This window comes from Ochotona curzoniae, unplaced genomic scaffold, assembly GCF_017591425.1.
Source record: "Ochotona curzoniae isolate NIBS_2020 unplaced genomic scaffold, NIBS_Ocur_1.0 contig_3498, whole genome shotgun sequence".
Lineage (NCBI taxonomy): Eukaryota > Metazoa > Chordata > Mammalia > Lagomorpha > Ochotonidae > Ochotona > Ochotona curzoniae.
Window position 1 is genome coordinate 7,624,156 of NW_024465885.1, and position 144,179 is coordinate 7,768,334.

At 40.5% G+C, this 144,179-nt stretch overlaps 2 protein-coding genes and 1 long non-coding RNA gene across 3 annotated transcripts; all 3 read right to left on the minus strand.

Annotated features, from left to right (window-relative positions):
• Positions 1-11,665: 11,665 nt before the first annotated feature.
• CCDC54 (coiled-coil domain containing 54) lies at positions 11,666-12,959 on the minus strand. Its single transcript, XM_040980832.1, has one exon. It carries the CDS (start codon positions 12,695-12,697, stop codon positions 11,717-11,719), a length of 981 nt encoding a protein of 326 aa, XP_040836766.1. The 5' UTR covers positions 12,698-12,959; the 3' UTR covers positions 11,666-11,716.
• Positions 12,960-21,539: 8,580 nt separating this feature from the next.
• On the minus strand, positions 21,540-92,289 carry LOC121156706. Its single transcript, XR_005883914.1, has 3 exons — positions 92,132-92,289; positions 74,245-74,388; positions 21,540-21,617 (listed from the first exon to the last, which is right to left on the minus strand). It is a non-coding gene; the product is annotated as an uncharacterized LOC121156706 (long non-coding RNA).
• A 23,112-nt stretch (positions 92,290-115,401) lies between these two features.
• LOC121156937 (extracellular tyrosine-protein kinase PKDCC-like) lies at positions 115,402-135,628 on the minus strand. The gene is made up of 4 exons (XM_040980920.1): positions 135,564-135,628; positions 132,333-132,554; positions 131,970-132,269; positions 115,402-115,474 (listed from the first exon to the last, which is right to left on the minus strand). The coding sequence occupies exons 1-4, from the start codon at positions 135,626-135,628 to the stop codon at positions 115,402-115,404; spliced, it is 660 nt and encodes a 219-aa protein (XP_040836854.1).
• Between the last annotated feature and the right edge of the window lie 8,551 nt (positions 135,629-144,179).

A 144,179-nucleotide genomic window follows, 5' to 3' on the forward strand; every position in this document is an offset into this window, starting at 1 on the left:
CGATGAATGAATTTTAAAAAAGCTTTTTGGTCCGGTGTGATAGTGTAGTGGTTAAAGTCCTCACCTTGAATGCCCATTATCCCATATGGGCACTGGTTCTAATCCCGGCAGCCCTGTTTCCCATCCAGCTCCCTGCTTGTGGCCTGGGAAAGAAGTCAAGGATGGCCCAAAACCTTGGGACCCTGCACCAGTGTGGGAGACCAGGAAGAGCTCCTGGCTCCTGGCTTTGGATTGGCTCAGTTCCAGCTGTTGCAGCTGCTTAGGGAGTGAATTATCAGATGGAAGATCTTCCTCTCTGTCTCTCTTCCTCTCTGAATATCTGCTTTTCCAATAAAAATAAATAAATCTTAAAAAAAAAGAGCTTTTTAAACTCTCCAAAGCTTATCCTTTAGTTGTATTTTCTAGGAATTTTTTGAAGTTCCTTCATATAGGCACATGCATACATTATATGAGCACATGTCCTCACAAATATGTAAGTGTATGTGCAAATACATTTTTTTTCTGCCATATAATATTAGCAATCTATTCCCGATCAAATGTTAAGATAATGGAAAACCAGCATGGCTAATTTTGAAGTGAGAAAAATCAAAGTTCAGAGAGATAATGGACCATGGAGGCTCAGCAAGGTGGCAATCATAGAAGACTTTAGATTTTTATCAATTCAGTTGACTACTTTTCAGAATATTAGGGCTACTACTGGGGATGAGAGACACAAGTTAAACATGTCTTTAAGTAGTAGGCCAGTAGTACATTTTCCCTACATCTGGTCATTCGTTTCGTTGATGAAGACGAAGATGACAATGTGGCCTAAAAAAGTTGAGACCCACCGCTGAGCATCCTGTCCAGACTCAAATCCCAGGGTCCTTGAAGGAGATCACTTCCACCTCTAGTTCTCAAGTTGCTGGGAGTTAAATCAGCTTCTAGATCCTTAATATTCTTTCTACCTCAACACACCGGACACACAGCTCTGCCCAGCCTATTCAGTAGAGGTAGTAATAGCAGCAGCAGTAGTAAAGTTATACTAAACATTGAGTAATTACTATGTGTCAGGGGTTGGGCTGTTTTTGCTCATTTAATTCTCAATACATAATTTTGCATATATTATACAGTTTCCCCAGTTCAGAGACAAGAACATTATCTCAGATCATTTAAAAAACCTACCAAGCTTACACACATAGTAACATAGTCCTCATTAATTTAGGTCAACCAATATCTAGGTGCTTGTCATTAGTTCCTACACTATGTTGCTTCTTACTGTCATAACTCTTAGGTAGAGTGGGATGAAACCATGTCCCCTGGCCTATGAGCATATAATATTAGGAAAGCACTAATCCTAAAGTGTTGTCAGGAAAAACAAATTTTTTTTGAAAGTTACCCATGCCTGTATTAACGCAATTCAAAACACAATAATAAAGAAGTCCATCAACTGATGTGTGGATAAATGAAGCGTGGTATACCTACATATACACTATGGAATATTATGCCATCATACAAAGGAAGGTAATGCTGTCCTTTCAATACAATGGATGCAGCTGGAGACCATTATACATAGAAAAGTAAGCAGATACAAAAAGAAGATAAACATCACATATTTTCTCTGGTTTGTCCAACGTGATGCACAGAACACACAAAAACTAATGTATATGATTGAAATAGATTTTTTTGAGATTTGATTATTCTTATTTTATTATTATTAATTACATTGCACTATGTGACACAGTTTCATAGGTACTGGGATTTCCCCCGCCCCTTCCCCAAGCCCTCCCTCCACGGTGGATTGCTCCACCTTGCTGCATTGCCTCCGTTGAAGTTCAGTTGAGATTCTTTCATTGCAAGCATATACCAAGCATAGAGACCAGTAACTTATAATCCAGATAAGTTCAGTGTCTTCTTGGGGAGACCTTCTCTGGTCTGAAGGTAGAGCCAGCAGAGTATCATGCCTATCAGTCAAAAGCCCCAACATAACATCAGCAACAAATTATAACGTTATGGAATTACTGGACATAGTATTGACTAAAAAATTTGAAGTCCCTTTTACATAGCTCCAATTCGGTATCAATGAACTAAGTCATCTTTAAGCTTTTCATCCCTAACTTTTAAAAACATTGGATCCTGCTGCTAAGAAGAAAGGAAACTTCTAGCACTTGCATTGATGTTTGCATTCGTGAAGCATTGGTTCCTGTTCATCTCCTTCAATAACTCATTGTCTTTGTAGGAGGTTCGGATCAGAATTTTCATTAAGTCACCTCTGATTTCTCTTCTGGTCATACCTCTCAGATAACATACTGAAAATTCTGGGTGATCACCAGTGAAGCTCCTCTAATTAGGGTGCCTTAGACAAAACACCATTAATACTGTTATAACAGCAAATAACCACATTGCTGATGGCTCTGATCTAATCACAACTCAGATACCGAGCAATTACTTTGAAGAGCTACAGGACAATGTAGAAAAGATTGTACCTTTTGAAGAATTAATCTTTAAAATTACTTTCAAAATTATCAATTTTTTTCTCTTTTGAGTTGTGTCCACAAAAGTTTTAAAGTTTTCTTTTTAAAGTTTATTTTTATTTATTTCAAAATAAAATCTAGAATCTTCCATCTGTGAATTTATGGCTGGGCCAGGCTGAAACCAAGTATCAGGCACTTTATCTGTGTCTCACAGTGGGTCACAGGGACTCAAACACTTCCCGTCTCCAGGGTATACATGCCAGGAAGCTGGATTGGAAATAGTTGGTCAGATTCAAACCAGACATTCTACTGTGGGGCGTGGCCCTAACAAGTGGCAAGTTAACCAGCTGTGTTACAATAACCTGCCTCTATCAAAGTTTTTTTTTTTTAATGTATTCCTACATATTTGAGTTTTTGTGGCTATTCTGAACTTTTTTTTTTAAGATTTATTTATTTATTGGAAAGTCAGATATACAGGGAGGAGGAGAGACAGAGGGGAAGATCTTCCGTCTGATGATTCACTCCCCAAGTGAGCACAACGGCCGAAGCTATGCCAATCTGAAGCCAGGATCCAGGAACTTCTTCCAGGTCTCCTACACAGGTGCAGGTTCCCAAAGCTTTGGGCCATCCCCAACTGCTTTCCCGGCCACAAGCAGGGAGCTGGATGGGAAGTAGAGCTGCCGGGATTAGAACTGGCACCCATATGGGATCCCGGCACGTTCAAGGTGAGGACTTTAGCCGCTAGGCCACACCGCCAGGCCTCCTCTATCAGTTTTAAATGAAATGTGTGATTGTTCCAATTCAAATCTAAGCAACAGGCCTAGATAATGGGCAGCTGAAAGAACACCGTTTAGAATTCTTTTCCTTTAGGATAGTAGCAGTGTCTTTTTATCTCATTTTTGTTCATATCTAGCTCAACTCCTTTGTGGCAATGAGTCAGATTTCAATAAATGTTGTTTTTGAGTAAACAGAATGCTCTTGGTGACTGTGCCTATTCAAGCACGTATTACAAGCTAAACTGAATTCTTTAGTTTAAGTTCGGCCTTCTTTCTTTCCTCCAAGACCTTTTTGTTGTTGTTGCTTATTTATAAAGTGTGCAATTAAAGGTTGTTGAACGGCTGTTGCATATAACGGCATGTTGGTTGAATGCCCAGAACAGGTGGTGAGATTCACACTCTGTCTTGATCTTATCACACTATCTTTGGATGAGGGAGTCAAGACATGGTTTGGAGCTTTTGTATTTATCCTATCGCTTTGTTCAGTATCTGTCTGGAGTCATGAAATGATTAGTCAAAGGCAGAGGAGTCCTGCACTTGCTCCTTGAGGCAGGTCTCAAGTCCTGAGCATCTTCATGTGCCTTACTAACACCTCGCCTGGAGAGAGAAGAAATGATTACGATTTGTAGGAATCTATGAAGTCAGTCACTGTTCTTGACAGATTTATTCATATCCATATTTAGATGATACAATAGTCTTACAACATAAATTGTTTTTCATTCATAATTAAGAAAAACTGAAGACTAGGAATATTAAGAAATTTGCCAAGGAGTATAGTGCTTCAATTGGCTTATTCTGCTTTGCAGGGCCAGCATCACACATGGGGGACGGTTCTGGACCCAGCTGCCTCACTTCCATCCAAGGCCCTGCTGATGGCATGGGAAAGCATTGGAGGATGGCTCAACTCTTTGGGACCCCCCACCCACCAGGGAGACCTGGAAGAAGTTCCTGGCTTCAGATCGGCTCAGCTCCAGCTGTTATGGCCTTTTGCAGAGTGAACCAGCAAATGGAGGATCTCTCTTTCTCTCCTGCTCTCTGTAAGTCTGCCTTTCAAATAAAAATCAAATCTTTTAAAAAAGAAATTTGCCAAAATCACACAGTTACAAGGTTTAGCACTGTGTTTCAAACTCTTAGCATGGCTCCTGAAGCGTAAGTGTGCAGTTTCAAATGATTGAAATACCTGTTTTGCTTTGAAAGTCTTGGCTTTTTTCACCACCAAGTGCTGCTTCCTCAGTAAATGGTTTGAGGTATTTTCACGAACACACGATGGTTTTTATGTTTGTTTTATATACCTCAAAATTAGCATATTTATTTTTATATCCATCTTTGGGTAGACATCCAACTTAAGAAGTAGTGCCTTGGCGTAAGAGTTGATAAGATCACAGGAGGGAGGGTGAATTAGGATTTCTTGGATTTCGAAGTAATAAGTAAACCAACTATTTTTTTAAAAAAAGATTTACTCGGAAGCCAGATTAAAAAAAAATTCTATTTATTTATTTTAAAAATATTTAATTTTATTTGGAAAGTCAAATTCAGAGAGAAGGAGTGACAAAGATCCTCTGTCTACTCGTTCACTCCCCAAGTGGCTGCAACAGAGCTGAGCTGATCCTAAGCCAGGAGTCAGGAGCCTCCTCAGATTCTTACATGCAGGTGCAGGGTCTCAAAGCTTTGGACCGTCCTCGACTGCTTTCCCAGGCCACAAGAAGGGAGCTGGATGGGAAGTGGAGCAACAGGGATATGAACCTGTACCCATGTGGGATCCTGGTACATGCAAGGCTAGGACTTTAGCTACTAGGCTATTGTGCCAGGCCCATATTTACTTTTTATTTGAAAGGCAAATTTGCAGATAAGAGAGAGAGAGAGAAAGAGAGAGAGAGAGAGAGAGAGAGAGAGAGAGAGAAAGACTGAGAAAGGGAAAGAGAAAGAGAGGAAGAGAAAGGGAAATCTTCTATCTGCTGGTTTACGCCTGAAATGGCTACAATGGCTAGAGCTGGCTGGATGCAGGGGACTAAAGACTTGGGTGACATTCCATTACTTTTCCAAGCACATTGGCAGGGAGCTGGATCAAAAGTGAAGTTGCTGGGACTTGAACTGGCAACCATATAGGATGCTAGCACCACAGGGAGAGGCTTAAGCCTACTATGTCACAGAACTGTCCCCTGAAAGTCAGAATTTATAGATAGAGAGGGAGGACACTCGCACACAGAGGTCTTGCATCTGTTGTTTCACTGCACGGATGGCCACAATGTCCAGAGTTGGACCAGTCCAAATCTAGTACCTAGGCGGCTCCTCTGAGTCTGCAGTGTTAGTTGCAGGGGCCCAAGTGGGCAGCCTCCTACTGTTTTTCCTAGTCCATTGGCAGGGAACCAGATTACAAGTGTAGCAATTGGGATACAAACCAGTATCATAAGTGATAGCTTTATTTGCTAGGCCATCTATATCTTAAGGAAATGACTGGGTCAAAACATCACCTAAGAAACCTCAGAAGGATCTGCCAGAATGGGGGGATGAGAACCAGTGAAAGCATTGTCTTGCAAAACCTGGTCCCATGAGCAGTGCTGAGAGCGGGAGAGCAGAATCTGGGGCCAGGAGGGTGTTCATACCAGCAGAATGACGGGAACAGGGCAGGTTATGAGGGGAATAACTAGTGAAGACACACAAACCACTCTGTGGGAAATGTGTGCAAGAAACACCACTTCCTCTGAGTTAGGAGAAATGGGGATGAGCTGGTGAGAGGCAGGTGGATTTTAAAGTGAGGACCGGGAAATTACTTGCTCAAACAGAGTTATAAGTTTAACGAGTCACATGAGATCTTGGCTAAGTGATGATAATAATTAACCCCAAGGCAAAGTCTGCTTTCCTCACCGGGAACTTACTTCATTAACAGGACAAGTAGAAATCATCTCTAGGGAATGTTTAAGATGCTGAGAATATCATGTACCGTCATCTTTTTTTTTTCTCTAATATTCTTCTTTAGGTAAAAAGGGAGTTTAAATGAATGTGGAGGGAATCTCTGAAGGGATAACCGAGATTCTTAGAAAATCTGATATAATAGCTACAGCTTGTCAGTCTGTCACAATTACACGACGCTTGTTGGCTTCTCTTTCCCACATTTCCTATCAGGCCCCATTGCCCCCGATGCTTACCCTCCCTTCTGCCTGCTGTGTCGCCCTCACTCCTCCTCGCCTTAACTGACTGCAAGCCTCAACAATCACTTTTTCTCTGACGCCAGGAATCGCTTTCACATGGCTGTTTTCAGCCCAGTCTTATCGATCAAGCATGCCAATCATTTGTGTACTCACTTTATCTATCCTCTTCAATAGTGCGTGTCCCCAGTCCAGAGAGAGTCTTCCGTGTGTGTCCATGTCCTGTATGATCTTTATTCTGTTAGTGAATATAGGATTTTTTTTTTTACTAAATTAATAAAATGATTTGTTGTGAGCTAAGGAGTTGATTAGTGCTCGTTAGCCTGGGCAGGAACAGGAATGGGGCCTGTGGCTAAAAACACCTAGACTAATTAGACTCATCTGTATCCAATATGCTGCTAAATGAGGATGTGGGGGAAGAGTATATAAGGAGAGGTGAAGGCGCAATAAAGAGAGACTTCGCAGAGACTTCCACCATCACTGGTCTCTTGTCGTTGCTTCATCTCCAGACCCTCTCCGTGTCCACGTTACTGGCTCCGCCGGCCAGAGCAAATGGTGCCTAACATGGGGCATGGCATGAGGGACAATCTGAGGGACCCCTAGACCAATGAAGGTAAGTTTAGAATTTAAACATTTTGCAGGGACATAATTGATTTCATCCCCAGACGCCCTCCCTGTCCTAGGGCACGAGGGGCAATCTGAGGGACCCCTGGAACTCTGAAGGGACATAACTGATTTCATCCCCAGACCTCTTCCCCATCCTGGGGCATGAGGGACAATCTGAAGGACCCCGGAAATTTAGAGGCAAATTTAAAAATTTTGCAGGGGCATAAGTAAAATTTGTCATGGAGCAAAAACTTGCTAAATTGCAGATGATTAAGAGAATCCGAGATCTGCTCCAGTCACAAGGCATTGACACTAAGTTTAAGACTTCGCAGAAGTTCGTTGAAACTGTCTGCGACATATTCCCATGGCTTATTCTCCTTGTATCCACCTTTTTCCTCTGGCACTTGGTAAAAAATACTGTTATCCTGTCAAGTGGAGGTGCAACCCTTCCTTGAAAAATTATCCATAAGAAGGGGAAGGGAGCAGCAACCCAGGGTAAGAAAGAAGGAACCCCAAACCAGGATAAGAAAGAAAGAACTCCAAACCAGAGTAAGAAGACAGAGAGGACACCCCAAACCAGAGTAAAAAAGGAATCCCAGACCAGACTAAGTCTGGAGAAGCTGCGAAGAAGATTCGCGGTCCTCTTCTGAGGAGGAGGAAGGGGAAGAGGATGGAAGTGAGTCTTCTGAGGATCCTCCACCAGTAGAGCATGTGCCCATAGAGCGTGTGCCGAGCAAAAATCTCTTTTGACCAGGCACGGAGCTCTCTGCGCTGCCTGTGCCATCGGCACCATTAAACCTGGGTGCAGCTGTGAAGGATTTACAGGAGCAACTTCAGTGTCTCTCTCTTCAGCTGAGGCAAGATTAGCTATAGGCCCAGAGAAAATAGAACTTATTTCTCCATTTAATTATTTGGAATTTCAACTTTTTCAGAATTGTTTTAACCACCCCAAAATTTCCATAGCCCAGGTGTTTTTAACCATCTTTAAAAAGGCATCCAAGAATTAAAAAATTTCAAATTCTAGAGCTTCCCTTGGTATTCTTATGAGGCCTCAAGGATGCCAACAGATTTTTCTCCCATTTTGTGGAGACAGTTAATCAAGTTGATTGAATTATATTAAGATTATTGCCAAATGGACGTGACACACATCCCACAGCTTGGGACACTAAAGTATGTGTATGTTACTGTTGATATTTGCTCTGGGTTTATTCTGGCTACTCCTCAGACAGGGGAACAAGTCGGCATGCTCTAGCCCATTGCTATGCATGTTTTTCCATTTGGGAACTCCCAAAGTTATCAAAACTGATAATGGCCCTTTCTATATTAGCAGTAAGTTTTGTGATTTTTGCTACCTCCTGCAAACCAAGTACAGGTATTCCTTATAATCCTCAAGGACAAGGTATTGTGGAACGTGCCAACTGTACTATTAAGGATTATCTTATTAAAACAAAAAAGGGGAGTATAGCACTCCCTGAGATCATTTGAACCTTGTATTATTTATCTTAAATTTTCTAACATTGGATGCTGAAGGATGGTCTGCTGCAGATCGGCATTGGAATCCATCTCAGAAGCAGAAGGGTTTTGTGATGTGGAAGGATCCCTTGACTGGTCAGTGGCAAGGCCCAGATCCCGTCCTCATATGGGGGCGAGGATCAGTTTGTGTTTTCCCAGAAAACGAAAAAGGCCCATGGTGGATTCCTGAGAGGCTTGTCCAGCAAGCTCCTGCTGCAGAGTCTTGTGAAAGCTCGGGTACTGGCCATGGTGATGGCATTTGAGTCAGAAGGTCGACGTATATTGGGTCATCATTAAGCACCCCTCCTCTTTGTCCTTTTCCTATGAGCACCGAGGTCCTGATATTTCCTGCCAGTTTCTCCTTAAATCAGACTACCAGACTGCCTAGTGTGTGACCCCAGCTGTTGGGGATCTGGCCCTCCCTTTAAATATAGCTCAATTTCTACCCATGCTTTTTCTTATCATTCCCCTGTTATTACCACAGGGAAAATACCCACCTTTTCTATGTGGTAGTTTTGTGGGGTATGGCAATGCACTGGCATGTGCCCCCCTTTTTCCTTGTTAAGGGAGGCAATTATTCCTATGGACATTATTAGTTCAATCATTCCTCTGGATTTGAGGACTCGCTCACGTGGGTGAACCTTAGCTCCTTGAATTTTAAACCTGTGTCTGCCTGTGTTATCCCCCCGTTTTTCTCTTACATACAGAAAACGTCTCTGAAGTGAATTACACCAAGGTCAGCTGCACCCTAACAGCGTGTTGGAATGGCAATGATGATACTGCTGTTGTCATGCAGCTGCCCAGAATCCTGCCTGTGCCTGTTGGGACTGATGGAGAAGCCTCTTTTGGCCTTATAAGGTGTAAAAGAGATTTTGGCATAAAATCGATCATCATAGCCAGCATTGCCCTAATGCCGGCAGCCACCACCACAGTAGCAGTGACCCTAGGACACCCTACAGTGACCACTGAGACCATAAACAAGCTTGCAGAACTGACTGCCTGAGCGTTGGAACAACAGAACTGTACTAATGAACATGTGCAGGTGGGTATGTTTACGTGTTAACAGTGGGTTGTCTTGTTGGTAGAGGAGTGGCACATGCTGTGGGATATGGTCAGGGCCTCTTGTTCCCAATCATCATGTCTTTATGTATGTAACATCTGTGCAAGTGCAAAATGTTTCCCAAGCATGGGAACTGCTGTCTGCTCATTGCTACCAAGCTAAAGATACTCATTGCCATGAAACAGGGTTACCAGACTCCCCAAGTATGGTTTGTGCAGCTGCAGCAGGCAACACATTGAAAGGCAGCCAGTGATGGGTAAGATGGACGAGGCACTAACCAACCTAAGACTGGGGCTTCATCATGCTATGGAGATTCCCGAGGATGAGTAAGGCTGATAACCTGAGTGTCACAACTAAGACGTGCGCATTCAAGTCTGCTTTAAAACAAAAAAGGGGGCCCTGTTGTGGGCTAAGGAGTTGATTAGTGATCGTTAGCCTGGGCAGGAACAGGAACGGGGCTTGTGGCTAAAAACACCAGATTAATTAGACTTATCTGTATCCAATATGCTGCTAAATGAGCATGTGGGGGGGAAGAATATATAAGGAGAGGTGAAGGGGCAATAAAGGAAGACTCTTTCAAGTAAATACTTAAAAAAAAACCAGCAACACATTTATAAGTAAAAGTGAACTGGAAAGGACAGGACAAATGTAGTTGAGATTAAATAATAGATCTAAGTGTAGGATTTAGTGTGAGGTTCAGAACTTAGATCTTCTGATTCATCCAAATCCATGTGTCTCCCTAGTAACCATAAAGCATGTCCATGGGTTCTGGTAAGGAGGGAGGAAATGAAAGTGTTAATCTGTAGAGGTTCAGCCGACTCAGGCTCACGCCAGCTGCATTAAGTTTTTCCCCTCCGTAAGTCATTTGTTATGTCCATTGCCTGTGTTATGGCCCAACTTTGCTGCTGCTTCTGATAGATGGATCCTGACCCGTGTGCTAAATTAAGGGACTTGGCTGCTGCTTACAGATCTGGGCTCATCTCTGATGGTCAATCAATACACAGCAGTTGTTAATGCCTTTACCAGAGCAATACTTTGTTTACTTTGTAAACAGTCATTGCATTTATAGTAAACTCTGGCCTTTATTAGGTATATTGCAGATTGACATATTTAATAAAATGCTTTGTGAATTTAAAAATTGTGTAGTTACTAACAACTGTCTGCTAGACAAATTATTTTTTATCATTACATTCAACTCTTGCTATGTCCATTTTAACCCCTCTTTCCTCTTCTGACAGGACTGTTCTTAACTGCCAAAAGCCCCCTTCTCTTTCAAATTATGTGAGAATAATACAGTGTAGTGCATTCACCAAGGATGTTTGTAATTTAATAGTAAATGATCCAAAAAATGTCCTTGGTAGATTTCATTTGCTAGATGTTAAAACAAGCAATGTTTTGCAGCTTATTCTGATACTGTTTGGAAAGACAGTGCAGAGACAGACTCTAGTAACCTTCGGAATGAAACCCATGTTGGGTATATGAATTTCTCAAAAATCATGACATATGAGAACTTATATTTTGTTGCCAAGATTGAATTCAGTTCACAAATACCTCCTTTGCTTTTTCCCTTTCAGATGTATCAAACCTACAGGGCCTGGCATTTGTCTTCTTTCCTGAAACCATAAAAAAGATGGCCAGGGCCATATTCAATTGTGTTCTTATTGTTCAATAGAGATGAAAGTGAAGTAGAAAGAAAAAGTTTATGTTTTGGAATTAAAATTTTCCCTTGCAATAACTTGGCCTTTCAATCCCCCTCATTTTTGTAGAGCTAACTTCAGTAGTCTTGGAATTATAATTTTTCACTTTATGCCTTTTAAAATTTTCTCAGTACAGAATGTCTTCAGTATCATGATTTTCACCTACAAAAGCCACCAAGACACATTTATGTAGAAAATTCAGTGGGACTAGCAAATGCGTCTTATATTTTGCTGCAGCCAAACTCATTGCTTTTGGCTGACTACCAAGCTGGACAAAGGATGTATCTTCACGAATTATCTTTGAAGCAAGAATATGGGCAGGAAATAGATGACGGTAGTTGAATGATTAACTTAATGTAGACCTGGGGGTGAGCAGCTACTAGGAAGTAGACAATCGGCACCAAAATGAGTGAATGCCTGCAGCAACCAGATCACCTTTATTCTGTACCATGCGAAACAGAAGGTATCTCTACAGCCGAGTTACTTCCTCTTTTGAGGAACTGAAAAGGCAGTAAATATAGTTGATGACAGACATACAGATTGCTGTAAAGCTTGTGATAGGTCTGGCCAACAGACACTCCCCTTTGGGTGTGAGCTGTGATTCCTCAGGAATGGTGGCTGTTCGGGGAAGGAGCCACTGGAGGAATGTCTCCAACTTGGTAGGGCTAAGAAAGAATCCCCACTTTCCACCATGAATGAAAGTCAGCTTGACCCATGTCGTAAGGTCTGGGTAAATATAAATGTCTGGCTTCATCCCTTTTACATTTCTTGATGAATTTGGGTGCTTCTTTTTCCTCAGAGGTTTCATTTTGGGAGAGACTGTCTTTTTCTCAAAATGGTCAACAGGTTCTGGATAACTGGGCGGCATTTTCTCCACTGAAGAGCTCTCACGGCCAGTGGAGGCCACTGTGTTCAGGGTTTTTTTCTGTATGAACTTGTGAAGCAAGTCTATGGTGTCTTTCTCCATTTTTCCCTCCAGATACCCCGAAGAGCATACACGATAGCAGGAATTCTGTTTTTCCAGTTCTGTTACCTTTTTAGTTAAGGTGTCAATGTTCTCCTTCATAGCTAGGATAACATCAGTTGTTGCACATTGTTTGTCTTCGTTAACCCGCAGGCCAGATTCCAGTTGCTCTATCTGCTTCTTAGAGTCATCAGTCATTCTCTGGATTTTTGATATTGCTTTGACTACATCAGTCATTTGGTTGTGAAGTTCAATTTGGGCAGTTTTAACATCCTGGCACATCACCGTAAGACTCAGGTCTTCGCCAGAACAGACATCCTCTTGATTGCCATCATAGGAAGTCTCTGTTGGATATCCAGGAAAATCTGGGTGTTTGAGCCTACATTTTTCATACACATTTTTAACAGATTTTCTGATCTTGGAGAGATTTGAAGTCCAAATCTTCCCTGCAGTAGCTTTTACTCTTCTGGTATGAAACTTGTACATCTTTCATTGTGAAGCAAGCAATAAGACATTAGGAAATGTGACTAGAATCCTAAGGGAAAGAAATGTCAGAATGAAATGGCCTTTCTCTTACTGTTGGCTGGGTTTCTTCTCTGGTCACATCATAGAATGCTGTTTGGAGAGCAGCAAAGGCAACAGCAGGCACTCTTTTGTGGTTTGCTTCATATAAGGCAGTTCAGCTGGAGAACTCAAATAACGGTCAGCCCAGCTCACAGAATCATTCATATGGTCATCAGTGACATGATGCTGATGTCACAATACCTGCTGGCTTAGAGCACATTTTTTTGGTAGTTAAAATGACACCTTTTTAATCATGGTTGAAGATGTGATGGTTGTTAAAATAATCAGAACAACAAAATCTAGGCAAAGCAATCTATTTGTCTAATAAAGACATGTAAAAAATTCAAAAGAAATCTGTTCTAAGTTAACATCTTAAGTATTAATCCTTAAGAAACTGAATACATACCATCTAACCACCTTAAGTATATTACTGTTTTTTCTACATTTTTTTCATTTTTTAAAAAACTTTGATGATCTTTACAAAGTTGAATAGGGCTCAAAGAGTGAAGGGCTATGGGAAAGTGGGTTAGATCATTTTCCACATTCTCTCTCTCTCTCTCTTTTTTTTTTTTTTCTGTATCTGGGGGAAGGAGGGAGACAAATGGAGAAGCCACACCCACCCTCCCAAACATCCCAGGGTCCCTGATGTGGGGCATGCTCTGAGGGCACTGCTCAAGTAGATTGGATAGTTCAACAGTTCTGAACTGCTGCCAATCTCGCCATTCCAAGCATGATGAAATCTCTTCAGAATCCACTGACATACTCCACCATAGCGTCTCCACTGGGTAGTTGATCAATTTGTTCTGTCCTCCGTTGTGGTACCAGGTGTCCTATGCAGTATCCAATGTACTACCATATCCTCCATGTGCACCTGGATATGCTGTGCAATGCTTTAAGCCACAAAGGAGGTTTAGCTTTGACACATACACTCCATGGTCAGACCATGGAACCTGCAATTCTCTCTATGGTTGGGGTTCAGAGTCCAGTAGTTCGACTGGGGGGGGCTCCCCAAAGAAACTTTGAGGTGATCCCAGACCTGATTTTTGTGTGTGCTTGCCAGTATAGGGTTCAGCAAAGATCATCGCCTCAATCAGTCCATGCACGTACTAGTGGCTACAATTGCTGGGTCAGTTCTGCCTCCAGCCCCATCTCCTAAACAAACCATAATCAACTGACATATAAAGGAATCCCAATTAAACTCACAGGAAACCTCTCACAGGAAACCCTAAGGGCTAGAAGAGAATGGAGCAACATATTCCAGATTCTAAAAGCAAAAGATTGTCAGCCCGGGATAATGTACCCAGCAAAACTTTCCTTTGTCTTTGAAAATGAAATAAAATTCCTCCACAGAAAAGTTAAAAGAATATGCCTCTTCCAAACCTGCCCTACAAATGATACTTCAAGATGTGCTCTTGACAGAGAAAAGGAATAACACTCACCAAAACCAAAGGCAAATGTGAAGAACATCCCAGTAAAATAAAAACAGAAGACTAAATCAGTGTACAACCCATTGCTAAAATGACAGGACCAAATTACCACCATTCATATTAACCCTGAATGTAAATGGCTTCAACTCATCAATCAAATATTGTAGATTGGTAGGCTAGATTTTAAAAGCAAAACCCATCTATTTGTGGACCACAGGAGACACATTTCACCAGCAAAGATCAACAGAAACTATTTCTCACGGATTTTGATTTTTTTTTTAAAGTTTCACCTCTTTAAAACATTTTCTTGATTAAATTCTTCAATGACTCATAGATTACACAGAAGCATCATTTTCTTCAAAGGTTTTTTTTCAAGTGCACATTTAGGGATATTTATTTATGTTTGGTTGAAGAGAGCTTGATTATCATGTGTCTTGGTGAAGATCGCTTTTGGTCAAGCCTGTTGGGAGTTCTGTGCCCCTCCTGGATCTTGTTTTACAATTCTTTCTTTAGATTAGGGAAATTTTCCCTTATTATTTCATTAAACATATTTTTAAACCCGGCTTCTCTTTCTGCACCTTCTGTGACTTCCATTAACTCTTATATTTGGCCTTTTAATAGTGTCTTTCAATTCTCAAATGCTTTTTTTGGCCTGATCCAGCTCTGATTCCAGCTTTTTGTTTGTTTCCCCATGGTGACAGTATATATCTTGTGATTTTGAAATTCATTCTTCTGCCTCCTTCTTTCTGTTTTGAAAATCTCTACTGTACTTTTAATTTTTTCCATTGTATTCTTCATTTCTGATATAGCAGCTTTAATTTGTGACATATTCCTTAAATTCCTTGAATGCCTGATTTATGTGCTTCTCATTGTTGATAAGAAGTTTCATAAGAAGTGTTTGAATTCTGTATCCCCCATTTTCTCGATGTCTTCCTCAGTGAATTCTGAGGTTGGCATAAGGTTTTGCTCCTTCACAGGGGAGTCTTCAGTAATATTCATTGTGTCTCTGTCTCTTCATTTGCTCTTGGTCATTTTACGTCTGGTTATCAGATTCTTCTCCTTGGGTCAGGTTTCTAAGCTCTGTCACCCACAGGTCTACAGTTCGATTTTACTTATTGCAGTTGGTATAGGGCTCTATGTTTGCAGTCAGTTGTGCCACTCCCTCCAGCGAGTTCTAGGTCTGGGTTCTTATGTTAGATTTCTAGCATGGTCTCTGTAGCCCCAGCTCCTGTCTCACCACTCTCTACCTCCTGTGATATTGTGCTGAGGCTGCACCATTGTCTGTACAACTTTTCTCAATTTCCAGTTAGAGCAGGTGCCACACTGTAAGAAATGGTGTCTGATGTGCTACTATTTGAGGTCTTGATTTGCTGGTTGTCAGGTCTGAAGGCTACCCGGATCTGTCTTTGGTGGAACCTGTAGGATGTCACATTGTGACTGAAATGAGTTCACTTCCAGCTCAGTGCATGCCCATTACTGTCCATAGCCCTTCCCTCTTTAAACAAAATGGTGCCCATAATGACTCTAGTGGGCAGAATGGGTTGTTAAATCTACCCTCTTCCTACATCACTCATCTGGGACCTGCCGCTCTGTCTCTGTTCCTGGTCAAATCAAACAAACCAACAGGAAGAGCAATTTTTTGGTCTGGGTTTACCTCCTGAGCTCCGAGTGAAAGTCCCTTCCCACCCGGTTGCTGGTGGAATTCTGGCTGCTGGTGGAGTTCAGACTGCTGTTTGCTGAATGCCACTGGGGTATTAGTCACTGCAACATGATACTGTTGTTTTCACTGCTTTCCTGTGTCTGTCAGTCTCCAGGTACACCTCTGGCATTGTTCTGTCCTTTCCTATTTCCTGGTATGTTCCCTCTCTGCTTCACACTGGCTAATATTTCTCCTTCTGTTTAAATGTGCCCTTACCCTATTCTGCCATCTTGATTCTCAATAACTACATAAAATTTAAGGAGTATTTTTTTTTCGGTAGACATTGCACTTTGGTAAGTAATAGAAACTCTTTATGATAGTCTCATTAGATTTTTCATAATACTAAAAAGGGATATTGAAGAATTGAGATTTAATTGGATTAAAAGTTTTTGTTGCTTTTTCAATGTCATGCTTGAGAGATACTGCCTTTTTCTTTCTTTTTTCTTTTTTTCTTTTTTTACTTTGTGTTTTTTCTCCTTTCAACCCAGTAGTGATGCAGAATACCATCCCCATCGGTGCATCATGGGTCAGTAGTTCACTGTCCTGAATTGTGCTAAGATGCCACCAGCTTTACTCATCACTGCTTTTGTAGTGCATTGTTCAAAATGTAAATCAGTAGGAGCAAATGATGTCCTAGTATTGTTTCAGATTATTTTGAAATAATTTTCCCTCATGACCCACTATACTCTACATTTTGAAAACTAATGGCTTAGACTTTAAATGTAACATCTGACGTTTCTGAACATTTTTTCCTTATAGGCTTTTCTAACTAGCCATATTTGAAGTCTAAACTCTTTGATATATCAAATAATATTTTGTCCATTATATATATTGAGGCAAAATTTCTATTTCTATTCTTTTGGACACTATTTTGTAATTCAAATGACAAGACAGCCATGTGTTTGTCAAAGAAAAGCTTTATTCTGCTTCAGAAGATATTATTTCTTTGGTAATTTTCAGTTCTGATATCTACTAGATCACTCTTCTTCCTATTTGTGCTAAATTGCTGGGTAAGCCTCGGCCTGAGTTTTGGTCTAAACTTTGAACTTAGCCAAAAGTGATTTAAAAATTTTGACACATCAACAATCTGAGATTTTGCTTCCCTGTCCTGTCTTTGGATTGCTGTTTGGTCATCTTTCCAAAATGTCTAGAAACCTTTCCAAACTTTTGCAGCGTAAAAATGTTCTCCAACAGGCTGGCTACCATGGGAATGGAATTAAGGGCCAGGAGTGTTCCAAGTCAGAACTGTCCCTTTTACCTTGGCCAAGGGCATTTTATCTATCAAGTTGGGCCAATAAAAATATTTGAGTGCAGAAAGAAAAAAAATGGAATCACCATGCTAAAATAAATCTGCAAGATTGAAGCAATAAATATTTAAATGTCTTGGAAATGTGCTACATCATCTTCATTAACTGTTAAATTTTGTATTATAAAAATTTAATTCCACTTGAAAGAGATTTGTAGATTACCTATTTTTTTTTTCTTTGTAAGAATTCCCCATTAAATTGGAGGGATTGCTTATGGTAATTATCTCCTCCAGATTAGCAGCAGTCTTTTTGGATTCCTATCAAAATCTCTCCTAAATATTGGCTTGTTTGGCTGAAATTCAGAAATGCCAAGTACTTTCCAAAGTAGGACAGCTGGATAGTGGGTAGTTGGATTCTGGCTCCAAAGTCCTTGTGCTTTACTTCTTTTGCAATTATGGCAAAGAAAAAATACATGTTCATCACAACTCAGAAATGATGTTTCCATTTTCTAAAAAATGATACTAAGCATTTGCAGGAAACTTAATTTATTAAAACTATATTTGTTTAGCAATATGAGAAAGCTGGAGCTTTAGCTGGTTATATTACTTATGAAAGCTATTTGAATCAAAAGTTCCTGGAGAGTTTAGAAGCAGAGTTTTGAAGTAGCTATAATTTGTAAGTAAAAATGAACACATGGAAGTGATTCTTGCCTTATTATAGTAGCAGTAGTACAACAATTGCAATAAAAAACAATGGATGTTAGTATTTCTAAAAGAAAATCACGTTTTATTGTGATTATTTTTAGGAAAGGACTTAATCTAGTAGGCTTGATACAATGTGAACCTGGTTGCGTTTCTGAGTGTCTCACTTATATATTCATGTGAAGAGAGCCTTGTCCTGCTTGGGGTTTGTCATAGAGGGCAATTGTAGTAGGCAGATAGAAAATTAGTAATTTGGGTGAAGTTTCAAGAAGGTTCCTGCCAGGAACGTAGAGACATTTAGGAGTAAAATCACTCAGGGTACTGGAGCCTAGTTAGAGTGTCTTATGGAGTGAGTACGTTTTCCAGGAGGCTGACTACTATGGGAATGGCATTTGCAGCTGGAAAGGGGAGAGCTCAAGATTGCCCAGTGTGAGCTCTGTGTTCTTGGGAAAGTTCCCAATCTCACAAGCCTGTAAAATGGGATAGTAAGAGCACCTACTTCACACAGAGCTCTTGAGACTTCCAGAGCTCAGAACTTGCTTGTGAGTCTTTCTTCTCCCTGTCTGCCCACCTCCTTCTTCTCCAAGAGGCGAGGAAATGGCTAGGCATTCAGCTTTGGCTCACTGCACTCTCAATCACTTCTGCTTTCATTCTCTCTCCTTCAGTGTGACCAAGACATAAAGCATGCAATGCTCACTGAAGAATTAGGTAAAGCATTCTGAGAAGTTTACCAAAATGCAGCAAGCAAGGCTGGGACAAACTGGCACCCTGTCTCCTGGTACAGTGCTTCTAGGCCAGCTTGGCACAACTACCCAGCTCTGGACATTACACAGATGGCTCTAACAGTAAGTATTGATGACCTTTAAAATGTTGGGGTATAACTATAAATTAATTATGACAGAGTGAAATGGCTACACATATCACTCTAACTTGTATTGCTTTTCTTGTAAACTTATTCAGTATTTTTTTCCTCCACTAAATTTAAGGTTCTGATTTATAAGAACCTAGGCCATCCTCCTAGACTATCATCTGTCATTTGCAATGGGTGGCATATACGACTGAGGAAACAGAGACCTGGAAACTCTTGCAAATTTGACCAGGATGGCTGAACAGAGGGAATGAGATTGTATCATAAGGAGGTCAAATCTGTTGTTGCACCAAGTAAGTAGTTAGGAAGGGCCCAAAGGCAAAGCCTTCTTTGACTGTTTTTCATTCATTTATTGTGTTTTGTTTTCTTCTTTTTGGTCATGAAGTATAGAAGAGAATGGGATTGAAATGAAAGCTATTGCCCTGGACCAAGACAAATGAGAAGGGGAATCAAAGTCATAGTGATATGAGACAGCAGGTTCTGAGGAAGTAAAGGAACCAAGAAATGTTGAAAAGGCCATCCAGGTAGCAGAGCGTGGGGGTGCATGAGCTGGCCACCAGCACTGTGGGATGTGTAAATGTTTATCATGATACCTTAAAAAAAATCACAGGAATTCAGAGCCAAAAGAAACACCTTTGAAGAAATAATGGGGTGATAGTTTTCTTTCACATAACATTTGTAATGATTTACTTTCAGTCTATTACTGATATTGTAGGTTCCATCTGAAATACTCTCCACCTGTTTAGCATCCCTGGCGACTTCTCTCCATTCTTTAGGAGCCATTTAGTTGTCCATAATTCTTTCTTTCTCTCTCTCTTTTTTAAGATTTATTTTATTTTTATTAGAAAGTCAGATATGCAGAGGGGAAGATCTTCCATCTGCTGATTCACTCCCCAAGTGGCTACAACGGCTGGAGCTGAGCCTATTTGAAGCCAGGAGCCAGGAGCTTCTTCTGGGTCTCCCACGCTAGAGAATGGTTCTAAGGCTTTGGGCCGTCCTCAACTGCTTTTCCATGTCACAAGCAGGGAGCTGGATGGGAAGTAGAGTTGCTGGGATTAGAACCGGCACTTGTATGGGATCATGGTGTGTGCAAGGCGAAGACTTCAGCTGATAGGCTAGTGCGCCGGGCCGTGTGATGCTTTATTCTGCTCATTCAGAGCTTCTTCGCAGCCTTTCAGGACTCCCTACTGGCTCTGGGTCTTGATCTGGTGTTTCAACAGAAAGCCTTACATACACTTAGTGCTTAAGAAATCTTTATTCAGTGAATGGATGAATGCATCTGTGGGGAGTTGTCACAGTATTCACTGCATCTCCTGGGCCCTCCCTGGGTCATCAAAAATATTCATGGAAAATATTCATAAAAAAGTTATGAGAAAATTACACAGGTTTCAAAATGATTTTGCACCAAGATAAATTTCATTTTGAATTTCATTTCCACTAACTTCTTACAATCCCCTCATTATTTCTGTGCATAACTAGGGGATCAGTTGGCGATTTGGGGATAGGGATTTAATGATTGTTTCCCTGAAGACCCCAAAACAGCTCAGGGGCATGAGATCTGGGAAGGGAATGCCAGTAATGGAGCTCACTGGGCTGGTGGTAATGGTGCTGACCCAAGAGGTGGCCAAGAGCTATCGCATTCTTCCCCCTGTGCAGCCATTATGCCTTTGAGGCCTCTGGAGCACCACAGGTAATTAGTGTATTCTGCCTGCCCCAGGGATTGCCTGGGAATGTATTTGTCATCAGTTCCGGTAGCCCGGCACTCATCTCTTTATTCATGTTATCTTGTACTCTGAACTCCAAATTCACAATGAATTCTCTCTAGCTTATTTAAGCATAGCTTCACCAGAACCTCAGGGGCGGGGGTTTGTGGGAGGCAGAGGCACATTAGTATTTTAGGTAATATTTCTTCCCTGTCATCTTCCTTCAATTTTTTTGGTTATGCTTGGCTCTCCCTGGTAATATATTATCTGAGCTCACCGGGTTTCTGCAATTCTCAACGTCGCCTCATGGTTTCCCTTCGCACTGCCTTTAAATCTCTGCTCCCTCCAGCTTGCGTTGGACACTCTTATTGTGCCTTTTATGTTCTGATGTGCACGACTGACACAGCCATTAAAGCCAATGACGGGTAAAGACAAGAGAAAGCAGAGAGGTGTTTTTGCTTAACCACTCACCTCTCTTTTAATGGAACTGGTGAATAAATTCAGTTTATCTAGTTGAACACCTCTGTTTCATTGAATTTATAGCATTTAGCACATCTTTCTGAGAGGCCGTTATGTACCAGTGCAGTATGGTGTCAGCTTCCCGTCTTGTTCCTCGATTACTGAACACTTTAGAAACATACAAAATGAAGATTTAAAATATAAGGAGACTCAGAAATTTATAGCATATAAAAATTGGAGCATGTGTGCTTTCCTACTTCTGATTCTGATTCCTGGTCCTGTGTAGTTTGCAGTGGTGATTCATCTCAGCATGCAGGATGTCAGGACAGCCCTCCTTTTCAGAAAAACCACTTCAATGTTTGAATTCTCTGTTGTCACGATGTTTCACATGCTTTGCACTCCAAAATCCCGGAAAGTTTGTTGTTTTTTTCTTTACATATTTAGAGTATAACATGAAGCATGGAGCTAGATTCTCTTAAAAGTGCTCATTTTTAAGAACCTCTGTTGTGGTGTTTCACACTTGCAAGGGTATTTGTTCCAGGATCTCTGTGAGGTATAAAAGGATTTACAGGGAGCTGGGTTGGAAGTGGGACAGCTGAGACATGAACGGGTGCTCTTGCAGGATGCTGGTGCCACCAGGTGAAGGATTAGCCTGTTGAGCCATGGTGCCAACTCAGAAGACTCCTTCTTTAATATATATTTCTTTTTCTTCTCTGCATAGACTTTTACAGCTTTGATCTAAAGCAAAAGATATTTATTAAATTAGTTTTTTATTGTTTTAAATTTTTGTTCAAAGTTCCCCTTTCTCCTGGTAAGTCTGAAGCTCTTTCTGGCCTGCCCCAAGCCAACTAGACTAGAATAAGAATTTAGGGTGTTAACTGTAAGATTTAGATTGTTGATTTTTTTCTTGATTTTTTTTTAAAAAATTGATCCATTTATTTCTGGAAACTTTTTTCTTCTAGTCCTGAAGGAAATAAGTGTTAGGTAACAGAAATGTAGTGTGACAAGACAATTCTAATTAAACACGTATTTCGATAATATTCAGCTTCAGTCTTATGCACCAATGACTATAGTTTTCACTGTAGCTTATGAGAATTAATTACTACTCAGTAAATTTTGTGTCCAAATTTCTCTTCCATGATATAATATAAAATGACATCAAGCTAGCTTAAAACCTAGAACAATTTACACCTTAAATCACTAAAATTTTCTATCAAAACTGCCATTTAACTTCACATTTACAATTTTTCACATTAAAAATCTTGGGTCTGGCACAGTGACTTAGTGGCTAATGTCCTTGCCTTGAATCACTGGGATCCCATATGGGCACCGGTTCTAATCCCAGCAGCTCCACTTCCCATCCTGCTTCCTGGTTGTGGCCTGGGAAAGCAGTTGAGGAAGGCCCAAAGCCTTGGGACCCTGCACCCACATTAGGAGAGCTGGAGGAGATTCCTGGCTCCTAGTTTCAGATTGGTGCAGACCGAACGTTGCAGTCACTTGGGGAGTGAATCATCGGACAGAAGATCTTCCTCTCTTTCCTCCTCTTTATATATCTGACTTTGCTATAAAAATAAATGAATCTTTTAAAAGCAATCTTAAAAGATTAATTAATTAATTAATTAAGTTTTTTTTTACTAAACAACAACTTTATTTCTCAAGAGCTTTTAAAAGGCTGTTTCTCTAAAATTTAAAAATTTTTAGCAAGTGCAAATACTGAATTAAATTTTAAAACTAAGCTAAAAGCAAATTAATGCAAAATTACCATTTTATACCTTGATCCTAGGAGTTTAAATTACAAAATGAAAAGTAAAACCACATTTTTGTTTTTTTATGTTAAATCATTTTATTATTACTATTATTATTATTATCATCATTTTATAATAGAATTCCATAGGCTCTGGGATTTCCCTTACCACTTCCCCAATCCTTTTCCCCCTCACTGAGTTCCCCTATATTATTACTATAGTATAGTTCTTCATAAACAGTCATATGTCCATCATTGTGGGCATGGACAATGGCAGAATGTCCAGCATCCTATTGTCAAGATATAGTAAAAGGCTTCCACATTTTCTAAATATAGAAGAAATGTAGATAGTACATACCAAATGTAATTTATTTGAATATCAAAGTTAGAGAAAGAGAGATTCTATCTGCTGGTTCCTTTCCCAAATGGCCTCAAAGGCCAAAGTTGGGCCAGGCTGAGGCCAGGAGTCAGGAGCTTCTTCTTGGTCTCCCATGTTGGTGAAGGAGTCCAAGCATGGGCCAGCCTCTGGTGGTTTGCGAGGCCAAAAGCAAGAAGCTGGATCAGAAATGGAGTAGCCAGATCTTGAACTGGCACCCATATGGGATGCTGGCATCCCGTGTGGTACCACAGTGCTACAATGCTGGAATCCTACATTTAACCCTCCCCCCCTTTTTTAAAGAGGATTTACTTATTTTCAATGGGAAATATAATCACAATTGTAATCTTTATTATTTGAAAATAGAGCTGAAGCAAAAATGGTTGCCTGGTTCACTATAGTAACTGAGAAGGTGATTAAAATTGCTTAGAATCTTGGAAAACAGGATTTGAACTTTTTGGCTTCTCTGAGAATAGAATACCTGTTTTCATGTGCTTTCTGAAGAAACAGCATATGCAACCAAGTCTGTATATAACTTAAGAGCATTCGCTGGGCTCCATCCTCAGCCCCAATTATGTCATAAATTATACCCCAGGTTAGACTGATTCAGGTTCCCGGATCTCTTTATGGTGTTTGTTGTTGTTGTTTTGGTAGAAGATGCCTGGAGCTTCTAGGTGGTTTGATTCAAGAACTTAGAATCCAAGTGCTGAGGATGAAAGTGGCCGAACAAGAAGGGAACACCCTGTGAGAGACAGTAGTTTGGAATTGGTTCCAGCTGGGACCCTTCCTAAGAATGGGTGAGTTCTGGCCAAATGAAAGTTAGAAATCTTTTCTAGATAGCATACACCATGGAGACACAAGAAATTAACCCTGATGCTTAAATAATCCACAACAGTGGAGGAGTCACTCTCTCACAGTGGTTCCTGCAGCTGGCAGTTTGATGGGAGTACTGAGCCCCATCTCCCAGAGTGGGAGTGACCGGGGGAGGAGAGTCCCTCAACCACACTGTTTCAATGTTGCCAGGTTCCGGCTCCTCTTACAGGAAGGTTTTTAAAGAGGGTGTTATCCAGCAGGGATGCTGTGTCATCTGCCAGCCTTTTCCATCCTGCTTCCTCTTCCTACCTGTTCCCAGGTGGTCCGTCTCCCTGCTGAGTCACCATGCCTGTGGTGCAGTGAGTCAGCCCGAGGCTTTCCTTTATTCAGAGTTGGAAATAGAACCTCGGCTACTAATTCATTGATCCGAGTCACTATTGGGCATTTTCATATGGTTTACGTATGTGTTCATATTGTATTCATCTATTTTACACATACAACGTGACAATGAAGTTTTGCCTTTTTTTAGTTTTGGCTTTTTGCCACAGCAGGCCAGTATCATTTCACTTTGTATGACTTACGTGTTGTTAAGAATAAAACTACCATGCGATGAAGTGCTGAGACTCAACATAACTAAAATGAAGAGAATGGAGCATATGACAGTCTGGTCCTGTAGGTAGTGTCTATATGTGAAGGGTGGTGAAGCCTATTTAGTGAGATCTTGTAATGCCACAGGGAGTGGTACGAATTTGTAAATCCCACCATGACCCTGAACAGGAGGAGGGGGCTGGGGTGAGGAAGCAGCTCGCATGCCTTATGGCCTTCCTTCTGTGTCTTTGGGGCTCACCTGACAAGAGCATCATCCATTTCAACTCCTGCGCTGTCATCTAGAGCAGAAAGGTGACTGTCCCTGAGTTGAGGGGTCGGGGATGGGTTTGCAGTGGTGATTGGGTATTAGGAAGATTGTGCAGCCAATTGCTTATACCACCCCCACCTAAGTGGTACTGTTTTGACCTCTGATTGCTATACTCTTATGTAACTTTCAATTGTAGTATTAAGAAGGGAGAATCAGTATAATTTATCCAATTCATATACCCAATCAAAGAAACTCATGTTATCATTACTTAGTTTGTGGCTTTAGAGAGTCCTATAGTAAATCCTATTTAGAGTGGACAATATTTGGAGAAGCCTATGAATTTGAATTTTTTAAAACAATTTTATTGAGTTTTATTGCAAAGTCAGATATACAGACAGGAGGAAACACAGAGAAGAAGATCTTCCGTAAGTGACCACAATGGCCGGAGCGGCGCTGATGCAAAGCCAGGAGCCAGAAGCTCTTCCAGATCTTCTATGTGGGTACAGGATCCCAAGGCTTTGGGCTGTCCTCTACTGCTTTCCCAGGTCACAGGCAGAGAGCTGGATGGGAAGTGGGGCTGCTGAGATTAGAACCAGCAACCATACGGGATCTCGGAGCATTTAAGGCGAGGACTTTAGCTGCTAGGCTATTGCGCTGAGCCCTTAAATTTTAAGCACAATTTTATTATTTAGGCATATTAATGTCTCTCTCTCTCTTTTTTTTCCTTTTCACTGCAAGCATGAGAAAAATCGCACTGATCATCATTCTAAAGGTGGCAGTAGCGATAGTAACCTGGAATTCCTGGTGTGAGTGGCTCAATCAGGTTCTTAAATATTTCCATGCCATTGTTTCCTTATCCGTGAGTCAGGAATGGTAGCACTTCACAGTTTTTGAATGTGTGTGAGAAATGCCTCAGCACTGGGGCCATCACAGACATCAGAAAAATGTTTCATCAGTGCTTTCTAGCATGCTTGTTGATGTGGCATAAAAACTGAATTTTTTTTATGAATCGGTGAATTTGGTAAACTAGCAATTTGCTTTACAAGACAGAGCAATGGAAAAGGTGGGAACAAGAAATAAGTCTGTTGCCGTTGAACTCATTTTTTTCATTTGATTCTACTCTCTCTTTTTGCCTTTAATTCAACCAACATCATTTTGTTCCTGCAAGGTCTAGTTCTGCACATTTCCATGTAATGGAATTTTCTTTTTAGATTATTCAGTACTTGAAGAGGAGAGCCAGAGTCAGCTGTCAGCTAGATCATTTGGTGGCTTCCTCACTCCTGTGTGGAAGCAAGTGGCTCCAGTTCCAGGGGAACAGGTGTGAGGTGGAAGATGGCTCATACTTCCAGGCTCTGCTAACCTGAGATTCTAACGGAGAGTAGTAGCAATGTTTACACAACGGTGAAACATCCTTTTCAGTATGTTCTGAAGTTAAATATAAACTTTCAACAAACTTCCTTAGTTTTTTTGTGATGCCTGTTGAAAACTTACTTTTCCCATCCGCTCTGGAGATACAGGCTTGCGATGAGGACTGGGGACTGGAGCTTTCCGACTTCTCATCTCATCATCTGATTTCACAACAACTAATCAGTAGTTAGCTCTTCCTGGGAATGTGCTGTGTAAGGCAAGAGGCTGCACCAGCTCAATCTGTAAATTCCTCATCTGTAACAGGCCAGTCCTCTTCCCAGAATTGGTGGAGCCTTCAAATCTCCGACCCACTGCTTGGGTTACCGTCTGAGCTCATCAGCAGAAAGCTCTGCTCTGTCATGGCCTCAGTAAGGGAGTATGCACATGTGACTCCTAGGCTTCATGGCGGTCTTCCAAAAAATGACAGGATCAAGTTCCCAATTACAGTACCGGTTAAAGACTCCCTTGTGAGTCAAAGGAGGGCTTAATTACTAGATTTCTGAATTTTAGAAAAAGTCCTATTATTTACTAAATATTAGGATAGTCAGGTGGGCATTTAGCTTAGTGATTAAAACACTAGTCAAGATCCCGAATCCCCTGTCAAAATAGCTGGGTCTGATTGCTGATGCTGAGGCCTGACTCCAGCTTCCTGCCAGTTCAGACTCTGGCAGCTGCACTGACAGCTCAAGTAATTGAGCTCCTGCCACACATACAGGAGCCCTCATTAAGTTCCTGGCCCCTAGTTTGATCTTGACCCTGGCCCAGATGTTGTGGACTTTGAACACTGAACCTGTGGATGGGGGCTCTCCTTTTTGCTCATTTCTCTTCCTTTCTGTCTCTCAAATGAAAAAAATTCTTTTTTTAAAAAGATGTATTTATTTTTATTGGAAAAACAGATTTTTACAGACAGAAAGGTCTTCTATTTGTTGATCACTTCCCAAGTGGTAGCAACAGCCAGAGCGGAGCTGACCCAAAGCCAGGAGCCAGAGGCTTCTTTCAGGTCTCCCATGCAGCTGCAGGGTCACAAGGCTTTGGGCCATTCTCTACTCTTTCCCAGCCCACAAGCAGGGAGCTGGATGGGAAGTGGAGCAGCAGGACACAAATCAGGGCTCATCTAGAATTGCAAGAGCTTGTAGGCAGAGGATTAGCCTCATGACCAATCATGCTGGTTCCCTAAAACAAATTCTGTCAAATGTTTTATTACATACCACTTTTTAATGCATATTACACTTGAAACACTTGAGAAATATTTGTTTACTAATTTAAACTAAATATTATCTCATGCCAAGAAAAGCCATTCAGGAGCTGGGGATACTCCTTTATTGATGTGTATGTAATTTCTTAGACATTACAAAAGCTCCTAATCTGAGGCTAAGACGATCCCAATGGTATATTTCATTGAATCTAAGATAATTGTTTTTGCATTTTAATATCTTTGAAATCAGAAGTCATGTAGCAATAGATGCCATTGTATCATAGATTAATTGGTGATGCTTTTCTTGAAAATACTTACTAGCATATCTGCAGTTAATGTTACCCTGGCTTTGAGTTCTACCACATACTGGATTGAATGTTTAGTAAAGCCAGTTAAGTCAGTGCTTGGGATGCCTGCATTGCTTATCAGTGTGCCTGGCTATGAGTCCTGTTTATGGATTCTAATCCAGTTTACTGGTCATGTGCAACTTGGAAGGCCGCAAATGATGACTCAAGTATTTCCATCCCTGACACCCACATGGGAGACCTGGACAAGGATTTGGTCCTGTCTTTAGCCTGGACCAACTCTGGCTGTTGCAGACATTTTGAAATTGAACTACCACTTGGAAGATCTTGCTCTGGTACTGTTTCTGTCTCTTTTATCACTCTGCCTTTCAAATAAAATAAAAGGAAAAAAAAAGGAATGTTGTACATATGAATTTAATATAATTATATACATTATGGCTACTTTTCTTATCTCACATAATTGCACTATAAGTGTTAATCTTGTCTCAAAAGAGGACTTAAGAATCTAATATATTTTACCATAATCACTGTTCGTACTCAAAACTATATTGCACATTTTTAGTTACTGAAAGTTCTAATTTGGGGTTAAACTTGGATTTCACATGTCTGGGCATGTTGAGAGAACCTGACTATGTCACGGAGTTGTTAATGCGTGTGAACAGATTTACACGGGATACCTTTAGGGAGGAAGAAAGTGCTGTTTTAGTGGCTGCAGCTGGACATGGGCGTATCTGTTGTGTTTTATGGGAAGCAGACACTAACATGGCTTTGGGAGAAGTAGTTTATTTGGATTAACACTTGTGAAAGATAAAATCAGAGGTATTTGTCAGAAAAAGTCTAGGAGCTGACAAAGTCTCAGCTAACACTGCGAGGAGCTTTGGAGCAAAGACTATTCTTAAGGCTGAGTCTCACACTGAGCAGTAAGGGCCAGGCCCTGGTGTCCACAATCACTTCAGATTAACGGACTGTCCGGGAAGTTTAGCCAAGGATGAAACTGTGTGAATTTTATTTTATTTTTATCATTTTTTAAAAGATTTATTTTATTTTATTAGAAAGGCAGATATACAGAAAGAATGAGAGACAGGAAGATCTTCCATATGCCAATCCACTCTCCAAGCTGTCGCAATGGTCAGAGCTGAGCCTATCTGAAGCCAGGAGCCTGGAGCTTCTTCTGGGTCTCCCACGTGGGTGCAGGGTCCCAAAGCTTTGAGCTGTCCTTGATTGCTTTCCCAGGCCACAAGCAGGGAGTTGAATGGGAAGAAGCGCCACAGGAATCAGAACTGGTGCCCATAAGGGATACTTGTGTATACAAGGCGAGAATTTTTGCCACTAGGCTACTGTGCGGGGCCCTATATCCCAGTTTTCTGGCCTCCCTTTTAATTCAATGTGTTATGCTGCTTCTTGATAGGACTAAACTTAACTCACTAAGTTGAGGAAGTGCTGCATCTGGATGTACAAGGTTCTAATCACTGGACTCCTGAGGTTATTTGCTTCTTTAGTAGATACTACCTTGGTGACTGATATTGTTTTGAGGGTTTTGCTTGAAGGCTTCCAGGTCCATGCAATAAAATTCCAGGCCCAAGGCAGAAAGTATTGGAGCCCATTTGGTCATGGTAAAGGGCTCAGGAGTTAGCATGAGTGACTAAGAAGTCATTCCCCAAGTTGGGCCCAAGCTGAGTATGTCATTGGACCCCCACTTTGTATCACTTGACTAGAGATCAACAGGCCTGATTCTTTGTTCACCCTAGTTTTGACTCCCCCATCCTTGTAGCCCACAGTCAACAGGTAGTAGTTCTGTGGATGTGATTCTGATACATTCTCATCTATTTCCAGATAACATTTTCATTTATAATCAGATTTTCACCACAATGTTTTTTTACCTGGCATCATGGACAAGAATTCTGAGCAACAATGATGCTTCTGAGTTAGAGCAAAGGACTTTTTCATTTAATTGAACAGTAGCCAGCATGTCTGGGTTATTGCTCTTTTGCTTGCCAGTCCTCACAGAGAAATAATAATAGTAAAAATAATAATGGCTATGTTCAGTTTAAACATGCTGTGAGGTGTGTTACTGTAATGAATGCAATGTCTGCTTAGCCTTTGTCACGATGAACAATAAACAAAACTACACATGTTTTCTGAGGGTATTGGGCATACAAATCCCCTTAAAGATATGATCTAGAATAAAGGTAACAACTGCTTTTGCTCATGCAGAAATATGAGACTTCATGGAGCATTATCCTCCATCAAATTTCTCTAAGCAGGTGAGGGAAAATTTTTTGTGAGTGGCTTTGCAACACAAGAAACATAAGGCACAGAGATAGTTCTGTCTTACTGTTAACCTGGTGACACAGCGTTGGCACAGAGACGTTCTAACATTTGTCAGAGAGAAGGCACGCCGAGTGTTTGCAGTTTGAGGAGCATTGAAGACGAGCGTCAGCAGTCTCCCTGACTTGACCCCTCAGTGTCAGGCTGCAGCAAGCTGGGCCACGGCCTGAAAATGAGGAGAAGATTGCTGCAAAACTGTAGGAGAAATCATTTGAGAAACTACAGGTGGCTGGGTAGGGATACAGAGCTAGTGCTGCAGGGAGCTGATTTCTATACTGCACAGAGGTGAGAAAAAGAGGCAGGACGTATTTCACTTGAGCTCCATTCATTTTACTGGCCAGGACATGAGTTCTGGGGAGAGCTGCTTAGTCAGGAATTATCAAAGTTCTTTGATGTAGAAATGACTGTATTTAGTAATTCTGTCCAGGCTAATTATAGTTGGCAGTGTATGTATTTCCATTTTTAGCCTTTAACCCTTCTTCCTCCCAAATACCTAACTTCCATCAAGACTGAGTAAGCAAATAATTTCATCTAGGCTAAAAGAAAAAAGAGGTTGAATTTAAGCATTAAACTTTGAAAGCTAAGTTCAATGTTTATCTCCTCCTGGACAATAGTTCTTTCTAGAACATGGTGGTTTCTTGCTCCTTCAACTCATGGAGCTGATTTTCTAGACCTAGGGATGGGAAAAAAATCTAAAAATCAAAACCAAAAACATTTATTCCGTCCATTGGGAGTGAAGAACCAGACGGCTTTGCCTAAAATGGTGAGACTGGGTCTCTACTGTCACATAGGGCAGCATGCTGCCACATGTCCACGGGGCAATGTTTAACGAGGCAGCTCAATGAGTTCTTGAAAAGGTTTTCCAGCTCCGCAACAGAAGCAATGAAATCTGAACAAATGTTCTTTGTCGTTTGCTACTGCCAGGATTCTTTTCAAAGGCGCTCTACACTGTGTGAGGTACACACAATGTTTATTTCTCGAAGTTCTGGAGACTGAAAGACTGAGGTGCAGGCAGCAGCAGATGTGACAGCAGGTGAGGCCCCGTTTTGGGTTCATACCCTGCTGGCCTCTTAGCTGGTGCCTCGCTTGGTGGGAGGGGAAAACAGTCTCCTGAGCTTCATCCATTGGCAGGGCTCCCCCAACCTGATCACTTCACCAGGGATGCCACTGCTTGCGTACTGAGGGTACAAAAACATTGAACCCATTCCAATTTTTATAAAAAGTGTAGAAGACATTAGGCAAAATCTTTCTTGGGGATTCCCGCAACACTTTATCATAGTAAAGGCTGTGAGGAAATTGTGCATTGAGGAAGCCTGCAATCTAGAATCTTCAAGAAAAAATTTTATAACTACAAAACTTCTTTTATGTGTAACATCTTAACAAATTTAGTGAGCAGATAGCGGAGTTCAACCGTGGCGGCTCGGGTGACAGCCGCCCTCCACAGTGGTGACAACCTGCCTGCAGAGAGTACCAAAGCCAGGTTGGACCCAATGCCCAGGACTTGGCCCATGGGCACTGTCACCACACAGTGACTGAGTCCTGGCTGCTGGGCAGCCATTGTACCTTTAAGTACCAGGCTCTGCCTGATGGCCCCCTTGTGGTGAGCTCTAGGGTTTTTAGAGTATGTAATGGCTGCCTAGGAACATCCAGGGATAAGGGCTAGTGTGAGTGTAGGTAAGGGATGAATTCTGGGTGATTCCTGGCAGTGGGGACATGGAACTTGCCTGCAAGCATGGGGACTGAGATCTGAGGTTTTGGAGGGGAGATTCCATAAGTTCTATTTGGGTAAGACTGATTCACCAACTCACATGGGAATCCTGAGATGGGCTGTTAGCATAGTGCATCACTGACTGCCACATACCCTCCACATGAAAGCTATGGGTGGGGGCCTGTCTGGCAGGGCTAGGTACCAGTACCTGACTGAGTGGTGGAATAATGGATGGGTCACACTTGGCAGGGTCAAGACACTAACCAGCAGGCGAGAGAACCAGATCTGGGAGTAAATTCTGTGGGGGAAGTATGAGTCCAACAACGGAAATACAAGTCCCGCTGGTTAGCTCAGGAGCCGGGGTAGTAATGGGCTGAGCTAAGTGTGACCATGGAACCTGCCATTACTCAGAGTATGCCCCATGTCGGGAACCTGGGATGGGTGGGAGGCTGGGTGGGGCTTTTCCCTTTATCTCTTCCCTTATCCCAGATATAGAAAATGATAATAATATTAATGTGGAAACAATGGTCTTACCCACTTTTCTGTAGCCCTTGAACCTTTGTACCCTAATCAACTATGTAAAAATTACCAAAATAAAAGAATTTAAACAAATTAGTGAGTACATAGCCTTCTGTGATGAGCTTTGCTTTATTCTTGTGTGAAAATATAATTGCTGAATTATTTACCTTTTATGCATTTGTCATCTTCAGCTGAGCTAGATACACTTCTTTTTTTTTTTAAAAGATTTATTTTTATTATTTTTTTTTATTGGAAAAGCGGATATACAGAGAGGAGAGACAGAGAGGAAGATCTTCCGTCCGATGATTCACTCCCCAAGTGAGCGCAACGGCCAATGCTATGCCAATCCGAAGCCAGGAGCCTCTTCCAGGTCTCCCACGTGGGTGCAGGGTCCCAAAGCTTTGGGCCGTCCTCGACTGCTTTCCCAGGCCACAGGCGGGGATCTGGAAGGGAAGCGGGGCTGCCGGGATTAGAACTGGCGCCCATATGGGATCCCGGGCATGCAAGGCAAGGACCTTAACCACTGCGCCACCGTGCCGGGCCCCTAGATACACTTCTTATGAACAGAGACTATATTCTTCGCTTCTTTTGTCCGTGACAGAATTTAAATCTATGCTATATACGTAGTTGGCGTCCAGGATGTATGCTTTGAATGCCTTCACCAAGTTAACCATAGTGAGAATAAGCCCTATAAGTGCTTCTGTTTTATCAGTGTGTTTCTCAGTATTCAGCAGATACTAAAAAAGTATATTAAAATTTCAAATTTAGTGGATGTCATTGTGGCATAGCTGCTAAAGTGGCCACCTGCAATATTAGCCTTCCATATAGGTGCTGGTTTCTGTCCCAGCCACTCTGCTTGCAATCCAGCTCCCTACTAAAGACCTGGGAGAAGCAGCAGAAGATGACCTAGGTGTTTAGGTTCCTGCTGCTCATGTGGGAGACACCGATGAAGCTGCTGACTTTGGGCTGGTTCAGCATCAGCCATTGTGACCATCTGGGGAGAGACCCAGTAGATGGAAAAATCCCTCTGTGTGTGTTACTTTCTTCGTCTGTAACATGACTTTCAGAACAACAACAAAACTTTAAAAAAAAATCACATCTTCAAATTATATTATTGGAGTAGACAAAGATAAAACTCAATGTTTCAAATAAAGGAGCCTAGAATCTTTTGGTGAAAACTTTAATCAAGAAAAAGGGCTTATGCTGCAGCAGAAAAAAATGAACAAAGAACACAAAGAACCTGACAGAAAATGTTAACTTGAGTTTATCTGTGCTGACTGCCCACCCAGACTCAATGTGTGGTGTGCCAGGGTGCATATGAAGCATAGCGCAAATCCATTTTCTTGGATTAACCTGCCTAAATTCAGGATTTATTTCTGCCACTTACTAGCTGTATGAGCTCAAGTAAATCTCCAAATCACTTTGAAAAAGTGAAATTTTAAAGAATTTGATGCAATGCCTGTTCCATATACTGGGCAGAAATCAATGAATGTAATCTATTATTTTTGTTAGGTTAAAGAAGAAAAACTACAGAAAGGTCTTTGCAGTTTGGAATATAGCGTGGTGGGGGATGTTTTACCTTGATATTTCAAATGTCCCTTCATTCTTAGTTTTCATGTGAGTGTTTGGCATGGCAGTGGGATCACACAGTTTTGTACATTTAATTAAAATCATACTGTGATGTAACTCTTTACTTGAGGGCATTAAACCATGTTTTGCAGTTTTTGGTTTTTGCTGAGTCAGCACAATACTTGTCACTAGTTAACGGCTTGGTAAATGCCTATTAAACATTACATTAAATTTCCTATTTAAATTTTAAAAAATTAAATGAATTAAACATTAAAATAAAATATCGCTTCTAAATACAATTATGAATCAAGAGGCAATTTATCGTTAGCTGGCCAGATAAATGAATTGCTCTTTGTACTTTTTTAAATAAGACATGCATAATTTCCTAACAATGCCACTAAGTTGGACATTAAATGTCTCAGTGCAATAATTTCTTGGAGCCTATATTTATCATAATCCCTGCCTCCCAAGCCCCAAGCATTTAATTCCCTTTTTAAGATTAGCCATTTTCTCCTTCTCTTTAAAAAAAAAAGTTATTTCCTGCCACAGTATCAATAACTCTTTTGAATTTAATGCTTTCAGGTTTAGAATTATGTGTTTTAAAACAATTTCTCAATTGTGTGACTAAAAATATCTTAGAGAATCGAAGCAAACATTCCGCTCGCTTTTCGCTATTTCTGTTGGCTGCTTGGGCTCTGCTCGGTTTGGACACAGCATAGCTTAAGTGCCAGCCTGTGCTTCTCAGTGTTTCCTCACAGGCATTTCAGGTTTGGTTGGAGGACTGCCCCTCAGAGCATAATTACTCCTCCGGGACAAGAAAAACCATATAAAGAAGGAGCTTGCCAAATCTCCTGTATTCGTCCTATGACTTAGAAACTTGGTGTATCCTAAAACCTCATGATCTTATTATTCTTTTTAAAGATTTATTTATTTTTATTGAAAAGTCAGATATACAGAGAGGAGGAGAGACAGAGAGGAAGATCTTCCATCTGCCGATTCACTCCCCACTACAGCCTGTGCTACACTGATTCGAAGCCAGAAGCCAGGAACTTTCTCCAGGTCTCCCACACGGGTGCAGGGTCCCAAGGCTTTGGGCCTTCTTCAACTCTTTTCCCAGGCCACAAGCAGGGAGCTGGATGGGAAGTGGATGTGCCGGGATTAGAACCAGGGCCATATGGGATCCCGGCACGTTCAAGGCGAGGACTTTAGCCACTAGACCACTGTGCCAGGCCTAAAACCTCATGATCTTAAAGAAAATATTATTTTATTGAGGAAATGGAAGCCTTACAAAAGTTGAGAAACTCACCTTAAATGAAATTGCTAGTAGTTACTTGAATGGGATGTAAGTATGGCCTTACATGATTCTGTATGTTAGCTGCTGTCTTCTGCTACCTTTCATTCATAACTTTGGACACATATAGTATTTCTGCAGTTAAAATTTGAAAGCTCAGATAGAAGTAAACCACTGGGAACTGTGCTGCCTGACCATTGAACCACCTCCTCCTTCATACATAGCTCTTGTTCTGGATATGTTTTAGTCTTAGAAATGAGCAAAAGGTTTCACTGCAACTTTGGAAAGTCAAAATGTGGGGCTTGTATTGTAGTGTATCAGAGAAACTGCCACTGTCAATGCCAGCATCCCACATGGCACTGGCTTGTGTCCTTGTTGCTCTGCCTTTGACCTGCACCCGGCTAATGGCTTAGGAAAGGCAGGGGAAGGTGGCCCTTGTTCTCAGGCCCCTGCCATCCACATGGGCGCCTTGTTTGGGCCTGGCCCAGCACTGACTATTGCCTCCATTTGGAGAGTGAATCAGCAGCCAGATGATCTCTCAGTCTTTGTCTTTTCCTTCTTTCCCTTAGTCTCTGTAACTATGGTTTTCAGAATCTTCTTTTAAAAAGTCATAATTTGTTCCACAAAATACAGTTTAATTCTCAGATTCTAACATTCAGGTAACATCTGAAAGCTCTGCTGGCATTGAGTCAGCTAGGAAGCTCTGAAGTTGCTGAATAGAATTGAGATGAGTACCTTTGTGCCTATTTTAAGATAGAATTTGAGGGTTAGATAAGTAGCTGCCTTGATTACTACTGGTTACTGTGTAACTCAATGTTCTATCATTCACTCTGCTGAGACTTATTAGTCATCAAACAACTATACCAAGAAAGAAAAAGGTTTGACTGTTTTATTCATCTTGTAACTCATTTTTTTTAAAGATTTATTTTAATTGGAGAGGCAGATATACAGAGAGGAGGCGAGACAAACAGGAAGATCTTCTGCCCATTGATTCACTTCGCAAGTGACCACAACAGCTGAAACTGCACTGATCTGAAGCAGGAGCCTGAAGCCAGGAGCTTCTTTCAGGTCTCCCATGCTGGTATAGGTTCCCAAGGATCCTTAACTGCTTTCCCAGGCCACAAGCACGGAGCTGGATGTTATAAAGCATTTCTAAAGCGTGTGTTTGTCATTGGTGGAAATGTTTTTGTTGTTGTTCACAAATAGCTATTTCCATAACAGCTCTGCACCTAAACTTGACTTCAGTGTATCAAGTATTCTGAATATGTTGTCTTTTTCAGAAAGCTGCCAAAATGATAACTTGGAAACAAAAAGGCGTGGATTTAAATTTCTGAATCTTTACATAAATCCTGCATTAAGACATTTTTCTTGCATCACTGGGCTTAGAGGAAGAAAAAAAATCTCCAGTAGCCCAAAGCACATAAAACACAAAAGCAAAATGCAGAATGTAATCTGTGGAGCCAATCTGGAGCCACAAGGAGTAAGCACGTGTCAAAAGGCAGGACTTTTCTGATTGTGATACCAATAACAGTGCTGGGATGAAGAGGCTTAATCTGGGTCATGCACCAAAGTCACGTTGCTGATCCCAAGACCCCATTCTAAGCAGAGGATCTCGATAAAATTCAGTGTTCTCAAGTTAGTGGTATTAGCTGAATCATGGATGAAGCAAATTTAATTCTTCCCTTGACCATGGTTTTGTTTTAGGCCACTCTTTTCCCCTCAAGTACTGGGAGCAGATAAAAAGTGGTAAAATTCTTTTGCTTTGGGTTTGGACCTTGAAACTCTTTTCTTAGAGGAGCGATTACCTGGAAATGGAGCAAACCCTGGCAGAGCCTGAACTGCACTTGGAAATGATCTCAATTTCTAAAACTGAATTAAAGTAGTCCCAGATTGCTGGAGACTTTACTTCCCAAAAGTGACATACATTTTTCTTTTTCTTTTAAGAAAGGTAATGTAGATCTAAATGTCTACAAATTATGCATTGGAAAGAGAGTGGGGTGGGGGGAGGAAAGAGAGAGAGATGGAGAAAGAGAGACAGAGAAAGAGAGAGAGAGCGTTCCGCACTCCATCCATTGGTTCACTCCCCCGCCCAGTGCCATAATAGATGAGGTGTTTCGTCAGGCCAAGTTGGAAGCCAGGAACTCGTATGTGAATGGAAGGGACCCAGCTATAGAATCATATCTGCTGCTTGCCAGAGTGTGCATAAGCAAGAAGTTGTAATCAAGAGGGAGCTGGAACTTCAACCCAGGAAGTCTGATGTAGGCTGTGGGCCACACAAGTGGTGTCTTAGCTGATGCAGCAAATGCAATCCCCAAGGCCAGAATTTAATTGTAACATTTTAATGTATTCAACATTCAATTTAAAAAGGCAAATAGATATCTGATCAATATATTTTTGTACGTCTGAATTCCAAGAGAAGCATTTTTAAAGAAAGGAGCTCATGTGTAATCCAGACACAATTTTTTTTTTGAATTTATTTATTTGAAGGATGGAGGGACAGAGAAGAAGAAGAAGCAGAGAGAAACATTTTCCATCTTCTGATTCACTCTCCAAACAGCAACAAGAGCCAATGTTGGATCAGGCTGAAGCCAGGAACCTGGTACTCCCCTCCGGATCTCTCATGAGGGTAGCAGGGGCTCAACCACTTTCGCCATGTCTTGCTACTTTCTTAGGCACATCAGTAAGGAGCTGGATTGTAAGCAAAGGACTCAAACCAGAAAGAATTTCAATAGGGGATGCTGGGGGTGGCTTAACAATGTTTGATCACACAAATGAATAAATGTATGAAATTGAAAACTTAATAATGATTATCATTACATTTTACTTAGCCAAGGAAAGAATGAATGAATCAGAAGACAGTACAAATATTTTGTTTTTCAGGGCTGGGATGGTGGCCTCACTGTCTATCACATACCTGTGGCACCGGCATTCCACATGGGTGCCATTTCATCATGTGTCCTGTCTGCTTCACTTCCGATCCAGGTCTCTGCTTCTGGCCTGGAAAAGCATCAGAGAATGACTCAAGTCCTTGAGCCCCTATGCCCGTGTTGGAGACCAGGGAGAAGTCCTTGACTCCTGGCTTCACACTGATCCAATTCTGGTTATTATTTACAACTGGAGAGTGAACTAGTGGATGGAAGATCTTCCTCCCTCTCTCTCTCCTTCTCTCTGCAAATCTACCTTTCAAATAAACATAAATAAACCTTAAAAACAGAAAATAATGTTTCACTATAGAAAAAGTATCATTTAGTATGTGTTAAGGGATAGTGTCATACAATGTAGCATTTGGCTTATTAGAGTTCCTATAGAAGAGCAGAAAAGTTATGGATTTCTAATTTTCTAAGAATTAGAGATATCAAGCTATAAACACAAGGTCTTTTATGAAATGGAAGCAGGAAGAATAAGAGGAAAACACATATATGGACCTTACAGAAGATGCTATCCTCAGATGCCTTTCCAGGCCATTAGCAGAGAAGTGGATTGGAATTGGAGCAGCTGGAGCATGAACTAGTACCCATATGGGATACTGGCAACACAATAATTGTCCTATGGGAAGACACTTGACCTAGAGGGCAAGACCTAAGGTTGAAACATCTGTACCCGGTTTCATGTGGTTGGTTTGTATCTCTGCTCTGCTCCTAACATCAGCTTCCTGCTAATGTGCACCCAGTGGGGCAGCAAGCAGGTGGTGGCTCAAATAAATAAGTGCACCCCTATGGGAGACATGGATTGGGTTGTCAGATCCAAGGTGCAGCCGGGCATGGCCCTGGATGTTAACCAACTGATAGGAGTGTTGTGCCTTTGTCTCCCTCTCCAACAAAACATCAGAAACATAACTATCAACAGCGGAAACTAAGAGAATTCATTTTATGCATATGCACCCTCAAAGAAACACTGAAGCATGTCATTCAGGAAGAAAGGATCCATGGTCTAGACAGAAGGTTGAGGATGCAAGGGAAGTACAGGGCAACATAATAGGAAAATGAGAGAATCACTAATGTTAAGATAATTTCACCTTTGTAATTTTAAATGTATCAAGTTAAAATATGGCAACAGCATCACTTCAATTGCACTATGCCAAACAGGTCATGTGCTGTTGTGCATCGCCTTTGCAGACACATAATTGCTAGGCTATGGTAAATTGAGAGTTCATGTTTTAATGTTTCGGAATAACCAAAAATATAGTAGAGAGTATGAAACTAAGAGTCAGTCATCTAAAGAAAAAGTAAGAAAGTAAAGAAAAGCAGGACTGAATCGTGGTTTTCTTTTTTGGGAGCATATTTTGCTGTGCTTAAATGCATTATATGCTAGGTTAGAAAGCCTGTCTGAACACATTTAAAAAGATGAACATGTACGTATCCTCACAGACCACAGTGGAATTAAGAAAAACAGTTGTAATATAATAATTGGAAAATATCCTAAACATATGGATCAAAAATATGCTTCTCAGTAGCTGTGAGTAAAAGAATCAGTTACACTGGAAATTAAGATATTAAAATACATTTAATACCAGACAAAGTCATGGTATGTGACTAAAGCCATGCTGAAAATTAATTTTGCAATGTTAAATATACATATTACACAAGAAGGAAGATTAATTTCATACTGGTATTGTGGCATAGCATGTAAAGCTGTGGCTTGTGACACTAGCATGCCATATGGCCACTGGTTTCTGTCTTGCTCTGCTTCCCATACAGCCCCTGCTGGTGGCTTGAGAAAAGCTGTGGAAGGTGACCAAACCATCTAGACCCCTGCTACCAACATGGGAGATTTTGGTGAAGCTCCTGGTTCCTGGTATTGGCCTAGCTCAGGCGTGGCTATTGCAACCATCTGAGGAGTTAACCAACAGATGAAATCTCACTTCTCTCTGCTTTTTCTTTGCTAACTCTGACATTCAAGTAAATAAATTTTCAAAAGTTAGAAAAAGAAAAAACACAGTAAGTTGGGGCAGTGTGGTAGCCTAGTGGCTAGGATTCTTGCCTTGCATGCGCTGGAATCCCATATGGGCTCCAGTTCTAATCCCAGTGGTCCTGATTCCTGTCCAGTTCCCTGCTTGTGGCCTGGGATGGCAATGGAGGACAGCCCAAGGACTTGGGACCCTGTGCCTGCATGGGAGACCTGAATGTGGCCCTGGGCTCCTAGCTTTGGATTGGCTCAGCTCCGGTCATTGTGGTCACTTTGGGGGGTAAATCATTAGACAGAGGATCTTCTTCTCTGTCTCTCCTCCTCTCTGTATATCTGACTTTGCAATAAAAATAAATCAATATTTAAGAAAAACAGAATAAATGAATCATGACAAAGAGAAAGCACAGACTTAAAAATAATGATAGGAGACAACAATAAAATTGAAAAGATCTTTATGAAACTGATGAAGGGAACAAGAATGATGAATGCAGAAATATTTACTAGTACAAGTGAAAAGGATTCTATAGCTCCTCTGTATTCAATCTCATGTCAATAAATTTGAAAAAGAGTTAGCCAAATCTTAGAAAAGTGTAATATTCAATGCTAATACAAGTGTCACAGTAGGCTAAGCTTTTGCCTGAGGCTCTGGCATCCCATATGGGCACCAGTTATGTCCCAGCTACTGCACCTCTGATCCAGCTCCCAACTTATAACCTGGAAAATCAGTAGTAGATGGCTCAGTTCCTTCAGTCCCTGAACCCATGAGGGAGACCCAGAAGAAGCTCCTGATTCCTGGCGTTGGGTTGGCTCAGCTATGGCAGATATAGTCATTTGGTGAGTGAACCAGCAGGTGGAAGACCTATCTCTCTGCTTGTAATTCTGACTTTCAAATAAAAATAAATCTTAGAAAAGGAAAAATGCAACATTCAAATTAATGCAAGGTGAAGTAGATGTTTTGAATACTCTTGCATAAATATATTTTCTAATGAATTTTATAAAATGTTAAGAAAAATACTAATGAGAAGAATGTATTCCCATCCTCTTAATGCAAGTATAGCCCACACCAAATTTAATGGTTAATGTTAAAGATTTTCTCATTGAGATAAATAGTAATTTAATGGTCTTATATATCACTACTTTAAGTCAATGTTTTGCTATTGGTCTTAGTCACTAAAACAATAAACCAAGAAAGAAAAAAATGAACTTGGAAAGCAAATTATTTACATGCATTAAGAAAATGCAAAAGAATCACTGATATATTGTTATGATTAATATGATTAATGATAAATGTTATGAGTAATAAATGGTTTCACCAAGTTCACTTCATGCAAGGTCCATATGAAAACGTGACCTATTTTTATGTATCAGCAATATGTTAGAAATGAATAATATAGAATATCACAATAACGTTAAAACAACAAGAGCAATAAATAAGTAGAAATTGCACATGACTAACACTGAAAAATAACTATTAAAAAAGAGCATTTAAGAAGTAAAGAGAGGGCCCAGAGTGATAGTCTAGTGCCTAAATCCTGACCTTGCATGCACAGGATCACACATGGGTGCTGGCTGGTGTCCTGGCAGCCCCACTTCCCATCCAGCTCCCTGCTTGTGGCCTAGGAAGCAGTTGAAGGTGACCCTGCACCTGTGTGGGAGACTTGGAAAAAAACCCCGGTTCTATGACTTGTGGCCATGCAGAAAGTAAACCAGTGGATGGAAGATCTTTCTGTCTCTGCTTCTCTCTGTTATGTCTGCCTTTCCAATTAAAGAAATAAATACATCATAAAAAGCAACAAGACATGTATTATATTCATGTCCTGAAAGACATACTTTTTCAAAGTATTAATTCTCCCAGCATGCTCTACCAGATACAATGGACTCCTAGTGAAAAGTCTGATTTTATGCATAACTTGGCAAGTTGAGTATAAAGTTTGTATAACAGAACAACATACTAATAGCCAAGAATAATTGGCTTTTCTAATGAAGAACAAGGCAAGATAATTTGCTGCAATTGATATTAAGCTTATGAAATTAGTGATTATATGAAGGTGGTATTAACACAAAGATAGGAAAATAAATCAATGCAACAGAATAGTGCCCAGAAACAAATCCACACATACTTGTGCATGTTTACTTGATTTATGATAAAGAAGGGAAGAGGAAATTCTTTTCAGTCACAGTTCTGGGTCAATTAAATGACTCTGTTGACAAAAAGTGATCTTTAACTTCTGCTTAATACCACATGCAAATATGAATTCCAGACAGATGCTGGTAAAAATATCTAGAATATTTTCATGACTCTGAGGATAGTGCTAGGTTTCTTAAGCAATACATGCAAAAATAATAATCACAAAATTAATATATTGAATACTTTTAAATTAAGAGTATCTCTTTTTCAACAAAAACAGAGTAGGAGAACATATAATCAACACTCATGGCCAAAATCAACAAGAAAATGTAAAGATGCTCAAGTGTGTAAGAACTACAGAGGCAGGCATATGGCACAGCTGTTATGATGCTCACATGCCATATCAGAGGGTTCTAGAACTCTGCTTTCGGTTCTAGAGAACACTGGAAGGTGGTAGAAAATCCTTGTTACCTATGTGGGATAGACGCTTCCCCAAGCTCCTGGCTTCAGCTTGACATAGCCTGGCTGTGAGCATCTGGGAGTAAACCCGTGACTGAGAGAGAACTCTTTGTCCATGTGTCTCACTCTGTCTCTGTATCTCAAATAAATAATAAAAAATAACTCTAGGCAAATGTATAAAATGTATATACAAATGAAAAATATGATAAAACAATAGAAAATCACAATAAAGTTAATCCAAACGAAGTAGAAAGAAATGAGAAAAGAGCAAAAAGTTAAATATGTAACAGAAATGATCAACTATGTTAATTTTTTTATATTAACAGAACCAATGCATTTCAACTAGATTGATTTAAAATCACAAATAGTATTGATGATAAACTTAACAGAATGTGGATTCTGTACCAAATAGAATAGACTATAGTGAACAATTCTGTGTCAATGTCAAAACCATAAATTGACAAAATTGAAAACCTGAATAGTCCCACATTCACTATTTTCATACAGACATACACACACGCGCGTGTGCGCACACACCCAGAAACACACACTCAGCTGTGCGCACACCCCTAAGAAGATTTTTAGAAGAAATTCCTACCAAGCATGTAAGCATTCAGATACTAAACATTTTTTTTGAGAAAAACAGAAAACAATACAATCTAACAATGTTGCTAGGCTAATTTGGTCTTTGTAACAAAACCATACATAGGTATTGTGTTAAATTCTATGTCTTAGACACTCTTTAAATAAGCAAGAAGGCTTATTTTTGTTTTGCTTTTCCTCTTCTACAATGTTCACTGATCATGGCAGTTCTTAACAATAAAGCTCTTTGCCAATTCTGGAGTTAGCTTTTGAGAGAACCGATGGGTACCACCTTTGTTTCTTAGAGACTGGGATTGGTGTCTAAGAAATGTGAATATCCTGTTGTCTGGGCCATGTGGTGAGGCCCTACGACTATATGGAGAACAAGAGGGACCCAGCTGAGCCCAGCATTCTAACACTCTCTGCCAAGAGACCAAGCGTTTAATTGAATTTGTCTTGGACATCGGCCTAGTTCTGTCACAAGTTGAATAACATGGAATGATCTCCGTTAACATCACATAGAACTGAAAAATTTCCCAGAGAATCCCTGCCCAAATTCCTGATCCACACAGCCAGGAGACATAGAAAGTGACTGTTGTTGCTCTAAGGTTTTATGTTTAGCAGCACTTTGATAAACAGCAAGCAGTAAATAGCTGAAACAGTTGGCAGGAGGAGAAAATTTGCATACCAGTATTGCACATGACCGTAGATGCAAAAATCATAAGGACACTATTGGCAAATGAAAGTTAGCAAAGTATTGCTATACAGACACATGCGCACCATGACTAAATTGAATTTTTCTCACATATACAAGATAGTTTAACATTAAAAAACTCACAAAACTCTAAATTAATACACTAAAGGAAAAAAGATGCTGGTTTATTTCAATGTAGATAGTATATTCAATATAACTCAAGACACATTCACTATAAAAACTCTTAGTCAAGTAGAAACTGAAAGGCATTTTAAAACATCTTATGAATAATCTACCAAAAGGAAATAGCAAGCATCACTTTGTGTTAAAGCACATTAACATTTCATTTAAAATCTGCAAGGGTGCTTATCATCAGATCACTTCCGTTTAACATTGTACTGGAGATTCCAGCTAACATGGTAATACACAAAAAAGAAATAAAAGCCCTAAGATACCACTTGTATAGGCAATAAAAGTAGATTAATATAGTGTGATAAATTTAACAAAAACTAGGCAACATTATGTAAAACACTTTAGGATATTACTGAAAGATATTAAGGAAAACCCATATAAATAAAAAGATATAATGGCTCATACAGAGACTCAATATTAAAAGTATTCATGTTCTCCCCAAATTGATTTTTAAAGTAAAGAAATTCTAATATGCCAACAATGGTTTCAGTGACATTTGATAGGCTGAATATAGAATTTTAAATGAAATAACAGAGTCCCCCCAAATAGACTAGAGATTCTTAAAGAAGAAAAATAAGTTGAGAATATTTGTCTTGTCAGACATAATTTATTATGAAGTTATTGTAATTAATATACTTAATGCTTGTGGAAGGTTATTGATCAATGGAACTAAACAGAAAGTTCTCCAAAATACATAAAATTCTAATATTGTATGCATAATACTAGAACAAGAGGAATTCTCAATGTGATAAGTATATTTCAGGGGCAGCTCCAAGCGGAACAAATCACTTACCAGTTTAGAAAAGGCATTCAGAAGGGATAGCATATTCCAGGAAATCTGATTTTCAAGGGCAGAAAATGTATGACAACTGGCGGGGTGTGTTTGTGTGGAAGCTTACACTACTGTGTCATGCCTGAGATGAATGTTCTGTTCTCTCTGCTGCCTGACTAGTTCCTAATTGTTCTAAAAAACCTATTTCAGATATTGAGATGTTCTCTGCCTAATGAAGTGTCTCTGGCCTGGCTTAATGAGCACTGTATCAGTTATGTCACTGTACTGTCTTTTTTTTTAACTTCAATTACAGTGATGTAATTTATTTGTGTGTGTCTCATTAGATTGAAATTCTTGAAGACATCAATTTTTGCTCTTCTCTGTGTTAGGTACATAGATACACAAATAAATACATATTGAAAATGTGGCTTGTTCATAGAAAGGACTGGGAGGGAAAGGAAAAAAATAATTTTAAAAAAGGGAAAGATAGTAGCATCTTTTGGGTTACGGATAACGTTATAGGAGAGAAAATGATGGAATTATATATATTAATGATGGAATTATATATATTAATTGTTTTATATAAATAACGAAGCCTCAAAGAATTTAAGTGCCTCATCCAAGGTCACTTGGCTATTTGTTTATAGAAGAGGACTCTAGAGTCTAGACATCTAGACTACAGGTTGGTATTATTTTCTCTGATTTCTATTCCTGCTTATTCTGGCCTTTTAAGTGCTGATTCAGGGTGGGTAATGTGGCATAGCCGGCTGAGTTGCCACTTGGGATTCCTAGATCCCATACTGGAGAATCTGGAATGTATTTTTTTAAAAGATTTATTTATTTTTACTTGAAAGTTAGTGTTACAAAAGGGTGAAAGAGAGAGATCTTCCATCTATAGGTTGGTCCTATGAGCTTGACCAGGGAAAAGCCAGGCTGGGCTGACTGTTCCTACTTAGTGCAAGCATAAATTAGAGTGGGTGGGGTTTGGTTGGGCTCTGCTGCAGCATCAGATGGCAGATGCAGATATGGGGTGGGGGGGTGGCGGCTAATTCTGTGAACTCAACTGAAGAACCACCTGGAGAATGCATGATCTGGGAGTGGGAGTGGGCCCAGTAGGGAAGTAGTAGGCACTTTCCACTTGGGCTACCACTCCCACTGGAGAGCATGAAACCGAAAACTGGGGCAGGCCTGGCTAGACAGAACAGCATCCACCAGCATAGCAGGATAGCAGGGCTGGTTGGATTGAACTATGCTTCAGTGTCCGTCAACATGTATGAAAGCTGAATGAGATGTGGCTCAGACTGGACCAGTCCGTTGCACATTCTGGCAAGCACGGGAACCAGGGCAGAGCGCAGACATGACCCAGTGGCCGCACCTGCCTGAATCCCAGCACCTGGCGGGTGGCGCAGCTGGGAGCTCCAACTTATACCATGGGGACTCCACCCAGTACTCGCTTTCTCGCAGCAACAGATTGGAAAGTTTCTCTCTCGCTCTCTCTCTCTCTTTTATCTCTCTCTCTCTCTCTTTGTCGTTTTGTTCTGCTGGGCAAAGGCGCCTGTGCCCGGGCATGGCTATGGAATCTCCTGGAAGGTTTGTTGCCTGATTTCTTAGAGGTCATACTTGGAAACTTCATGAAATAGCTGGTTACATGCTGATGAGGCGTTGGAAGACACGAATCGAAGCTGGAGTGGAGCCCTCTCCCTGGCATCGCCTATAACCTATCACCACGTCGGAGTTAAACCTAAAGAATGTTTCAACAGTTTTAACAGCTTTTTTTTAAACTCAGAATTTGTCAATCATTTTTAATAGTTCTTTTTTTATAAAGAGAAAAAAGGAAACTAGGGTTCAGGCAGGCGTCTGTGGAAGATGTGTGTGCGACGTTCCCTGCACAGCCACGGCAAGCTGCCTGTGCAGAACCAATAGTCTTTTTTTGTTTGTTTTTGTTTAAAGATTGATTTATTTATTGCAAAGTCAGATATATGAAGAGGAGGAGAGACAGAGAGGAAGATCTTCTGTCTGATGATTCACTCCCCAAGTGAGCGCAACGGCCGGTGCTATGCCGATCTGAAGCCAGGATCCAGGAACTTCTTCTGGGTATCTCACACGGGTGCAGGGTCCCAAGGCTTTGGGCCATCTTCAACTGCTTTCCCAGGCCACAAGCAGGGAGCTGGATGGGAAGTGGAGTGCCGGGATTAAACCGGCGCCCATATGGGCATTCAAGGCGAGGACTTTAGACGCTAGGCCATGCCGCTGGGCCCCCAATAGTCTTTTTACTGAAACACAAAATAGACTTGTCTGTAATATTTTATGGAATATAAAGAGATTTTAATGATTTGACTTGTTTAACTTGGCACTTTTACTTTTTATTAATTTTTTATTTAAAAAAGTAAGGACAAAAATTGGAACAATGTCTGCTAAAATTAGGCTCACTTTTCAAGTGATAGTTAGGTAAGGTATTAATCTTACCAGGATGGTGGATAAACAGCAATGTGCTGCGAGTTTCTTCCTTGTTGGTCAGTGGAACTACACTTTTTGTTTTTGTTTTTCAAAAAAAGTTACTCATTTTTGTTTGAAAGACAGAGTTACAGAGAGAGGGACAGAGATCTTCCATCCACTGGGTTCACTCCTCAAATAGCTGCCACAGTTGAGGCTGAATTGATCCTAAACCAGAAGCCAAGAGCTTCTTCTGGGTTTCCCACACGGGTACAGGGCCCCAAGCAATTGAGTTATCCACCACTGATTTCCCAGGCTACAAGCGGAGAGCTGGATGGGAAGTGGAGCAACCAGGATACAAACAGGCACTCCCATATGAGATCCTGGAGCTTGCAGGGGTAGTACTAGCCAATTAAGCCATTGTGCCAGGTGCCAGTGGAACTATTTTTTGCTGGCTTTGTTCTGGCAGTGGCTGTTACTTGCGAGGGGCTCTGAGAGGTCAGGCTATGTCTGGGGCGGTGGGCAGGGCAGAAACGGCACCAGGAGAGTGGCTGTCCTCTCTTCATGGAAGTGATCCTGAGCTAGTGTGTCTCTGGATCACCCAAAAAGGCTTTGAAGAAGAATGGATGATTTATGCCACGTGACCAATATAAATTGTACCAAAATAAGCTTTTGTGGAAACTTGTATCCCTGTTATTTTTTGAAAACTTCACTCCTTAGTGCATTTGTAAATACTTTTTTAAAGGTGTAAATTCCCAACAGTGTTACTTCTGGTGGTCACATAATATTTCAACAAAAGGCAGGTATCGCTCTGTTTATTAGAGAGGAAGACCCTGAGCATCAGAGGAATAGAATCTTGCCTCTCATCATCCGAGTGATATAAACGTCAGGACAAGAACAGCATGCTGAAAATGAGGTGGCATTGTGAGGCGCATTGTCATGTGCATTCTCTGAAGCTGTTCCTTTGATAAAAGTAAAATGCCTTAAGAATTTTTTCAAAGCTGTTACACCTCTCAAATGTGTTTTATTATGATCAGTTTCTGGCAATGAAGCTGACATATCTCAGCTCAAAGTACATACACACACATAAGCACACAGATGGTATTTTAAAAGCAACTGTTGGGTCCGGCATGGTGGCAGAGCAGCTAAAGTCCTCGCCTCAAATGCACCATGATCCCATATAGGCGCCAGTTCTAATTCTGTCGGCAGGTCCACTTCCCATCCAGCTCCCTGCTTGTGGCCTAGGAACACAGTCGAGGACGTCCCAAAGCCTTGGGATCCTGCACCCATGTGGGAGACCTGGAAGAAACTCCTGGCTCCTGGCATCGGATCAGCGCAGCTCCAGCCATTGAGGTCACTTGGAGAGTGAATCATCGGACAGAGGATCTTCCTCTTTGACTCTCCTTCTCTTTGTATATCTGACTTTGCAATGAAAACAAATAAATCTTAAAAAAAAAAAAGCAACTGTCCAGCAATTATTCATGATATTAGGACATTTCTGACCTTATCCAGCAATGCTTGAGAGGAAATGATATATTTGAATTGATTATATCAGTGTGAAACCTCATACAGTAAAAGTGAAGACAAAGAACAGGGTGATATATCACTGTTCAACAATATTTGAAAGCAGAAAGGTTGGACTAAAGTACGTGCAGGTCATGCAAAGTCCAGGGTTGGAAGGGACCATTGGAGGCTATTGGGGTTGCCCTGTCTAGGCCACAGCACCTGATTACATGCCTGAGGACCTGGTTGGTAGCTGGTTGGTTTGGGCTATGCTATGGTACCTGTTGGTTTGCCTGAGAGATAGGATTAAGTGTGGAACTGATCAGGCAGCTGCATCCACCTGTATGTGCATTGGCTGGTGCAGGTGATGGACCAAACACGAACCTGTACTCGCTGGTGCATCCAAAAGTCAGGTCAGAGGTTATTCCAGGCAAAGTTTCTTGGGGGACTCCATGACTAGACTGCTGGACTCAGATCTTGGCCATACAAAATATGTAATCTGACTTCGGAGTACACATATTGAGACTGGGCCTCCTCAGCTGCTGATGTTCATGCAGTGGTGATCATACACAGATGTGCATGGAGGACATGGCAACCAGCTCCCCTAGGCCAGCAGAGGATATCCAGTGACTCGTTAGAAGATGGAGTGTGGAGCAGGTTGGAGAGTTCCCCTGACCAAGGTTTGAATCAAGTGGCAGGTTCTGTGGATGTACTAAGGAAGACGTGGTCAACCAACACCTTGGAAAGATTTTCTCAACCTTGGAACAATGAAACTGACAACTTCTCAGAATCACCAAATTCACATAAGTAATACTCTCAGAACATGCTTCCCTACATTGGGGTCTCTAAGAAATCAAATGAGCGTCCTCCTTCCTTGGATGTCAATGTAGTTTGAAATCCAGACTAAAGATGGACTCCCAATGAAACTGTTTATTATATCTTGACAATAGAAAGCTGGACTCTCTGCCACTGTCCATGCCTGCAATGATGGACATATGACTGTTTATGAAGAACTATACTATAGTAATGATATAGGAGAACTCAGTGAGGGGGAGGGAATTGGGGAGGGGATGAAGGAAATCTCAGGGTCTATGGCACTCTATTATAAAATGCTAATAATAATAATAAGAAAGAAAGAAGTTTAAAAAAAAGCAAGGAGCTACCTTCTCTCTTTCTCCTACTCCCCCAACAAATACAAGAGAAAGAGGAGGGAAAAAAAGGAACCATTTATCCCATCCACTTTCTTCCATATTTTGACCCTTCCACCCTAATCTGGGACCCACTTGGGCATATATCCCTCTCAAATATGTAAACAATATTAAAGATAAAGTTAATTTGTTGAATTCAGTAAAGCTCAATTTGAAGAACATTCCCTGAGGTGTTTGTTCTTAACTAACAACATAATGGGCCTGTGATTAATTGTTATATATCGTATTACACTGTCTTTTGAGGCTTTCGGATTTGCTTAAATAATCTTGCTTTAATAATCTGCTTAAATGCTTTTACTAATGAATCAAAGGCCTTATTAGTAAAAATTGATACTTTTGTTTATTACTATTTTTCATGCAGACAAAAAGATCATCTTTCTTAATTACAAGGCAAAATGAGCTCCAATGTTTGAACTAAAAGGCTAGAGATTTTACATTTAAGGAATGAAACATCATTATCCTTGACTAACACAGAGAGTGATGTAATTTGTTTACCTGCTAACGTGAATGTCATTACTGAGTTGTAGTTTTGCATAATTCAGTGACTCATGTATATGGTTCTTGAGAGAAAATATCTTAGATGATGAGTAGATTAAGTGAAACTTTCCCATCCCAGTGGTGTGAAGATAAATGCCACTGAGAATGCAGTGTGTGGAGCACCACTGTCAACTGTCAGCAGTTCTGGGGCCCTGTTGGAAACTTCAGAGCATCACTGAACCAGCATTTCTGCATTGCTGAGGAGCTCCGAAATCTGTTTTATTAAACTTCCTTGGTGATTCAGTGAATACCAAAGTCTGAGAATTTAACCCTATAGTATTTTAGTTTCTCACTTGTCTGAGCTGACTCCTGACTCAGTAGTCTGTAGAAGGTTGGGCCTTTCCTTACCAGTTACTTGAATCAACCATCAGGCTTCTTTCAGAGAAGAAATGTGTCAGCCAGTTCCTTTGTATTGTGAATTATGATGCTACATTGGGAGAACTAGCTACATCACTATATTCCTCATCCCCTCCTACTCTTATCCAATTCCGAGTTAGCTTCCAGATGATTCTAGTTTTGGAAAACTTCAGACAGCTCCCTACTCTTCCAATTCACTGGGAGCCATTTCAAACCAAGCCTTGTCCCCATCTGAAGTCCCAGAAAAACCTTTCATTTACATTTACATTTTGTCTTGAAATTTGTTTCTTTGCTGGACTATTTAGATAAGTGGACTCATACAATATGTACTATTTTGCATCTGGTTCCTTTCAATCGGTACAATGTATGTGAGAATCATCCATTTTGTTGCACATATCAGTATTTTTTCTTCTTGCAAAATAGTATCCCATGGTGTGGATACCATATTTGGCTTACCCATTCACCAGTTAATGGGTATAGGGTTGTGTACAGTTTGAATATTATGAATAAACTTGCAATGAATATTCATGAATAAATATTTGAGTGGATATATTTTCACTCACATTTTCACTTTTTGTGACTGGATACTAAAAATGAACTCCTGGATTGTGCAATAAGCTTGTTTGGCTTTTTAAAAATTGTGCAGATACCTATTCTTTTTCATAGAAGTCTGAAAATTTTGAGAATTCAGTGACCCACATGTGATTGGCAATTTTTTTCTAGATATTTTATTATTTTCTTCTTTTTTATTATTGCTATCTTTAATAATCTTACATAGTTGATTAGGGTACAAAGGGTCAAGGGCTACAGGAAAGTGGGTAAGACCATTGTTTCCGCACTATTATCATCATTTTTCCTCCTATACGTGGGGTCAGGGGAGAAACAAAAGGAAAAGCCCCACCCAGCCTCCCACCCATCCCAGGTCCCTTACATGGGGCATACTGCGAGGGTCCTGATCAAGCAGTTTTGATAGTTCAACTGTTCTGATTTGCTGCCAAGCTCGATGCTCCAAGTGCTATGAAATCTGTTCAGAATCCACTGGCTGACATATTCTCTTCATGGTTGGGGTTCTGAGATCAGCAGTTCAATTGGAGGGATCTCCAAAGAAACTTCATCTGAGGTGATCCCAAACCTGATTCTTGTGTGTGCTTGCCAGTACAGGGTCCGGCACAGTCTGTCGCCCCAATCAGCTTATGCATGTGCTGGTGGTTGCAATTGCTGGATCAGTTCTGCTTCTAGCCCTGTCTTCCACGTGAACCAATGGGTGATGCAGTCCAGGCCAATCCTGCCCACTTCATACTCGGTCCTCACACAAACCAGCGGGAGCTACAGCCTAGCTGGAGCAGCTCCTCATAACTCCCACCAGAACTGCCCCATACACTGGTTCCCATGCTTGCCAGTATGTACTGCAGACTTGTTCAGTCTGTACCACATCCCATTTAGCTTTCATACACATGTCAATGGGTATTGAAGCCTAGTGCAACCTAACCTGCCTTATTATTCAGCCCATACACATACTGATGGGTGCTGTTCTGTCTAGTCACCCTGCCCCAGTCGTGGTTTTCATGCTCTCCAGTGGGAGTGGTAACCCAAGAGGGAAGTGCCCACTACTTCCCTCCTAGTCCACTCCCACTCCCTGATTATGCACTCTCTATGTGGTTCTGGAGTTTAACTTGACAGATAATTAGCCCCCAGTGCCAGCCTCTGCTAGCTGATGCTGCAGCAGAGCCCAACCAACACTCACCCACTCTGATTTTTGTTTACACCAGTCAGAAGTCAGCCCAACCTGGCTTTTCCCTGATCTAGCTTACATGAGGTTCACAGGTGTTGTAGCCCTGCCTGGTCTGCCCTCATCCCAAGTACACTCGCCAGTGGGGATGATTGTCCAGTGGGGGAGCCCACATTCCTCTGCCGGCTTTGCCCCCTCCCTCCCTGGTTCTCAGATGTGCTGTTTGGGTACTGAAGCCACACTGGAATGGCTCACCTCACCTCGGCATTCCATAATGTGCCCTGGTTTGTGTCGCTACCGAACCTGGCCCGACCAACATTCTATTCTGGTGCTCGGATTTGCCAGTTGGTGATGTGAACTGGTTCAGCCTGCTCTGCCTCTGTCCAATGCCAAATGTATGACAGTGGGTATCTTTCTCTGGCCTGGTCTGGGTTGCTCCCTATGATGGTTCTTGCGCTCACCTGCAGGGACTGTGTTCCGACAAAGGAGTTTCTCAAGCTCTTCCATCAGAACCTCTCCCTATGCCAGATCTTGCGCGTACTGGTGGGTCCATGGGCCAGCCCTCCTTGCTGGCCTTCAATCCATTCTGGTTTTTACTGTTGGATGTTTCAGCCCAGCCAAAGCTCATCCATACCCAGACACTGCTCACATATAGCTCAGTAGGGGCAGAGACCTAGCCTAGTCCATTCTACATCTACCCAGGTTCTCCAGAGCACTAGATGGTGCTGGCATCTAGCCCAACTCGGTGTACCCAACCCCAGTTCACAGTTGTGCCAAGGAAGACTGCAGCCATATCCAGACCAGAATGCAGCCCCAACTCTGGCCCCCGCATTCTCCCGTGGAAACACCAACCCAGCAAGGGTGTACTCTCACAGCTCCCCAGCCGAGCCTATTCTCAGCCCTAGATCACACGCATGCCAGTGGTTGCTCTGACCCAGCTTGGCGTAGCCACTCACCTGTCTCAGCCTTTGCCTTTGATGCTGTGGCCTTGTATCCCTGGCTCATGCATAACAGTCAGTATAAGAGCCTAGTTTGGCATGACCTGTGCTCCATCCTGATTTTTGTTCTTCCTTGTGAATTGAGGTTTGCTCGGCCCTGTCCAGTCTGCCCCCTTCCACTTGCATCTCGGCCCACCTCTCATCCTGTTTTAGGATGCACATTCGGTGCTGTTGCCTATATCTGCCCAGACTGTTTTTGGTTCCTTTACCCATACGTGATGGCAGGTTCCATGGTCACACCTAGCTCAGCCCATCACCACCTCGGCCCGTGAGCTAACCAGCAGGACTTAGATTTCCACTGTTGAACTCACACTTCCCCCACAGAATTTACTCCCAGATCTGGTTCTCTCGCCTGCTGGTTAGTGTCTTGACCCTGCCAAGTGTGACCCGTCCATTATTCTACCACTCAGTCAGGTACTGGTACCTAGCCCTGCCAGACAGGCTACCACCCATAGCTTTCATGTGGAGGGTGTGTGGCAGTCAGTGATGCACTATGCTAATAGCCCATCTCAGGATTCCCATGTGAGTTGGTGAATCAGTCTGGCCCAAATAGAACTTATGGAATCTCCCCTCCAAAACCTCAGGTCTCAGTCCCCATGCTTGCAGACAAGTTCCGTGACCCTGTAGCTGAGAATCACCCAGAATTCATCCCTTACCTACACTCACACTGTCCTTATCCCTGGATGTTCCTAGGCAGCCATAACATACTCTAAAAACCCTAGAGCTCACCACAGGGGGCCATCAGGCAGAGCTTGGCACCACTTTGTGCGCTGGCCTGGAGAAAGGCTAGGACTTGGTCACCACCAAAAGGCAGTGACTTTGGCCTGAGTCCCCAGCATTGTGTCTGGCCTGGTTCGGACACCACCCCCCCAAGGCCACTGCACTGCACGGAGCTGCTTTTGCCCCAACCCCACGGCCGAGCACTGCCCTGACTCTTTGTGCCACAAGATGTTAGTGGCAGGGCAGAGCCAGGGCCTTAATTTTTTATTTTCTTTCTTTCTTCTTTTTTAAAAAATTATTTTATGATACAGTTCCTTAGGCTCTGGGGATTTCCCTTCTCCCTTCCCCAAATCCCTTCCTTCTCACTGATTTCCCCCCATATTATTACAGAAGTATAAAAACAGTCCTAAGTCAATCATTCTGCTCTTTAAGTGGTTGACAATTTCATAAGCAGTTTTTCTGAGCTTTAATGAGTATATTGACTAGATTTTCTGTGTGAATACAAATATATATACAAGAACTTGACTGTAATCAAGGTGTTTCATACCTTCCTTGTCTATCCTGTTGTTTTCTTGTCATTGTTACTGATCACCTGAATTTATCAATAAAAATGGGTGTTATGGCTCAATTTATTAATCTTTCACTTCTAAGAGCTGGTATTCCATATGGGCACTGGCTTATGTCCTGGCTGATCCCATCCAGGTCCCTGCTTGTGGCCTGGGAGGACAGTGGAGAATGGCTTAGGACCCTGGGATCCTTCATGGAAAACCTGGAGGAGGCTCCTGGCTCCTGGCTTCAAATCAGCTCAGTTCCAGTCATTCCAGCTGCTTAAGGAGTGAACAAGCAGACAAAAAATTTTTCTCTCAGTCTCTCCTTCTCTCTGCTAATCTGTCTTTCCAATAAAAATAAATATTTAAAAAAACTAAAATAAAAATAAAAATTATAGTTGAGATGTATAATTTGATAAGAAAAATTTTAATAAATGGATTTATTCAGATAATATCTGACAATCACTGAAGATTTTCCAACTGCACAAATTGATAGTTTTTATTGGTAGAATTCATCAGTTGCAGAGATTTGTATTGACTTTGTCCTTCTCTGAATAATTGTTTCTTTACCTCCATTCATATCTGTAATTCATAGACACCTCATGAATCCTTGTTCTTGTTTTATCTCCAGTCACGGCTTTTTCGTTTATTTGGCAGCAGGATTATATGTGTTTTGTGAATTATTTCATAACAGTATAAAGGAGGTGTCTCCAGCTTTTGTATTCTTATCATTGTTACACAGCATGCTAGTTTCTGGGTTGTGTGAATGGTCTCTAGGAGACTTCAGAAGTTTTGGTAAGTTTCTCATTAATGTTCTTTTTATGTATCAAATGACATCATCATTTTCAAATATAACCTGTAATGCAGTAGATTTACTCTTAACTGGCAGTGAAATTACAACTTTATACACTTTTTTCAAATGTGTGCAATATTTTCTGCTGCAGCTGGCATTTTATTAACATTAACAAATGATCTAGTCACTAATTATGGTTCATTACTGTTACCACAGTGTTCATCCTTCTGTTATAAATCTCTTCCATTGTGCCTAAAGATCATTTTAAGCCTCTTAATTATGATACATTAAATGTAAAAAGGATTCCAAGCTAGATTATGTCAAAATAATATATACTTTTGTTTTTGAATGTTAGAAGTGATGAACTGATAAATTACTAAGAAATACATGATAAAAATGGAAATTTAATATATGAGAATCTGCAACAGCCACGTTCACATCCATAGTGTTCTTACTAACTGAAGGAGTTATAATTACTGGGTGTTCAACCTATTCATATGTTAGCTGGAGTGAACATACCCAATCTGTTCCAAATTGGCTACTACACGTCAATACCTATTGTGGCTTTATTGCAAAATAGGCAGCTGTCCATATTCATTGATTCAACCAAGCACAGCTCAGAAATAGTTTTTAAAAGCTCATCACAATGAGTTATGTGCAAACACTTTTTTTCTAAGATTTATTTATTTATATTGGAAAGCCAGGTATACAGAGAGCAAGAGAGACAGAGAAGAAGATCTTCCGTTTGCTGTTTCAATCCCCAAGAAGTCACAACAGCTGGAGCTGAGCCAATCTGAAGCCAGGAGCCCAGAGCCTCTTCCAGGTCTCCCACGCAGGTGCGGAGTCCCAAGGCTTTGGGTCATTCTTGACTACTTTCCCAGACCACAAGGAGGGAGCTGGATACGAAGTGGGGCAGCCGAGATTAGAACCTGCGCCCATATGGGATCTTGGCATGGTCAAGGCGAGGACTTTAGCTGGTAGGCTATCACGCTGGACCCACAAACATTTTCTTGCCTATTTACTAAATAATACAGTGTAACTATTACACCCATAGCATTCACATTGTTTAGACATTATAAATATTCTAGAGGTGACCTATATCATACAAAAGTATGTATTTACATGGTAGGGAAATACTGTTTTAAGTAAGAGATTGGAGGATTACATTTTTCTATCTTTGGGGAATCTGTGAATCTCAAAGGAAGACTGTTAGCAACTCTCATTGCAGTGTATGTTCTGCTAATCTGTTTCCTGATTAAAATGTTCAATTATTAACCTAAAATCATCATTTGGATCAGCTGTAGTGCGTGTGGCACTCTTTGGGAAACACTGGTTTATAGTAACACTTGGCCTTGAGTCACAGGCAAAGCACACTGTTTCAGTCATATCAACCACATTGCACCATTAAAGAATATAAGCTGTCGTGAAGAAAATGTCACTTCTGAAGCTGACTTATGATCAACAGTTGGAAATATTAATTGATGAAAGAGGCTAAAAAAAATTTGCACCCTCAAATTGTGGAGAAATCACAGTGTTAAAAAATCTAACTGAGGGCCCAGCACGGTGGCACAAGTGGTTAAGATCCTCGTCTTGCACGCCCGGGATCCCATATGGGCACCGGTTCTATCCCAGCAGCCCCACTTCCCTTCTAGCTCCCTGCCTGTGGCCCAGGAAAGCAGTCGAGGACGGCCCAAAGGCTTGGGACCCTGCACCCACATGGGAGACCCGGAAGAGGCCCCTGGCTTCGGATTGGCTCAGCTCCAACCGTTGCGGTCGCCTGGGGAGTGAATCATCGGACGGAAGATGTTCCTCTCTGTCTCTCCTCTCTGTATATCCGCCTTTCCAATAAGAAAATAATAAAAATAAATCTTTAAAAAAAAATCTAACTGAATACATCTGGATGTCAATCTTGAATTTTTTAGTTTTGCACTTTTGTAGAAATATCTACCATATACTTTCTGTACTAATGTAAAAACTAAATTACATTGCAAAATATTCTTCACGTTGCACTTCTGTGAAGAGTAAACAAAATTTTCTTTGAAATTTCCAACAAATTTAAGAAGGAAGATTAGAGAGGAAAAATGTAAACATTTCTAAAATGTACTTCTGTCACTGAGTCAGCGTGATCTAATAACATGATCTACATATTGTCTGTTTGGAGCTCTTCAGATGCAAGACATTGTGGAAATAAGGTATTATTATTGTTACTACTATGTTGTGCCAAAACATTTTTTTTAAGTTGCAGAATCAAAGCATGTAGCTAAGTCTTACTGTGAAATTATCCCTTAAAACAGACACAAAACATAAATAAATCAAGGAGTTGAGTAACCTTATACAGTATTGAGGTCCCAATAATAAAAGAATGGTATTGCATTCTTTAATTGATAAACCAAAAATTAAGTAACATTTTATGTTTAAGTGAAAGATAGTTGGACAAATTGATATTTAATAAAAAGGCATACCAGCATGAATTATGTAAAGCTAATAACATATCTCATCTTAAATATTACTGTCATTTTTTACTCTCCTCTTTAAGAAAAAAGAGGTGAAAGGTTTTTTGTGTGCTATAAATTTAGGAATGATTTAGGCTTTTGAAGTAATAGAAGGGTAAGTTTCAAATGAATGGCTGAGACATCAGATAAGCAGAGCATCCTCTGACATCATCCCAATATTCTTAGAAACAGCATCAGTTTTACCTGCAATGAACTTATGTGAGACACATTAAAAAAATACGGAAATGGAAGGAATGACAGTTGTTTCTCAATGTAATGTGTGCATTCATTCATTCATCTATCCAACAAATACTATATGTTATGCAGTGTTTCAGGTGATAGGAAATACTGCAATGGATATGAGAGAATTTACATTTAAGTTGGGTGGCAGGCAGATACATGCAAGTAATATGTAAACATAAGCATTAGCTTGTGATATGTTTCATGGTTGAAAAAAGAATAAAGAAAGATAATGTGGATGGGGAGTGCAGATTTGTTGCACATTTTTATCTTATTTAGAATGATCATATATAACGTGGCTTGAAGAAAATAGGGCGACAAGTCATACATGCTCAAGTAAGCATTTGGAAGATGGAAGAGTTGTGTAATGGCCTTAAGAGTGGAAATGTTCTCATGTTTGAGGAATCTCAAAAAGTATGCAAAAATGATAGAAGAGATCAGATAGATTAGCAGTGGGTAGGGGTGTCACTTTAGTCCCTGGAAGACATTGTGGAGTTTTTGCCTTTTATTCTGAATCACATGGGCAAACCTAGCAGTAAAAGGTCCATTTGGGTTTGTTGAAAACTGGTGAGGTAGTTTGCAAGAATTAGCAAAAAATGAATATGTGAGGTCATTTACTTGAAAGTTATTAAGCATTTCAAGGTGCAATAGCAGGGCATCAATCCATACATCAGGTCCTGTGAGAGGCTTGGTGTGACTGCAGGATTTGCACGACCATGATGCCAGTCCTGAGCCAGAGTGTAGGCTGCAGGGAGTGAAGAAGGGCTGAGACAGTGAGAGCAGTAAGCAGTCAGGGGGATAATCTATAGGAGAGAGGAAATGGTGGCTTAAAGAAGAGATGCACCTGTGGGAGGAAGAGATCTATGTGCTGCACTATTGAGTGTGAAGCTGATGAGATTTGCTAATGCATTGGTTGGAATTGGTTGAAGTAGAAAAGAGGAGATTTAAAGCATAAATGGGAGGTTCTAAATATCATTAGCAAGAAAGTAAGGATGCTCCAACTAGGCTGCAGCTCCCACTTGTTTATGCAAGGGCCGAGTATGTGCTGGGCAGAACCAGGCTGGACTGCAACAACCATCGGTTCCAGTGGAAGGCAGGGCTGAAAACAGAACCAACCCAGCAATCGCAACCACCAGCTGATCAGGGCCATGGACTGTGCCGGGCCCTGTACTTGCCAGTGCATACAAGAATCTGGTCTGAGAACACCTTAGACAAAGTTTCTTTGGGGTTCTCCCTAATTGAAATCCTGGACTCAGAACCCAAACCAAGGAAAGAGAGAAGTCAGAACAGGTCAACCAACCATCTCAGCTACATCTTGGCAGCGAAATATGGGGCAAAGAGACTCTATGGTGGACTATGTCAATCAGTGGATTCTTCAAAGACCTCATAGTGCTTGGAGTGGCAAGATTGGCAGCGATTCCTAACTGGTGAACTATCAAAACCAGTTGAGCAAGAACCTCAGAGCATACCCTACATCTGGGACCTGGGGAAGGTGGCAAATTGGGTGTGCCTTCTCCCTTAATACCCCTCTTTAAACATGAAGGAAATAATAGTCTTACCCACTTTCCTATAGCCCTTCAACCTTTTTACCCCAATTAACTATGTAAAGATTGTCAAAAATAAAACAAAAAATTCTTTAAAAAAAAAAAAGAAAGTAAGGATGACACTAAGGCAGTTGAATATTTAATTCTGAAATTCAGATCTATCTCCTCATTTGGGCATCTCATCTCCCTAAAGAAGGCATTCAAAACAAGAGGAGATAAAATTAAAACTAGGAGAATATATGGGGAAATGGACAAAGCTGGGAATGAAAGCCTCTCTACTCAAGAGGTCAGGGACAGCAAAAGGCACAAACAAAGGCGAAATGGGGCAGTGAATGAGGAGTGGGATGATCCAGAGGCTATGAAAGGGAAAATGTGTCCAGAGGACAAAATAAAACATAAAGAGGTGATCTGCACAAACTGAGGATTTAGCACTTTCTACTGATTGTTCTTAAAAGAGTTTTGGTGTTCTTCAGTAGGAGTTATTTTGGCTGAGTGGAAGAATTGAAAACCTCTTTCCCAGTAAACACAGATAACTGTTTTGAGGAAAAAGAGGAACAAAGCAACTTACGAGTGGAGGAAAATACGGAGTGAAGAGTATTTCTTGCGTTATTTCTGAGTCTTGTATATAAAGATGCTACTATTTGGAAAGAATTATCCAGTATAAAGGAAAAATTTTCATGTTGGAGGAGCAAGAGTAGATCAGAAGGAATGGTGCCCAGGGCTCAAAGGAAGCTGGCTTTGAATAGAAGCACAAATGTTTATATTCATGGGAGGAAGAGCCAGGATGCAAGTTCAGATTCTCAAAATTTGGAGTGGATATTATGTTGGCCAAATTCTACTCTGATTCTTGCTTCCTCTGCAGCAGAGGAAATAGATTTAAAAAACAGAAATTGAATATGAGGAACAGAATTGTAGTTCAAGGCAGCTGCCATCAGAACGGACTGTCATGAATAGTCTTAACAATCCAAATTGGCTGAATGGAGATCTGAGATTTCAATAGGGAGGTAGTGATGTGGGAGGGCGGCAGGCATGGATTACATTAAAGACTCATTTGAGATTGGAGTGATGTCTGTAAGACTCAGAGTGTCTTCCACCTTACTCTTAGCAGGTACAGATGCTCATACTTTGCTACTTATGCAGTAAGATTTGATGACAGCAGGACAACCAAACACTTGCTTTATGTCCAGTTGCTTTGGAGAAACAGTAGACAGTTGGACTAAGTAAAATAATAAGCAGTGAGCCACAGTCTAAAATGCAAGAGCAAAATAACATCTGTGTTTAAATGAGATACACACTGCAGTCTTGCAGCTAAAGAGTTTCAATGCCGTGATGTCCAAAATCCAGAAAAACTTGGATAATGGATTTCTTGTCTATTTGCATACAGAAGACTTAATTCTGAATGTGCCCAGGATGAGTTCACCAACAGTATTATGTACTGGATTCCCTGGCAATTTACATTAATCTTCAGGTGAATCTTCATACATGTAGTCAATCCTCATTATTCCTGGCTTCTATATTTGCAGGTCCTTTGCAGGTCCACCCACTTGCCAAAACTTATTTCTGAACTCCAAACCACAAAATGTGTTTTTTTTTTTTCCTGAATAGTGAAAAATTTGAGTTGCTTGACATGCAGATTTTTCGGTTTTAATTCTTGTGCCTTTTCTATTTAGTGCTCTGTTTTTTGCATGAACTTTTTCTTAGAAATTTGTCACTTAAATTGACCTTCAAGTGTGTGCTGAATTACTACTGCCTAGTGTTCAACAGTACAAAAAGGCTGTGATGTACCTTACAGAGAAAATGTATGTCATATAAGTTATATTTAGGCAGGACCTGTACTTCAAAAAGCTTGTGGAAAACTAGATTTAAAACAAGTTTCCTCAGTGCAAAAATTTTTGAAATCCATGTATACTTTTCATAATATACATTTTTATGAGCTTTTAAAGTCCTCATTGTATTCATGTATTTAAAAACGCAGGAGGGGGGGCCTGGTGCAATAGTGTAGCAGTTAAAGTCCTCGTCTTGAATGCGCCAGGATCCCATATGGTCACCGGTTCTAATCCTGGCAGCCCCATTTCCTATCCAGCTCCCTGCCTGTGGCCTGGGAAAGCAGTCGAGGACGGCCCAAAGTTTTGGGACCCTGCACCCGTGTGGGAGACCCGGAAGAGGCTCCTGGCTTCGGATTGGCTCAGCTCCAGCTGTTGCAGCCTCTTGAGGAGTGAATCACCGGACGGAAGATCTTCCTCTCTGTCTCTCGTCTTCTCTGTATATCCACCTTTCCAATAGAAATGAATAATTCTTAAAACAAAACAAAAAAACAAAAAGCACCACCAACAAAAAATCTCAGGAGGCGGCAAAATAAACTTGTCTTTAAAATTTTCCATGAAATGTCTCAAGTTTTTGGGTATGCTGCTAAGCATGAGTTAAGTGTTACTAAACTAATAACGCATATTGAATAAAGTGTGTTTAAACATAAATACACGTAAGACAAGGTTATGTTCTGAGTGTTTGAAAATGTTACCTCCAGAGGCTTCCAGGAAACTAACTCTGAATTTTACCTAGAAGCAACTGTTTTATGTCTGTTAAGTTGGTGGTTGTGATTACATTTTCTTAAAAGCTGTATTTTTTATTTATCTGAAAGAGAGAAAAAGATGGACACACTTACATACACACAGAGAATTTTTATACCTGCTACTGAAGCCAAGAGCCAGGAGCTTCATCTGGGTCTCCTACATGGCTGCCAGAAGTGTAGGTATTAAGCTGCTGCACAGTGGTTTCCCTGGTGCATTAACTGGAAGCTGGAGCAGCAGTGGAGCACCTGAGACTCTGATACCCATATGGGATGCTGCATCTCAAGTATGGACTTAGCCCACTACACAAAACCCCAGACCTTATCATGACTTTATACAAAATAATTACTGTGAATGATGATGATTTTATCTTCAAGATCAGTCAGTTTAACTGTATGAAGTGTGCTGGAAACATCAGCTTCTTCATCTGTTGGCCTGTAGCCTTTGGCATTGATTCTCTTCCCTTCTGACTATCCTTTGCCCTGTAGGCCTCTAAGTACCTGATCATTTGAGTGCCCAGCCCCTCAGCAGACCTCTTCTTTCTCCCATAAGCATTGAGAATTCGCCAATGACGTTTTGCATTGGGGTCTCCAAGGAGCTTTTAGAATTGCATACCCACATCAATTATTTTCTGAAAAGAAGTCATGGTTAGTCTCTTCGATGTTCTTGCCCTTGGTGTTGTATTAGTTGTCCTCCAACTTAGTCTCTGACTTATGCCGTTTATGATCTCCTTGTCTCTCTGTAGTGTCTTTTTGATGTGTCAGTTGGCTAGGCTGAACAGCTTTCTTCCTAATACCATTTGTTTCTGGTTAGGATGGCCTATATTCTCCTGGGATAGCTGAAGTATCATAATTTTGTATTTTATATACAACTTTGTTTCATTCAAAAACTTGTCTAGGTGTTCATAATAAGTGCTGTTTTTATGCTTAAAAGCCCCTAATAAGTTGAATTTAATTTAATCAAAATTATGATTGTTCTAGGTGGCCATAAATAATCAGTTGGATAGATTTAAAAGGGGGTTTGAGGGGTGAGCATTTGTCACAACAGTCAAGTTGCTGCTCAGGATGCCTACATTGCACATCAGAGTACCTGGCTTCCTGTACTAGCTGGGTCTCCTATTGGCACCCTGGCAGGCAGCAGGTGATGGCTCTGCCACCCACAGGAAAGAATCACTGAGTTCTGGGATCCTGGCTTTGGCCCAATTTAGCCTTAGTTATGTCACAGATTTGGGAACCGACCCAGTGGATAGAAGATCAATCTCTTTTTCTGTTTTCCCAATTAATTAATTAAAGGAGGCTTAAACTTCTCCTGAGGTAGAGGTTGGAAAGAGCTCTACTGGATTTGTATAATTATTCTCCTGTCCCCTATAAATTTGCTATAAGCTTGATCTCAGTTTTCTTTCACTTCTTTCTCTACTTGTCTTTCTACATTCATTTATACGTACATATATACATACCTGCATACAAGTACACATAAATGACATTACTGATTTGGCTTTTGTTTCTGATTGAACTCTGACTTTTACAAACTCCTACACTGCAGACTTCTTCATCATCTTCCTCTGTAAATATTCTATGTTTTTCTTGGACACCTGCATTCCTTATCAGAGTGCCTTTCTTATTTCAGCACAAGACAGCTGAGGTACTTGGGTCCCTACCTCCCAGATTGAGTTCCAGGTTAGCAACTTCTCTGGCTCAGCCCTACCCAAGTTGTTCCTAATATTTATGCAGGATTTGAGCTCCCTCTGTATGTCTCATTTTCAAATAAATCGAATTAATAAATAATTTGCTTTAAATCCAAAATTTTCAGAAAATATAGGCTAAGTATTCAAATTCTGGCTCTGTCACTTTCTAGCTGTGTAAGTTTAGGATAGCTGCCCAAGCTCATTGATATTCAATTTTGTCTTTTATAAAATGGGACGTTAATAGTATATAGCTCGTTGAATTGCTGTGGTAATTACATCAATGTGTGCAAACCACTTAAGATAATACCCCGTGTATTGAAACCCACCACTGAATGCATCTGCCGCAGTCCTTGTTTTCTAGAGGATTTTATTTATTTACCTTCCACATGTAGCACTGTAGGAAATACAAATATGTAAGATGGTTCTTTCTCATTGGGTATAGAAGAAAACCTATGGAGATTTGTTTCTGAAGCCGAAACTAAACCGGGTAATGTGACAGACTGCATTGTGTTTGTGAGGACAATGAATACAGTATGTAAGATATAAAGTCCAGCAAAGGGCAGATACTCAACCCTTTGTTCTTTTGTTTTCACCTCCCCTGGTTTCTCTGAAACAGAAGAACTGTTAACCTGAATGGTTAGAGTCAGAGCTCCTGCTTGGGTCATGTCTGTTGGTAAGTTACAGTTGCTCCTATGTATTACCAGTGTGTATGACAAGACATCTGTATGCTTTCTTGTGGTGGTTTCCCTATTCATTAAGTAGGAGACTGGGGCAAGCCTGCTGACATGTGGCGTTGGATTCCATTTTTCCCCCCATGTGATCAAACCATTGGACCAATTCCACATGACAGGATCTGTTCACTGAAACACTAACTTATTTCTATATTTGTGTGCCTTCCTGGGATTGTTTTCAGTCTCTTATATAGTTTACAAGAAAATGGGTATATTCTGAGATTTAGGTATGATGGTGAGACCATAGGAAGGAATTTCGAGTTCTGCCTGTGATTAGTAGGGCCAGATCAAATTATTTTCCTGGCCATACATGTCCATGAAGCAGATGTTCCCCACTCATGGAAACTTTTGGTGAAAATTATAGGACTAAAATGTTTTTATTCCCCTCCATTCAAAGAGCCAAACCTGTAATAAACTCATTATCTCATAGACATAAAATAAAATGCCATCCATGCCATCTCAGAAGCAACAAACTCAGAAAAAGAGAGACACAGACAGAGTTTGCTTTAACACTTTTTAGTGTACTGCAGAGCTTCTGTGGGAAAAGGTTCTGAGTCTAGGATGACACAGCAAGTGGAAGAATAATTCTAAAATGCTAAACAAATATTTACAGAAAAAATACCAGAGAAAAGATGATAAGTTTTTTGAAGGAGACAATGAGACAATAATTGACCTGGGTTTAAAAACTTTGATGGAGAGAAGGGAGAACATTTTAGGAAAAGGTGATCTGTAGACCCAGCGTCTAACACTCATTATTAATATTGCCTTAGCTTTTCTGAAACCAAGGCCTGAGAGAACCATTAATGTGAATGAAAGTTATAGAGGGAAAGGAATAAAGCCAATGAGGGACATGTTAGTGAGCCAATTACCTCTTCATTCACATGGAGCTGTGTACCACTGGGCACATTCAAAATGTGTTACAGTATCCTGCATTGCTGTCAGAGAAGCTGCAAAATGTATCCACCCGTTTTTTTTTTTTAAGATTTTTTTTTTATTGGAAAATCAGACATACAGAGAGAAGGAAAGACAGAGAGGAAGATCTTCCGTCTGCTGATTCACTCCCCAAGTGGCCCCAGTGGCCAGAGCTGAGCTAATCTGAAGCCAGGAACCTGGAGCTTCTTCTGGGTCTCCCATGCAGGTGCACAGTTCCAAGGCTTTGGGTCATCCTTGACTGCTTTTCCAGGCTACGAGTATGGAGCTGGATAGGAAACAGGGCCATCGGATTAGAACCTGCGCCCATATGGGATCCCAGCACATGCAAGGCAAGGAGTTTACCACTAGGCTACTGTGCTGGGCCCCTATCTGCCAGCTTTTAAGCTCCCTTCCCATTTGCTGAGGATTGTATTCCCCATATTTTAGTTTATATCTGGTTGTAGCCCAGCAAGCTGTGGAGGTATCCAGTCAGAGAGAGATGTGACATGCAGACAGCTAGCTTGATTCCTCTTTAACCTAGGCAAAGCTGTTTCTCCCTCCATCTTCCCTAGTTCAATAAATGGCACCCAAAATATCCAATAAGCACAAAAACTCAGGAGTCACTTATTGAGCCATAGCATTTATTAAGTAATGGCACTGTGCCTGGTGCATATCCAGGTCTGGATGCTGGAAAGCCCTTCATAAGCCACAAGCATCCCAAATCTGTCCTCTTCTGCAAAATAACTTATTAAATCCATAATTTGAAGTGAGAATGGCCATTTAAAATTATTGCTGGATTAAGCCAAAGGAAGTAAGTCTTTGTAAGCCTCAGGGCATGGAAGACATCTCTCTTTGTCTTCTCTCTCTGTGCGTGTGTGTCTCTCTCTCACACACACTTACAAATACATAAATCAAAATCTTTAAAAAAAATGAGTCCATGCTGGATTAGTGGGCCTGAATTCAATGCCAAATATTTTTAGAAAGAGAAGATTCAGAGCTACAACAGATAACACAAAGACCACACGGAGCTAGAGATTAGAGTTATACTGCCACAAATCACGGATGCTGAGAATGGCCAGCAACCACGAGCAACTAGAAACTCTATGAGGACTAGGAAGTATTCATCTCTGGAGTTTTTGAAGGATGCCTAGTGCTGCCCCCACCTCAACTTGAAACTGGGAAGGGACATGTTCCTGCTCTCTGAAGCCTCCCAGCTGGTGGCACTTGGTTATGGCAACCTACGGGAACCTACATGAAGGATCATGTCTTCATTTGATTATAACTCCAGTCCATTTCAGCTTGCTTGTGCATGCATTCACTTCACCCACCAAGTTCAACTGTGTTTCTTGTTTATTATTGTTTGTCATCCTCTACCCCCAACCATCTACAATTTGGGATGGGCTGAGAAATAATTGCCACTGCAATATTGGCAAATGATGTGATGATCTGGGTCATCTACTAGTATATTTTTAATGCTTCTTGTGGTCATAATAGACCCTACTTTCACTGGGCTGCCTGATAGAATGATGTGATGGGTCTGGCAGAGTTCAGTGCATGATGTGGGCTCTCCCCATGTGGCTACTTGATATCCTACAGTCAGATGTTTTTCACTGCCTGGGCCCAGTAGCACACCAGGAGCTGTTTCTCAAATGGCATTTACTCATTTGCTGCAGATGGTATGGCCTTGCTCCAGCCTTTAGGGGGTCTATGTTATAATTCTTTTGTTGTGGCTTTCCTAAATGTCACGTTATCTTTAGTAATCCAGTGTCTGCTGGGTCACATGGATCAGCTGCAAGGGTGATTGCACAGCAGTCTGGACCCGCTACACTTGCTTTCCTGACATTGGCCTTCTTCATTACTGTCAACCTCCCTTTTTGCTCAGTGATTGAGAGCACTCTGTCCAAGCTTTGCGATTCCTTCATAGTGCTGGGATGAATGCGATTTATTGGTTGTCTTTTATTTTGAGATAGCTGTTCATATCTTGCACAACATATTTATTCTCTACAATTTTCCTGCATTACATACATTTGCCATGCTGTTACAGGGTCCTGCTTCATGAGCACTCAGCTTAAATTGGTGAATTTTAGATCTGAGAATTGATCTAAATCTGAAAATCTGAAAACTGGTTAAATATATATATACTTATATATATATAAATAAAAATATATAATAATAGATATTAGTATTCATATGTTTTATAATAATAATACAATATTATATATAATAAAAATATATAGATATATATTTAGTGAGTTGCTGTTTAGGTATCTGACCCCATTTTTCTAGAAATTCATTCTTAATCATTCCTGTTTTTCTTTATGTTTGTTTTTATTTGAGAGATAGAGTGACAAAGAGGATAGACATCTTCCATCCACTGGTTCACTCCCAAAATGGCCTCAATTGTAGGAGCTAGGCCAATCTGAAGCTTAAAGCCATGGGCTTTCTTCAGGTCTCCCATGTTGGTGCAGAGGCCCAATCACTTGAGCCAACTTCTGCTACTTTCCCTGACATGTTAGCAAGGAGCTAATTCAGAAGTAGAGTATCTGATATTCAAGCCAGCACCCATAACCCTCTGTGCCATACAGGCAGAAGCTTATGTCATGGTGCCAATCTCTTGATGACTTTTTATTTTGTATATATTCAGCAGTGTCCATGATGGCTGCTCACTTAGGCTGTTTTGTTTTGTTTTCTGGTTTTTGTTTTAGCAAGTCTTGTAAGCTATTGATTGCTAAAGAACCCTGAAAGGAAGGCTCTTTAGGCTATCATTGCAGCCTTGTTGTTCATAATGACAACTTTTCCCCGCTTTGTTTCTGTCCATCAAGTGCTGTCATCTGGCTTCGGATACTCCTTAGTTCCATCATTTCCACTGATACTAAAGACCTGAATCCCAACAAGCACTTCCTATGGTTAGGCAAGATGCAAAGGCCACAACCACAACTGAGTTTCTCAATGATGAGATACTCCTATCACCAGCATGCTTCCTGTTTCTTTACAAAAGGTGTGTCTTCTTAAATTTTGAAACAATGATCACACCCACTTTTCTCTAACTGTTGATCCTTCCCACCCTGATCAAACTATGTAAACATCATCAAAGAAAAAAAACAAAATGTGTGTCTTCTTGATCCTCCCATAGAACAGAGCTGGGCGGAGGTTTTCAGACTTTGAAAAGTATATGCACTTTTCCAAACTTTCTTCTTTTAGATTTCTTCCTTTACCTTCTGCTCCAAAACACAGAGCAGTTATGCTTCATGTCATGTGGACCATCGTTCTCTCTTGGATGCCAAAAGATGACCTGGAAAACTTTAGTAGGGCCATCTCCTGTGGTCTTTGTTAAGGTGGGAATTTCTGTACTATGGAGAGGAACTTTTGCATCAGTGAACTCTCTTTGTTAATCTTTTTGTTTTTTGTTCCTTATTTTAGCAATCTCAGTTTCCTGTCCAGTATATACTCCCCTAGCTCCTACTAGCTCATCATGAGTAGTCCTTTACTCTTTCAGGGCATAGTTCCTGCCCCTTCTTTGCAGGACCAGGAATTCCTCATGTGGGTTAAGTTTTGACTCTAATTAGGGGTCTAGCAGCTAGGAGCTGAGTGTGGCTAGATCTGGAAAAGGGCACTGTACTGTCTTTCAAGAACAAAGTCACTATATCATCTACAAGCAAGGGCAGGTTATCCCTTAACAAGGAGGAGTAAGACACTTCTGCTGGCCCATGGAGTTCAGCTATATTTGGGTTTCAAGGTCCTCAAGTGTACTGACCCACTTATCTCCATCTCTGGTCCTGGGGTGCAGCTGCTTAATTGGAGCCTTTTCTGTATTGTGGCAGAGCTGCTAGGGTTAGCAGTTCAACCTTCTCTCAAGCTCTACCACACTTATAATTAGGTTCCTGGACTGACTATGGCTGTGTCTCTGTGCAGCAGGTGATTAAACTCAAACATTTCACTTAGAGTCTACTTCCTAGGACCATTTCTGGTGCCCACAGCCGTAGGTTGAGTTTCCTAGAAACAGATCAGAGATGGAGATTTGTGTGCAGGACGCTTATTGTTTCTTAGAAACAGCACTGACTGCGAGGAAGCACAAGGAGAACAGGACAGAGGCAGCAACTAGACTGTGATGAAATTATAGCAGAATTCTTAAGATAATCCTTTTGAGATCGTTTGGAGTTGAGACAGCCCTTCAAGCCTACCCACAAATTGATGGAAGAAAAAAGTTCTCATACTTTGGATTAACCAGTGACTGGATGCAGACTCCCTGGGCAGCGGGGCTGTAGCCTTGGATGAGGCAGTTCCGCTCAACAGTGGGCAAATTCAAAACAGAGCTGTAGCCATCTGAATGAACAGCTATCCTCCCACCAGCTTGCAAACGAATTCCTTTGTCCTGATAGGGGCATCTGATCAGTGCACAATAGCAACCAGTACTCTGTAGTCACATTCCTCCATTTATTTGTTGAACAAACAGTTGTAAGACTGTAAGTTTCAGGAGAACACGGACCTTGTCTGTCTCATTCATTGATAACTTCAGAATCTGGAGCAGGCTGGCTCAGTATTTTCATTTTATGTATTTGTTGACTTAATGATTGAACTGATTACATAATTAAAGTGCATTTATAGGTGTTACATTTTGTAAACTGACAATCATTTGGTACATCATAGGGAATGCTAATAAATGAAAACATAAATAGGAAAGCATCTCAAAGTATTTACCTACTCTCAGAGTGCAAATGTCACAGGAGATTTTTTAGTTTCTGAAATTGATCCACTTATAATGCCCTAAATGAACTGACAAATGGCATCATCAATGTCTTCATTTTAGCCATGACCTTTCAGTTTGATATGGACTCTTAATGAACTGACTTGCCTGTTACTGGTGTTCAAGAATATTAAAAGAGATGTTATAATTGAATCAGTGCTCTGACTCAAAAAGTAAATTTGGCTTTGTATCTAGATCATATTAATATTCACTTCATCTGCTTCCCAGTAGATGCCTGCTTTTGATTTTAAACACGGATTTTTTTCAGGCATTTTTTGGGGTAACATAGAATCTTCAGATGTATTTTTCTCTAACAATTTTCTTTGAATATTAGCTGTATCCCACATGATGTGAGAAAAAAATAACCCAAACTATCAGCTTGTCTACTCTAAGTATTTCTAAATGCAAAACATCACAAAGACTCAATATTGGAAAAGTGTATACTTTTCCAGTGTATAATTATAGGTTTATAATTGGAAAGGAATAATGAAAATAATTGTGATGAGCAAATATCAGGAATGGTAATGATGAATTTTGAAACCTATTTCCCAATAAAAAATAAGCATGGCTAGTAAAAAAAAATTGCTCAGTCCTAACAATTTCAAGTCTTTGCTAAGTATATACAGCCTTTGGAGAAACATTTATTTGAGGAAATCTACTTAAATCAATACAGCAATAGCAAAATTTCCGGGCTCTTGAAAGACCCTCTCTCTCACCACCTCTCCTAGCCAGGGCATTTCATTGAAATTCCTTCCCAAACAACTGTGGCTAAAAATGAAACTCCTTTCTTAAACTCCCAATCAAGGAATATAGCATCTTACAGGGAAGAGATTTTTATAATCTCTGGGTTGTAGAGGCTAAATTCATGGTAATGTAACTGAAAAATCAGGGATGCCAGTGAGTCTCAGCTTACAGCAAGGAAACTTCACCTAGACATGGCAGGCTAAGAACACTGGGGCTCTGATCACTGTTCACCCCAAATCACTTCTGGGATGGAAATTCTATTACAGGAGAGGCAAACTAGACCAGAGGTCATGGTCCCTACCCAGGACACACAGCAGCTGGCTCAGAGAGGCAATCTGGAAGAAGAGAACTACAAATCTCTCCCCATAAGAAATGAATGTAAAATACAATGGGGTGAAGCTCCAGCCTAAATGTGCCCCCAAACAATGGAGATTCTGGTAGCAGTTACATGGAACTTGGTACATCTATGCAGGTAATAAAGCACAGTCAGCTAGTTAGCCAGGGAGCACCAGAAAAAGGGACAGTTAAAATGAACCCCCCTGGGATAAGAGCAACCTCAAACCATCCCTCCAGAAGTATTTCTGCTAAGGGGCTCAGGTTTAATTAGATCAGTCTCTGGAACAATTCAAGACAAAGGGTATTGCCAAAAACAATAGCTCAACCAGCCAGAAAACAATTAGAGCAATCAGTCAGCAATTAATGGAACCTAAGAGCTCAGTGTGATACCAAACAAGGCAGACTGCTTAATAGAAATATCAGGGCAAGAGCTGTCTGAGTTTTGCTGTCATCTCCTGCAGCTGTGTGCCTGCCCAGATCTGTGTCCAACAACATCGAAGACTGCTATGGTTTACATGCAGTTTGAATGTGTCCCCCAGGGCTCATGCGTTGTGTCAGGATTTGTTAGGTTGATGGGCACAATTAGTCAGTCTTAAAACCTGATAAAATTGGGCACAAATTGATAAACTTGCAAATCTGGTAGGAATTTTGTGGCTTTGGTCAATAGTTAACACCAAGTTGGTCATATTCTGCTGCCTTAGCATTAACTTGCAAGTTCCTACCTTGGCTATCCCAAACCACCAGAGTAGCTGCATTCTACAGTTTTCAACAGGGCTTTCTGGCACCCAAACTTTCCCTTAGTATGTCCAGTAGTCCAGACAACCCTCTCCTGGTCAAGGACCTCCTAGCACCTACCCACCTAGGATATAGACTCACTTAGAACACCCCCTTTTTCCCCAGCACTGCACCACTTGCTGTCTAGGAGGCCTGAAGCCTTACTTCACCCTTCTATGCTGTGACTTCTACAATAAAGGTCTTCTCTGCCTTGACCTGTCATCTCAGTGCCTTCTTTGGACATAAGCATCCTAACCCTAAGATGTCAGAAGTTTGATCCTCTATGTGGGCATGTAAGCGAATATAATCTTAAAAAGTGAAGGGAGGGGATTGGGGTATTACACTTTAAAAGAGTTCATGTAATTCACCCAGAGTGAATGAGTTCTGGAAAGAGTAAATTGCAATAAAGGAGTTAAGACTGGTGTCTCCTTGCCCACTGGCTTTCTGTCTCCTGTGTGTTCTTTTCCTGTCATAGGTACGCTCATGGTAATGCCATCCACCATGCTGTGACACTGTCAAGGTACTCTCACCAGAGGCCAAATGGATGCGACCGTTCAGTCTCAGACTTCCAGCCTCCAAAACTGTGAGTTAAATATGCCTCTTTAAAAGTACCCACTCTCGGGAATTTTTCTTCGACAATAGAAACCTAAAAATTTTACTCTGTAGGAGAAATAGATTTTTTTTATCAGTCTTTAAACAAATGAACAAGAGGGGACCCAACCAATAATCAGATTTTCTACAGTATATTTCCTAAATCTCCAATTCTAAACCAAAAATTCTGAAATGTGTTAAAATATGAACATGTGACAATGGTAAGGAATGAGCATGAGTGACAGACGCTATCTACAACCTAACACAGTAAATTGGATTTTTACAGAAAAATAAAGCATCCTGACAAAGGTGGTTAAGTAACTGTAATTGACAGTAAGCATGTCTGTTTCGTCTTTCTTTTTTAACTGACTCCAAAGTAATTGTATAAGGATAGACAGACAACTCTATTATTGGATCTTCAACATGTACACATGTAATGCCCTTGCCAATTATAGCACAAAGAAGGGGGATGAAAGCAAAGCTGTATTGGAATAATGAAGCGGCACCAGATGGTAGTTCGAACAGGAACAAGTGGAAACAATCAGAAATGGTAAATAATAAGTTAATATAACAAAATTCTATAAATTTATTCTGTCTTTTCTTTGCTATGTTTCTTTATGAGACATAAAATTATACAAAATAATAGTTTGAGTAACATTGTTAGGTTTGAACTACCAATATGAAATATGTATGGAACAAAATTAGAGAAGACAATGTTTCTGAATCTAATTTGAATTATGTTCATGTAACTCCAAAGTTCATTCTGATAAAATAGGATTGGGTAATAAATTAAATAAATAAATAAACAGATAAAAGAATTTTTGGTAATCCTTAAAAGAATCACTAGGAAAATAATTTTTCAGTTAAAAAAACTGAAAAAAAAATAATTGAATGTGAAGTTAGGGGCAGAGATTGACTTATAAAACTACTAGCCAAGAAATATGAAGTATGTGGGAAGCCACAGCAGTTGGAAGTCGGGGGGAAGACATTCTCCCCGGAGCCTGCGAAGGAGCCGAGGCCCTGCCAATGCCCTGACCTGGGGCTCGGGGTCTCATGCTGTTCAAGCCACTCACTTCATGGTAATGTGTCATGGTAGCCTCAGGACACTCAGAAAGATATTTAGAACTGTTCCGAAGTGGTTTCCTAAATGAGCAATGATACTTACTTTACCTGAATATTTAGGAATTAAAATCTCAGAAAAACATGACCATGATTAGGGATTAAATTGTGTGCCTCTGCCTTTAGTCCATATGTTTGAAGAACTAGTTTTCCAGAATTTCAGAATGTGGCAGTATTTGGACACAGGGTTGTTACAGTAAGTTTAAATCATGTCTTACCTGAGTTCCTGCTATGATGTGACTGGTGTCCTCATGTGACTGGTACGAATTTGGACACAGACTTTACACAGGGAGAATACCATGTGCAGACTGCCCACCAGCAACAGTTAGGCGAGAGAACTGGAACACATCCTTCCCTTGTGCCTGCAGAGAGAGCGCAGCCTTGCTCACACCTGTACCCTCCAGAACCGTGGCAGTAAATTTGTGTGTAAGCCTCCCCATTAGCAAGGACTTTATTATGGCAGGCTCAGCAAAGTATTATACCTGCCACACTAACCCCAAGTCTTAGCAAGTCTGCGTATTCTGTTTCATCTCCTCTTAGTTTTCTATCCATGAACACACAAATCCATGTTTACTTAAACACACAATACTTACATACATACATGTAATTGCCATCCAAATATCAGAGGCAGTTTTCAATTAAAAGAATTATTGGTTTACACTACACAAAGCCTAAAGAGCTGGTCGGAAGTCCTCTGCCGCACTAAGGAATAACAATGTCTGATTTACCATTTACTATTAAGATGATTAAGATATAGATACTATAAAGTGACCTGTGAACTTGGAGAAGACCAACCATTGCAAATTCCTTTTGTTCTTTTAAAAATTTAAGTGACTTTTGTCCTATAGAAAAGATAGCTCCCAAAGGATACGGTTTTATTGCAATGAACTTAAGTTTAAAATCGTATTTCTGCTTGCTTTCTTTTTATAATTTTCCTTCAATATCTCATATCCTTCTTTGAAGCTGGTTTACCATCCTTGCTATTCTCTCATTAATGAGTTCAAAAAATCTTGGACATCTGTACATCATTGTAATATATTTATATTAGATTAGAGTCATGCATTTAATATTTAGAAAATTGTACTCAAATATGGCTTAGATCAGAGAAATCAGACTTTCAGGTTTCATGAAGAAGAAATATTACTGAAATAAAATGAGGCTGGGTGATTAAGAGTTGTCAATTTTAATTTTCCAACTAATGTCAATTTAGACTTCACACAGAAAATCCAGTAACATCGCCATTTCTTAAAGGCAGCGCAAGGCTTTTTCACAGCAAAGGAGTAGGGTAAAATGTAGTTGAAATTTTGCAGCGTGATGAAAATTTGCCCTGCTCAATTTTTCTCTTGCACTGCACTATGGTGGAAACCTCAGTGACAAGCATAATTTAGAAAGCCTCGTTTTCAAAAGCAGTTTCCTTTGTACTTCAGTAGTTTATTGCATTCATTCATTTGAAATCTTTAGTGGTCTTTTGGTCTCCCACTGAATGCCTAGCAAGAGACAAACAGTACCAAGTATATGCCAAGTGTTTGCTTTCTACATACAATGTGCTTATTGACATTGTGGAAAATGTCTTCCCGTGGAGGTATATACTGAATTAACCCCAAAATGGTTAAATGAAAAATTGGCAGTGCCTGGTTTCCAAGACCTATATTCCATGTTCCATCCAACTCCCCGCAGATGTACACACTGGACGGCGGCAGGTGATGCTCAGCTCTGTGCATCCTCCCTACCAGCTGCATAGGAGACCCAGATGCAGGTTCAGGTGCCTTGTTTCCACCTGACTCTGGTGCAGGCATTTGGGGAGCAATTCAGAAGATAAGATGGAAGATCCAGATCTCTCTCACACACATTCTTTCTGTCTCCCTGACTTTCAAAATAAAAAATGAAAGCAAAAAAAAAAAATAAAAATAAAAAATAAAAGCACATTTTTGAGAAAAAAGCACAAGTTTAATAATGCACTATATTTTAAAAAGATTTATTTATTTTCATTGGAAAGGCAGATATACAGAGAGGAGGAAAGAGAGAGAGGAAGATCTTCTGCCTGATGATTCACTCCCCAAGTAGCTGCCGTGGCCTGAGCTGAGCCCATTCAAAGCCAGGAGCCTGGATCCTCCTTCTGGTCTCCCACGCGGGTGCAGGGTCCCAAGGCTTTGGCCCATTCTCGACAGGTTTCCCATGTCACAAGCAGGAAGCTATATGGGAAGCGGGGCTGCTAGGATTAGAACCGATGACCATGTGAGATCCCAGCACATTTGAGGCAAGGATTACAGCTGCTAGGCCACCGTGCTGGGCCCAGTAATGTGCTATTTTTATGCCAGTTCTTTCTCAGTCAAGTTGGTGCCCTGACAGAAGGGGTTCATAAATTATCTTCAATTATTTCTCCCAACAAAAGAAATCCACTTTCCTCTCCATGGGAATGAAATACATAGCAGAACATAGAAGATGCTCAATACTAGTGGACCTTGGCTGGGCACAGTGACCTGGACTTAACAGGACCTTCAGGCAAAGCAGAATACTTTTCCCCCCTCTTCTTTATCCCTAGCAGGAAAACTGGGCACAGAATAATAGTTCCTTGTAGATAAAATAAATAAATGCCAATGAGATCAGTTTGTCGACTTTCTAAGAGATACAGAAGTCTTGTTCAGCTGATGTAATGTTGTAAGGGTAACTTCTCTTAATTAGCTTGGCAGCTCCACAGGCTTGGGCCCTAAGGCTGTGAAGCAAAAAGGGATTAGATATTATTATGAGCTAATTTCCCTTACTAGAAGCTCTCTGGACATAAATCTTGATTCAAAGGAATAAGTATAGCACTCTGGGCTTCAGATCAGTTTGTAAATATATGCAAGGGGAATCTTGTGGCAGCCTAAACCTTGTTAATGACGTCATGGAAAGCTGTTAAAGGGCACACAAGAAACCAAAACTCAGAAAAATTTAGGAGCTGGAGATATTTTAGCTAAGAAGGAGAAAGACTGGGTGAGGTATATTGATTGAAAATATGAGCTATTAAATTGTTTGAGAAGCATAAAATAACTGACTTGCAGAAAAAAAGCCTGCTGCATATGCAATCCCAAGAGGGGCTGGTAGAGTTATGTTGGTTAATGCGGGAATCCTTCTCTATATTTGTTGTGAAAGTAATTCCAGTAGAACACATCTGGCTGATGAACAGGGCAGTGAATAATCTTTTCATTCTTGTAATTGTAGCCACGAAAGTTGACTCTGTTCTTTCCCCTAAAATGAGGTCCTGGAGCAGAGAAGGAAAACCTTCTATAGACTTCTGAGAAGCATTTATAGATACCCAGTTAGGTAACGTGCATGTGGGACAAAGGGTCTGTTTTGCAAATTAGGGTAAGAAAAGGTTGACACACAAAGTTTACTTTGCCTCCTTGACAAACCACCAGAATAATATATATAACAATCAAGATAAAGTTAATCAAACTCATAGTAGTGAGCGTTAGCGATAATTGGATAAACTATTGACGGCTTCTCAGATGGGGAAACTGTGAAAGAGTACTGATGAAATGTTAGAACTACAAGCTGGGTGATTTTACTCTGAGTCCCACAAAGTGGGTAAGTGGTTGAGATTGGAGAGAACTTATGATATAATAAATATGGAATGATGGGCACAGTAAGATGAAGACCTTGAAGCAAATATAAATTAAAAATGTTAGTTTTGATAAATAAGCTGCTAAGTTGGTTCACAGTTTTATTTCCCTGGAAGCAAGTAATTCATACAGCAACTAAAAGTTGTGTAATGTAAAATTGAAGAAGCAGCACATCCAATCTCAGTACTGTTTTGATTCTTTTTGTTTTTTCTATAGTCTATGCTTCAGGATCAACTGTTATCATTTGGGGACATGATCACTGTTTGTTACACTGTGGTCACTGTGAAGACTTTCCGGTGGTAGTCATTCAGTCTTAATTATTTGCCTGTTTGTTTTGTTGGAAGATCATGTTTGGATCATCTGATGGATCAGTAAACATACAGCAGAATTTCACACTCTGGAAGGCACACAATTGAAACTTACAACATAATTGCTAAGGGGAAAGATTATGAAATGAGCTTTTATGATTTCTAAGGTAGGAGCTAACTGTTACTAAATCAAACCAAAAATACTGATTCCATCCCTATTATGAAAAGGTCACTCAATCAGATAGCCAATTACATTTTATTATTTTCCCATGTGTGTCCTAGGTAATGTTAGCAGTAGTAAAGATCTGAGGTCTGTAATGATGCAAGCTCAACACTCTTTCTCTAGGTCCATGCCACAAAGCATCTCTTTTGCACCATCACCTGTTCAAAAGTCTGTACCTCTTTCATGAGGAATTCTACAGATTAATAACACTGCCATTTTGTGAACATGCAAAGAGTGAGATGATGGAGAAAGCACTGTGAAATTTTCCTTTAATGGTCTCTGTCTTAAATATAAACTGAAGCTCAGATTTTAAAAATCCAAATTATCTACTAATTATCACCTTACAAAAGAATCAGCTTTTATTTTTACTGACATAAGCAATGTATGATAGGAAATCAAGATCAAATGAGCATCTTATACATTATTTTGTATAAATAATTTCTAAGGCAATAAAATTAAATGTATTTAATACCATGTGAAGACATGCACATACATTCTTAATCTGTCGTCACTCCATAAACTGAAAATAAGCACGTAAATTCAAGCCTCCTTAGTGACAACTTCAATATTTGTCTTGCGCAGAAGTTATCCATCTATCTAAATGTTATATATCCAGCAAGGGAATTTAACATAGTTTCAGATCTTAGAGGGACAGAAGACCTGGAAAATATAACCAATGTGAGAACATTAAGTCCCATGATTGGAAGATTTAATAAGATTAAATGCTTTGAAAAACAGGCAATTCCAGTAAGACCATTTTAGGTACATTTTTCTATTTTTAAACAATTTTTAGAAAAAATTTATAGCTCTTAAGATCCAAGGAACTAATGGAAGGCACTTTGGAAAGAGAAATCATTAGAAATTAAGTTCAAGTGTTGTACTAATTAAAATATTGTGCAAACACGATTTTCATATGATGATAAAACCAGGGGGAAGACAGGAGTTGTTTTTAATCTAATATTAAGTCCTTTAATTTGTCCAAAGGCTCATGTATTTACCAAGCATATTTTAAGGCCTTTGAAATCATTCCCAAAGCTCCGACTGTCAGTTTTTCCTGTTATCTTGAATCCAAGTGATTAACTAAATTGTCAGTTAAACATTTTCCCTGAGTTAGTGTTTTGGCTGGGGAGAGCCTATGAAAGACGCACAATTCATTTTTTTTTTCTTCTTAAATTTCTTGACTATTTCTTTAGAGTCGATTCATCCATAGTGTGCCCTTTAGTCCAGAGCCATTTGTGCATATATGTGATGAATGTAGCTCCAGAGAAGGAAAGGAAGAAAAAAGAATTAGCTGACTTTAGACAAATTGACATTGTGAAAGGCACTTCACATTATGCCCTGTGCGAAGAACAGTGTCTTACTCCATTTGGGCTACTTCAAAAAAAAAAAAAAAAAAAGCCATGCACCAGGTGGTTTAACCAATCCACATTATTCCTCACTGCTTTGGCAGATGGGAAACTCAAGATTAAGATGCCGATGAAGATGGAGTTTCTTCCTGATTTCATAGATGACCATCTTATCATCTCTGTGTGGCCTCAAGTGGTGGAAAGGAGGTGGAGAGGCTTTTGGGGTCTCTTTTATAAGGTCACCAATCCCATTTGTAAGGTCTTTGCCATCATGACCAAATCACTTCCTAAGAAACCCATTCCCTCAAGTGATCACATAAGGGATTAGGATTTCAATATGTGAACTGAAGAAAGTACATGACAATCAGTCAATAACAGAGGGGAGTCACTTACATGCAGGCAAGAAAACTCATTTTCAAACATACACATGGACAAAAATACAGGATCTAATGAAAAGAGAGAGAGAGTAAGATACATAAATGAGGTTTGGGAGGAAGGGAGAGAGGAAGAGAGGGAGAGAGAGAAACTAAACTAATTTAAACAGTAATTAGGCTCTTGACAAGCCCATCAAATACACAGTTTAAAATGATATATTTTAGTCCCCAAAGTCCAAAAGACAGGGGAAGGTTTCTCCTGCTATTAAAATAATCTCTGTTTAAGATTGATAAACCAGAGAATTGCCTCTTCAATTTCTTCCCTTTTCCTTTGAATGTACTTTCTCACATGGATAATCTTGTTCATGTCCAAATTTTCCCAATGTGGCTACTGAGTATCAGAGTATCCACTGTGAATTCATGCCAGGTAGAGAGAAATAGGCATGAAGTATAACAGGATGGGAAAGGGCATCCTTCCAGGTGGGCAATACAGGATGAGAAGGGCCTGCTGGGTACAGTGCTAGGAGAATCTCCCATCTCCAGAAACTGAGCAAAGACTGTTTTTCAACTATTGGTATTCAGTGAACAAAACAAAACAAAGTAGTTCTCAATGGCACAAAAACAAGACTAAGAAAGATCCCAAGGCAGGTTCCCCCCCCCCCCCACTGGAAATGGATTCAGGAAGGTCTTTATGGCTTTGTCTTGGGGACATTCCATCAATCTGTTCTTCTAGAGCCTCAGTTTACAACTCCAAGAAAAAAGTGACAAGAGGGTCTGAAGCGGTAGCCTAGCAGTTAAAGTCCTCACCTTGCATGCGCCAGGATCCCATAGGAGCACCAGTTTGTATAGTGGCACCCAGCTTCCCATCCAGCTCCCTGCTTGTGGCCTGAGAAAGCAGTCGAGGACGGCCCAAAGCCTTGGGACTCTGCACCCGCGTGGGAGACCAAGAACAAGCTCCTTGCTCCTGCTTCGGATCGACTCAGCTCTGGCCATTGGGGGTCACTTGAGCAGTGAATCAGTGGACAAAGATCTTCCTCTCTGTGTATCTGCCTTTCCAATAAAAATAAATAAATCTTTTTTAAAAATGACAAGAAGACAGGGCATCAAACAGAAGCAGGTCTACCCAAGGTACACATTTTCAGTTAGAACGAGCCAATCGGCTCTTGTAACTAGAGGACTGCACAGTCCTCCCATAAACGACTAAACAGTGTCCTACAGAAGGAGCACGGAATGACAGGCCAAAGGTTTCACCTAACTATAGAAACTGCAGAGTCCATTATTTTCAGAATATCTGAGGATTTCTTACTCATAACATCACCTGGAGACTATAATTTTTTTTCAAAGATTTATTTTTATTATTTTTTTATTGGAAAGGCGGATATACAGAGAGGAGAGACAGAGAGGAAGATCTTCTGTCCGATGATTCACTCCCCAAGTGAGCGCAACAGTCGATACTATACCGGTCTGAAGCCAGGAGCCTCTTCCGGGTCTCCCACGCGGGTGCAGGGTCCCAAGGCTTTGGGCCGTCCTTGACTGCCTTCCCAGGCCACAGGCAGGGAGCTGGAAGGGAAGCGGGGCTGCCGGGATAGAGGCGCCCATATGGGATCCCGGGCGTGCAAGGCGAGGACCTTAACCACTTGTGCCACCGTGCGGGGCCCATCGTATAATTTTTTTTTTAAACTCTCACAATATCATATGAGTTGTTTCTGAATTGAAAACCCAAGGCCACTGAACTTACCTGGACAATAAGACGCTGGACTTTATGCTAGGTATATGTTTGCAAGGAAGGAATCTCAACTGAACTTGAACTGTGGTTATGCAACAAGGTGGAGGAATCCACCATGGGGGGAGGGGTATGGGAGGGGTGGGGGGAATCCCAGTGCCTATAAAACTGTATCACATAATACAATGTAAACAAACAATAAAAAAAAAAAAAGGAAAACCCATGCTCCATTTAGGGACCCTATGACAATTTCCATGGCTGGGAGATTTTACATCTTCATATCTTGTCATTTTTTCTTTTCTCTGAAAGAATATTTCTGTTCTTTCCACTTGTTTTTGATTTTTATAAATTCTTTGTTTTTATTTGAAAGGCATATTTACAGAGAGCAGGACAGAAAGATCTTCCTTCAACTGGTCACTCTTAAATGGCCTCATTTAAAGCCAGTAGCTAGGAGCCTCTTCTTGGTCTCTCACGGGGGTACAGGGGCCCAAGAACTTGGGCCATCCTCCACTGCTTTCTGAGGCCCCAAGCAGGAGCTGGATCGGAAGTGGAGCAGCCAGGACACAAACTAGCGCCTATGTGGGATTCCGACACTTGAAGGCAGAGGATTAGGTAGTTGAGCCACCATACTGGCCCCAATTTTAATTTTTTTGCTTAAGCATTTTACTGTTTCTGCAAGAAATAAATAATAAAAGTAAGCAGTGAGGGCAGCAGCACCACCACAGAGAAATACGTGCTTTCTTTATTTGTTTTTTTTTTTCATAAGTGTCTCTTGGAATCTTCTTTGAATAGGTGCAAATGTTTATTTGTTATATGACTAGAGTGAACCTTTAGAAAGTTCTTAAAAGAAAAGGATACGGAAACAAAGATACATTGGGATTGCAGACATTATAAAATTTGCTTGGGTAGTTGGAAACCAGAAGACAATACTTTAAAATATTCATACTGTGGAAGAAGCCCTGAAATTTCAGTTGTGTAGGTACATAATGGATAACTAAATTATAGATAATATATCAGGAAGCAGATTTTGAGTAATTATGAAGCATACAAATTTTATAGTTATTGTAGCTTCCATCCATGAATCAGAGGGTCCGCATTATGGTGCAATAAATTTCTTCTCCAAATAGGCTGACTGTGTAAAATTTTCAGGGTAAAATAAGATATAATGTAATTATACTTATATAATTCTTACAATATAATTACTGTTTGATAAACTGGATTCGTTTAATTGGTATGCTTAAAATTGATTTAAAAGAATTTAAAATAAGTTCTTAATAACATGTTTTTGCAAGCATAATTTTTAAAGCACTTATATGAATTATATGTATCTTATAAAGTCATATGAGCACACAATTTTCTCTTTTAGCACTTAGTACCTAACCAATAACTTGACTTGTAGGTGAGAATATCTCTGTCCTTTTTTCTCCCGCATATTTCATCTACCTTAACCCTAAAATTATTCAATTTCGTAAAGACTCCACTGACCCCTGGGCTGACAGGTTGGCAGCCAGCTGCATCAAGGGCTGTGGTCAGAAATGCTGTGTCAGCCACATTCCTCATGCAGGACCACCAATTGGCTTGCAGGACAGCAAACACCAAGATGGCATCTGTGTGCATGTTGCACTGTTACTGACCAATCCTGTCTGTGTTAGTCTATTTAAGTTGCTATACCTAACCAGACTTGAATTCCTGAAAGCAATTTATAGGCTGCAATACCAAGCCAGACTATGTAAAACACATCTAGGAGCTGGAGAGCTGGAGATCGAGGTACCAGCAGATTTTGTCTGCTTGAGGCCTGTGTTTTGGCTTGTAGACACCATAGATATCTTTTTCATTGTATGTTCACATGGTGAATGTAATGAAAGAGCTTTCTTGGGCCATATATGAACTAACTGCATTCTTGGGGATGAGGGGAAAGAGGGGTGGTTTGGCCTCATGATCTGATCTTTTTCTCTGAGATTTATCTCCAAATATATTCACCTGGGTAGGGATCTCAACTTAGCAATTTAGAAAGGGACACAAACATCCTGTTTATAGCAGTGTCTTTGGAAGTTTGGCATTAGTTGCTGTCTTCTGCATTTTCTAATTGAAGCCAAATGATTTCTAGAGAATACAGATTCATTTGGCTCATCCTTTTGGTCTCAGAGTCTGAGTTCATGGCCCTGGCACCTGCTAGGGGACCTCCTGCTGGATGATAATGTGGTAGAGGATGTCCTCCTGGGAGACAGAGCAAGCATGTTAACTGAGCTCTCACTTCCTTTTTTCCCCTAAAGCTACGAATATTATCATGGAGTCCACATTATTGTAACACCCTCTAACCCTGATTATTTCCCAGAGACACTATTTCTAAATACCATTAACTTGTGAATTTAACAGTTAAGATTCCAACATGTGGGGCTCAGTGTGATAGCCTAGTGACTAAAGTCTTTACCTTGCATGTGCCAGGATCTCATATGGGTGCTGGTCCATGTCCCAGTGGCCCCATTTCCAATCCTGCTTCCTGTTTGTGGCCTGGGAAAGCAGTCAAAGAGAGACCAAAGCCTTAAGACCCTGCTGGAAGAGGTTCCTAGCTTCAGATTGGCTCAGCTCTGGCCATTGGGGCAACTTGGGGAGTGAATTAGCGGACAGAAGATGTTCCTCTGTCTCTCCTCCTTTCTGTATATCTGCCTTTCCAATAAAAATCAATAAATCTTATATATTAAAAAAAAAGATTCCAACATGTGAAATTTTGGTGGGACATATTCAAACCATGGTAGGTCTTTTGTGTCTAGAAAGGTCTGGGTATTTTCCCCGCATATTTCACCTGCCTTAGCCCTTCATTTTCCCTAGTTGCTCAATACCACACTGATTCTAACCCTGTGTTAAAGCGGAAAGTGTTCACCACACAAAATCTTTGCTACTCCCAGCTGAAACCAGTTGGCTGCTGGAAGTCTGAAAGTCCACCAGACCCACAGCACTGTTACTAATAATGTTCGGCTAAAATGAAAATCTAGGGCAAGTGCTGAACTCAACAGTTGGTTATACAAAAGAGCATGCACAGGACTGTATTGGGCAAACCAGCCCTGATGATATGAGATACACGGAGTTAAATTCCCTTTTATTTCAACACAAGTTCCTAAGGCTCAGGCATTCAAAATGAAATTTCCCTGGGATGTTTAAAGTATGTCTAAAGTGTGATGACTCTAGTGCCATTTGTTTGGTACACAATGCAATAGATGATCCCTCTATTCCCTTGAAAGACGTCTAAGAAGGGAAGAGTCTAGCTGGATGTCTGCTTTCTGTTGTTGTCTGAGGCTTGGACAAGAAGAGCTCTAAGTTATTACGTCACTGCCTTCTAGAATGATTAAATGATCTAATAACTGTCAAATAGCATTTACAGTGTAATTATTTGCTAAGTAAAATCCACTCCAGAGCTAGATGGGAGAGAGAATGAAATGGTAGTTGCTGTGGTTTCTGTTCTTTAATAGACTGTTTAGGATTTCTCTTCACTATAAGGAAGAATTGCCTTTGGTGCTAAAATAAGAATCCTATTTGACATGGTGAGGAAGATGCAATGACATGATTGCTGTTCTCAAAGGGCCCTTAACGTAAGACCATGTTGTTTGGGATTAGAAACTTGATTAAGGGCTTTTAGGTCCTTGCACTCTGCCTAGGAAATATCCTTAAGATCTGAAACCTAGAGCTATCTGTGATACTTTGTGCTGCAGACAGGAAGAAGCAGCTTCAGGGAAGAAAATTAGAATGAGCTGAAAATCTTTTCAGACTCCCATTGCAGTTACAAGAGAACACAAAATGTTAGCCTTGTAAACAGTGCTGTGACTCATCATAAGATGGTCTCTGAAATTACATTTATGAAAACCAATATACTCTACACAAGAAGTCATATAGCAGCTTTGATGTGTTGTAAAGTTATGCAATTATTCTGGTTTTAGATTAAAATGCCTGACATCCCATGTTTATGCTAACCCTACACAACTTTGGGCCATTTGTTATTTTCATACTGGAATAAAATGTTCTTTAATGGAAAACTTGGTGAAATGAATCACAACCTAAGAAGAGCATGTGGGTAGCTCATAATAAAATAAAAGCATTACCTTTGCTAAAAGCATCAGTAATTTTTCAAGTAGGATACACTTTGTATTCAGTGGTAATTACTGTGTTTTTAAAAACAAGTGTTTGAAAAGCTTGTACAGCTTATTTCTGACCTGCTGACTCATTTGGATTTTAATACTTCTTGATGACGTCAGATTCATTTTTTTTCAGAAGGTAACATCACATTTTTAGTCATGGCATTCCCAGTTCTTGCACTACTCCTGTTCATCATCACCTAGTTGATAGTCCCAGTTCCAATTCTTATAAATCTGCAGACACCATAATGAAAAAAGTTTGAGACTGTCAATAGGTAACTTTTCACTTACTCAAAATCAAAGGGTCATGCGCAAAGAATTTGCCTTTGCAGTACACTTGGTTTAATAAAGACTTGTGCAGAGCTCTCTGTAGGACCATGATAAAGGAGGTCAATTGCTAGGAGATAAGCAGACCTGCTAGCTACAGTAGAATATGGTAGAACTTCTGCACACAGTTTGCCTACTTTTCCATCTGTTCAAATTCTTGGCTCCTTCAAAGCAGAAACCTGAGAGCATGAAGAGGAACATGACTAGAGCTCTTCCTATTTCCTATTCCCATGACTTTTGGTAGTGAAGGCTACTATTTGTTAAGCCTGGAACAAAGAAAAACGTATTTTTTCCCCATTTTATTTGAAAGTCAGAGAGAGACTTCTTTTAACTCTGATTCACATCCTACAGCCAGAGTTGGGCCAGAGGAGTCAGAAACTCCATTGGGTCTCCCATGTGAGTACTAAGGGCTCAAGTACTTGAGCTGTTATCTGCTGCTTCTTGGGGTGCACGTTAGCAGGATCCTGGACTCAGGACTCAACCAGGCACTCCGATATGGTATTCAGATGTTCTAAGCAACATGCTAACACTTAAGTACTATGCTAAATACTGGCCACCCACATCAACTCGTAAGAGTAGTTTTGTTTGAACAGAAGCTCCAACTATCCCTAAAGCAGAAATATATGTTGGATAGAAAAGAGGATGAAAATGTATGTTTCCTCACATTTAAGTTATTTTTAAATAACTTAGCATGCACATTGAAAGCCTTTGACTGTTTGCTCATATAGTTTAAAATCGGGAACAAGACATATTTAAAAAAAACAAGGATTATTTTGCTTTTGTTTTTGTTTTTCCTTTCAAAATAGTTGAACAATAGGAGCTGTCATATATTTACATTGCTTTAAATATTACTTATCTATTTTAAAAGGCAGAATTACAGAGAGAGAGAGACCGAGAGAGAGAAGAAAAAAGAGAGAGAAACAAGAGAGAGAGCTTCTATTTGCTGGTTCATGCCCCATATGGCCTTAATTTGCTAGACCTGGGCCAGTCTAAAGCCAGGAGTCAGGAGTTTCTTTTGGGTCTCCCATGCAGATGGCAGGAGCCCAAGGAATTCAACTGTCATAGATTCCCCCCCACCCCAGGCACATTAACAGAGCAGACATGCAAGTGGAACAGACAGGAACTGAAATGGGACTCATATTGGATGCCTACATTGCAGGTGAAAACTGACCCACTGCAACACAGCAGGGGTCCCAGCTTCTCTCTTAGAGTTCTTCATACAGTGTATATCTTACTGCTATGAACTATAGCTGCCCCACTCTGTGTGGAACAGTAAACACGGTAACTGTGTGTGAACTCCTATTATTTGGAAAAACTGAGGCAATGAGATTTTATAGTTTATTTTGAAATATGACTAATTAATATACAATAGTGGATTTTCAGTTTTTAGAAGGAAAATGAAAAAATAAACAATACCAAAACCATAACTAACAAATTCACATATCAGGTTCTTGACATACCACCATTATCATAATGAACACATATTAGGTAATCAAATACTTATTGATTTGAATTCTAAACTTTAAAGTAGGTAGTCAAAAAATTAGGCTGAAAATATGCTGACTCCGTGGTTGGTATATTTTAGAAATTGCTTCAAAATTCCTTGTTATCAGTTTGTTTACTTGTCATTTTTATCTTCACATGAAAGTAAATTGTAGGTTGAAAAACTTCAGTTATCTGAATTTCTTATTCATTTGCACTGCAGAATAACATTTTAAAGTTCTAAAATATCTTCAGAGTTGACAGACTTCTGAAGTGTTTTTCCTTTCAGTTTTGGTGCCAGGAATAAGCATTAATTTGTACCCTTCTTAAGTATTAGAAGAGATCTAAGGTCTATTGGGGATGAATTGTTTGTCTCGGGCCTGAAAGTGAGAACTGGTATAGACCAAAGTTTCTTTGTGGATAAAGATGAGCTTGAGTCCTGATGCAGCTCCTTCTAGGCTGTGTTGTGTGATCAGCAACAGATTATTTAACCCCTTTCTTGGGGCACTATTTAGGCTCCTCATCTATGGAATAAGGGCACTTAACAGGTTAATGAGTATTAAAGCTTTGAGCTAGAAAGCTGCTGATATAAAGATCTGCAAAGGGCAGCTATTTTCCTCCTTAGAGTTAAGGCTATTAATTATCATTTAAAGCTACCAGGCGGGCCCAATAATGACCCTTTAGAATGCTTTTTTTTAAAGATTTATTATTATTATTATTATTATTATTTTTATTGGAAAGGCAGATATACAGAGAGGAGAGACAGAGAGGAAGATCTTCCGTCCGATGACTCACTCCCCAAGTGAGCCGCAACCGGCCGATACTATGCCGATCCGAAGCCAGGAGCCTCTTCCGGGTCTCCCACGCGGGTGCAGTCCTCGACTGCTTTCCTGGGCCACAGGCAGGGAGCTGGAAGGGAAGCAGGGCTGCCGGGATTAGAACCGGCGCCCATATGGGATCCTGAGCATGCAAGGCGAGGACCTTTAACCACTTGCGCCACCGTGCCAGGCCCAAGGAGAGGACTTTTAAGGTCATTAAGCAAGACAACTATGAGAAAGGGTCAAACTGCTTTCTGGAGTGGCCATTCCACTTAGAATGTAGGAATACATATGAGAATTTCAGTTGTAGTGCATCCTCACTGACACTGGATATTGTAATCTTCAAAAAATTTTTAGTTTTTCTGATAGATGTGCCATGGTACCTCATTGTGGTTTAAACAATTACACTGAACATCTTTTCATGTACTTATTTATAAATCACATATGTCTTCTTTGTTGAAGTGTTTGTCAAACATTTTGCCCAATTTTTAACATAGTTGTCTGCTTGGTGACTTTTGTGAGTTCTTTGGATTTTATTTATTTACTATGGGCTACTGCGAAATTTGCAAATTCTTTCTCTGGGTTCATGGTTAGGACTTTCTATTTTCTTAACAGTTTTTCAAAAATTTGAAGTTTGGCATCATGTCTAAGTATTCAATTTTCTTTTAAAATTTTACTTCTTTTTATTATCATTTTATGATACAGTTCCATAGATCCTGTGATTTCCCTTATCCCCTCCCTCCTCACTGAGTTTCCCTATTTCGTTCTTCATACACAGTCATATGTCCATCATGGCGGGCATGGACAATGGCAGAGAGTCCACCTCATGTCACTGCTATTTTGTACACTTTCTTCTAAAAACTTACAATTGTATGTATACTGATATCTGAGGTCCATATTCAGTTAATTTTTATATAAGATGTGAGGTTTGAATTTCATATTTTTCAGGCTACAATTGTTCAATTGTTCCATTGCTGAGAAGACAATGGTTTTTATCAAATTTACATTGACCTTTAGTACCAGGCTATCATTAGGAAGTTTGCTTCGAAGTGTTACAGAGCACATATGAGTTGCCTGTGTTGCAGGAAGCAGCTATTTTTGGCTATGCCACAATGCCTGCCCCAGAATTGACACTAAATATTGTTTTTTAAAAAGGATAACAATATTTGTGGGTCTGTGCCTATATTTCAGCAATCTTATATATTTCTTCATCAGTAGCACATTTCCAGGATTTACTAAACTTTAATATAATTCAAAAACTGCTTCCAACTTTGCTAAGTTTTAAAATTACTTTTGGCTGTTCCAGGGTTTTTTTTTTTTTTTTTTTTTGCCTTTCCATATAATTTTTAGAATTATTTTGCACTGTATTTTTTTTTGAAATCCTGTTGGAATTTCAACTGGAATTTCTTTGGAAAACATCCCTTAACTTCTTTGATTATGTCTCCACTCATGGGCTACATTGATTTATTTCATCAGTATTGTGTAATTTTCAGCATGCGAGTCTTGCAAATATTTTGTTATATTTATAGTTAAACACTTCCTTATTTTGGAGCTGTTGAATTTCAAAAAAATAACTTCTGTTTCTAATTGATCATTACCAGCGTCCTGAAGTAAGACTAAATTTTGTACTGATTTCTTGAGACCTTGCTAAATACATTTAATAGTTATTGGCATCTTTTGTGAACTAGTATTTGTTTCTTTGTTTATGTAAATGAGGGAAGTTTTATTACTCATTTTCCAATATCTATGATTGTATTTGGTTAACATGCCAGTTGTAACATATTTTCTGTGTTGAGGCATTGCATGCAAGTCCTGGCTCCATTATCAGCCCTAGCTCTCTGCTGATACACACCCTGGGAAGCAGCAGCGAATAGCTCAAGCACTTCATCCCTGCTACTCCATCGGGTTCCCAGATTTACCTCTGGGCTTCTAGCCTGAATAAACCCCCTACCTGTCTCTCTGTCTCTCTCCTCTCTCTCTTCCCCTCTTCCTTCCAAGTTAATTTTTAAAATTGCTTAATTAAAAAATCTCAGTACTTACAATGTTGAATAGGAAAGATGAATGAAGCCATTTTGGCATGGGCATTGTGCACATCAGAATAAGCTGTCTCTTGGCATACTGGTATCTCGTATCCAAGTGCTGATTTGAGTCCTGGCCTCTCTGGTTCTGTCCCAGCACCCTGCTTGTGCACCTAAGAGGCAACAGGAAACAGTGCAAGCACTTGGCTTTCTGACACTGGAGGAAACTTCAAGTTTCTGGCTTTAGGCTGGCTCAACTCTTGTTGTGTGGACATTTGGGGAGTCAGTCAGCTCATGGAAGATCTTTCTTTCTGTTTCTTTCCCCCTTCTGCCTTTAAAGTATATGGAAATAATAAATGCATGTTTTTAAAAAGAAAATGATCATTTTACTGTTGCTTCTGATCTAAGAAGGAGAACATTCAATTTTCACTAATAAGTGTGATATTAGCTAGAAGAGTTTTTGTTTTTTAATCATCATTTGGTAAATATTCTTTCATATGTTCAGGAAGTTATGCTGTATCCACAGCTTATTCAGTTTTTTTGTAAATCATGAAATTTATGTGAATTTTATACAATGACTCTTCTACATGTCTTGATATGATCATAGGAATTTTCTTTAAATATTGCAGATGTATAGATTTGTCATGGATCAAGTGGTCATTTATTTTTATATTGCTTCATAAAATATGAAGATATTATAGAGGATTTGGGGGACAATGTTCAGGAGTGAGTCTACTCTTTAGACTGATTTACTTGTCCTCTGCAGTTGGGATTAAAAGGATAAACAAATTTGAGAAGCATTCCCTGATGTTTTATTTTCAAGAAGTTAGAGAACTAATGCTATTTCTTCTTTTATAAAACACCAATGAAGCTATCTGAGCCAGTAGTGTTTTTTTTTTGTTTTGTTTTAAGGTTTTCTTTTTTTTTTAATTTAGTAAGTTCCATCTTCTTTACTAGTTGTAAGAACTACTCAGAATTTTTACTTTATTTGGAGTGAATATTAGTGGTTAATGGTTTTTGAAGTACTGGTCTATTTCACATAAATTACTAAGTTTATATGTAATTAATTATCCACAGTATTTCTTTATTTCTAATGTTTGTAGGATCTGCAATAATATATTCTATTTAGTTCCTGATACTAGTAATTTATATCTTCTCTGTTTTACTTTTCTAGTTTTTTATGGTAGAGATTAACCAAATTTGTTAAAATCATTTTAAAAATTAATTTTTGAAATCTCTATGCTGGTTTTATCTTTTCAGTTTCTTCTTATCTCAGACATATCCTACTACCTGCTTTGGATTTAGTTTCTCATCCCTGTTTCTTATTAAAACTTGCATTGTCAATTTTAAAACTTCTTCTTTTCTGACTTAACCATGAAGTGTTATCCATTTCTCCAAAAGAACAGCTTTAGAGGAATCCTTCAAATTTTAATATGTTAGATTTATGTTTTTAATGTAATATGTTTTTAAACATTTCTTAAATTTTCCTCTTTGACATACGGTTATTTATTATTATTTGCTTAATATTAACATGTTAAGAACATTTTACATTATGTTATTAGGTTATTGCTATTTGGTATGATTCTGCTATTCTCAGAGAAGACATTTTGTAAAATATCAATTTTTAAATAATTGTTAAATTTTGGTTGTAACCTAGAGTGTGGTCTGTATTGGTGATTGTTTCATATGCAGTTGAAAAGTTTGTGTACTCTACTTTTATCGGTTGAAATGTTCTATAAATTTAAGTTAAAATTTACTTGTTGAAAGTACCATTCAGTTCTTCTATATTCTTCTGAATGTTGTTCTATAATCCTGGAGATGCTGAGGTTGTGCAATATAATTATACTTATGTTTGTTTCTCTCTTCTGTAACTCTTGCTTCATGGATTTTGAAGCTCTCTTGTTAAGATTGCTCTGTCTTGGGCCCGGTGCAATGGCGCAAGTGGTTAAGGTCCTCGCTTTGCACGCACCAGGATCCCATATGGGCGCCGGTTCTAATCCCGGTGGCACCACTTCCCTTCCAGCTCCCTGCCTGTGGCCCGGGAAAGCAGTCGAGGACGGCCCAAAGCCTTGGGACCCTGCACCCACGTGGGAGACCCGGAAGAAGTTCCTGGTTCCTGGCTTCGCAACGGCATGGCATCGGCCATTGCGCTCACTTGGGGAGTGAATCATTGGACGGAAGATCTTCCTCTCTGTCTCTCCTCTCTGTATATCCACCTTTCCAATAAAAAAAATAATAAAAAAAAGATTGCTCTGTCTTAACTGTGCCAGACCCCGTATTGGGAAACGCACACAAGAATTAGGTCTAGGATGGCCTCAGATGAGGTTTCTTTGGCAATTCCCTACCAGCTGAACTGCTGGACTCAAAAACCCTAGCCATGGAGAGAATTGCAGATTCCATGGTCTGATCATGGAGTGCATGTGTCAGAGCTGGGCCTCAGTGGCTCAGATAGAGCAGTGGACAGAATATCCAAATGTACATGGAAGATACAGCAGTACATTGGAACCTCTGGAGGACACCTGGCACCATGGCAGAGGATGGAGGAAAGAACGCATTGTTCAACTACCCCAGCCAATCGTTGGCATTGAAGATTTGGGCAGTTGGAAACACCAAGGTGAACTATAGCAGCCAGTGGATTTGGGAGAGATTTCATCATGATTGGAGTAGCAGGATTGCCAGTAATCCAGGACTTTTGAGCTATCAAAACCTCTTGAGAAACTCATGGCATTGTAAATTTCAATTTTTTTCCCTGTTGCTGATTTTGTATTGTGGCTTTTCATTTAAGAGGGATGTGTGGTGACTGTGTAAATGGAGACTATCATGTCCAGATGTGAGGATGCAGTGCAATGTACATCTCTACTCCAAGATCAAAGACGGACTACAAATGAAACTATTAGCTATCTTGACACTAGGATGCTGGACTCTGTCATTGTCCATGCCCACAATGATGAACATGTGACTGTTTATGAAGAGCTATGTTATAGTAATAATATAGGAGAACTCAGTGGAGCGGAGGGGACTTGGGGAGGGGGAAGGGGAAATCCCAGGGCCTATGGAACCGTATCATAGAATGATGACAACAATTAAAAAAAAGAAGTTAAAAAAAAAAAAGATTGTTATGTCTTCTTGGTGAATTGATGGCTTTATTATTATGTAATATTCTTATTAACCACTTGAATTATCTTTTGATTAAAAAGGTGTGATATACCTCCTCCATAACTTCTATTTTTATTTACCTATATAGTTTTTTTTAATCTTTTCTGAAAAATTCAGCATTTTGAGTGATTTTTTGTGATAACTTAATTTTTAAATTTTTCCATAGTTTTCAAAATTTTATTATAATGTGTCTTGGCATGGCTTTTTTTGTGTTGACTTGCTTGAATTTAACTGAATTTCTTTGATGTGCAAATTGATGACTTTTACCAACATTAGGTAATTTTCAGCTATTATTTCTTTACATTTGTTTTCACATTTTTCTTTTCTAATAGAAATTTGATTACCCAAAGTTTAGACGTCTTGGTACTGTCCCACAAATTCTTTTCTTTCATCTTCATTTAGTTACGGAGCCATTCCAAATCTTACATTCAATCCAGACTTTATATTTTCCTTTTCCAATTGTTAAAAAGATTTATTTATTTTTATTTGGAAGGCAGATTTTACAAAAAAAGAAGGAGAGACAGAGAGAAGATCTACTGTTCACATCCCAAATGTCCCCAACATTCAGAGCTGTGTTGATCCAAAGAAGAGAGTCAGGAGCTGCTTCTAGGTCTCCCACATGGGTGCAGGGTCCCAATGACTTGAGCCATCCTCCTCTGCTCTTCCAGGTCACAAACAGAGTTGGATCAGAAATGGAGCAGCAAGAACAAAAACCAGCACCCATATGGGATGTTGGTACCACAGGCAGAGCATTAGCCTGCTGTGCCATCGTGCTGGCCCTCAGATTTTATATTTCCAATAAAACATTTTAGTAATTGCATTGATGCAAAATTCCAGTAAGTTAGATCAATGAGAAATTCTATTAGTGTTATGCTGAGTGTGTATATATTATGGTTTGTGAACATGTCTAAAAACTCATAAACACTCCTTTCATCAAAAAGTTCAGTTTAACTACTTTCCCTTTGATTACTGTGTGCTATATTAGTCACTTGCATCTCACAAATAGAATGCATAATAAAAGATTGTTGTGTTGCAATCTAGGTCATGATAGAACAGGCAATACAATTTCTTTGAGGCTCTCTTATTTGGAGCACTTCACCCAAGGATATTAGCTGCCATGTCATGACAACACATGCAGACAACACGTGTGTGGGGTTTTTTTTTTTAAGGATTTTAATTTTTGTTGGAAATTCAAATTTACAGAGAGAATAGACAGAGATCTTCTGTCTACTGTTCACTTCCCAAGTAGCTGCAATGGCCAGAGATGAGCTGATCCGAAAACAGGAGCCAGGAGCTTCTTCTGGCTCCCCCATGGCGGTATAGGGTCCCAAGGTTTTGGCCTGTCCTCTACTGCTTTCCTGGGCCACAAGACAGGGAGCTGGAAGGGAAGTAGGGCTGCCAGGATTGGAACCGGCACCCATATGGGACCCCGGTGTGTTCAAGGTGAGGCTACTGTGCTGGGCCCACATGTAAGTGTTTTAGCTGATATCCAGAACAAAGACTCCGTGAGATTTCTGGAATAAACTACCAGGCACTCTAGTGAATAAGAATTGAGATAATTAGGACCCGGCACAGTGGCGCAAGTGGTTAAGGTCCTCGCCTTGCACGCCCGGGATCCCATATGAGCGCCGGTTCTAATCCCAGCAGCTCCACTTCCCATCTAGCTCCCTGCTTGTGGCCTGGGAGAGCAGTTGAAGATGGCCCAAAGCTTTGGGAGCCTGCACCCTCGTGGGAGACCCAGAAGAAGTTCCTGGATCCTGGTTTCGTATCGGCATAGTATCGGCCGTTGTGCTCACTTGGGGAGTGAATCATCGGACGGAAGATCTTCCTCTCTGTCTCTCCTCTCTGTATATCTGCCTTTCCAATAAAAAAATAATAAAAATAAATCTTTAAACAAAAGAATTGAGATGATTGCCATTCGCAGCTTTTTAGCTGCTCAATTAAAGATAAGTGAGATATAGATGAACAGTTCCATTTGAGCTCTTCCCAATCTGCTGATTTTTAAATAAAATATATGCTTTGATAAGTCTGTATATCTTGGGGTTAGTTTGAAATCCAGTAATAGATAATTGGAATAGATTTTATTATTTGTTATCTTTAAGTATTTCTGTGGATACTACTACTATAACAAAACTCCTAAAATGTATAGAAATCACTTGGGAATCTCAAAGAAGGTGTTAATGAAAGCTTTAGAAGACCACTTAATAGATCTCCAAATGGCTCTTAAAGCTGTCAATGAGGACTTAAAGTGAGAAAATGTATTTGGAAGCTGAAGGAAAAGGGACATTTGGTATGCAATGACAAAAAGTTCACAATATTCTACAGCAACATGGAATATAGAAAGCATGCCTAAATGGAGTGGTAAACTAAAAAATATTATGCTCAGCATCAATGATATCACATCAAAAGTTGAGAAGATAGAAATGAAGTAACAAATAACTAACATAAAACAATTGTGAATTACTAGATTAAAAATGCCATTAGGACATGATGGGGGTAAAAACCTGTGATATAGTCATATAGTGTAGTGGTGCTATTCTTCGTTCAAAACTCAATAGAATTTTTTAAAGATTTATTTATTTTCACTGGGAAGGCACATTTACAAAGTGAGAAAGATCTTCCATCTACTGGTTCACCCCCAAATGGCTACAACTGCTGGAGCTGAGATAATCCAAAGCCAGGAGCCAAGAGCTTCTTCTGGGTCTCCCACACGGGTGCAGGGTCCCAAGGCTTTAGGCCATCCTTTCCTGCTTTCCCAAGCCACAAGCAGGGAGCTGAATGGGAACTGGAGCTGCCAGGACACAAACTGGTGCCCATATAGGATGGTGGTTCTTAGCAGTGAGAGGAGGCCCCTGTAACTCAACACATTTTAAGGGGGTGCTTCAGATATACAGTTGTCCCTCTAAAATTCGTAATGGTATAACTTGTATTTCAATAGGGCTTTAACAATTAGCAATATTTTCCCTCAGTAACTTGGCTGGAGGTTCAAAGTAAGAAATAGTTCCAGCATGACAAATATAATTAATATATTGTATATTTGAAAATTGCCTAAAATATACTGTAAGTGGCCTTACCATGAAACATTTTAAGAATATGAGTTGAAAGCATGTTAAATAGCTGGAGGTAACTATTCCAGTCTGTATACACAGGGCAAAATACCATGTTGCACAACCATTACCTATTAACATTTTTTTAAAAAGCAAATGAAAAAAGTTCCTAATGTCATGAGGGTAATGAGTAGAGCTTATATTCAATGGAGTAAGATTCATAGGAGAGCCATAAATTTTTTAAGAGATTAATACTATCAGTGGCTTCGAATACAGGAACAAAAGTCATACAGAATGTGCGCATTAAGCAACATGCTCCTAAATAACCCATAGATTAAAGAAGAAATAGCAGGCGATATTAAAGATATTTTGTAAAAGAAGGAGAAACAGAGAGAAAGATCATCTGTCCACAGGTTCACTCCCCAAGTGGCTCCAATGGCCAGAGCTGAGCCAATCCAAAACCAGGAGCCATGAGCTTCCTCTTCTGGGTCTCCCATGTGGGCAAAGGGTCCCAAGGCTTCGGGCTGACCTCTATTGCTTTCCCAGGCCACAAGTAGGGAGCTGGAAGGGAAGAGAAGCAACTGGGACACAAACTGACATCCATCCATGTGGGATCCCAGCGCACGCAAGGTGAGGACTTTAGCTAATAGGCTACTGCGCCAGGCCCAAGATTTGTGATTTTAAAACCTATCTAAAACTTCCCTGCCACTCATCCAATCAAAAGTTGACATCAACTTCTACTTCTTTTGAATGTAGGCATATCTTAATCACTCACTTCCATAGCATAGAATGTGGTAGAATTGGTGTGCATGACTTCTGAGGGCAGGTTTGTAAAGGGAGTCTGCTGTCTTTGTTGGAGTGTTTGCCCTTGGACCCAATCACTATTCTTTAAGGAAGTTCAGAGAAGGGGAAATGCTACATGCAGATATCACCACCTACAGCACAGCTGAAGTCCTGGCAAGAGCCAGCATCTACTGATAGTTGACTGAATCTTCCACATCTCAAACTTCAAGTTAACCCAGCAGATACTGAGAAGAACTAACACAGATGCTCATTGCCAAGCCTCGTCAAGTTTAACATTGCTGAGAAATATATATTTTGCTACTGCTTTTAAGCCACTACATTGTGGAAAGGGGTATCCTTTAGCAAAAGCTATTTAGAATTCTGTGAAACAGAAGCTGAGCATTTGTGTTAAAACGGAGTAATGCTGTCTTCTCATTTTGAAAGTCTTGTCACATATAATGTGTAAAATATTGATTTTATTATTTAACAATTAAAATTCTTGTAATGAACTGGATGCATTGAGAGGATGCTGTTTTGAATTGCTCCTAAGTATGATTGGAACATATTTATATTGGAAAGAGTGAAGTGAATCATAATGAACATGTAGGTAGACTATCAGAGTTATGGTTAATCAGAGTTGTTTTTTAAATTTTTATTTTGATACCTTGAGCCTATTGGCAGGCTGACAGAGCCCACGGTGTTCTTTTCATTGTCCCTCTATTAGGACACGGTGATCTGATGTTCATCACCACAGACTGCTCTAAATCAAGGCAAACTAGCTGCCATTCTGGCTTTGCTTCTTGTTGTGATAATTGTATCAATGTTACCTATGGCAATTAGATGCTATTAAATGTCCTCCACTATTATGTAAACCTAGCCTCTCCACTTACGGTAAGGCTTATACTCCCTAAGTTGCAATTGCAAGTTACAACAGAATTACCCTTGAGCTTCTCAATGATGCTGAAATGTGTCACTGTACACTTCTTACTACCCTAGAGAAGGGTATGTCTTCTCTTTCTTTATCTCCTGTAGTACATAACTGATCAATTTAAAGGTGGTGCCTACTGCCCTGGCCATTTTGTTTCCTCCATAAATTCATTGAATGCAGCGTGTCCTTTCTGTTTCACTCACCGTAGGGCACTATCATGTCTAAGCTCAAAGGAATCATTGCAGCAGCATGTTAGAACTGGTTCCGGATGTTCTTGCCAGGACATTAAATTCTGAGAGAGTGCACTCGTATTAATAAACTACTTCCTCTATCAGGCTTACATAATGGCCCCCCTTCTCGGCTCCATTACTCTCAAGATCCACTTATAACCCTTGCCAATGTAGATGAGCCAGTCCTTGTAGTGGTTTTTTTTTTTAAACTTTAAAAAAATTTTTTAAAATACATATTTCAGGGAGCCAGAGTGAAAGCCATTAACACCCATAGGAAGTGAGTGAAGTGGAGAAGAGAGTTAAACTTCCAGCTGGTGGCAATACCAGGGCCAGGATGAAACTGGGGTCAGGAGCCAGTCCAGGTTTCCCATCTGGCAGGGACTCAATCATGTGAGTTACTACTTGCTGTCTCTTAGGGTGTGCCTTAGCAGGAAGCTGAAATCATCTAGGACTAGTGCAGGGTAGAGACTTCTTGCAGTGATTCAAAATGCTTCCAAGAAAGTGGGCAGTCAACAGGTTCAATCATGCGTAAGAATCCCATACTTTTTTTTTAAAGATTTATTATTATTATTATTTTATTGGAAAGGCGGATATACAGAGAGGAGAGACAGAGAGGAAGATCTTCCGTCTGATGATTCACTCCCCAAATGAGCACAACGGCTGATACTATGCCGATCCGAAGCCAGGAGCCTCTTTAGGGTCTCCCACGCGGGTGCAGGGTCCCAAAGCTTTGGGCCGTCCTCGACTGCTTTCCCAGGCCACAGGCAGGGAGCTGGAAGGGAAGCAGGGCTGCAGGGATTAGAACCGGCGCCCATATGGGATCCCGGGCGTGCAAGGCGAGGACCTTAACCATTGTGCCATCGCGCCAGGCCCAAGAATCCCATACTTTTAATTTCATTTGTCCCCATTCCATTCAAAGAACCAGCAGCACTACATAAGTTAACATTTTGTTCTTTACAGACCCATATCACAATATGAAGGTACTTTAAAAAGTTCATGGAAAATGGAACCAAAAGATGTTTGTTTTATTGCAAAAAAAAAAAATACACCCTCAGTTTTTCACAATATGCATTTTCCAGGAACAATAAATAAGAATTTTAGTCATTCTGCTGCTGCAGCATGCTAGATGTTGGCCTTTGTCCACACTTGCCAAATGCAACAGTGGGTTTCAAAAACAGTACTTAGGGACTGTTTTCTAGAGCCTCTTTTCATACCAACTCTTACACTGATTTTAAAGAAAACACAAGCTGAGATAGTTTCTGGTAGTATATTTTGGAGATGGTCCCAAGGAACAGAATTGAGACAGTGAGGAGAAGGAGACAGAAAAGAAAGAAAAGTCAAGGCCTGTTGCAGTAGCCTAGTGGCTAAATCCTCACCTTGCATCTACTGGGATCCCATTTGTGTGTTGGTTCATATTTCAGTGCTCCACTTGCCTTCCAGCTCCCTGCTTGTGGCCTGGGAAAGCAGTAGAGGACAGCCCAAAGCCTTGGGACCTACATCCATGTGGGAGACCCAGAAGCTCTTGGCTCCTGGTTTTGGACTGGCTCAGCTCTGTCCGCTAGGGCCACTATGGGAGTGAACCCAGCAGATGGAAGATCCTTCTTTGTCTTTCCTTCTGTGAATCTGATTTCCCAGTAAAAATCAATAAATCTTTTTAAAAAGAAATAAAAGTCAATAAAGTATGTATTCTGGTGTTGCTTGTTACTGCAAGCAATTGGGACTCAATTCCACTTGCAAATTCCTAGGCAGTTTGCAGGACATGCCTCAGAACTGTCCTGCTAAAGCGCCTGAGACCTGAGACTGGTCCTATTCAACACTGAGCATGCTCACTGGCCCCTCTGCATTTAGAATTAGTTGTAGCTGTGTATCCATTGAGAGAACTTCTAAGACATTGGAGGAAACTCTGAGGCAGAAAAAAAAAAAGAGATAACTGAAAACAGACACAGATAATATGCATGGCGTTGCTGATGAATTCAGGTCAACTGAGTGGGATGTGGCTTTGGGAAGCACAGCGATAACAATGCCTACATTTTACAACTGAAGTATATGCTAAATTTCAGTTGGAGTTTAGCATGGAATACAGTTTCCTTGGAAGCACACATGTCTCTGGGCAGCCCATGAGTCCCTTGTTAAAATTCCCATGAACTGGAAACTCAGTAATTTTATATTCTGTTTCCAGAAGTGTAGAAGTCTCATTTTCTAAGTTCTCTAACTGACTCTGAGGCAGTGGCTAAGGGACAGAAGTAAAGTTCATCTCTTCTAGTCCTGCCCTCTCAAATCATCCACCTCTTTCTTTGTCAACTAAGATGATGGATTCACATGTTGGAAGACATCCTTCTCTTGAGTCTCAAAAGAGACCAGACCAGGCTACTTATCCAAGTCCCATGAGATCGTGCCCTGAATGAGATATAAGCCGTGCGCATGTGTATGCCGAGGTATTTGGGGTTTTTAGCAATAGTGTTAATTACTTCAGGTAATATAGTCAGTGTGTAATCTTACCAACAGTTTCACGATTTTCACTACACTTTGATCATTGAAGAAATATTAGCTGTCACCTTGTTGTCTTATACACATATGATGAGGATCAACAGAAACATGTTTGGTGTTTGCCTTTACTTAAGGACTAGGCAAGATGTTAGCTTAAAGCTAGAGTATCATTCTTTCTAGATAGCAGACTCCTTTCCTCTGGGTGAGGAAGAGTGGTTCACGCTATCCTGCACTCAGTAGAGAAATCCTTCACAATCCCCATATAATACACACGAGAGACAGAACCAGCATGAAATATTGTCTGCTTTCTTTTGTTTACAATTGGTCAAGAGAATATCCTGGATATAACAAATATGAATTAAAGAAGGACAAGCTGGTAATCACTCGGATTTCAAATGAACAGGAAGGAAGCTGCCTCGTGCCTAGTAATATGTCTGATTATGTTTAAGCAAGCCTGAAGAGAGCATACATCCAGTCAGAGGCCAGCAGCGAGAAAGAAGTAAGAATACTCCCTCTTGTGGTTCTTGAGAGAAATAATCTCTGCCATGAAAGTGCGCTGAGAAACGGGATTGAAACACAGCTTTAACACTAGGAAAGCAAAAATGGTTATGAAGCAACGTGACCCTCTGAGGCGGTGCGAAAGGGAGTGTGCATTGCTAAGTCAGGGGAAATGCTGCGAGTGTGCAGGAGGAAATAACTCTTCAACTAGAGCTAGGAAAAGGTACTTTCCACTTGGAATTTTTTTTTGCCCCTGAAGGGTAAAAGAAATGGTTATTGTCACTAAACTTCCTCTAAATTTCCAACTTGCATCTGGTTCCCAGTGTGGCTTTGTACTTGTTTTTGGGCAGCTTTGATTTGAGAGGAATGAATTTGGTGGCAGGAAACCATCCCCTGTAAAGCACACCTCTCAGTATTTTGCAAGAGGGAATAGCTGTTTCTCTGATATACATTACTGTATTTCTATTTAGAATCTTACTTAACAGTTTCATTTTTCTCAAAGGATATTTGATTCTAGAGAGCTAGAAATAAGAATTTAGTCATTTCTTATGAAGTAATATTGGATGGCGTTATACATACAGTGTAAGCAGTCATTTGATTCCAAAACTGTAATTTATTTTTCTCATAGTCGGTATTCTCTTCTTTTTTGCTTCTAATATTTCACTATTTGAAACATGATATCCTCAGCTCTGAGGAGAGCTGACATCTGTGTCGAAAATCGATATCTGTCCACCCTACAGCTCCCTTGCTCTGGTTAAGATGTATGTATTGTTCTGCTTTGCCCATGTCTATACTGCATCTCAGTGTCGCACTGGATTAGGACTTGTTTTCCATTTTTACTTTTTTTTTTCATGAACATTCCAACTATTTCACTTTCATCATTCATAAAATAGAACTTTAAGATCACTGGTGGCATTTTTATGTGACATATTATGTTGAAAAAGAATACATTCTTTTAAAAAGTACCTTGGGGCACAATACTGGAAAAAGAAAACTAGCTAAAGTGCACAAATAGATGCACAGAATAACTATTATGTTAATGTTTGACCAATCAGTATGTACTATGCCTTCCTTCCACACAGAAAGTTTTAAGATTCAATTTGACAATGTTTTATTTTGAGAATTAGTATATTTGTAAACCAATGTAATTCAAATAATTCTACTTTCTAGTTAATGAGTACATATTTAAATTTCTGTGATTAATTTCAGCATTTCTTGCATTCAGCTTAATCAATGGAATATGGCAACATCCTAGGCACATCATTTATGGGTTAAGTTACAAAAAAACCTGACTTTCATCTTGTTAGTTGGCCCTGTCTGTTGTTTGCATGCTACAGGGAAGCAAGGTGTTCTGCTAGAGATGTACTTGGCGAGAAACAGTGACAACCTTTAGCTAACAGTTGGGGAGGAACTGCTGTCCCCATTATATAGCCAGTTAGCCACTAACAACCAAGTGAACTCGAAAGTTAATTCTTCCTCAGTAGAGCCTTCAGATGGCACCTGTCATGTGGACACACCCAGGAAGACACCCTGAGACAAAGGACCAGCTATGTATGCTCAGCTTTATAACCTATCAGAACGGTGAGATAGTAAATATGTATTGTTCTAAGCTGCCACATGTTAGTGTATTAGACAACCAAGAGAAACCTGTCTACTATCCCAAATCCATTTCTGATACAAACTGCATTAGAGTAGGAGTTGAGCTGAAAGGGGGACTTCAGCAATTCTGAATTACCCAAGAGACATACTAAATATTTTGGGTGTAAAAATAAATTAGAAAATTTTATATCAAAAAGTTAAAAACAAATAAAAATCCACACTGGATAGTCATGAAAAATCAGAATCTTGTTGAAATTCTTCATATAGATAGCGATTAAACATTATTTCTAATTAGAGTTAGGGATCTCATAATCTTTAAGACACACAGCCTCTAAAAATCCAAATTCGATTCTGGGCTCAGAGATGCTGGAAGCCAACACCACAATGAATTTAGACTTGCTAGAGGTTTACCAAGTGGAAATGACTGTGAAAGATTAGATAGGAAGAAAGAATGGGCAGGAAAAGCTTTTAAATTATGAGGTGAAAAGGAGGCATGATGAAGTCAAATAGACACATTGACAAACTACCAGGGTTGGAGGACTGACGGCTCAGCCTGGGCTCTGCGGGGCTTGGAACAGAAGTTCCCGTGTGGAGTCTTGCATGAAGCACAATGACCACATCTAGTACTCACAACCTGCTCAGTCCTTGGCTGAGGCCATTCAAAAAAAATATGGCCTCACCTCAGGGCTCACAGTGTATCTTGGAAGGGCTGACATTAACTTTTGTCTTTGTTTTTTGTGACTTACCAGTTTCTCTACAATTTTATCTTGCTTGTGGCATTGATGTGCCATTTGGGGATACTTCCACCACACAAAATCACAAAGTGGCTTTCCCTCACAAGCTGAATTTTTTTTTTTAAGATTTATTTATTTTTATTACAAAGTCAGAGATACAGAGAGAAGGAGAGACAGAGAGGAAGATCTTCCGTCCGATGATTCACTCCCCAAGGGACTGCAACAGCCGGTGCTACACTGATCCGAAGCCAGGAGCCAGGAACTTCCTCCAGGTCTCACACGCGAGTGCAGGGTCCCAAGGCTTTGGGCCGTCCTCGACTGCTTTCCCAGGCCACAGGCAGGGAGCTGGATGGGAAGTGGAGCGGCTGGGATTAGAACCGGCACCCATATGGGATCCCGGGCATGTTCAAGGTGAGGACTTTAGGCACTAGGCCATGGTGCCGGGCCCTGCAAGCTGAATTTTAACATGCTATACCTCCAAAGTCCTGGCAAGGAGAATTTAGTCAACAACTTACATTGGCGCCATATTTTCTGATGGGAAAATAGAGCCAAATTGCTTGGGACACAAACTACCCTTTAGAGGATAAAGGGCAATTTATTAATCTTTGTGGCTTCATGTAACAAACATTGCTTCATGTATCTTGGGCAGTTTTCCTGGATAGTTTTCTTTTAATTGGTATGTTAGTAACCCAGACATTCCCTCAGAGCTCTGTTAGTCTCATTACAGGCCTGCAACGTGACCTCAGAGAGATGCATGGTGTGAAGACAATACACTTGTGCTCAGCTGCCTTAGGCTAGAGGTGACACACCGCTTTTGCTCATGTTACACTGCTGAGAAGTAGTCACACATTCCCATGATGCACTCAAGAGCACTAAGAAATGCAGTTCAGTTCTTATGTCTAAGAAAGAAATATTTGATAAAGTGTTAACCACTTTCTGTCACAGCTCTTTTGACCACAAAACATCAGTTCCATGTTTTCTTCCGCATACAGAACATATTCACCTCTCCCACATTTCAAAACCTCTAGATTCCAGTTGGGCAGTCATTGTTTTCCAGCTCGAAATTCAAGATATCCAAGTGTGGTGAAACTGTCAGTTCTGGAAGTGGTTCCTTACTGTTTGGTGCCCTCCAAAAGTGGAGTATCAGGTTGTTACTCTTTGTCCCCAAGACCCAAAAGTGCAGCAGGACAAGATGATTGGGAAACATTCTCATTAAAACACAGGCGGAGCGGAAGATAACAGGGAAGCTATTAGTCTAGAGTAATTTGAAAGTCTCATTGACCCAATGCTGTGAGGGCTTACTGCTCTGCAGTGAGTTAATATTTTGCTTAGGGCTAATTTCCCATATGAGTGCCAGTTCAAGCCCTGGCTGTTTCACTTCCCAATGCAGCTCCCTGCTCATGTCCTAGGAAAACAGCAGAGGATGTCTCGAGTCCTTGGACCCCCATATCCATGTAGGAGACCCGGGAGAAACTCCTGGCTCCTGGCTTCAGACCATCTCAGCTCTGGTTGCTACAGCCATTTGGAGAGTGACTCATTGAATGGAAGATCTTTCTCTCTTTCTCTCTTTTTGTAACTCTGAATTTCTAGTTAAATGAATAAATTTTATGAAAAGAAAATGAGAAAGACACATGTTTAGAAATATCTAGTCAGGTAATACTGCTACATTACCTTAGAACAGGAGAAATGAAATGAGGCCATCAAAGACGTAAATAGCACAAAGACAAGAAAGAGTTTATTAATGTTTTAAAGTAAAAAAAAAAAAGAAAAACCAAGGGTCAGAAAAGCTAAGAAAATAGCCTATGGAAACATAGTTTTGAAAAGAATAGAACTGAACATCAAATGTGCGTTTACTTGACTTCACTTACTAACTCCCAACATTTAACGTTGCATTCTGAATCTTTCCGTGATTTTTCAGAAATCACATGTTGTAGCATAGTTTATATCTCTATGTCTAAAAGAATCTGTCATGTAAGTGATTGGGGTTGTTATTTCTCATTTTGCCTGAATTATAATATTGTCAAAAATTTTTGGAAACAATGACTATATATAAATATAGAAAGGATTTATATGAGGATTTTTTTTTTTAAATCTGATGGTCTCCATTGTGGTTTGGCAGTTATGTTATCACCTACAGAGTCACCATCCCATATCCATATGTGAACCCTTTGATTCTCGGCTGCTCCACTTTTAATTCAGCTCCCTGATGATGTGCTGGCAAAGCAGCAGAGGATGGCCCACGTGTTTGGGTCCCCACACCCATGTGAAAGACCCAGAAGAAGCACTGACTTTCACCTGGCACAACCCCAGCCATTGTGGCCAATTTGGGAATGAATCAGCAAATGGATAATTTCTCTCACTCTTTGTGTCACCCTCTCTGACTTTCAAATAAATTTCAAAAATACACACACAAAAATTTTGGAAAATGAAATTGGAAGCTAAATTTTCTTGGTACAAAGTTTTTGAAATCTATACATAGTCTTGCATAACACATTTTCTATTAACTTTTTGAATACCTCTCATATATACTGGACTGTCATAGTTTAGATTTGAGTTTAACTTTCTGTTGAAGTCCATGTTATTACTTGTATTACTCATAGTCAGAAAATATACTGTTCTTTCCTCAACAAATTCATGTATTTTCTTTATTTTTTCTTGACTTAAGGTCATGGGATTAAAGACAGATTCTTACATTTTTCCTGTATTGGGCATAAATATATAGCTGGGTTCACGCTGAGAATCTTTCTCTAGTTTTGGGGAGGGCAATGGGCATGTATCATGAATCCAGAAAGTATCTCTCCCTAGGTGTATCATTTTCTTTTGTACAAATAATCTTGAGTCTCCTGAGAAGAAAATGAAACTCAGAAATCAAATTTGCATTGCATACGTTAGTTCATTTTATCAGCTGTTGACTGAATGGCTGTCTAAAAGCATAGACAGTTGGTCCACATTCAATCAACAGTCTTGACCTACTCTGTTATTTTCTGTATTTTTCAGAAGGCAAGACACAAAACAGAACTTTTTTTGTTTTTAGACAACAGAAATATGTGAATTTCAGAGCTGAAAAAGAAAACACATTAGCTTGTGTGCTAGTGCAATGGCCCACTTTTTGGAGTTTTTTTCATTCATGGGTGAATTTACATGACACCTGTTTCTGATTCAAAATTGGAAAAAAAAAAAAGGGAAGAGGATTGGATGGAGGCCTTGAACTTTCTCTCCTATGATCTTGTTTGGCCTCTTTACCAACTGGAATTCACATTTGGGTAATCAGGGTATGTGTGTGTTTAGAGACAACTATGCAAGAAAAAAAGAGACAGGAAAAGAAGAGAGAAAGAAAAAAAACCAGAGATACACGGAGAAAAAGAAACTGGGAAAGAAAGCAAGAAGAAGGAGAGAAAACTATTTCTTTCCATAAAACAATCCCCATTCTTCCTTTGATGCTGCTGTCCTCTGGTTTATACTTGGAAGGCTTGATTTTTCACTTGACCACACATCTGCAGGTCTGCTAGCAGGTAGAATACTGAATATTTTTCTACCTGTTCTCTAGGGAATTGTGTTTGGCTGGATGATACTTTGCCCTTGCCTATTTCGAGTGCAAAATTTCCTGCATTTATCCTTTGAGGGAGCATGTAAACTAGGGAACCATAGTCCTCGTTTGTCTCCAGCTACGAGTCAGGTCCTTGGCTGCTCAGGGAGAAAGCACTCTGTTCCTCCGAGAGCTGCAGCACAGTGTACGCCATGTTCTGACAGCTAAGAAGTTTGGAGAGTCCCTGTCACAATATGTAAATGCAGCAGGAGAACAGGCTGCAGCCTCAACTAGAATGCAGACACGTCTGGGCATGTCTGCTGTACTGGTAAGGCTGTCTTCCCAAAAGACTTCTCCTGAAAGGCTGAGGGGATTTCTGAGAAACCGTTGCTCCCTGAGTGAGAAGGAGTTTGACCCTGCAACAAAGCGTTCATTGTCTGGGCAATGTGTGCTTCTGAATATAGCATCAACATTTGCACTTTCATTTGACTTGTAGCCAGGAACCCTCTGGATTTAGATCCTGTGGAGAGCAAGGGGTTTGCACATAAACCCTTTGAGAGCTGTGAAAACTCTCAAGTACAGAGGAACAAACCATGCTTTCCTGGCGCCCTCTCAGGCAGAGGGATGCAGCCTCTTCCCCACATGGAAACTGATTAGTGTAGGCAGGATTCCAAAGATGCCCCTCACCCCTGAACATTTCTAACTCCTGGTTTGCTCATTTAATACGAATGTAGGTGCTTCCTGCTTTCTTTCCTCTTCCTCCTGCTCCTTTTTCTTCCTTTTTTAAAAAAGACTTATTTATTTTACTTGAACATCAGAATTACAGAAAGAAAGCTTGCATCTGCTGGTTCAATTCTCCAAATGGTCACAACCACCACAGCTGGGCCTGCCTGAAGCTGGGAGCCAGGAGCTTCTTCTGGGTCTCCTACATGGATACAGGGTCAAAGGTCTTGGGCTGTCCTCTGCTGTTTTCCCAGGCCATTAGCAGGGAGCTAGAAAGTGGAGCAGCTGGACACAAACTGGCACCCATCTGGTACCCATATGTGGTACAGAGGATCAGCTTGCTATGCAATCATGCTGGCTGTTAACCTAGGCACTTCTTTGAAGGAATGTTGAAAATGTAATGAAATTCCAAGTTAACTGAGCTCAAAGTACGGTGATTAACGCAGAAGGCTTGATCCAACTGAAACCATATAGCTGGGAACTCCTATGTACCCATTTCATACCCTCTCGGGTACCCATCCCATACCCTCTCCTGCAACCTCAGGAGGGTCCTTGGATTTCATGAGGTGTCAGAATGACTCATGGGCCGCCACAGTGAAAGCAAGTAAGTGCCATTAAAGTGGCAAGGAGCAGAACACAGAGAGTAGCACTGTGTGTTGTGCGGTTCAGGAAAGGTGTAGTAATAACTGTGCAGACTAATCATCTTATTTCTGGGAAAGAGGCAGAGACTTCCAGGAATTAGGGATCTACTTTTTTCTCTCTTTGTATGGTCACCTCTGCAGGTTACCATGGCAATTGTAAATTGTCTTAGTGTGAGGGGGAGTACTCAAGTTCTTTCAATGCATTATAATGAGACTGGAGGTTGGGGATGGGTTAATGAGAACATGGTGTGGGATCCAGCTGCTTTGAACGAGTTCCTTTACCTGAATTTGTATTTTTTAACCTGTTTTCTGGTGGGTGGAGCTGGGGCTTGCCATGAACTTACTATCTCACCATCAGCTGAACTAATTTAAGGTTGTTTGGCTAACAACCTGACCAAGCAGACTCTTTTCCCTGGAGCCTCCAATTAAAAGTCCACTCCCTTGACAATTTGATTTCAGCCTTAGGAGACCCTAAGTAGAGAACCCAGCTGAGCTATGCCAGACTTATGACCTATAATATTGTGAGATAATTTGCATTGCTCTAAGCCATCATGTGGGCATGGTATTGTGGCTTAGCAAGTTGGTGTTCTGCCTACAGCACTGGCATTCTGTATGGGTGCCGTTAAGAATCATACTTTCTCTATTCCTGATCCAGCCTCCTGCTGGTGTGCCTATATATATAGGCAAGAAAAGACAGCCCAAGTCCTTGGAAACCCTGAAGAAGCTTCTGCCTTCTGACTTCGGCCTGGCCCAGCCCTAGGGGTCATTTGGAAGTGAACCAGTGGATGAAATCTCCTTCTTTCCCTTTCTCTGTAACTACCTTTCAAGTAAATATAAATAAACCTTAGAAAAGTCACCATGTTTGTGGGAATTTGCTTTGTAGCAATAGAATGCTAGCCCTTTAACAACAATATGATGAGACTTTGTATTTTGTGGGGCTAAGGCCTCAGTGATTAGGAGGACCCGGATGCCATCCCAGGGACATGGTTGTGGTGTGTGGTTTTCACCTCCAGTGATCAATGGCAGATGATGCTAGGAACAGGCAGAGCGAGAGCTTGTGAATGTTCTGTTGAGATTGCTAGAGTTCTGTGGCAGGGTTGGGTAGAATATTAGGTGGAGTTTGGGAAGAGTGAGCCTTGGATTGTTGCATTTCAAATAAGCCACTACAATCCATAGGTTGATGAAGTTTACACATGTTTCAATAAAGTCTGGATTAATTTGAATTCTACACATATACTTTATTCACCTAAACAAACCAGTGTTGGTGGTATTTCCCAACCTCCCCCCAAAAATTTAGTCATCCCTACTCCTAAATTTCCATGTGTTAGTTTTTGGCCATGACTTTTTCAGGAAGATGCCAAGAGAAGGATTTGGCAAGTATGTCCTGGGATAGTCAGGAATGTAGAAACAAACATGTCTTCTTCCTTATTACTATGTTTTGGTATTGAGATAAAATAGCAACTTATTTCTTAAGAGAGTTCTTAAGAGAGGGGTCATCTCTTTCAGTATACTTAAATGCCTTTATCATAAACTTCCTATTAAAAAATAGTGAGTAAATATTTAGCATGGAGTCATTCAGAAGAGAAACCTAATCAAAATAATGAAAAGAATGGAGTTTTCTCCTTGAAAGCCAAGATACAGGTTTGTACAGAGACCCTTGTTCTGTGCTTTCATTAAAAAATATTATTGGAAGGTAGTTCTCCACAATGTCTTAGATTTATGCATGTCTTCTTAACAGATCTGTTGACAGCATTCGTTATAAAATATCTTTTCTAGAGTGTTTGCACTGACAAGTAGCTCAGGAAAATAAGTATTATGCTTCTCCAAAGCAGAGGGCAGATTTATTTGCTGTTCATTGTAATAAAGATAATTCTGTGGAGCAAATGATAGGAAGGGTTGTTGTTTCCTTGCCTGCAATACAAAGTGCTTGTGCCAAGGGTGACCAGTTTGCCTTACTCTGCCTGTGACTTTCTTTGCATTGGAGAAGTGGGTAGACTGGTTACCCTGGCGTGATGAATCTGCCTGAGACACTGTGTGTATCACCATGGGGTTTGGGAGCTAATGAAATGAATGAGAATTTAATATTCTCTGATATGCTATGAGAAATTAAGTTCTTTAGCTTTGATCCAAGAGTCTTATTTTCAGCTAGTATCCTTAAAGTGATATAAATTGTATACCTAGAAGAATATAAAATAATATACTTAAAATGTGGTAGTCTCACCTTCAGACCAGAGATGGTCTCCCTAAGAAGCTGTTGAACTTATCTGGACAATAAGATGCTGGACTGTATGCTTGGTATATGCTTGCAATGAAAGAATCTTAACTGAACTTGAACTATGGTAATGTAACAAGGCGGAGGAATCCACCATGGGGGGAGAGTTTGGGGAGTGGTGGGGGAAATCCCAGTGCCTATAAAACTATGTCACATAATGCAATGTAATTAATAAAATTAAATGTATATATACAGAAAAGTTTTTAAAAAAATGTGGTAGTCTTGCTTGTTGGACAAGAATTAGAGAAAAATCCAAAGCCTTTTATAGTTCCCTAAAATACATCTAGTAATTGTTGAAATGGTGGTTGTGAGAAAGTCTGCTTTATAATGTGAAAATGGAGCAAGCCCATGGGTTTCTCTATTACTTTCCAAAAGATGTGTAATGAAACAGCTAATTCAGAAGCAAATCAAGTTACAACAAGAATTTGGTAAGAACCTGGCATTTCTGATTTCCATTGCAATTTTTATGTTTCACTCAGAGTTTACATGGAAGTTCATTGCTCAGTTTCCAAACTTTGAAAACTTTTCTAGCTATCTTTATGCTACTTTCATTTAATTAAAAATATTTGAACAGTGAATATTCTCTTTCATTTTAACTATTTCATTCAGAATTAAGAGTTTCTTTAATCTGTCTTGGTAAATGTCCATTAAATATATACTTTGTAACTGTTGATTGTGCTGTTACTGGCATGCTGATTATATTAAGATATTTGCTAATATTGTCAGTTTTTTGGATTTTTTTTGTCTGATTGCTCTGTTATTATTTTCAATTATAATTATGAACTTTGCCTATACTGTTTACCTATGGTCACACAAAATAAGGATTGTCTATGTTTTTAGTTAGTAGATTCCCATATCATATTGATGTATCTCTGTAAAACTATACTACTTGCAGTAATATTTACCCTGAAATCTACTTTGTTTGGTATCAATGAAACTGTATTAGTTCTCTCTTATTTCTTACATGGTATATATGTCATCATTTTATTTTTAAGTTTTCTCTGTCCTTATATCTAAAGTGTATATCTTGTAAACAGCAATTAGCTGGATCTTTTAAAAAAAAATTTTAAATTCTGGCAGTTTCTGTCTTTCAGTTGACGTCTTTGGTCCATTTCTATAACTACCAATACAAACATGTTATTTGTTTTTTGTACATTGTATATGTTCTTGATACCCTATTTTTCCTTCATTATATTATTTTAGATTATTTAGGTGTGTATTTTTCATTTCCCTCTCTTACTGGCTTTTTTTATATAATTAAGAAATTATTCTTTTAGTACTTCCCATATAAAAACAATAGACACACCACCATCTGTTGCAATCTTCCTTAAATTAGTAACTGCCAGTAACTTTAAACTTCTTTTTTTCAGCAACTTTAAACTTCTAACTCCATTTACCCCTTCTCCTCTACTTAACCGAGTATTTTCTTGTACTTTAACACCATGAAACATTAACCTGAGTTGAAGGAAATGAGAACATAGGTTTTTGTGTCCTTCTCTGAATTCTTTGCTCATCTGAGATTTTTGAGGTTTAATCTCAGCTGTTTGGCAGCCTGAGCTCAGACTGCTTTCCCTTCAGTTTAAGAAGATTGTCACTTTCAGTGTGAATTACATTTCCCTTCATCACAACTGAAGAGGATACTCAGGGGAAAAAAAAGCCATAGTATGAATGGAGATCTTACCATATGTGCTTCCTTCTATCAGGGACTAAAAATTGCCTGCTTCTATTGACTTCTTGCCAGTGCCTTCAAACAATTATTTATATATGTCAGTCAGCTTTTATGGTTGTTTTCAGTAGAAAGATTAGCTTGGTATCAGTCACTTTGTCGTGTGTGGCTAAGACTAGAAATCCTTTTGAACATTTCTGTAAACAAAATTTTTCTTATCTAATATTCGGCATACCAGTGGTGTGGTTCATTGTGAATGTGTGATTGCTTTCAAAATCATGCTTTTGAAATAACAGAATGATTCTGTAGCATGCCTCTGTGTTGAATAACTCATTATTTTTACAATACAATCATGTGTCATTTAGTGACAAGGGAATGATCTGATTAATACAGTGTTAAGCAATTTCTTCATTCTACGAATACAGAATGAGCTCCACAAAGTAAGATGACTAAAAGGGACCTCGACCATGCATGCAGTCTGCCTTTGGTGCAAACATTGTGATGCGAGGCATGACTGTAACTAGGAACTCATGGATTTAGATATATTTGTTAAGCTTTAAGTAATTATAGGTATTATTACTCACACGCTCCAGATTTTCCAGTGTGACCACTGGGAGCTTCTCTAAGTTAGCTCCTGGATCTATGTTACCTTTTTGACTATACATCTGCTCAAGACCTGGAATCACCTAGTTTGGCTCCTGATTTCAGCTTACTTGGGTGCTAATGAACACCCTGGTTAATAGCAGATGATGGCTCATGTATGTGAGTCAATATCACTCACATGGGAGACCTAGACTGAATTCCAGGTTTCTATCTTTGGCCTGGTGCAACCACGGCTATCAGAGTATTGTGAAATGAGCCAGCAGATGGAAGATAACTGAACACTCTTTATGTGAAATTAAGTAAGGGCAGGAGATATTTAGTGAATAGAATATAAACAGAACATTTTAATAAATAGGTTTGAAAGATTAAAGGAAGAAAGATAAGTGAAGTGTGCTTCGATTTTGCTAACTGGATGAAGCACAGAGTAGAGCAGAGTAGAAATAAGCAAGCATTGGGGAAACATGAATATGATAGATTTGATATCTATTCACATGAATGTATTTCTCCACAGTTGTTTGTGAGTATAGCTCCTCATATTTTTTAACCTTTGACATCTCTCAGGATAACCTCTCTTCCTCTCACAGATAACAAAAATGTTTTCCCATGTTTTATTAGGAAGCATTTTTCTTGTCTTGCTGCCCTCTCAGCTGTTTACTTGTTTGGAAAGCTTTCATGTTAGCTTGAATAATGTTATGTAGCTAGTGGATTTTTTTTTTTTAGTTTTGTTTGCATATGATAATATTGGTCTTCAGGCTAGCACTGTGGCACAGCAAGCTAAGTCACAGGTTGCAGTGCCAACATTCCATATCAGCACCAGTTCAAGGGCTTGCTCCTCCACTTCTGATCCAGGTCTCTATGTGCCTGGGAAAATAGTAGAGGCCGTTTTGAGAGTGAATCACCAGAAGAAAGAAATCTGTCTCTTCCTTGTTCTCTCTTTCTCTGCAAACTCTGCCTTTTAAATAAAGAAAATAAATCAGTCTCTTCATAAAAGCATTAGTATACATAAGTGGGCCAGACCACTCAGAAGATATGCCCTGCTGGTTTTGGCTTTGCAAGAGGATCAGTACTTGCAAATTGATTTACAGTTTAAGGGAGGAATTAATGAAAAAGTCATGAGGCAGATCCAGGCAACAGGGAGATAGGCAGGATGGTACCAGAATAGCAAAGAACACACAGTGAAGGCAATAGACATTTGGCTATGGGTAAGACACTTGTCTCCTATCCCAGGGTCTGGGTTTGACAACTACCTCTGGCTCCTGAATCCAGCTTCTTGTTAACATGAGCCCACACTGGCAGTGATGAAGAATCAATCCATTGGATTTCTGCCACCCACGTGAGAGATCTGTATTAAGATTATCTTTGGCCCTACCTTGGCTGCTTTGGGCAGTTCATGCCTAAAGTGGATAGGAGCATCGTCCTTCAAAGGAATGAATGAAAACATTTTAAAAAGAAAAATGTATAGTATTGGGCATCAACTCATACCTTTTTGACTTGCTTAAAAGTCTGCCAAGATAATCATGATTGTGTTTTTAATCATCTTGTTATTTCATTTATTCTTTTTAAACTGGCATCTTCACACTTTTCCAAACACAAGTGCTGAGAAGGAGATGGGTTTATATCATTTTAATTTAACCAAGCTCCCTCTAACTGTAGGAACTGGAAACAACTAGGAAGGATTTGGCTATGTTGGTCACAGTAAGGGATACCTGTAATATCTGAAAACAAAATAAAAATACTACTTAGCATTCTGGTTTGCATGACAGACTTTACAGAATGAACACCTTCTAAATGTCTTTTCTCACGGAGAGGCCCTTATGTGATAACCAATTCTGAAAACCAGTGGCTATTTTTCTACTTCCTAACCAAGTGTGATTATAACAAGCTTTTCACCGAGGGATGAGTTACCTGTCTCAAGTGGAGGGATCATAAGCAATTTAGGCCAATGCTTCGTTATGTAAGACAGAATATGTTCAGCTATTAAATCCACAAGAATACTTAACACAGATTCTTAGAGACACCATGAGTGCCTGCTTGTCAATGACCGCTTGCCACAAGTCCATGGGGTGAATGCTATGAACTTATTTCCTTTGAGTAAAAGCTACTCACCAAATAGGGAAATCCACAGCTATCATGCTTAATGGTACAGGAGTATAGTGGAAAGGAATAAGGCCTCCAGTTCACATATCATGCCATTTCTTGGTGATGACCTTGGGGAAACGGATTTTTGAAATTACAGATAGCAATCAAGGTAGTTAGGAATAGCAAAGCGTTTTTTTTTTTTCTTCCTTGCTGCACACATTGGCTACAATGCTTATGAAGAGTTTCCCTGGGCACATGAATCGATTTAATAATGACTGCTGCCAGTTGGTAGCTAGACATCAGACTGCCAGCCTACTCAACAGTGTTGCCATCTGCTATTTGGATTCACAGTGTGTTGCTGCTATGCACCATCTCATTAAGAACAGGACCCTTGTGAGCCATACACAGTAGCTTATTCAAGGGAGCTGAAGCAAACTCCTCCCTAAGCCAAATTTGTGGAGGCTGCATGCATCTCATCTATTTTGAAACTGCTCTGTGCTGAACATGCCGTGTGCCAGTTCATTGTCTCTGATCATTTACGTGTTAGTCTTTCAAGCCAGCTCCTTGTTTGAAATTAAAACCAAAATACAATTGTAATTGTTTTTAAAGGCTTATAAAAGAGATACTCATTCTAGGTTTTTAATTTTAGTGCAGCTGCATCCTGAAATGGTATAAGTTACTGGCTAGCCTAACACAATCATTTTAATAAATTAAGGGAGTTATAATCCTCTGGACTTTTCTGGGTAAGTCTTTTAGTTTCTAGGATTTGTTGTTTGTTTTGTGAAATTGCAACAGCAAAGTTTTCATTTCTTGGAAATGCATTTTCAACTCTTTTCCTACTACACCTCCAATAATCACTGATCACGTTAGAGATCTAAAAATTTTTAGAGAGTAGAATATTTATTCTTATGTTAAAGGAAGATATTTCACAAAGCTCATGAGATGGGGTTAAAGTTTATGCCAGTGCAAAAAAAAAACACACTCCATTGAAATCCATGCATAAATTTTTCATAATAGACATTTTCTGTGAACTTTTTGAAGAAGCCTCATGTATTATTTAGATCTTATCTATCCCCCATCAAGACATAATGGATTCTATAGTACTTTGAACAGCAGAGTTATGTTTCAAAACTAGACTGATTTCAAATTTCAAAGAATTTCATGGATAGGGGTCCAAGTCTCTTCCACCCATTTCCCACACAGCATTTACCATGTTCTCAATCTCTGCTTCCTGACAACCTGAATGTGTGTTTCCAAAATCCTGGACCTGCTGTATACGCTATGAAAAACACTTTTGTTGGCAAACAGAATCAGGAAGTAGGACATCTCAGACTGAGTTTTCTAGGGTGCAGATTCTGAGATTGAGACAAAGTTTAACTCACAGGATGCTTGTAAGGAAGCACTCTTGTAGAGTGCTTTTCTTGTAGAAAAGAGATGAAGCAGTACTTTGCAATTGGATGAGTTGAGTTGCAATGAATGCTCCACAGCAGCCTGGGCCACCAATGGGGGTTCTGGAGTTGAGAGGATCTTCAGGAATGTCTTGAGATGGAAAATAGACTGACGTTGCATCCTTGCACTGAGCCATCACTGGTTATGGGTCACCTCATGCAGGGTGGTTCTGAGCTGCTGGGGCTATTCCCAGAGCCGGAAGCCAGCTGCTGGCTGCCTACAGTCAGCACACCCAGCAACTGTGGTGTGGGTCCTTCTGAGCAGGATCTGTGCTGCACATCCTAACATTTCACATGGGACAGATCAAATAATTTCTTTTGGAGAGTTGTATTAAACATTCACAAACAAATATTCACATGTTGAAGAATCTGGCACAGAAAAAATGTTCCAATTGTGTTTCTCAGATAACATCAATTCATATCCTGTGAAAATAGTGTTCCACAGAACATAATTTGACAAATAGCTCCCTAATTGCACAGTGCTTTGCAGGCTACATTAAAAGAACTACACACAGATGCTTTGTTCCTGGTTAATCTACCCTTCAACAGCAGTCTGTCAGTCCTGCCTGAGAATGTGGGCATTATTTTAATCATTATAGGCTTGCAGATCATATACTCAGGTGTATGCAAAATGGCTTTGGCTTTTCATAGCTTAACTGTGTCTCATAAGTTTTCTTTCTATCTAGTGGTCAGGACACATACCAACACCTCTTCCCCCTCAAATCCAGGCAGATGTAAATATTATGAGGTTATTCCCAAACGTCCATAGAAATAGAGAATTACAAGTTTTTTCTTTTTAACTGCTGCACTTTCTTTAAAAGCCATGCACAGTGTTTTCATAATGTGCATATTTATAAACCATATATTTTATTTTATTTGAAAGGCAGATTTACAGAGAGAAAGAGAAACAAAGAGATTTTCCATCCAGTGGTTTACTCCCCAAATGGCTTTAGTGGCCAGAACTGGACCAATCTGAAGCCAAGAGCCAAGAGCTTCTTCCAGTGCAGGTTCAGAGTCCTAAGGCTTTGGGCCAACCTCTGTTGCTTTCCCAGGTTCTAGAGCCATGTTCTGCTGTTCTTCCGAGGCCATTAGCAGACAGCTGGATCAGAAATGGAGCAACCAGGATACAAACTGACCCATGTGAACAAACATTGCAAATGGAGTATTGATGTACTACACCACAATTCCAGCCCCCAAATAAACATTAAAGATTTTATTTTTTTTATTGAAAAGTCATATTTTACAGAGAGAAGGAGATATAAAGATCTTCCATCCACGGCTGTTTCACTCCCTAAATGGCCGCAACAGCCAGAGCTTAGCTGACCCGAAGCCAGGAGCCAGGAGCTTCCTCCAGGTCTCTCATGTGGGTACAGGGTCCCAAGGCTTTGGGCCATCCTCTACTGCTTTCCCAGGTCACAAGCAGGGAACTGGCAGGGAAATGGAGCAGCTGGGATACAAACTGGTGCCCATATGGGATCCTAGCGCATGCAAGACAAGGACTTTAGCCTCTAGGCTACCACACTAGTCCCATAAACTTATCTTTTAATTTCACAATTACATGAATTTTTCGCAGTATATCTGTACATTTTAAGTAACACAATGCATTGTCTACTTGTCTTAGTAACAAAATATTTTAGGGGCTGTTCCAACAAAATATATCATAAACTAGATCAATTGTAAACATCACAAACATGGTTTTCACATTTTTGTAAGCTGGGAGTCTAAGATCCATTGTATTTTTACTGTGGCAGAAGGAGTGATGAACTCTCTCTTCTTATAAGGTCTAATCTTATTCATGAGAACAGATCCTGATGCCCCAATCCCTCCCAAAGGTGCCACCTGCTGATACCATCACCTGGGGGTTGGGGGGTAGGATTTCAATGTAGGAATTTGAAGGGGGCCACAGACATTCAGGTAAGAGCATATCTCTTCCACTGAGGCTTGCCCAGGCAAGCTCCAGGCAACTTAGGTGATGTCATGGCATGTGATTCTTGAGTGGCATCATTGACAGCTGGTGTCAACACTGTCCTTTCTGTTCCTCACTGATATCACGCTCCATGTAGAACTTGATGAAATCCAGGACCTCTACAAGTTCACCCTGTTATATGTCAGCAGATGTCCTCATTTCTCTAGTTTTTATACAAGGAAAACATTCTCTATCACTCTTGGTCTCATAAATATTATGAATTAGTGCAGGATCTGTATGTCTAAGCATTAAATGCCAGAGTTTGTATCCCAATATTTTGTACCATAATGCCAAAAACAACTGCATAAAACTCCTTCCAGGTCTGAAGTAGGGCATAAGTCTCTCATTTCATAGATTATGTGCATTAATTCTCCCTGGAAGTTCTTTCATGCTCTTTGAATATTCATTCCCTTTTCAGAAACCCTCACAAGTCAGAGTTTCTTTTGTTCGGTGATTTGCATTTTTCTTACTTAATACTAAGATGCTTTTCCTCATATAAGTTTGGAGGAGGCAGAGCACAGGAGGAAGTGGAAAACCAAATATTCTTCCAACATAAATATGATGCCACGATTTTGTTCTTGGGGAGTTAAAAACCAGTAATGAACTCTTTTGCATGTTTCTTTCAGTGACATTTTTGTGGTCTTTCTCAAGGAATTGATATTTTGAGTGGAAAAACAAACATTAAGCGGAGCTTAAGCTCATCTTATCCAAGCCAGGGCAGTGAAGGCAGAAAGAAGACAAAGTTATTTTTAGAGTAAGGAACAGTTTGCCTGTAGAGAAACAAACTTACAGTTCTAATCCTTTATTCTATTCTATTATTCTATTAGTTTCTCATTGTACAAATATTACTACTGTTTCAATTTCTGTAACTTTATGATTGATTTTAATATCTAGAATTTTCCTTGTATCTTGTTTTTCTTCAAGATTATCTTGGCAATTCTAGCCATTTTCCTTTTTTTATATTTTTAGGCCATTTACACTTCCATATATATTTTGGATTTCATTTATTAATTTTCTAATAACTGAGAATTTTTTGGCTGGTTACATACAATTTTGGATCAAACTAAAATAGTTACCTTTAAAATAGTCAGTCTTCCATGAATTAGCATTGTTTACACTTTTCTTTATTTGAACCATATCCAATTTCTGTTAGTAATATTCTCCAGTGTAAAAAAAAAATTATAGGGCGTTGACGCTTCTAGTGACTAAAGTCCTTGCCTTGCATCTGTTGGGATCCCATATGACTGTTGGTTCATGTTCCTGCTCCATCACTTCCCATACAGCTGTCTGCTTGTGGCCTGTGAAAGCAATAAAGGATTGCCCAAAGCTTTGGGACCCTGCTCCCACATGGGAGACCCAGGGATGCTCCTAGCTCCTGGCTTCAGATCAGTTAAATTCTGGCTGTTGTGGCCATTTGGGGAATGAATCAGTGGAAAGAAGATCTTTCTCTTTGACTCTTCTGCTCTCTGTAAATCTTGCAATAAAAATAAGTAATTTTTTTTTAAAATTGCAAATTTTCCAACTTATTCTGAAGTATTTGATTTTTAATTATTGCAAATTTGAAATATTTGAATTAGTTCAATCGATCTAATGCAAGGATGAGTAATTATTTTTTTTAATTCTTTTTTTAAAAGATTCGTTTATTTTTATTGGAGAGGAAGATCTTCCATCCTCTGATTCACTCCCCAAGTGGCCTCAATGGCCAGAGCTGAGCTGATCCAAAGCCAGGAGCCAGGAACTTCTTCTGGGTCTCCAATGCAGGTACAGGGTCCCAACACTTTGGGTCATTCTCAACTGCTTTCCCAGGCCACAAGCAGGGAAATGGATGGGAAGTGGGGCCTCTAGGATTAGAACTGGTACCTACATGGTACATGCAAGGCAAGGACTTTAATCACTAGGCTACCATGCCAGGCCCAAATAATCATTTGATACTTTGATCTTTTGAGCTCACAGTCATTTTAATGATTTGTGATCATATTTTTTCTATATAAACAATTATTTCTTTTCCAGTAGTTATACCTGCTCTCTTTTCCATATATTTCTCCTTCACTGCCCTGGTTGAATGAGCAGTGTGCTGCTGAAGAGAGAAGAGGGTGAACATCCTACTGAGATCTGCTTTGGAAAGAAAGAGTCCTTGTGTGGTAAGTATTATGAAGGTTCGGGCATAGAGTGATGCCTCAACATGCTAATCCTTACCTGCAAGTACTGGCATCCTATAAGGGGTTGGCTGTTCTAGTTCCCATCCAGCTCCCTGCTTGTGGCCTGGGAGGGCACTGGAGGTTAGCACAAGTCCTTGGGCATCCACATGGGAAACCTGGTTGGAGTTTCTAGCTCCTGACTTGGGATCAGCTCAGCTCTGGCCGTTTTGGCCAGTTGGGGAGTGAGCCAGCAGATGGAGATCTTTCTCTCTGTCTGTTCTTCTCTCCATAAATCTGGCTTTCCAATAAAATAAATATATATTTTTTAAACAAGTATTACGCAGGTTGTAGATTTTTAGGAGCTACCATATCAGTTTAAGAAATTTCAACTCCTAGTTTTCTGATAACTTAAGTTTTCAAATGAATGTTGCTGTGTTCAATTGCTCATTTTCAATATTGAGTTTATGAGATGGATTTTCCTAATTTTTCTCTCACAGATGAGTTAAATTAACTAATTTTCAAATGATAAAATGAACTTCATGATGTACTAGTCTAATATAATATACATTCTACTTTGAAATTATTTGGTTTGTACCTTAAAATCTGTGTATTTGAGTTATTGGCATTTGAATTGAAAAAATAAAACAGCTAGCAGCCAATTAATTCCTCTAGTGGAGACATCTTGGGGAAAGTTTCCAGAAAAGAAATAATGCAGGTAATTCAGGCAAATCTTATATTAATAACAGGTTTCATGTAAATAAGTAATTCCTAGGAAGTAAGTCCTTATCTAGTGTATGTGCTGCTGAAGCAAGCACGTAAGTTCTTATCTAAGGTGTTTTTAACAGTACGTCTTTGATTCAGTATTACCAAAGTAAACAAAACCTCAGGAAAATGTCATGCAGGCTATAAGTACCTGGGTATAAAATGGAGAAATGTTGTAACTTACAATGTTCTATGTTGTCCATTATTGTAGTATAGGATATCAAGTCCCCGCCTGTGATGCCTGCATCTCATGTGGGAGTTGGTTTGTGTCCCAGTTGCTCCATTTCTGATCCAGATCCCTGCTAATGTGCCATGGAAAGCAGTAGAAGATGGCCCATGTTCTTGGATTCCTGCACCCAGGTAGACCTACAAGAAGCTTCTGGCTTTGGTTTGACCCAGTCCTGGTCATTTGGGAAGTGAAGCAGCGGGCATAAGATCTCTTTCTGTCACTCCCTCTCTTTTTCTAATTCTGCCTTGAAATAAGTAAACAAATCTTAAAAAAAAATTACAAAGTTCCATGTAATATGAGATGAACTCATCTAGAGAATTTATCTTCCCAGCTTGGCTAAATAGTTTATCTATTACACAAAGGAAGGGCCTTGGAAACCAGACCCTTGTCCAGGAATTTAATTGCCTTGCCTGTACTTCTGATTGATTCTGCTATTGAGATTAATAAAACTGTATAAATGATTAAAACTTTTTATTCTTGTGAGTCTCTGAATTTGATTTGACAATCCTATATTTTGTCTCCACTTACTATTTTCCTTTTTGGTAATATTTTCTATTAAAATTATGCATTCCACCTAAGAAAAATTGTGAAATATTTATATTTTCATATTTATAGGAAAAACTGCAAGTTTGGCACTTTTTTCTTCTTAAGTGTACAGAGGACTTTCACAATGAACTCATATGGACCTGAAGTGTACTTTATGGAAAGCTATGCACTTTCTCTGGTGTGGAAGATTCTATTTCTCAATAGGACAGCAGATGCTCTACCAAGAAAACAATGAAAAATCTAATACAACCTCGAGAGGAAAGTGCTGGGTCTGATAAGGGAAGCAAACGATTATTCACTAAAGCAGCTCAAAGACAGAGCATATTTCAGTGCAAACCAGTGGAACCCTCCTGGCACTTAATGCTTGCATTATTGAGGGAGCCTGAATACAGGACTAGAAAATATGTATCTAGGCACATTTAGTAGCACTCAGGATTTTATCATATGCCATAGATTGTCTCTTGAAAAATGCTTTGAAACTTAATCACTACTGTGATAGTATATAAGAAATACGGCCTTAAAGAGGTGATTTAATCAATAAGATGGACCCTTTATGAGTTGGATGATCAACACTAGAAAAGCGGTGGTGGCTGGCGGGGAGTGGGCCTGGCACAATGACTAGTGGCTAAATCCTTGCCTTGCACGTGCAGGGATCTCTTATGGGTGCCAGTTCTTATCCTGGCTACTCCACTTCCCACCCAACTCCCTACCAATGGTCTAGGAAAGAAGGAAGGATGGCTCAAGTGTTTGGACCCCTACCTCTTATTTTGGGAGACTCAGAAGAAGCTCCTGGCTCCTGGCTTTGGATTGGCTCAGCTCGGCCGCTGCAGCCATTTTGAAAGTGAACCAGTGGAGGGAAGATCTTTCTCTGTATCTCCTTTTCTCTGCAAATCTTCCTTTCCAATAAAATAAATAAATCTAAAAAAAGAGGGGGAGGAGGGGACCGGTGGGAATTCTAGCTGAGCCTCTTAGGTCCTCTGTTCCTTCTACTATATGACACAATAGAGTTCATCCCCTCTGGAGATCAGAGCAAACAGGTATTATCTGGGTAGTAGTGACCAAGCCCTTTTTAGACAATGAACTTGCCAGACTCCAAATCTCTGAAGAAAACATTTCTGCTCTTTATAAATTACCCAATCATGGCTGCTTGTTACAGTTGCACAGATAATGACATTATCTTGGTAAGCACCCCAAGTAGTGGATAACTCCAAAGCCTGGAGATATGATGGAGTGAAGTTGGACTGCCGAAGTTGTCTTAGTAAACAGCAGGAGGAATGAAGAAACTGAGAGGTGGTCATTTCTGGAATGGATGTTTTATGAGGCTGGAAAATCCATATATTTTTATTCCAAGCAAGGCAGAAGACATGCTATTTAATCAGGAAGGAAACCCTTATACCTACAAAACTGTATCATGGAAAGTAATAATTTAAAAAAAAAAAAGTGTTCTGTTACCATGAAGAAAAACATGTGAGAAGACACTATTTTTTTTTTTTTTTTTTTTTAGCCAAGCCTGAAGGTAAATGAAACGAGTGTGGAGCTGGGTTTGTTCACAGCACTCAGGAGTAATGGGTTCCTAAGTAGGAGAGGGCCCTGAAAGCCAGGAGGGTGTAATTATCACCAATCAGTGAGCCTGGAGTACTGAAGGGGACTTAATTCACAAGTTTTCTGCGAGATGACTAAATGAAGAGGGCACCCCTACAAGCAAAAATGGATAGGCTAGGATCAAGAAAGCCCTTTAACTTCTATAATGAACTAAAACCAGAATGAAAAAGAAAAAGTTTAGCACACTAACTCAAAAATCATGGTGATCGCTGTTCCTTTCCCAGACCCGAGAAAATTTGCAGAGAAGGAACCGGCAAGGAGCAAAGTGCTGGCTGGCTTCCCAGAAAGGACATTCCTGCGCATCAGTGTGAGTATTTACTGAGCTGAGTCCTCAAGTTCCCCTCCCAATGGATTTATGGCTACTTAAAAAATAACACACTGGTACAGGAGACTATCCAGGAACTTCTACGATTATTTGGTGTAGGATCTGAGTTGACACTGGCAACTAGTCATCTTCCTGGCAGACAGGAGGCATAAGAGGTGAACTGAACTAGTTATGAAAACGCAAACCCTGGATCTCCTGCTGAGGGGAGCTTAACCAGTCCCAGCCACTGCTCTGTGACTCTACTGATGTTTCCATGCCAAGGCAACATTTTCTATGGGTGGTTCCTATCAGTACAATGACTGAAAAGAGCTCGCATATGCACACAGGCTGCTTTGGCTTGATGGTTCATTGGATGACTTTAAAACTTTAGAGTGCTACAATCTAAGTTTCTTGCTACTCAACCATTCTTACTCAGTATTATCCACGGTCTCGAGACATCCAATCAACAGTATCTCTCATCCATTAGTCAGTCAAACATCTATCCCATTTATTATAATGAGTTGGCTCACACAAATATAGAGAGAAGTCCCATGATCTGCTGCCTAAAGGCCTAATAACTGGGAGCGCTGTTAATTCCAGCCTTAGAACAAAAAATGGTCAACCTAGCTCAACAGTCACAGAGAGAACTAAACCTTCCTCCACCCAAATGCTAATCTCATCAGGCAACACCTTGAAACAGCCACAGTATTTGGCCAAACACAGGCTGACATACAGTTAAGCATCACACCTCCTCAGGGCCAGGCGCGTTACGTGGTCTGAGAATGTCATCCCACTTGCTTCTTTCTGTTTCAGCGCATAAATCCTGTCTTTGCTCATGTCTGTTGAGGACCCAGACTAACAAAGTTGGACATTATTCCGGCAGGTAATAGGCTGTAGATCAGCTCTGTGTTACTTATACTAACTTTAGGTTTGCTTCAAGGGGTGTGAGGTTAACGGGGACAAGTGGTATAATTTTGAATCAGGCCTGCTCCTGGGAGACAGCGCCTCCCAGAGGAATCATGCAGTTTTCCCCGTCCTCCAACCAACATCAGTGCCAACCTGTTACAAGACAGAAATGATCACAGCTCTTTTCTCTGTGCTTCTTGCAATTTTCCTTTTATTGATTGGAAGGTTTCAAACACTGGTGCTATTTGACAAGAAACCAGAAATATTTAGGAAGACTATAACATTGATTTCTGAAGCTCACAAAGAACTACAAACAGTTAAATTTTTTTTCCAATTTCTCCAAATAACTCATGATTGTTTCTGAGATTATGCAAAATGAAAAACTACCCAATCATCTCCCAATGGTCAAACGTTTTAAGTAACATACCAAAAAAATTCAAGTTTCAATCTCACTTTCTCTTATAAACATGAGTCAAACTACCATAAACACGTTTCCTTTTGATTAAAGACGTATTTTTATTTGAAAGGCAGGTTTACAGAGAAAGACAGAAATCTTCCATCTGCTGGTTGACTCCCCAAATGGTTGCAGCTGAGCCATTCCAAAGGCAGGAGCCAGGTGCCTCCTCTAGGTCTCCCACATAGGTGAAGAGGACCAAGGACTTGAGCCAACTTCTGCTGTTTTCCCAGGCCATTAGCAGAGAGCTGGATAGGAAATGGAATAGCCGGGACACAAACTGGTGCCTATAAGGGATGCTGGTGCTGCAGGCAAAGGATCAGCCTATTGAGTCACTGCCTAGCCCCATAAACACATGCTTTCAAAAACATTTAAATTTTCTAATATTTAACTCTTGTGCTGACCTCATAGAAGACGCTAAAAAACAGAACACAGAAAGAATGCAGGAAATAGATTTAGACAAGCCTAGGAGTGTATTATCAGGGTTTAGCCGACACCTCTTTTGTGCTATCTCTTTTTAAAATTATTAATTTATTTTTGATGATTTTTACATAGTTGATTAGAGTGATAAGGGCCAAGGGCTGCAGGAAGGTGGGTGACATCACCATTTCCACTTTTTTTTTCCTTCTTGTATCTGGGAGAAGGGAGGAGAAAAGCAGAGAAGCGACACCCCAGCCTCCCAAACACCTCTGCACCCTCAGATAGAGGACGGCCACCTGATACCATCCCAGGGTCCCTGATACAGGGGATACTCGGTGGGTCCTGCTCGTGAGGTTTTGATAGTTCAACAGTTCTGAATTACTGCCAATTTTGCCATGCCAAGCACGATGAAATCTCTCCAGAATCCACTGGTTGACATAGTCCACCTTAAGAGTCTCTGTTTGCCCAGTTATTTACTTCCAACGCTTGGCTGGGGTATTTGATCAATTTGTTCTGTTGAGGTACCCGATGTCCTCTGTAGACTTCAATGTGCTGCCATATCCTCCATATGCTGTCTCCTTTCAACTGTGATTCCAGCCACAGGCCTGAAGAACAATTCCAGAACTTATCTCCTGCTCTGGGCTGACAGCGTCTCACTTCAATAGTCACCAAGAATCTAGTTTCCTGTTCCAAGGCTCCTCTGATGAAGCGAGGTGTGATGATGCTGTGGCACTGGCTAAGTTGTCATGTCTCTGCTGCCTATAAAGATGGGGGCCTTCCACTCCCTGAGATATCTCAGTATATGAAATGACAGCTGAAAGACAAAGGATTCTCCCTTTCACCCTTCATCCAGGCAATTCTGAGATTAAAAAAAAATCTTTTTAAAGATTTATTTTTATTGCAAAGTCAGATACACAGAGAGGAGAGACAGAGAAGACCTTCCATCTGTTGATTCACTCCCTAAGTGGCTACAACAGCTACAGCAGAGTGGATCCAAAAAGAGAAGCCAGGAGCCTCTTCCAGTTCTCTCACGTGGGTGCAGGATCCCAAGGCTTTGGGCTATCCTCGACTGCTTTCCCAGGCCACAAGCAGGGAGTTGGATAGGAAGTGGGACTGCCAGGATTAGGACTGGTGCCCATATGGGATCTTGGTGTGTGCAAGGTGAGGACCTCAGCCATCACGGACCCCCGAAACAAAATTTCATGAGAATCTTGAGAAAGTTCTGCATTAAGCATGCCTCAGTGGCACATCACTTGGTAACACTATTTTGCCTGAGCCTTCTGTTTTCTTTCCTACTCTTTCTCCCATTTCATTCCTGCTCCCTGACATCAGGTTACCAAATAGAAAGCACTTACTTTTGTCTCAGACTCTGCTTTCAAGAATAAGCAAGATTAAAAAATAATAATAACAAGACTAAAACACTAGGTAGGAGGATGGCCACAACATAGCAGTAGAAGATGGCCCTTGAGGCCCTTGGGCCCCTGCACCCCTGTGGGAGACTCCTGGCTCAGCTCCCGGCCATTGTCGTCTGGGGAGTGAACCAGTGGATGGAAGATCTCACTCTCCCTCTTTCCTTCTCTCTATAACTTTGCCTTTCAGGTATAAATTTAAAAGTAATTAAAAAAAATAGGTAATTTCTATTTGCTGTAAAGGAACACTCCATGGCAGCACCATCAGTGATTCAGTGATTATACCTTTTTTGTTTGTTTGTTTCTGAAAGTCCCACTTGGGGTGTGGGAACAGCTGGTACAGTTGGCCTACAACTTAATAGACAGCTTTCCATTAGATGGGTCCAGGCCCTGCGTCTGCGTCGTGGTTCTCAGCAGTCTGATGCTACTATGCACACGGAAGCACCCGCAATCTGTTTAATCAGGAGAAGCATCATCCAAAGCTTTGTGTTGCTTTAGAAACAAGAGTATCTCATTTCTTCTTCTTCTCCTCAGCAAAAAGCTGGAACTTTTAGTGATATGATTCTTTCTGCTAAAGAACTCAAACACCACTTAACAATGCATAAATCCTGAAATACAATCAGGACTTTGAATGCCTTGAAAGATAAAGGGGATTACTAAGATTAAATTAAAGCTGCACAGGTGCTGGCTCTGAGTAAAAACATCAACAATTATAACTTTTTCCTCATTTGAGGTTCTGAAGATACTACAGAGAACAAAATTAATTAAAATCCCTCCCTTATGGAATCTGTATTCTAGTAGAAGCAAGGTGAGACAGGAAGACATAATTAAATAATGAACATGTACTGTATTTAAAATAAGGGTCACAGGTAAAAATAGACCAGCGTGGGTATTAAGTGCTGAACTGTATCCTTTTCCTGCATAAGCCATAACCTGCAGACTAATCCCTGGCCTCCTAAGGTCACTGCTTGTGGACACAAGACCTTTAATTAACAAAGCCAAGATATGTATGGGCTTTACAATAAGCTTTAGTCCAATGGAACTGGTATACTTATGAGAGGAAATCTGGACACACAAGGAGCTGTGGGACTTCGTATAGAGGAAACCTCCTGCATGGTGGGATAGTCTGATGAATAATGATGTCACCAGGCTGAGGACGGTGCCACTGGTGGGTGCACAACTTCAATTTTTTTTAACATTTATTTATTTATTTATATTGGAAAGTCAAATATTTACACAAAGAAGAAGAGATAGAAATATCTTCCATCTGCTGATTCACTCTCCAAGTGTCCACAGTGGCCAGAGCTGAGCCAATCTGAAGCTAGGAGCCAGCAGCTTCTTCCAGGTCTTCCATGAGGGTGCAGGATCTCAAAGCTTTGGGCCAACCTCTACTGCTTTCCTAGGCCACAAGCAGGGAGCTGGAAGGGAAGCAGGCCTGCCAGGATCAGAACTGGTGCTCGTATGGGATCCAGGAGCAAGTAAGGTGAGGACTTCAGGCACCAGGCTATCATGCCAGGCCCAGCAACTTTGATCTCTAAGCTATAGCCATGATCAGGACAACTATACCAAAGAAAATATTTTTCCGCATTCTGTGTGACTTTCAAAATGCCTGTGGATCTCTCAAGTATAAATTGATTTGTGCTAATTTCTAAAATCCATTGATACCAAGCTGGGATCTTGCAATCAACTTTACAGTGAAAACAAGTAAAACACTCTGGAAAAAGATACTGATTAAACTTTGCAAGGTTTTGTAAGAGTTTTTGGTCCCATATTTCTTTCCTTATATTTTGGGAACCCAATTTAATGTGTATTAGACTGATTCTATCTCACAAGTCATTGATGACTATTAAACTTATTTTGATTCTGTATACTTTAAATCTGGATACTCTGAATGGTTTTTCTTCAAGTGTAGTAATTTTCTCTAACATGTGTCAAATGTACTGATATTCTCATCAAATAATTACAATTATTATGATTTCAACTGTAGGGTTTTCATTCAGTCCTTTATATTATTGATTTTATATTTCTATTGAGGCTCCCCATGACTTTATCTATGGCTTCATCTATTTAATCTACCCATTATTTTACATTCTTTGTCTACTAATTCTAATATCTGTAGATTTTCTGCTAGTAACTTATGAAAAAAGTGATATTACTGAACGAGGAGATAAGAGTAATTTTTTTTCCCCAAGAGGACACAGGTCAATGGAATGCCTATGTGATAAAACAAAACAAAACAAAACAACAGAACTAGTCCTGAATTAACATCACACTTCAAAATCAATTCTGCATAGTTTATATATATAAATGTCAAAAGACTAGTTTCCAACACAAGAGATTGTCACTACGACCCTGGAGCAGGCAATGATTCCTCGCAGGCCAGCAAAGGCTACAGTCATGCAAAAATTTTTGGTTTTTTTTTTGGGGGGGAGGTGGGGGAGAAACAACAAAAAAAGAATAATTTACTTCAAAATGCCCCCAAAAGACAAAAAGTAAAGCAGACAATGCCAATATGCTCAATAGTAGAGGGTTTTTTTCTTATTTAAAATAAAATACAACCAAAGGCTGTAGACACTGACCCACAGAGTTCAGGAACACAGTCACAGAGAAAGATCTGTGAATCAGACTGGAAGAAAAATAAAAAATGTATTTTTTTTAAAAGCTAATAATGAGATAGTTAAATACAAGCCAGGTTAGGAAAGATGCTTGTTTATAGCATTCATCTAAACAAAGATAGCCTTACAGCAAAATAAGTGAGTACCTAGAAGTTCTGTTAAGTGAGATATACAACTAGCCCATAACCACAAGATGTTCCTTGTTAGTCATCATCACAGCATTGTAAATTAAAGGTGTACCACCACCAGTGTTGGTGAGGATGTGGGCAAGGAGTATGCTCATCATACAATACTGCTGGAGTATAAGTCTGTAGAACTGTGTGGCACTACAACTATTGATGACCATCATCGGGTCTATGTCCAAGCTCCTCTAATGTTATGTACATATTCCAACAAAAGTCTGTGTGGGAAACAGAATAATGCTCACATCGCTACTACTTGTTAGTCCCAAATGAGAAGGCAATCTGAACACTCATTGGCCTTTTCAGGGAGCACTCACAGGACCTCACCCGGATTTAATTTCTGCAAAATATTCACAACAGGCAAGACTAGACAGGAAGATGAGTGTTCGGTGGAGCTGGACAGGACAGAAAAGTGGTGTTGGGAGGTTTGGACCGAAACGGACCGGAGTTGCTTTTCAGGTGTTGAAGACTGGCTATGGGGATGGCTGTTCACACAGACACCCCAAAACATTCACACTGACACCTACACGTGGGATGAATAAACTGTGCATGTGACTTATGTCTAAATACAGCCATTCTTTAAAAAATGAATAAAGGAATAAAAAAAATGAAGGAAAAAGAGTGTATTTCTGAACAATTAAGTGCCATACAGCAGGAAAGAGAATACTTATTACTATAAGATTTGTTACACAGAAAAAAATCAAATATAACGTGGAATTTACAAAAGTCAGGCTGTTGAATATTCACTGAATAATTAATGTGTAATTCAAGCAGACAACTAAATCATGAATCTCAGGGTGAGCAGCAGTCACACCGGGAGAGTTGTTCCCAACTGGGCGGGCAGATGAAGGGAGCTGGAGAGAGCCTTATTTCTTGACCTGGGTAGTGGCTGCCAAGGGTGCGTTTATTTTTGAAATAATAATGAATTGTTATTTTTATATTTTATTTTAATATTTTCTTATTTTTCATTTCTTATAATGAATTATTTTTATAATTTGTACAATTTTCTGTGTCTAACACAAAACAACAAAATGAAAAATCCAGTTTAGTATGTTGTCCTATCAGTACAAATTCCCTCCTCAAAAAAAAAACATAGAAAGAAATATAAATATTTTAACAGCCGTTTCATATGGCTTGGGATCGGGGGGAGTTTACTTTCTTCATCTACTCCTCAGTATTGTCTAATTACAAGAGTGAATGTATAGCCTATTTGTAACTTTAAAATTCTTAAAAGAACAGTCTGAGAGATCGTCAATTTTCTTTTACATTAACTTATTTGAATGAGACTTTCGCTTCTGGATGGAAAGCAATGCCATTTCAGCCGCCGGTCTGAAGGTTTCCTGGTGGCCCGCGACCCCCGGAGAAGCGACCAGCCCGGGAGGAAAAGCCTGGGTGCAGGTGAAGGAGGGGGACCCAGGAGACCGAGCCCCGAGAGGCAGCAGAGCTCGGTCCTCCCGTAAACCCGGGGCGGGACAGGGCTGCTGGCTCGACTTCAGGCCGGCCACTCCCCGCGTTCTGTACACGTGCGGGCGGCTGTGAAAACAAAGACGAAAATGCGACCTGCAAACCCTACATTATTCACTGGCAAACTCCCCCAGTGCAGGTTCTACGCAGACAAATCCGAAGGTCTTTAGGATTTTACCTGGGTCTGCCCTTGTAGGGGCGCAGCCGGGTGTGGGAAACAGAATAATGCTCGGCACGGCCAGTCACAATCCACTCCACAAAGTGTGCAAAAGTCAGCCCTGACGAATGCAGCCGGGAAGCGGTCCTGGCCGGGGGCTCCGAAGCGGTGAGGATGCCCGCTGCAGCCCTCCGCGGCCCGGCAGGCAGCAGCGTTCCCGCCAGCGCCGTCCTCCCTGGAAGTCTCGAAGCCCACAGCGCGACCGGCCTGTCACCCGGCGGACCACCCAGCACGCCCGGCTTCCGGGCGGCGCCGCGCGGCCTCCCGGCGCATGCGTCAGGCGCGCAAGCTCCGCCCACCCCTCCACCCGCAGGCCGCACTTACCTTGCGGGCCCCGCCCACCCGCAGGCCGCACTTACCTTTGGGTCCCGCCCAGCCCGCACGCCCCGCCCAGCCCGCAGGCCCCGCCCACCGCGCCGTCCCGGCTTGTCCCTCAGGCAGCGGCTGAGAGCGCCCACCTCCGGCCCTGGTGTCGGCTGAGGAGAAAGTCCCGGAGGAAAGTCGAGAGCGTTTTCAGAGTTAGTTAAGTGCAGCGTAGACCCCAGCCTGTAAGTGTTGCCGATGTATACGCAAAAGGCCGTTTCGTACCGTTTGGTTTAGTGTCCCAGTGTCTTTATTCTGAGAATAACGATGTCTCAATCACGGCGCCACAGACCCGACCTGTGGGGGAGGCTCTACGTGTGTGTGTGTGTGTGTGTGTGTGTGTGCCGAATCCTGTGCTGAGCTGCCCTAGCCTTTCCCACCACGTGCCAGTGTGTGTGTGCACCTGCTGTGGTGCAGGTGGAGGCCACAGCTGCCCCCTCCAGTTCTGGTGTCCACAGATACTCAGTGCTATCCGCATGCTTGGGAGAGTTAACACTGCTACGTTATTCCAAGAGTTCGTACCAGTCTGCTCAGTGATTTTCCAAACGTCTTGGATGACCTCACTGTCAAATATGGATCTAAGTTATCACAAGGATTACATGTTGTAGTTATCGTTGCAGTTCCCCACCCTTGTGGTTTTCCCTGGCGTTACCGTTTCTGAAATGTTGGGGCCACCGTTCTTCCAGAATATCCTTGCACTTGGGTGTGTCAGAAAGGTTCCTCACTGTAAGGTGGATGATGTTTGGGTGAGAATCCTGCTCAGGTCGTGTGTTATCCAGTTTTACAGTTTCAGATGACCATGTAGCTGTTGTAACAACATTTAATTTTTTAAAAGGTGCTCTTTCTTTCTCCAGGAATTTGAGCTACCACTTTAATCACACACATAAATTTCAACCCTGTACTTGGGTCTGCAGCTGTGTCTTTTATTGGACTGTCTACTCATGTGCTATTATTTTAATTATGGAAACTATAAAATGCATTTCGGTGCCTGATAAAAGTAGAATCAGCAATTTCTCAAGTAGTCCTCATTGCTTTCAGTGAAAAAAGTAAAAACAGGATTGACAGTCTAAAACCTGTGCGTAGAGAGATGTTCATGGCTAAGTGACTGGTCACCACTTAGAATTTTTGCTACAAGAGTTGGACAATACAGGTTTTCAAAATAAACATAAACTTGATTCATAACTTGATGATGATTTTCTGACTTTAATGAAAGATTCTAGAGGTTTTACTTGATTTTATGTTGCATATGTTTTCTTGAAGCCAAAAAGCATAGCCCCTAATGATTGTAATGTAACTTTTTAATTTCTCCCAAATAGTAAAAATAATAGTGAAAACTAATAGTAAAAATGGTAAATGCAGGTAAACATAGTTAGGCTTGTGTCATGCTGATTTCAATGTAGATTGCTGAATTAAAAAGAAAATAAAGTGCAAAAAAAACCATAAGCAAGCTTAAGTGGATTATCTAATTCATTGATTTCATTCTTATGTTTGGTATTGAAATCTATGAATTCATTGTGAGCAGTCTTTAGCAGTAACTTGTAGGCTTGGTTGTCATGCCATTTTGGTTGTCATGCCATTTTGGTTTAGCAGTTTTCAATATCACTGAGTATTTCACTTTCAGTCAAGTTTTATACAATAGAAAAATGTAAAGATTTGAGATAGGATGGCTTTTTAAAATGTGTGAACTGTTAAGAATTTTTAGTTTTATATTGTTGATATACTTGCATGTTTCCGTATATAACTTATTGAGGTATATGCATGTGGATTTTTAAATTACAAATCAATTTTCTTACATGTCCTCTGTACTTGTTTTAGATTAAGAGAGGTATATTAGCATCTGCTATTGTTTGTTTTTGAGTTTTCTTTGAACTGCTTGTAACTTCTGCAGAAATAAGAGCAGCTGCTGTGTTATTTGCCCTGAACCTTTTCGGAAGTGTTTGATTTCCACCACCGTGAACTCTAGCCTTCAGCGTTCAGCGCTGGGAGACGTTCTTGCTTCTGTCCTGCTGCTTGGCCTCAGTTCTGTGATGCTGAATTTCAAAAATCTCAAAGTTTCTTTTAAATTTGCATTTTCTTGCTGCATCCCAGCCCATCCTTCTTTTCATTTCCAACTTGTTTGTAGTGCGTCTTCTCATTTAGATACAGCACAGAGTATTCTTTTGGGTTTAGCCAGGTTTTTTCCCTTTTACTGGTGGATTAAGTCCCCTGCTGGTTAGGTGCAAGTTATTTCATCTGTGCACATGTCATAATAGCATACAGATGATGTTGTGTGCCATGTAGGAACAGAGGGGAGGAAGGGGGTTGCACGGAGGTATTGCTACAATATATGGGAAAGCAGTGGGAGGGAGGATGGGGCTGGTGGAAGAGGAAATCCCCGAGTCTCAGGAACTGTACCATGAAAAATTATATATGTGTATATATATATCTCAAGCTAATGAAAGAGATCATCAAGAACACACAAAACTGGAAAGATACTCATCGCTCATTGATTGGAAGAGTTAATATCATTAAAATGTCTGTGTTTTAATGTCCTGATTTCACATCAGAGCCCCTGGGTGTGTTCCCAGCTCCCACTTCGGATTGCAGCTTCCCCCTGTGCAATGGTGGGAGGCAGGCAGCCATGACTCTAGTGGTTGGGGCCGGGACTGGGTTCCTGGTTACCGTCTTCAGCTTGGTCTCACCCTGGTTTTTGTGGTCATTTGAGTGAGCCAATGGATAACCGTTTGCTCTTTGTTATATAAAAGCATTTTTTTTCCCTGAAGATATAGGATGAATAAAATTATAAACGTACAAAAATTAAACAGGTGGTCAGAAAGCCTCACTGAGAAAGTGATTTTGGCAAACACACTTCAGGTAGGTAAAGAAGGAGTCATTTGGATAAGGTGGTCCGGGTGAGGGCCTGCGTACAGCTGACGGGTCGCAATGAACAGAAGGGAGCTGTGGGTTCACTGAGTAAGCCGAGCTGGGGAAGCTAGGGCCAGAGCTGACCCTGTCGGCCCTTCCAGCTTTGAGAATTTGGGGGCCAGGTTTTGAATCGTTTCTACTTCCCCCACAGCCCAGTGACACTTGTCATAACGCTGTAGGAATACATTACCAACCCGGAAAGTCCAGCCTAGCAAGGGGAGGAAGTCAGGCTTGTGGGTGTTGTATTTGGGTCTGGAACTGAAATTATGCGTGAAAATAGTTTCATACTTGATGCCTTTGCGGGTTGGATTACTCAACACGCTTCCCGGCCCCTTGTAATGCAGAGCAGCCATCCTTCCACTCCCACAAACGTCCCACCGAGACGCCCCTTAGCAGCAGCTGCGTGGTTCCTGGAAGAGTGGGCGTGCAAGTGCCCATGAACCTGGGCTAGCAGCATTCGGGAGGCACAAAACATTCACATTCTACGCTTAGAATTTGTACGAATGGTCACAGAACAACACTGTTTGGGAATTCCTTGGGGGAAAAAAAAATACGGTATTTGGCTTAGAGCAGGCTTTTCTCTTTTTATGAAGAAATTTGATGTACCAGAAAGCTAAGTGAAACGAAATGTATGTCTGTGAGGACTAGGTATTGGACTAGGTCTGCAGTCCAGAAAGTCAGTGTCCAGAATGGAAGCAGAGAGGAGATAAACTTTTTATACCGGGGGCAGGATTTCTTGTTCCTGTCTTTAAGCAGTTTTATTTGGAAGCGTTTCACTTTTCCTTTGCGATCCTTTTTTTTTTTTCCCTTTGTTTTCTTCACAATTCTTTTTTCCCCAGCTACACTGTCACAGTGTAATACTGTCTGACTCACAACCTTCTATAGAAAACTGAACGCCGCATTGTAAAATAGGACACAAAACAAAAGACTTTATCTGGAGCTGAGGTCATCTCGGCGCTCGGAGACCCAGCGCAGTCATTCAGCAGTGTCTGGGCCCTGCCTGCCGTTCCTGGTACGCTAGTGCCCCCTGCTGTTCGCAGGGAAGTACTGACTTCAAAAATGAAGCTTTTCATGACGTTGCACGGTTTTAACACGGAACAAGTCAGCTTAGTCTTTCCAAGGTTTAACCAGAATAATTTCAAGAGGTGCTTTCTAAAAGGATGACTAACACCGGAAATTACAAGTAGATTTTCCTACCCCCTCACATGTGAAAAAGGAATGGGATTCATTTACTTGGCTGATGCATCCACTTCCCCTTTTGTTTCCTAGGGGGCAGAGCCTAGGCTATTGAAGTGGTCTGTAGCTTTACCGGTAGAGAGAGCAGGAGTGGACTGAGAAAATGGGGGCGAAATGCCCAAAGGGTGGGGGTGGCTGATGGATAATTTCCAGGCAGTGCAGCAGTTCAGCCCTGACAGATGGTTTGCGTTCTGCCAGGAGCTTGCGCTGCTGCTAGCTGTGTGCAGGGAACCTAGATGGCCCACTTAGGAGCCTTCAGTCCTTCTGCTTATTTTTCTGAGCTTGGTCCAAGAAACTTCTCACAACCCGTATGACGTGGAGTGGGGCCTGTGATGCAGAGCAGAGTGCTGGAACTGAGGATCTGGCCAGCTCTGTCGTTTTCAGAGAGGTCAGGGGTCATCTCTGGCTTGGGTGGCGGCCAAGGTACATGTTATATGTATGTGCAAGCATGGGAATGGCATGTGTTGGGCTTTGGACCACAACCACCAGGGCTTCTGGAGCTTCCTGTGGGCTTGAGAAAAACCGGACCAGGATCCCCTTGCAAGAAAAGCAGCTTGGAAGTTAGGGTCTTTATTCCAGAATCTTTCTTTGTGAGATACCTGGTTAGAACAGAATCTGCTCAGATTCAAAAAATTACAAGTGTTTTTGTTATGGTAAACCTTGAAATCTAGCCTGAACTGCTCTTGAAGAATTTAGTTTTTGCTGTAAATATCACTAAAAATGTTACTGTTAAAATTTTGGAAGTCCCTAATTCAAAGGCACATACGGAGTTTAAGAAATAAAAACTCGAGACGTTGTTTACATGGCTTATTTCAGACCTCGGTGGTCTGATTCTTTAATGCTGTGCAGGTTATGTTCACGGTGTTGGTTTCAGTGTTGTCATTTTCTACTTGTCTTGTATGTCTTGCTATTCATTTATCCTCCTACCCAAACTTACCTATTTTTACTATTAAGATTTTGTATGCTTTAGATGTTTTCTTAACTTATATTTGAGGGGAAGGAAGGGAGGGAGAGTGAGTGGGAGAAAGAGAGAAACAGCTAGCCGGTGCACCTGCTGATTTGCTCCCTAAATGCCCTGGTCCAGAGCATAAGACAGAAGCCAGGAACTCAGTTCGGCTCACCCAGTGGGATGACAGGAACCTAGCCAGCAGGGCCATCTCCTGCAGCCTGATAAGGCGCAAACCAGTAGAAAGCTGGAATCAGCAGTGGAGCTGGGATCAGCTTTAAGCACTCTGGGGTATGGGATTTTAACCACTTGGGCCAAATACCGCTCTCACTCTCACAAAAATTTGTGTTCTCCACTGAGCTAAGTGTTTAAGATATGGAAGAATAGGGCACACCGTGCCTCCAAGACTTTCATAGTACTTTAGCAAATTGTAGAATATTTTCACAATAATCATGCTAAGAGTGAGGTCAGGATTTTGTTACTTTATTGGTGTTTATTTTGTTACCTTGTTCCATTCCAGGCCATGTGTTCCATTCTGTTCTACTCCATTCCTTCTCTTTACACTTCACTTTGTACTTAGACTGAAATTTCTTTTTTAGAAGATTATTTATTTGAAAAGCAGAGTTACAGAGATGGGTAGGGGTGGGAAATCTTTAGTCTGCTGGCTCACTCCCCAAATGGCTGTACAGCTGGAGGTGGGCCAGCTCAAAACCAGGATTTTCTGGATCTCCCACGTGGGTGGCAGGGGCCCAAGTGCTTGGCTCATCTTGGCTGTTTTCCCGGGTGTAAGAGCAGGTAGCCGCAGCAGTGCAGGAGTAGCTGGGCCAGGTGGGATGCAAAATGGCAGATGGAAGCTTAACTTGCTATGCCATGGTGAAATTTCAAATTAAGAAGTGTTTATTCTCTTTTTGTGCATTTTTGCCCAGGTGTTAGTACTCCAGCACTTAGTACAAGTTTGTTTATCGTGATAGCCTAGTGGCTAAATCCTCACTCTGCATCCACTGGGATGCCATATGGGTGCTTATTTGTATCCCGGCTGCTCCACTTCCCATTCAGCTCTCTGCTTGCAGCCTGGGAAAGCAGTAGAGGATGGACCAAAGCCTTGGGACCCTGTACCCATATGGGAGACCCAGGGGAGGCTCCTGGCTTCTAACTGACTTGACTCCAGCCGTTGTGGCCACTTTGGGGTTGAACCAGTGGATGGAATATTTTTCTCGCTCTCTTTGTAAATCTGCCTTTCTTTAAAAAAAAGAATCAAAGTTTATTTCAGCTCAAGGGTATAGAAGTGCCCCCCACTTTGCTTCAGCATCTGATGGTGGTTCTTGTTGGCAGAGTTGCAAACTAGCACATGGCAGCAGGAACTTTGAGTTACAAGAGAGAGGAGGAGAGACAGGGGCAGAGAGGAAGAGAGGTGAGGCAAAGGGGGAGAGTGAACCACTCCCCAGATGGATGAAATGATCATAGGTGGGCTGGTCTGAAGTTGGGAGCCAGGAGCATTTTCTGGGTCCATCATGGGTACAGGGGCCTAAGAACCTGGACCATCCTCTGTTGCTTTCACAGGCCATTAGTGGGGAACAGGGTCAAAAGTAGAGCAGCCGAGAGTTGAACTAGCACCCATTTGGGATGGCAGCACCACAGGTGGAGTCTGATATGCGACTGTGCCAGCCTCTATTGCTTTTTAAAGTTTTTATTAGTGTATAGAAAACAGATTTCATGTATTTCACAGGAACAGTCCTTAGAAAATAACTGTGCTTCACTTTTTCAAAAGAAATAATGTAAATTATTAAAGTATTTATAATGAATTAAATAATTTAAATAATTAAATAATTAAAATGTTATCTCAAAATAATAATTTGAGTTATTTTTCTTTTAGAAGCAAGAATTAATTTACTACTGTTTCTTTGTACAAAATTCAAAGTATTGGAACGTATTTTGGCCTTTTTTATTTTTGCAGTACAGATTGTTCATATTTAACTGTTCTGTTTAAATTGCCTAATTGGTTACATGATTTCTTTGAGTTACTGGGAAGTGAATCTTCCCTGCACGTATATGCAAAGGGTATACAGTAGGGCTACGTTTCGCTTCTCCTTTTCATCACCTTCCAAAGTTCCTAGGACTTTACTCGCCAGTTTGGAAATATTTTCTATGTGCAGCAGTGAGAACCGTTCTGGAGGACACTTGCAGGCTTAAAGCAAAATGTTGACAACACCTGTCGATAGTTCCAAGGCTTCTATGATTTATCCCATTTTGCTGTCCTTCCTCACATTAGATTTTGCCTAAAGTGTGATTCTGGCAAGTGCCAGCTTGTGCAGTGCAGACGTGAGCTGTTGCATTGTGTAATGCAATCGCCAGGAAGCAGGTTGTCCAGGCTTCATTGTGCAGGGTGCCGGGCTGGCTGGTGATTAGAAAGAACCGCAGGGACGATGCCCCAGTCGTGGCCCCAAGCCTGGGGTTATTTATAAAAGAATGTGCAATGAATAATTTAAAAAGTTCAAACACAGGATTAGAAGACAAGGTGAGCAAAGTATATGGCATTTTATTTCTGTTTCAGTAATTTTTTTTTTTTGAAGCTTGTTCGGTGCAGTTTAAGTGGCTAAAACTATAGAAGGAACAAACTTTGGTCTTAAATTGTCCATTCAAGAAGCTAGAATTCCTAGACATGGATCTCTAATACATATAGCAAACAAACAAACAAACAATTGACCTTTCTCCATCCTCAGCATGTCTGCATCTCTCAGGTCAGATCTCTGGAGGGCTGACAAACAGTGCGAACCCCGAAAGCTCTTTGCAGTTGATCGTCTGTGCACAGACAGATAAGAGAGCAAGGCGGGGCTTGGGAAACAACAGTCTGCTCAAGTAAAAAAAGGGAAATATTCTCCTGAGATGGTGAAAATGCATCATTAAATATCCCTAATAGGCATCACAAATAATTTATATGTGCTTTAAGCCTGTAAGTCTGAAGTTTATATTTAAATAGCATCTTCCTGAAACTCAAATTGCCTTAAGGCCTGTGGGCATATAAGATATTTTGTATTCATGAAAATGTCTTTTATAATTGATGTGGATGTTTGCTGATAGCCCAAGACTAATTTGTAAGCTGGAAAGTTCGTTTATATATTCATCTCACATCTATTACACATTTACTCTGAGCCAGATGCGATGCTAGGTTTCTAAGTTAATTTACACCTTATTTATATTGTTGTTAGCTGTATTAACTCCAATTTCCAGAAATCCTGAGTGTAAAACAGGCCAGGATCCCACCAAGTGGGATGATCAGCTTTTTTTGAGGTTTTACTGTAGTATTTATCAAACTTGTCTTTTCTAACATTTTGTTGCTGGAGTGAGAGCAGGGCATTATCTGGGTTCCATCACCTGTATCTTCAATGTGTAACACAAAACTAGCCACATATCAGGGACCCAACAAGTGTGCACTAGATGATTGAAGCATTACGTGCTCACGCATATCTTGCTATGAAGACATTTTTAGTTTCATTAGATGTTAAAACTGTTTTGCACACTGCAATAATTTCTCCTGAGAAAAGGCAAAGTCTTTTCTTTAAAAAAACTCTTGTTATCTAAGTATCTTCATTCCAGAATTTGACTGAATTATGGATCTGAAACTCCTTTAACATCTAAATGAAATCTTTCATGTTTATAATAATTAAATCTTCAGGTTAAGAATGAGTGTTTGGTTGGAATTTATGAGAACAGCTATTCTTATTGCTAATATAAGAATGTGTTTCAGCTGGCCTGGAAGGTAACATCAGTCTCTGGAGCAACAACCATTGTCTTGGAGATGCTGATAACGGACCCTCCAAGAAACCTTCTGAGGCATCTAGCATTCATTGCTTTCTAAGTAGTTAGTGGATTTGTGTCCATAAAGCTATGTTTCATGAGTCCTTGGGATATGAAGCAGCACTGAAAAAAAAAACAGTATTATTATGCAGCTAGAAAACTGCAATTTTTGTGAAATTCCTGTTCATTCCCAGTGGAGTGGGAATGAGTGATGGTGCTTTTAAGCAAAATTTCTGGCTATACACTTATCATGCCTCAAAGAGAAAGAGTTGCCAGTTGCTGTTGAACACATTGTATACTGCTCAAAGAAACACATACTGTGTATAATTTATGTCATGAGTGTGATACACATGAATGTTTACTGATAGAATATTATGGGTGGTAAAGTTCCTTGATGAAGAAGTTCCCTGTTTTTAAACGTGCTTGAACAAGACTTGCTGCAGCATTGTGGTGGGCTGAACTTGGACATGTTGCATAGCTCTTGCGTCCTTCATAAGGGGATGTCAGTGCCAACCTTACTAAATTGTCACTAAAGGATTTGTTTGGCACATAGCATTGAGTAAATACTTTCAAATGACTATGAAAGCACTGAGCATAACATTTATAATAAGTACTTAATAATCTGCAGCTCCTTTTTTGCCTTGAATAAGAGAGCATTTCAGAAGGAATAGTAGTGTGTGTGTGCCGTTGAAGATGTTAAATGTTTCATCTCTTACACTTAATTACGGTACAATACTATGTACGGTTTTGCTATTGAGCTGCTTTGAGATCCTTTGTTCTTCTAAGGAGTGCACAAAAGGTGTAAAGCACATTATTACCAGGTGACACATCTGCTGGTTAATTATGCAGATGCCTGTAACAGCCGGAGGTGACCAGGCAGAACCTAGAAACACAGAAATCAGTCTGAGTCTCAGACCTGGGTGGCAGGGACTCAGTTGCTGGAGCCAATACCTGCTGCCTTCCAGATCTATTACCTGCTGCATGTATTAGGAAACTGGAATTGGAAAGTGAAGTTGGCTCTTAAATCCAGACAGTATGATACGAGATTTGGGCCTATACCCTGTGCCAAATATCCACCCAGTAAAGTGCAGTTCCTTGTTAGAAATGTCCTTTTTCTGTATTCAGTTAATTAGTTTTCATCTGAAAAAATTTGTTCAACCCCACTATTGAGCCCACATTCGTGCTGTTCTGTGTCACTGCCTGTTGAGCCAGGTCCACTCCCAGCCCTGGCTCTCATACTCACTGGTGGAAGTTGCGGCCCATCAGAGTGGTGACCACAGCTTTCCTATTAGGCTCACTCCCAGCCCTAGATCTTACACTTTCCAGGTGATTCTATGGCCTAACCTGACAGAACTTGCCCCTAGTTCCAGCACTGCTAGCTGATGCTGTGGCGAAGCTCAACCCATCTCTTCTTACTTTGACTCATGCATGCAGTGGATATGCTTGCTTAGCCCAGCATGGCTTTCTGCCTAACCCAGTTCACATGCAAGACAATGGGCTTTATTGCCCTTCCCAGCCTGGTCTGCCCCAAATCCCAGCTCTCATGCTCACCAGTGGGAGCTGTCACACCATAGGGAAGTTCCTGCAGCTCTCTTACTGGGCTTGCCCTCATCCTAGATCTTATGTGTGCTGGTGGGTGCTGTGGCCCAGTCTGAATGGCTAACTTTACCTCAGCATCCACCAGTGGCTTGGCCTCATCTGTCCCAGTTCCAGCTCATGCTGGTGGATGATAAAATCTAGCTTAGCCCAGCCTCCAGCCTCTAGTCCAAACCCTAATGTGAACTGGTTGGTGTTGCACTCTGGCCTGTTCTTGCACACTGTCCTGTTTCTCACATCTGCCAGTAAGTGCTATGAGCTGGTCCAGACTGGTCTGCCCCAGACCTGACCCACACATATGATGGTGGTTACTGTAAAGTGGTCTGGTCTGGGCTGCTCTCAGCCTTGGTTCTTGCGCTTACCTGCAGGGGCTGCATCCTGAAAGAGGAGTTCCAAAGCTCCTCTATCAGATCACCTCCTAGTGGCAGATCTCATGCATACTGCTGGATTCTTGGCACAGCCTGACCTGGTCCACCTCCTGTCCTGTCAGGTACGGTGGCCTTGACTGACTGCCCCACACCCAATCCAGCTCTAACTGTTGGGTGCTACAGCCCAGCCCTGTCTGGCCTATCCTTAGACCCAGCTCTTACATGGTCCAGTGGATGCAGAGACCTAGCCTAGTCCATCCTATATCCTCTGGCTCATGTGAATACCAGTGGGTATTGGAACCTAGCCCATCTGGCACACTGCAGACTCAGTCCACATTAATGCCAAAGGATACTGCAGTCATATCCATCCCAGTTCCCCATTCTGGCCCTCACACTCACCAGTGGGAACTGCAGCCCAGCAGGGGTGCCCACTTAACTTCCCATCCAGGATTGCTCCCAGCACCAGATCTTGCGCATGCCAGTGGTTGCATAATTAATCACCCAGCTTGGCCTTTGCCATCAGATGCTGCAGACTGGCCTGGCCTAGCCCTGATTCTCACTAATGAGTTCTACAGTTTAGCCCTTCCCAGCTTGCCTGTATCCCTGGCTTTCATGCAAACCAGTAGGTGTGATAGCCTAACCTAGCCCAGCCTGTTCCCAACCCCAGTACCCATGAGTGTTGGTGAGTTCCATGGTCATACCTAATTCAGCCCGTAACTACTGCCAGCCCTTGAGCAAATCAGCTGGTGTAATGGCCCAGCCTAACATGGTCCACACCCTGTCCTGACACTCATTAGTGGGTATTGTGGTTGAGCCCTGCCAGGAAGACCCCCTCAGCCAATGACTCTTGTGTACACTGGTAGGCAGTAGTTAATACCAACAGTCCCAGCTCAGATCTCCCACATGGGCAGGTGAGCCCTGGTTTCCCTCCTCTAAACCACCCAGTCAGCCCCCTGGATTACC

Excerpts from the sequence above, each read along its gene's own strand:
- CCDC54 (XM_040980832.1), bottom strand. The coding sequence starts at position 12,697 with ATGTACAAGTTTCATACCAGAAGAGTAAAAGCTACTGCAGGGAAGATT.
- LOC121156937 (XM_040980920.1), bottom strand. The coding sequence starts at position 135,628 with ATGGCTGCTCTGCATTACAAGGGGCCGGGAAGCGTGTTGAGTAATCCA. Across the intron at positions 132,270-132,332 it reads GGGTGGGCGGGGCCCGCAAG|GCCGCGCGGCGCCGCCCGGA; the intron begins GTAAGTGCGGCC and ends ATGCGCCGGGAG. Across the intron at positions 115,475-131,969 it reads CCCTACAAGGGCAGACCCAG|GTCATCACCAAGAAATGGCA; the intron begins GTAAAATCCTAA and ends CGTTTCCCCAAG.